General features: G+C 39.6%; 12 protein-coding genes and 1 long non-coding RNA gene across 16 annotated transcripts; 6 read left to right on the top strand and 7 right to left on the bottom strand.

Annotated features, from left to right (window-relative positions):
- Positions 1-15,895: 15,895 nt before the first annotated feature.
- Positions 15,896-22,999, bottom strand: LOC127142455 (uncharacterized). 2 transcript variants are annotated; one of them, XR_007813215.1, is made up of 5 exons: positions 22,871-22,999; positions 18,530-18,593; positions 17,913-17,991; positions 17,276-17,339; positions 15,896-16,364 (listed from the first exon to the last, which is right to left on the bottom strand). It is a non-coding gene; the product is annotated as an uncharacterized LOC127142455 (long non-coding RNA). The 2 variants fall into 2 exon arrangements; XR_007813216.1 differs by lacking the exon at positions 22,871-22,999 and adding an exon at positions 20,618-21,617.
- Positions 21,728-24,391, top strand: gpank1 (G patch domain and ankyrin repeats 1). Its single transcript, XM_018699775.2, has 4 exons — positions 21,728-22,806; positions 22,898-23,039; positions 23,125-23,200; positions 23,650-24,391. The coding sequence occupies exons 1-4, from the start codon at positions 22,333-22,335 to the stop codon at positions 24,089-24,091; spliced, it is 1,134 nt and encodes a 377-aa protein (XP_018555291.1). The 5' UTR covers positions 21,728-22,332; the 3' UTR covers positions 24,092-24,391.
- Positions 24,392-25,585: 1,194 nt separating this feature from the next.
- On the bottom strand, positions 25,586-34,526 carry LOC108899374 (cytochrome P450 3A56). 2 transcript variants are annotated; one of them, XM_018699777.2, is made up of 14 exons: positions 34,383-34,526; positions 31,509-31,602; positions 31,349-31,401; positions 31,052-31,151; positions 30,009-30,122; positions 29,797-29,885; positions 28,787-28,929; positions 28,566-28,693; positions 27,893-27,968; positions 27,620-27,780; positions 27,471-27,538; positions 26,895-27,053; positions 26,264-26,426; positions 25,586-26,139 (listed from the first exon to the last, which is right to left on the bottom strand). In XM_018699777.2, the coding sequence occupies exons 2-14, from the start codon at positions 31,539-31,541 to the stop codon at positions 26,032-26,034; spliced, it is 1,395 nt and encodes a 464-aa protein (XP_018555293.1). In that variant the 5' UTR covers positions 31,542-31,602; positions 34,383-34,526; the 3' UTR covers positions 25,586-26,031. The 2 variants fall into 2 exon arrangements, with proteins under 2 accessions (XP_018555293.1, XP_018555292.1); XM_018699776.2 differs by lacking the exon at positions 34,383-34,526 and adding an exon at positions 31,734-32,136.
- LOC108899376 (cytochrome P450 3A40-like) lies at positions 32,415-37,693 on the top strand. Its single transcript, XM_018699778.2, is given in 14 exon segments — positions 32,415-32,578; positions 32,669-32,762; positions 33,962-34,014; positions 34,226-34,325; positions 34,427-34,540; positions 34,831-34,919; positions 35,023-35,171; positions 35,293-35,420; positions 35,497-35,563; positions 35,656-35,816; positions 36,584-36,810; positions 36,915-36,933; positions 36,935-37,078; positions 37,406-37,693. Coding segments are annotated over 14 exon segments (1,506 nt in total). The 5' UTR covers positions 32,415-32,507; the 3' UTR covers positions 37,496-37,693.
- Positions 37,694-39,320: 1,627 nt separating this feature from the next.
- Positions 39,321-51,343, top strand: foxk1 (forkhead box K1). Its single transcript, XM_051070517.1, is given in 10 exon segments — positions 39,321-39,913; positions 43,354-43,569; positions 46,466-46,664; positions 46,796-46,849; positions 46,851-46,943; positions 47,090-47,283; positions 47,561-47,733; positions 47,838-48,092; positions 48,440-48,613; positions 49,156-51,343. Coding segments are annotated over 10 exon segments (2,037 nt in total). The 5' UTR covers positions 39,321-39,467; the 3' UTR covers positions 49,389-51,343.
- Positions 51,344-52,600: 1,257 nt separating this feature from the next.
- radil (Ras association and DIL domains) lies at positions 52,601-76,048 on the bottom strand. The gene is given in 22 exon segments (XM_051070516.1): positions 52,601-54,170; positions 54,433-54,572; positions 55,273-55,325; positions 57,007-57,340; positions 57,877-58,103; positions 59,475-59,625; positions 60,032-60,204; positions 62,976-63,099; positions 64,357-64,473; positions 64,784-64,896; positions 65,098-65,188; positions 65,190-65,250; positions 65,402-65,439; positions 66,309-66,439; positions 67,053-67,743; positions 67,833-68,015; positions 68,143-68,258; positions 68,782-68,889; positions 71,386-71,890; positions 72,485-72,599; positions 72,886-72,990; positions 75,352-76,048. Coding segments are annotated over 20 exon segments (3,540 nt in total). The 5' UTR covers positions 72,569-72,599; positions 72,886-72,990; positions 75,352-76,048; the 3' UTR covers positions 52,601-54,070.
- A 401-nt stretch (positions 76,049-76,449) lies between these two features.
- Positions 76,450-87,864, bottom strand: LOC108899368 (monocyte to macrophage differentiation factor 2). Its single transcript, XM_018699767.2, has 7 exons — positions 86,548-87,864; positions 82,516-82,597; positions 82,102-82,262; positions 81,742-81,816; positions 81,544-81,645; positions 81,291-81,360; positions 76,450-81,192 (listed from the first exon to the last, which is right to left on the bottom strand). Exons 1-7 carry the CDS (start codon positions 86,559-86,561, stop codon positions 80,989-80,991), a joined length of 708 nt encoding a protein of 235 aa, XP_018555283.1. The 5' UTR covers positions 86,562-87,864; the 3' UTR covers positions 76,450-80,988.
- Positions 87,865-88,011: 147 nt separating this feature from the next.
- Positions 88,012-94,369, bottom strand: arpc1b (actin related protein 2/3 complex, subunit 1B). Its single transcript, XM_018699765.2, has 10 exons — positions 94,193-94,369; positions 93,495-93,615; positions 92,561-92,665; positions 91,528-91,750; positions 91,313-91,420; positions 90,712-90,948; positions 90,554-90,629; positions 89,376-89,575; positions 88,558-88,648; positions 88,012-88,431 (listed from the first exon to the last, which is right to left on the bottom strand). Exons 2-10 carry the CDS (start codon positions 93,556-93,558, stop codon positions 88,393-88,395), a joined length of 1,143 nt encoding a protein of 380 aa, XP_018555281.1. The 5' UTR covers positions 93,559-93,615; positions 94,193-94,369; the 3' UTR covers positions 88,012-88,392.
- A 1,918-nt stretch (positions 94,370-96,287) lies between these two features.
- Positions 96,288-103,612, bottom strand: arpc1a (actin related protein 2/3 complex, subunit 1A). Its single transcript, XM_018699766.2, has 11 exons — positions 103,304-103,612; positions 102,532-102,625; positions 102,117-102,221; positions 101,295-101,517; positions 100,451-100,558; positions 100,189-100,292; positions 99,981-100,089; positions 99,049-99,124; positions 98,765-98,958; positions 97,274-97,364; positions 96,288-97,182 (listed from the first exon to the last, which is right to left on the bottom strand). The coding sequence occupies exons 2-11, from the start codon at positions 102,593-102,595 to the stop codon at positions 97,144-97,146; spliced, it is 1,113 nt and encodes a 370-aa protein (XP_018555282.1). The 5' UTR covers positions 102,596-102,625; positions 103,304-103,612; the 3' UTR covers positions 96,288-97,143.
- Positions 103,613-104,382: 770 nt separating this feature from the next.
- On the top strand, positions 104,383-105,717 carry LOC108899369 (lipopolysaccharide-induced tumor necrosis factor-alpha factor homolog). Of its 2 annotated transcripts, none has more exons than XM_051070247.1 (4): positions 104,383-104,550; positions 104,640-104,771; positions 105,073-105,243; positions 105,369-105,717. In XM_051070247.1, exons 1-4 carry the CDS (start codon positions 104,490-104,492, stop codon positions 105,389-105,391), a joined length of 387 nt encoding a protein of 128 aa, XP_050926204.1. In that variant the 5' UTR covers positions 104,383-104,489; the 3' UTR covers positions 105,392-105,717. The 2 variants fall into 2 exon arrangements, with proteins under 2 accessions (XP_050926204.1, XP_018555286.1); XM_018699770.2 differs by having other exon boundaries at positions 105,073-105,247.
- A 478-nt stretch (positions 105,718-106,195) lies between these two features.
- Positions 106,196-107,353, top strand: LOC108899358 (proline-rich protein 18-like). Its single transcript, XM_018699758.2, has one exon. It carries the CDS (start codon positions 106,302-106,304, stop codon positions 107,271-107,273), a length of 972 nt encoding a protein of 323 aa, XP_018555274.2. The 5' UTR covers positions 106,196-106,301; the 3' UTR covers positions 107,274-107,353.
- Positions 107,354-107,562: 209 nt separating this feature from the next.
- Positions 107,563-115,521, bottom strand: abcg2b (ATP-binding cassette, sub-family G (WHITE), member 2b). Its single transcript, XM_051070265.1, is given in 20 exon segments — positions 107,563-108,945; positions 108,947-109,076; positions 109,174-109,226; positions 109,345-109,413; positions 109,415-109,435; positions 109,545-109,565; positions 109,567-109,692; positions 109,882-109,889; positions 110,230-110,354; positions 110,613-110,702; positions 111,319-111,470; positions 111,728-111,879; positions 112,407-112,499; positions 112,896-113,047; positions 113,313-113,470; positions 113,936-114,091; positions 114,198-114,315; positions 114,412-114,471; positions 115,237-115,389; positions 115,484-115,521. Coding segments are annotated over 20 exon segments (1,893 nt in total). The 3' UTR covers positions 107,563-108,927.
- Positions 115,522-116,463: 942 nt separating this feature from the next.
- hapstr1b (HUWE1 associated protein modifying stress responses b) lies at positions 116,464-121,069 on the top strand. Its single transcript, XM_018699771.2, has 4 exons — positions 116,464-116,902; positions 118,652-118,732; positions 118,885-119,160; positions 119,266-121,069. The coding sequence occupies exons 1-4, from the start codon at positions 116,707-116,709 to the stop codon at positions 119,502-119,504; spliced, it is 792 nt and encodes a 263-aa protein (XP_018555287.1). The 5' UTR covers positions 116,464-116,706; the 3' UTR covers positions 119,505-121,069.
- Positions 121,070-122,449: the final 1,380 nt, after the last annotated feature.

Genomic DNA, 122,449 nt, shown 5'->3' with positions numbered 1-122,449 from the left:
CAGCTTCTTTGTGTCTTTATAGTCGTTCTTACTTCGTCTCTAGTTCTATGTCCAATCCTGATTTAACATTTATTTGAGGTCATTTTTTGTTTTATTGTAGCAGTTCAGAATCTCATAGTGTCTCAGTTTTTTGTCTGTAATATGTCCATAGCTATCTGTTGACCCACAGTTGTATATATTAGTGATTAGAAATTTGTTTGTGGTATCTTATAATTAAATTTCCATATTAAAGATTTATCCTATCTTAATATTTGATTGAGCTTAGTTATATGTTAAATTCAAGCTTGGAAACTTAAAGTTTAACTGTCAGACACCAACACACTGTTGGACAGAAGGTGTTTTAAAAAATATAATAAATAACAACCAGTTTTTCACTTATTTACTTAAACTTTTTAACATAAGCTGCTGTTTTGATGTTCTCATAAGAAGGAGGTTCAAATTTGAAATAATGATTCTGGACCATCTGTGGTGGAAGAAATACTCAGAATTTTTACTGAAGTATAATAAACAACACAAGTTAAATCCTGCATTCAAAAATGTACTCAACTGGTAGTGTTTATTATCGCAGTGCAGGTCACATGACTGATTCAGTGATTAGATTATAGACACACAATTAATAATCCTTTCCCAAATATTTGTTGTTGTTGGTTCTTCAGGAGATGATGGAAAACTGTTGATTTTCTGAAACAGCCTTCTATTGTTTGTTAAATGTTCTGTTTCAGCTGTAATGTTGAATATTTTTCTATGTTTTCATGGTCATGGCTGTTGATGAGGAATAGGTAGTAGAGTATTGATCATTTTCCTTTGTATGTTTCTCTTTGATTTCTTCCAGGTGTCACCACTTCGTCCACAACATCGTCCACGATCACAGAGACATGGTCCATGATTGGAGAGACATTGTTGAGGATGAGGGAGACATCGTCCACAATCAGAGACATTGTCCACGATCGCAGAGACCTTGTCAAAGATGAGAGAGACGTTGTCCATGATCAGAGACATTGTCCCATGCTTCGTAGAGACCTTGCGATAGAATCGGCGGAGACGGGGGTCACCGATTTGACGGCATTGCCCGCGATCAGGGACATTGTCGATGGTCACAGAGACAGCGTCTATGATCTCAGAGACATCGTCCACGATCACAAAGACTTAGTCCATGATTGCAGAGACATTGTCCATAATCTCAGAGACACTGTCCGCGATCACAGAGACGTAGTCAGCGATCACAGAGATGTAGTCCAAGATGAGAGTCTTCGTACAATGAAGAAGTTCTTTCAGACCAAAACAGAGGCCTCCAGGTAATTCACAAACAGCTTTACATCAACTGTCCAACACAGAGCACTGTTTAGTAAGACATCAACAATGTTCAAAAATATCATAGTATAATAAGGCATGAGAAAATGTCATAGTATAGTAAGACGTCAAAAATGATCAAAAAATGTCATAGTATAGTAAGGCATCAAAAAATGTCCTAGTATAGTAAGGTATCAGAAATGGTCAGAAAATGTCCTAGTATAGTAAGGTGTCAAAAATGGTCTGAAAATATTAAATGTTCTGGTTCAGCTGAAATGTTGAATATTTATCTGTGTTTTCATGGTTAAACTGTTGATGAGGAATAGGTAGTAGAGTACTGATCATTTTCCTTTGTATGTTTCTCTTTGATTCCCTCCAGGTGTCACCACTTCGTCCACAACATCGTCCACGATCGCAGAGACGTGGTCCATGATCGGAGAGACATTGTTGAGGATGAGGGAGACATCGTCCACAATCAGAGACATTGTCCACGATCGCAGAGACCTTGTCAAAGATGAGAGAGACGTTGTCCATGATCAGAGACATTGTCCCATGCTTCGTAGAGACCTTGCGATAGAATCGGCGGAGACGGGGGTCACCGATTTGACGGCATTGCCCGCGATCAGGGACATTGTCGATGGTCACAGAGACAGCGTCTATGATCTCAGAGACATTGTCCACGATCACAAAGACTTAGTCCATGATTGCAGAGACATTGTCCATAATCTCAGAGACACTGTCCGCGATCACAGAGACGTAGTCAGCGATCACAGAGATGTAGTCCAAGATGAGAGTCTTCGTACAATGAAGAAGTTCTTTCAGACCAAAACAGAGGCCTCCAGGTAATTCACAAACAGCTTTACATCAACTGTCCAACACAGAGCACTGTTTAGTAAGACATCAACAATGTTCAAAAATATCATAGTATAATAAGGCATGAGAAAATGTCATAGTATAGTAAGACGTCAAAAATGATCAAAAAATGTCATCGTATAGTAAGGCGTCAAAAAATGTCATAGTATAGTAAGGTATCAGAAATGGTCAGAAAATGTCCTAGTATAGTAAGGCGTCAAAAATGGTCTGAAAATATTAAATGTTCTGGTTCAGCTGAAATGTTGAATATTTATCTGTGTTTTCATGGTTAAACTGTTGATGAGGAATAGGTAGTAGAGTACTGATCATTTTCCTTTGTATGTTTCTCTTTGATTCCCTCCAGGTGTCACCACTTCGTCCACAACATCGTCCACGATTGCAGAGACATGGTCCATGATCGGAGAGACATTGTTGAGGATGAGGGAGACATCGTCCACAATCAGAGACATTGTCCACGATCGCAGAGACCTTGTCAAAGATGAGAGAGACGTTGTCCATGATCAGAGACATTGTCCCATGCTTCGTAGAGACCTTGCGATAGAATCGGCGGAGACGGGGGTCACCGATTTGACGGCATTGCCCGCGATCAGGGACATTGTCGATGGTCACAGAGACAGCGTCTATGATCTCAGAGACATCGTCCACGATCACAAAGACTTAGTCCATGATTGCAGAGACATTGTCCATAATCTCAGAGACACTGTCCGCGATCACAGAGACGTAGTCAGCGATCACAGAGATGTAGTCCAAGATGAGAGTCTTCGTACAATGAAGAAGTTCTTTCAGACCAAGACAGAGGCCTCCAGGTAATTCACAAACAGCTTTACATCAACTGTCCAACACAGAGCACTGTTTAGTAAGACATCAACAATGTTCAAAAATATCATAGTATAATAAGGCATGAGAAAATGTCATAGTATAGTAAGACGTCAAAAATGATCAAAAAATGTCATAGTATAGTAAGGCGTCAAAAAATGTCATAGTATAGTAAGGTATCAGAAATGGTCAGAAAATGTCCTAGTATAGTAAGGCGTCAAAAATGGTCTGAAAATATTAAATGTTCTGGTTCAGCTGAAATGTTGAATATTTATCTGTGTTTTCATGGTTAAACTGTTGATGAGGAATAGGTAGTAGAGTATTGATCATTTTCCTTTGTATGTTTCTCTTTGATTCCCTCCAGGTGTCACCACTTCGTCCACAACATCGTCCACGATCGCAGAGACATGGTCCATGATCGGAGAGACATTGTTGAGGATGAGGGAGACATCGTCCACAATCAGAGACATTGTCCACGATCGCAGAGACCTTGTCAAAGATGAGAGAGACGTTGTCCATGATCAGAGACATTGTCCCATGCTTCGTAGAGACCTTGCAATAGAATCGGCGGAGACGGGGGTCACCGATTTGACGGCATTGCCCGCGATCAGGGACATTGTCGATGGTCACAGAGACAGCGTCTATGATCTCAGAGACATCGTCCACGATCACAAAGACTTAGTCCATGATTGCAGAGACATTGTCCATAATCTCAGAGACACTGTCCGCGATCACAGAGACGTAGTCAGTGATCACAGAGATGTAGTCCAAGATGACACAGAGACTTCGTACAATGAAGAAGTTCTTTCAGACCAAGACAGAGGCCTCCAGGTAATTCACAAACAGCTTTACATCAACTGTCCAACACAGAGCACTGTTTAGTAAGACATCAACAATGTTCAAAAATATCATAGTATAATAAGGCATGAGAAAATGTTATAGTATAGTAAAACGTCAAAAATGATCAAAAAATGTCATAGTATAGTAAGGTATCAGAAATGGTCAGAAAACGTCCTAGTATAGTAAGGCGTCAAAAATGGTCTGAAAATATTAAATGTTCTGGTTCAGCTGAAATGTTGAATATTTATCTGTGTTTTCATGGTTAAACTGTTGATGAGGAATAGGTAGTAGAGTATTGATCATTTTCCTTTGTATGTTTCTCTTTGATTCCCTCCAGGTGTCACCACTTCGTCCACAACATCGTCCACGATCGCAGAGACATGGTCCATGATCGGAGAGACATTGTTGAGGATGAGGGAGACATCGTCCACAATCAGAGACATTGTCCACGATCGCAGAGACCTTGTCAAAGATGAGAGAGACGTTGTCCATGATCAGAGACATTGTCCCATGCTTCGTAGAGATCTTGCGATAGAATCGGCGGAGACGGGGGTCACCGATTTGACGGCATTGCCCGCGATCAGGGACATTGTCGATGGTCACAGAGACAGTGTCTATGATCTCAGAGACATCGTCCATAATCTCAGAGACACTGTCCGCGATCACAAGAGACGTAGTCAGCGATCACAGAGATGTAGTCCAAGATGAGAATCTTCGTACAATGAAGAAGTTCTTTCAGACCAAGACAAAGGCCTCCAGGTAATTCACAAACAGCTTTACATTAACTGTCCAACGCAGAGCACTGTTTAGAAAGACATCAACAATGTTCAAAAAATGTCATAGTATAATAAGGCATCAGAAAATGTCATAGTGTAGCAAGGCATCAAAAACGGTCACAAATTGTCATAGTATAGTAAGGTGTCAAAAATGGTCAACAAATGTCATAGTTTATTAAGGTCATAGTATAGTAAGATGTAAAAAAAAAATGTAGTAGTATAGAAAGGCATCAAAAATGGTCAAAAAATGTCATAGGTGCAAAACCAGTCCAAAAATGTCATACCATATTAAGGCATAAAAAACCACCAAAAAACGTAGTATTTTAAGTTGTCAAAAATAGTCAAAAACTGAAAAATTATCAAAAAATGTCATAGTATAATAAGGTGTCAAAAATGGTCAAAAAATATCATAGTATAATAAGGCATCAAAAAACACCAAAAAATGCCATAGTATATTAAGGAATCTAAAACTGTCAAAAAATGTTGTAGTAAGGCGTCAGAAATCGTAAAAAAAATTGTCATAGTATAGTAACGTGTCAAAAACCATCAAAAAATGTCATAGTATATTAAGGCGTCAAAAATAGTCAAAAAATGACATAATACGGCATCAAAAATGGTCAAAAACTGTCAAAAATGTCATAGTACAGTAAGGCATCAAAAATGGTTTAAAAATTCATAATATAGAAAGTCATCAAAAATGGTCAAAAAATGTTGTAGTATATAAGGCGTCAAAAATCGTAAAAAAAAATATAGTATAACAAGGCATCAAAAAACACTAAAAAATGTCATAGTATATTAAGGGATCTAAAACTGTCAAAAAATGTCATAGTATATAAGGCATCAAAAATCGTAAAAACAATTGTCATACTATAATAAGGCGTCAAAAATCATGAAAAAAATGTCATAGTATAATAAGGCGTCAAAAATTGTCATAGTATAGTAACATGTCAAAAACAATCAAAAAATGTAGTAAGGTGTCAAAAACCATCAAAAATTGTCACAGTATAGTAAGGCATCAAAAATGTTTTAAAAAATGCCACAGTATAGTATGGCATCAAAAATGGTCAAAAAATGTCATGATATAGTAAGGCATCAAAAATCGTAAAAAAAAAAATATCATAGTATAATAAGGCTTCAAAAAACACCAAAAAATGTCATAGTATATTAAGGGATCTGAAACTGTCAAAAAATGTCATAGTATAATAAGGTGTCAAAAATTGTCATAATATAGTAACATGTCAAAAACCATCAAAAAATGTCATGGTATAGTAAGGTGTCAAAAATGTCATAGTATAGTAAGGTGTTAAAAATGTCATAGTATAGTAAGGTGTCAAAAATGTCATTGTATAGTAAGGTGTCAAAAATGCTTAAAAATGTCATAGTATAGTATGGCATCAAAAATGGTCAAAAAATGTCATGATATAGTAAGGCATCAAAAATCGTGAAAAAAAATATCATAGTATAATAAGGCTTCAAAAAACACCAAAAAATGTCATAGTATATAAAGCGTCAAAAATCGTATAAAAAAAAAAAATGTCATAGTATAATAAGGTGTCAAAAATTGTCATAATATAGTAACATGTCAAAAACCATCAAAAAATGTCATGGTATAGTAAGGTGTCAAAAATGGTCCAGAAATGACATAGTATAGTAAGGTGTCAAAAACGCTTAAAAATGTCATAGTATAAGTCATCAAAAACCATCAAAAAATGTCATGGTATAGTAAGGTGTCAAAAATGTCATAGTATAGTAAGGTGTCAAAAATGTCATAGTATAGTAAGATGTCAAAAACGCTTAAAAATGTCATAGTATAGGAATTCGTCAAAAACCCAGAAAAAATGTCATAGTATAGTAAGGTGTCAAAAATCATGAAAAAAATGTCATAGTATAGTAAGGTGTCAAAAACGCTTAAAAATGTCATAGTATAGTATGGCATCAAAAATGGTCAAAAAATGTCATGGTATAGTAAGATGTAAAAAAATGTCATAGTACAGTATTGAGTAAAAATTGATCAAAAAATGTCATGGTATAGAAGGTGTCAAAAACCATCAAAAAATGTCATGGTATAGTAAGGTGTCAAAAATGGTCCAGAAATGACATAGTATAGTAAGGTGTCAAAAACGCTTAAAAATGTCATAGTATAAGTCATCAAAAACCATCAAAAAATGTCATAGTGTAATGAGGCGTCAAAAATGTTCTAAAATGTCATAGTATAGTAAGGTGTCTAAAATCATGAAAAAAATGTCATAGTATAATAAGGTGTCAAAAATGTCATAGTATAGTAAGGCGTCAAAAATCATGAAAAAAATGTCATAGTATAGTAAGGCGTCAAAAATGTCATAGTATAGTAAGGTGTCAAAAATGTCATAGTATATTAAGGTGTCAAGAATGTCATAGTATAGTAAGGTGTCAAAAACGCTTAAAATGTCATAGTATAGTATGGCATCAAAAATGGTCAAAAAATGTCATGGTACAGTAAGGTGTCAAAAACGCTTAAAATGTCATAGTATAAGTCATCAAAAACCATCAAAAAATGTCATGGTATAGTAAGGTGTCGAAAACGCTTAAAAATGTCATAGTATAAGTCATCAAAAATGGTCAAAAAATGTCATGATATAGTAAGGCATAAAAAATGGTAAAAAAAAATATAGTATAATAAGGCTTCAAAAAACACCAAAAAATGTCATAGTATATAAGGCGTCAAAAATCGTAAAAAAAAAAAAAAAAAGTCATAGTATAATAAGGTGTCAAAAATTGTCATAATATAGTAACATGTCAAAAACCATCAAAAATGTCATGGTATAGTAAGGTGTCAAAAATGGTCCAGAAATGACATAGTATAGTAAGGTGTCAAAAACGCTTAAAAATGTCATAGTATAAGTCATCAAAAACCATCAAAAAATGTCATGGTATAGTAAGGTGTCAAAAACCATCAAAAAAATGTCATAGTATAGGAATTCGTCAAAAACCCAGAAAAAATGTCATAGTATAGTAAGGCGTCAAAAATCATGAAAAAAATGTCATAGTATAGTAAGGTGTCAAAAACGTTTAAAAATGTCATAGTATAGTATGGCATCAAAAATGGTCAAAAAATGTCATGGTATAGTAAGATGTAAAAAATGTCATAGTACAGTATTGAGTAAAAATTGATCAAAAAATGTCATGGTATAGAAGGTGTCAAAAACCATCAAAAAATGTCATGGTATAGTAAGGTGTCAAAAATGGTCCAGAAATGACATAGTATAGTAAGGTGTCAAAAACGCTTAAAAATGTCATAGTATAAGTCATCAAAAACCATCAAAAAATGTCATAGTGTAATGAGGCGTCAAAATGGTAAAAAATGTCATAGTATAGTAAGGTGTCAAAAACCATCAAAAAAATGTCATAGTGTAGGAATTCGTCAAAAACCCAGAAAAAATGTCACAGTATAGTAAGGCATCAAAAACCATGAAAAAATGTCATAGTATAGTAAGGTGTCAAAAATCATGAAAAAAATGTCATAGTATAATAAGGTGTCAAAAATGTCATAGTATAGTAAGGTGTCAAAAACGCTTAAAAATGTCATAGTATAAGTCATCAAAAACCATCAAAAAATGTCATGGTAGTAAGGTGTCAAAAACGCTTAAAAATGTCATAGTATAAGGCATCAAAAACCATGGAAAAATGTCATAGTATAGTAAGACGTCAAAAAATGTCATAGTGTAATGAGTCGACAAAAACCATCAAAAAACATCATAGTATAGTAAGGCGTCAAAAATAGTCAAAAACTGAAAAATTATCAAAAATTGTCATAGTGTAGCAAGGCATCAAAAAATGTTTAAAAAAATGTCATGATATATTAAGGCGTCAAAAAAGATTTAAAAAAAAACAGTATAATAAGGGGTCATAGTGTAGTAAGATGTAAAAAAAAAAATCTTGTACGTTAAGGCGTCTATCAAAAAATGTCATAGTATAGTAAGATGTAAAAAAATGTCATAGTACAGTATTGAGTAAAAATTGATCAAAAAATGTCATGGTATAGAAGGTGTCAAAAATCATCAAAAAATGTCATAGTATAGTAAGGCGTCAAAAATGTCATGGTATAGTAAGGTGTCAAAAATGTCATAGTATAGTAAGGTGTCAAAAACCATCAAAAAATGTCATAGTATAATAAGGTGTCAAAAATTGTCATAATATAGTAACATGTCAAAAACCATCAAAAATGTCATGGTATAGTAAGGTGTCAAAAATGGTCCAGAAATGACATAGTATAGTAAGGTGTCAAAAATGCTTAAAAATGTCATAGTATAAGTCATCAAAAACCATCAAAAAATGTCATGGTATAGTAAGGTGTCAAAAATGTCATAGTATAGTAAGGTGTCAAAAATGTCATAGTATAGTAAGAGGTCAAAAACCATCAAAAAATGTCATAGTATAGTAAGGCGTCAAAAATGTCATAGTATAGTAAGGTGTCAAAAATGTCATAGTATAGTAAGGTGTCAAAAATGTCATAGTATAGTAAAGTGTCAAAAATGCTTAAAAATGTCATAGTATAGTAAGGCATCAAAAATCGTAAAAAAAAATATCATAGTATAATAAGGCTTCAAAAAACACCAAAAAATGTCATGGTATAGTAAGGTGTCAAAAATGTCATAGTATAGTAAGGTGTCAAAAATGTCATAGTATAGTAAGATGTCAAAAACCATCAAAAAATGTCATGGTATAGTAAGGTGTCAAAAATGTCATGGTATAGTAAGGTGTCAAAAATGTCATAGTATAGTAAGGCATCAAAAATCGTAAAAATAAATATCATAGTATAATAAGGCTTCAAAAAACACCAAAAAATGTCATAGTATATAAGGCGTCAAAAATCGTAAAAAAAAAAAAAAAAAAAATGTCATAGTATAATAAGGTGTCAAAAATTGTCATAATATAGTAACATGTCAAAAACCATCAAAAAATGTCATGGTATAGTAAGGTGTCAAAAATGGTCCAGAAATGACATAGTATAGTAAGGCGTCAAAAATGTCATAGTATAGTAAGGTGTCAAAAATGTCATAGTATAGTAAAGTGTCAAAAATGCTTAAAAATGTCATAGTATAGTAAGGCATCAAAAATCGTAAAAAAAAAATATCATAGTATAATAAGGCTTCAAAAAACACCAAAAAATGTCATGGTATAGTAAGGTGTCAAAAATGTCATGGTATAGTAAGGTGTCAAAAATGTCATAGTATAGTAAGGTGTCAAAAATGTCATAGTATAGTAAGATGTCAAAAACCATCAAAAAATGTCATAGTATAATAAGGTGTCAAAAATTGTCATAATATAGTAACATGTCAAAAACCATCAAAAAATGTCATGGTATAGTAAGGTGTCAAAAATGGTCCAGAAATGACATAGTATAGTAAGGTGTCAAAAATGCTTAAAAATGTCATAGTATAAGTCATCAAAAACCATCAAAAAATGTCATGGTATAGTAAGGTGTCAAAAATGTCATAGTATAGTAAGGTGTCAAAAATGTCATAGTATAGTAAGAGGTCAAAAACCATCAAAAAATGTCATAGTATAGTAAGGCGTCAAAAATGTCATAGTATAGTAAGGTGTCAAAAATGTCATAGTATAGTAAGGTGTCAAAAATGTCATAGTATAGTAAAGTGTCAAAAATGCTTAAAAATGTCATAGTATAGTAAGGCATCAAAAATCGTAAAAAAAAAATATCATAGTATAATAAGGCTTCAAAAAACACCAAAAAATGTCATGGTATAGTAAGGTGTCAAAAATGTCATAGTATAGTAAGGTGTCAAAAATGTCATAGTATAGTAAGATGTCAAAAACCATCAAAAAATGTCATGGTATAGTAAGGTGTCAAAAATGTCATGGTATAGTAAGGTGTCAAAAATGTCATAGTATAGTAAGGCATCAAAAATCGTAAAAAATAAATATCATAGTATAATAAGGCTTCAAAAAACACCAAAAAATGTCATAGTATATAAGGCGTCAAAAATCGTAAAAAAAAAAAAAAAAAAAATGTCATAGTATAATAAGGTGTCAAAAATTGTCATAATATAGTAACATGTCAAAAACCATCAAAAAATGTCATGGTATAGTAAGGTGTCAAAAATGGTCCAGAAATGACATAGTATAGTAAGGCGTCAAAAATGTCATAGTATAGTAAGGTGTCAAAAATGTCATAGTATAGTAAGGTGTCAAAAATGTCATAGTATAGTAAAGTGTCAAAAATGCTTAAAAATGTCATAGTATAGTAAGGCATCAAAAATCGTAAAAAAAAAATATCATAGTATAATAAGGCTTCAAAAAACACCAAAAAATGTCATGGTATAGTAAGGTGTCAAAAATGTCATGGTATAGTAAGGTGTCAAAAATGTCATGGTATAGTAAGGTGTCAAAAATGTCATAGTATAGTAAGGCGTCAAAAATGTCATGGTATAGTAAGGTGTCAAAAATGTCATAGTATAGTAAGGTGTCAAAAATGTCATAGTATAGTAAGATGTCAAAAACCATCAAAAAATGTCATAGTATAGTAAGGCGTCAAAAATGTCATAGTATAGTAAGGTGTCAAAAATGTCATAGTATAGTAAGGTGTCAAAAATGCTTAAAAATGTCATAGTATAGTATGGCATCAAAAATGGTCAAAAAATGTCATGATATAGTAAGGCATCAAAAATCGTAAAAAAAAATATCATAGTATACTAAGGCTTCAAAAACCATCAAAAAATGTCATGGTATAGTAAGGTGTCAAAAATGTCATGGTATAGTAAGGCATCAAAAATCGTAAAAATAAATATCATAGTATAATAAGGCTTCAAAAAACACCAAAAAATGTCATAGTATATAAGGCGTCAAAAATCGTTAAAAAAAAAAAATGTCATAGTATAATAAGGTGTTAAAATTGTCATAATATAGTAACATGTCAAAAACCATCAAAAAATGTCATGGTATAGTAAGGTGTCAAAAATGGTCCAGAAATGACATAGTATAGTAAGGTGTCAAAAACGCTTAAAAATGTCATAGTATAAGTCATCAAAAACCATCAAAAAATGTCATGGTATAGTAAGGTGTCAAAAATGTCATAGTATAGTAAGGCGTCAAAAATGTCATAGTATAGTAAGGTGTCAAAAATGTCATAGTATAGTAAGGTGTCAAAAATGCTTAAAAATGTCATAGTATAGTACGGCATCAAAAATGGTCAAAAAATGTCATGATATAGTAAGGCATCAAAAATTGTAAAAAAAAATATCATAGTATAATAAGGCTTCAAAAAACACCAAAAAATGTCATAGTATATAAGGCGTCAAAAATCGTAAAAAAAAAAAAAAAAATGTCATAGTATAATAAGGTGTCAAAAAATTGTCATAATATAGTACCTTGTCAAAAACCATCAAAAAATGTCATAGTATAGTAAGGCGTCAAAAATGTCATAGTATAGTAAGGTGTCAAAAATGTCATAGTATAGTAAGGTGTCAAAAATGTCATAGTATAGTAAAGTGTCAAAAATGCTTAAAAATGTCATAGTATAGTAAGGCATCAAAAATCGTAAAAAAAAAATATCATAGTATAATAAGGCTTCAAAAAACACCAAAAAATGTCATGGTATAGTAAGGTGTCAAAAATGTCATGGTATAGTAAGGTGTCAAAAATGTCATAGTATAGTAAGGCGTCAAAAATGTCATGGTATAGTAAGGTGTCAAAATGTCATAGTATAGTAAGGTGTCAAAAATGTCATAGTATAGTAAGATGTCAAAAACCATCAAAAAATGTCATAGTATAGTAAGGCGTCCAAAATGTCATAGTATAGTAAGGTGTCAAAAATGTCATAGTATAGTAAGGTGTCAAAAATGCTTAAAAATGTCATAGTATAGTATGGCATCAAAAATGGTCAAAAAAATGTCATGATATAGTAAGGCATCAAAAATCGTAAAAAAAATATCATAGTATAATAAGGCTTCAAAAACCATCAAAAAATGTCATGGTATAGTAAGGTGTCAAAAATGTCATGGTATAGTAAGGCATCAAAAATCGTAAAAATAAATATCATAGTATAATAAGGCTTCAAAAAACACCAAAAATGTCATAGTATATAAGGCGTCAAAAATCGTTAAAAAAAAAAAAAATGTCATAGTATAATAAGGTGTTAAAATTGTCATAATATAGTAACATGTCAAAAAACCATCAAAAAATGTCATGGTATAGTAAGGTGTCAAAAATGGTCCAGAAAATGACATAGTATAGTAAGGTGTCAAAAACGCTTAAAATGTCATAGTATAAGTCATCAAAAACCATCAAAAAATGTCATGGTATAGTAAGGTGTCAAAATGTCATAGTATAGTAAGGCGTCAAAAATGTCATAGTATAGTAAGGTGTCAAAAATGTCATAGTATAGTAAGGTGTCAAAAAATGCTTAAAAATGTCATAGTATAGTACGGCATCAAAAATGGTCAAAAAATGTCATGATATAGTAAGGCATCAAAAATTGTAAAAAAAAAAATATCATAGTATAATAAGGCTTCAAAAAACACCAAAAAATGTCATAGTATATAAGGCGTCAAAAATCGTAAAAAAAAAAAAAAAAAAATGTCATAGTATAATAAGGTGTCAAAAATTGTCATAATATAGTACCTTGTCAAAAACCATCAAAAAATGTCATAGTATAGTAAGGTGTCAAAAATGTCATAGTATAGTAAGGTGTCAAAAATATCAGTATAGTAAGTGTCAAAAATATCATAGTATAGTAAGGTGTCAAGAATGCTTTAAAATGTCATAGTATAGCCATGGCATCAAAAATGGTCAAAAAATGTCATGATATAGTAAGGCATAAAAAATGGTAAAAAAAAATATAATAGTATAATAAGGCTTCAAAAAACACCAAAAAATGTCATAATATATAAGGCGTCCAAAAATCGTAAAAAAAAAAAAAAAAAGTCATAGTATAATAAGGTGTCAAAAATTGTCATAATATAGTAACATGTCAAAAACCATCAAAAAATGTCATGGTATAGTAAGGTGTCAAAAATGGTCCAGAAATGACATAGTATAGTAAGGTGTCAAAAACGCTTAAAAATGTCATAGTATAAGTCATCAAAAACCATCAAAAAAATGTCATGGTATAGTAAGGTGTCAAAAACCATCAAAAAAATGTCATAGTATAGGAATTCGTCAAAAACCCAGAAAAAATGTCATAGTATAGTAAGGCGTCAAAAATCATGAAAAAAATGTCATAGTATAGTAAGGTGTCAAAAACGTTAAAAATGTCATAGTATAGTATGGCATCCAAAATGGTCAAAAAAATGTCATGGTATAGTAAGATGTAAAAAAATGTCATAGTACAGTATTGAGTAAAAATTGATCAAAAAATGTCATGGTATAGAAGGTGTCAAAAACCATCAAAAAATGTCATGGTATAGTAAGGTGTCAAAAATGGTCCAGAAATGACATAGTATAGTAAGGTGTCAAAAACGCTTAAAAATGTCATAGTATAAGTCATCAAAAACCATCAAGAAAATGTCATAGTGTAATGAGGCGTCAAAAATGGTCAAAAATGTCATAGTATAGTAAGGTGTCAAAAACCATCAAAAAAATGTCATAGTATAGGAATTCGTCAAAAACCCAGAAAAAATGTCACAGTATAGTAAGGCATCAAAAACCATGAAAAATGTCATAGTATAGTAAGGCGTCAAAAATCATGAAAAAAATGTCATAGTATAGTAAGGTGTCAAAAAATCATGAAAAAAATGTCATAGTATAATAAGGTGTCAAAAATGTCATAGTAAAGGTGTCAAAAACGCTTAAAAATGTCATCAGTATAAGTCATCAAAAACCATCAAAAAATGTCATGGTATGTAAGGTGTCAAAAACGCTTGTAAAAATGTCATAGTATAAGGCATCAAAAACCATGGAAAATGTCATAGTATAGTAAGACGTCAAAAAATGTCATAGTGTAATGAGTCGACAAAAACCATCAAAAAATCATAGTATATAGTAAGGCGTCAAAAATAGTCAAAAACTGAAAAATTATCAAAAATTGTCATAGTGTAGCAAGGCATCAAAAAATGTTTAAAAAAATGTCATGATATATTAAGGCGTCAAAAAAGATTTAAAAAAAAACAGTATAATAAGGGGTCATAGTGTAGTAAGATGTAAAAAAAAAAATCTTGTACGTTAAGGCGTCTATCAAAAAATGTCATAGTATAGTAAGATGTAAAAAATGTCATAGTACAGTATTGAGTAAAAATTGATCAAAAAATGTCATGGTATAGAAGGTGTCAAAAATCATCAAAAAATGTCATAGTATAGTAAGGCGTCAAAAATGTCATGGTATAGTAAGGTGTCAAAAATGTCATAGTATAGTAAGATGTCAAAAACCATCAAAAAATGTCATAGTATAGTAAGGTGTCAAAAATGTCATAGTATAGTAAGGTGTCAAAAATGCTTAAAAATGTCATAGTATAGTATGGCATCAAAAATGGTCAAAAAATGTCATGATATAGTAAGGCATCAAAAATCGTAAAAAAAAATATCATAGTATAATAAGGCTTCAAAAACCATCAAAAAATGTCATGGTATAGTAAGGTGTCAAAAATGTCATGGTATAGTAAGGCATCAAAAATCGTAAAAATAAATATCATAGTATAATAAGGCTTCAAAAAACACCAAAAAATGTCATAGTATATAAGGCGTCAAAAATCGTTAAAAAAAAAAAAAATGTCATAGTATAATAAGGTGTTAAAATTGTCATAATATAGTAACATGTCAAAAACCATCAAAAAATGTCATGGTATAGTAAGGTGTCAAAAATGTCATAGTATAGTAAGGTGTCAAAAATGCTTAAAAATGTCATAGTATAGTACGGCATCAAAAATGGTCAAAAAATGTCATGATATAGTAAGGCATCAAAAATTGTAAAAAAAAAATATCATAGTATAATAAGGCTTCAAAAAACACCAAAAAATGTCATAGTATATAAGGCGTCAAAAATCGTAAAAAAAAAAAAAAAAATGTCATAGTATAATAAGGTGTCAAAAATGGTCCAGAAATGTCATAGTATAGTAAAGTGTCAAAAATGCTTAAAAATGTCATAGTATAAGTCATCAAAAACCATCAAAAAAATGTCATAGTATAGTAAGGCGTCAAAAACGCTTAAAAATGATGTATGATGTATGTATACCATAGTGTACCATTTTTGAATTAATATAAAAATTCCAAATATTCTCTACTTACATCTTGCAATTAAAATGTATCCGTAACCCTAACCTCTGGCTAAAAATATTGACTTTCACACAATATTAATCAGACCGGCAAAATAGTCAGTGTTCAGCAGTATTTATTTGAGTAAGATAATCCTTGTCAGTCCCACAAAAGGGAAATTCAGTGTTGCAACAAAAAAAATAGAAAAGTGCATTATATCATACAAGATAATATACAAAAATTATACTCAGTGTGAACAGTAGAAACAGGACTATGTACACAGTAATAGATTGGATTTGAAAATCTAACCTATCCCACAAACACTGTGTACAGGTGTAACTGGAAAACAGAGGAAAGATGGCTACTTTAAGTTAGTTCCTTTCTCTTAAATAGCATGTCATAGTATAAGATGTCAAAAACTGACAAAAGTTGCCACAGTATAGTACGGCATTAAAAAAAACATTGTCTTAGTAAGAAATTAAAAACATCAAAAAAATGTCATAAAAATATTCTGAGTTACTGATCAGTTTCTATGATTAACAGGTATTCTTGTCTCTGCAGGAGGAGGTGACAGCAGCAGCTGAAGACCTGAAGTGGATGAAAGAAAACACAAGTGTTATGAAGACTGCAACCATCCAATTGCTGTAAACAGTGCTGGTTTCCTGTTCCTGTTTTTCTCTGTCTGTATCTGTATCTATTTAATAACTTTATCACAAGTGGTTAAATGATCACCAAGATGCTTTGTAAACATGTTCATGTTTGGAAAATGTGCTCATAACTACATTAACCCTAACTCTGAGGAAAAATAAGGAGCTCTCTCTGCTCTGAGATGCTGGGAACCATGCCCACTCTGTGCAGCACTGTGACAGTTAGCATCCTATTCCATACATGTTTGAGCCACTGGAGCTCAAAAAACATGTTGCATTGTTAATGCAGTCATATTACTGATGTTACACTGATAATAAACTCACTTTGTGATAACTAGTGTGTTATTATGGCAACAAGTGTGTTAATGCCTCACTCTAACCAGTATTTTCTAACATAATGTTTTTATAGACAAATCTCTGAATTAGCTTTATACAGACTTTAAAGTTTTTTACCTTATTTATCAAACCTATGAGGTTTGTTAAAAGTTTTATCCTTATTTTTAGATCTATTCCTTTAGGGTTTAACGTGTATTTTTAAAGGTTTGGTTAGGGTGGTTGATATATATATTATATATAAAATATTTAAAGGTTTTCAATTTATTAACAAGTTCTAACTTTATTTTAAAAACTAATTATTAAAGGGGTTTCTTTTCTATTCTTTTATAAACTAAGGTTTTATATTTTCCATATGTTTTAAACTTATTTTTTACAGCTACAAAATACTAATTAATATTAATTACAACTGATAAGTTACAGCAGCTTTAATTTGTTGCTATTTGTTCCAGACAGGTTTTAAAGAGTCAAACTGCAGCTGAGATAATGACAGACTCAGACTGAAAAGAATAAACTGACCTTCTGGAAATGTCTTGATGTCTGTGTCTCTTCTCTCTGTGCTTTAATGGTTGAAGTTTGAATCCTGTAGAGAAAAACAAACATTAACATAAAGAGGTGACTTTAAATAAATAATGAATAAAAATATATATAAATAAATAAAAGCACAGTATGTGTCAGGGTATAGAACTTAAAACTATTAAAAGATAGGTAAGTAAGACACAAATCTACAATGAAACCAGAATGTGGACTAATTGGTTCTGGACTAATCAGAACTAGTCCAAGAGTTAACATTTGCTCTCTACACAAAGACAGAAGCAGCTGCTCTGACTGGAGAACTGACAGAGACAGAGACAATGAGACAGAGGGAGAGACAGAATGAGACACACAGGGAGGGAGAGAGAGGAAGAATAAGACACAGAAGGAGGGGGAGAGGGAGAGACAGAATGAAGGAGAGAGAGCTGATGTTTAAACTCTTCTTTTTTTCTGTTTTCTTTGAACTGCACATTCATGACCTATGTAAATACATTATGAGTCTTATGAGTGAGTCTTTTGTGACAAATCAAACTATTCAGACAGAAGATCAATTTCTGAACATAAACAATTTAATGTCAGTGCTCTGTGTTGGACAGTTGACGTAAAGCTGTTTGTGAATTACCTGGAGGCCTCTGTCCTGGTCTCAAAGAACTACTTCATTGTACAAAAACTCTCTGTGATCGTGGACGAAGTGGTGACACCTAGAGGAAATATACAAAGGAAAAAGTTTAATATACTCTGACCTATTCCTCATCAACAGTTTAACCATGAAAACACAGATAATATTCAACATTACAGCTGAACCAGAACATTCTCCAAACATAAGAGGAGTGTCTCAGAAAATGGGCTGTTTACTATCACATATGACAAGAAAAAGCATCACTTCTTTAGGAAGCAATAACAACAGATATTTGGGAAAAATTAACTAGAATGATTATCTGAAATCTTGAATTTCTATATTAACTGTCAATCATGGAATCATGTATATTACTGTGAACTGCATAATAAAAATTTTCACCTAAGTAAATTTTTGAAAGCAGGGTTTTAACTTTTAATTATACTTGAGTCCACAGGCAGAAAATTAACTCACAACTACTTAAAGTTTTTAGAAATTATTATAATCAGTTCTTGTTAAACTCATTAAATACCAAGGATTTAAACAATAGCACTGTTACTAACATTAATAATTCAGCTCATCAACACATTTTTTCAGACTAGGTCAATCTTTAGTACACAGACCTGTTTGGTTTGTCAGCTGAGAGCTGGTGTTTCTGTCCAGGCTGCAGCAGCTGAACCAGTAAACCTGGAAAACACAAGTACAACATTTGAAAAACAAATAACCTCATTAATAAAGAATAGTTCACATCCAAAAACTGAACAGTGTAGAAGAACACATATTTTAGTGTTGACACGTTGCATAAAACCATAACACCAGAGACTTTGTAAGAGGAACCATGTTCACTTGTTGCAGCAATGCACTACAGGACGTGCTGGGGACAGTATCACTTCCATTGAATGTAACAACTGTATTACTAAGGCAACGTGAAAACCAGTGGTCAGCAACTCATGTTACCGGTGTTATTTGCTAGCAAGGTGTCACAGCAAAATGCTCACATGGTGTAGGAATGGCATGTTATCTTTACTGATGTGTACATTATTCAGGAGATCTGCTATTGTAGCTATGGTAGCACAATCACAATGCTGGGCTGGCTAAACATCCTGTCTGCTGACAAAGGTAGGCAAGCAGAAAATGCATAATTATTATTCTCATAAGCATTTGTTCATTGCTGGGATTCTCCACTCGTCAAGGATCAGGTAGAGTGTTGCACAGGCTTTGACCCCCATGAGAGCAGTGCCTCACACAAGTTATGTGTGAAGAGGCAGAGAGCAGCAAAAGAACCATTTTCTTCATTCATAGTGTCATTTTTTACAGTTATTTGCCAAATTAAAAGTAATTTTCCCGGGCCAGTGGTTACAATGGTGGCCCAGTGATTTTTAAAGGATATAACTTAAAGTCATCTCTTGTAATGCATTTCATTTATTCACTGTCAGCAAAGCCTACTCACTGTTCAATTCAAAGCAGAAAGGCATTAATGCTGCATACTTCAGTATTTGTTAATTCATCGCAAGTCATATCCTTATCGCAATATTCAACAGTGACATCGCATATCGCATGTTTTCCTAATATCATGCAGCGCTGGTTCACGTTTCTCTCCCCGCTTCCTGTTTCTCGTGTGTCCGCATACAGTACTAGAGGAGTTGCAGAGAAGACGAATTAACAACTCGACACGTTAAGAGAAAGAAAAGCTCCTACAATGTTGTAGGTCTCTGAAAAATCATAGATGGACAGACGTCGGAAACATCACCTCAGAATATCAGCGTTTTTTTTTTTTTTTCATTTTTCTTTTTTATACGCACTATCTGCTACTAGCTGCTAGCTCTAGTCCTCTATCCCGACTTCCATATGTAGCAGTATAGACATTTAACACACCCACCACCACCTAAAGAGGCAATTTTAAAAATAGTTTTTATAATAATTTCTGACAATAATCTCAGCTCATACATTGTGTATTACTATTGAGGCTTAAAACTTGTGGTGAAGCACAGAGTTAATATCTAGTTTTCACGCTTATATTTACAAAACTGAGCTCATTAAAATCTTAAGTCACCACAAACAAATTTCTGATCAATAATATACACAAGGTATCAGTAGACGGCTATGGACAGATTACTGCCAGAAAGCTACAAGGACACACAAAATGACAAAGAGGGAAAAAACTGAGTCGCAAAATGATCACAATGAGCTGGTCAACAGCCACACTGAAACACAAGATGGCCACAAAGAAATGTTAAATAACCTGGAATAGGAGCAAGGACACAATACGATGCAACGCAACCACATAGAAGCTGACCATAAATAGAGGTAAAACAGCCAGCTAGAGACGCAAAACGATCCATTACCGCCACAAAGAGACCCAAAAGGATCACATCGATATAATAATACGTCATAAATTGACTTAAATTGACCAAACTGGAGGAGAGAATTATAATTAAAAAAAACAATAGAATGTCTGCAGAGTAATTGTAGATATGCAAGATTTGTAAACAGACAAACAGACAATTTAACAGTCATCACCCTCCACAACTTATGTCAGGGAGGCTTTAGTCACAGAAAGACCAACACACTCTTAATTATGTGATATAAATGACTGATATTGGGATTTTTAAAATTCATTACACGGTAATATTAATACTAACGCTGAGCGCTAATGCTAACGCTCTCCGATAATGTTAATGCTAACGCTGCCCGCTAACTGTTTGCCTTACCTTCGCGCTGCAGGTGTGTTCGGCGTCGAGTCTCACTCGTGTTCGATAAAAAAAAAAAAAAAAACGCTTGCTTTAGCATCTAGACCGCTTCATTAACTACAGAAAGCAGCTCCAGAGTTTGTTTTAGCATCTAGACCGCTTCATTAACTACAAAAAGCAGCTCCAGAGTTTGTTTTAGCATCTAGACCGCTTCATTAACTACAAAAAGCAGCTCCAGAGTTTGCTTTAGCATCGAAGCCTCTCCTGTAGCGACGTATTCCTCACAGTACTAGCAAACAGAACAAATGCTTCAAACGTGGTTTAAATGTGTTTTCCTACTTCCTTTCTCCGCCTCTCTGCGCCCCTCCCAGATGGCCATGGCCAATGACGAGGGACGTCGCGACTAATGACGACATACGTCAGCTAATATTTACATAAAGACGCTGATTGGCCATTGTGGTCCGCCAAGCAACCGCCTCTGATTGGTCTTAAAATTCGTCCGCCGTTAAGACAGAGATGTATTATAAGATCTGGCGGACAGCCATGGCTCAGACATGGGGCATGAGACTCCTTGATTTATGACAAGACTGTGCCTACATCCTCAGAATTTTAAAACAGGCTTCTGGATAGACATTTGAATTTTATTTCTTTATGCCTCTGAGTGTTTACTTTGGGTGTTGGTGCTCCAAAATTCTCCACAACTCCTGGAGATCAAACCTAAGACCTCAAAACTTAAAAACTTTGTGGTCTTACTTCCTGAGCTAGACGCTTTACTTCTATTGTGAAATCCCAGACCTTTTTAGTCACAACTTTTTCTTTATTTTGAATACAGAACTTTTCATTGTAATGTAGAATTTGTTCATTGTAGTACTAATACTTTTACTTGAGTGAGGAATACTTATTTACCACTGCAAATATAGTTAGACCATGAAAGGAGACATTCTGTGTAAAGAGTTATTTTACTTTTAATACTGAAAGCAAACATACAACACATAAATCGTACATAGAGTTAGAGTTTGTTTGTTTGTTTTAACTCTATGATACTGCGAAGACGCAGAATGCAACACGACACCCAGTCCGACAGGTGGCAGTACTCATCTTTAGCTACGTAACCTTACGCACGGTGCTTGTTTACAATCAGAAGAAGACAGAGTAACATCAGCTCGAGGAAGCGATCATGTTATTAAAGAAACTGGTAATTTTTGCTCCTAGTTTACACCTTCATCTGCATAATGGTTTGAAGCGACTTTTGGAATGTTAACGAACTGAGTCCTTTAGGTCATCTTAAATAAACAAGCGTCCGTGTCTCTAAAAGCTAACGCTAATGCTAACTCGGGGTAACTGCTACTACTGTCATGGCTACAAAAGGTTGACTGTCCGCTGTTGTCTTATTCAGATAGATTAATATAAACACAACGTTAAACACAACGGTTAAACACAACGTAGGAAATTGTGTCACAGAATCCGGTAGATAGAAAATCATTCGCCCTGCTACATAACAAAATAATACAGCTGGCTACTTTGCTCGCTAGCTGCTTTGCTAACAAATAGCTAGCTAGGATATAACTTAAAAAATGTCATAAAATACATTTCCCTTCTGTAAGTTAGTACTATAGCGTCATCTAATATTTAACTCCATAGTATGCTGTCATAGCAAGATTATCTCCTTATCTGAGAGACGATACTGTTACTTTCAATGAAATAACAGTGAACCGGTGTAACTACAGTAACTGCTAATGGCTACATTTGGCTTCACTCCTGCCAGTGAGCAGGATATTTTCAGCACTGAAACAACAACACAGTCCAGCTATATAACAAACAGTAGACTTAGTGGGGAAGAGGCTAGGCAGTTCTACGAAAATTTAATGAAAGATGACGATGAAAGACAAGAGAGATCAAGGGGTGCATTTAGCAAAAAATACTACGGTGGAAACCATCAAAATAAGCAGAGGGGCAGAGAGTCCAATAGAAGAGTTAGGAGGAGAGTCAGGGCTGCAGAGGTGCAGCTGGATCAAACCAGATCAGCGGTGGAGAGAGGGACTGGTGGTGAAAGAGAAGATATCCAAAGGAGAGAGATGACAGCGAGAGAGACGAGCAACTCAGAAAGGTCCATGGAGCTCCAGGGGCTCAGGTTTCTTCGCTGTGCCCATGAGGGGGACATCTCTGGCCTCAAAGATCTGCTCTCAAAGGGGGTCGACATAAACTTCCAGGTATAATACTCACAGCTCAGCATCTTTTAAAGTGCCATCCAAGATGTATTTAATTTGTACTCACTTAATGAGCTTGTGTTCTCTCCTCCAGGATACTTTCTTCTGGACGGCTGTTATGTGTGCAAGCTGGTCTGGACAAAGAGCTGCAGTGAGGCTGCTGCTGCAACATGGAGCAGCCTGGGTTGGAGTGGTTGATACTCAGGGCAGGGATGCCAAAGACCTGGCGCTGGAAGGTATAACCACACAATTTCTATTATAACTTTATATTTCTGTCTGTACAGTGAAATTAAACAAATCCATTTTTAACTTTTTCCCCAGCGGGTCACAATGAGGTGTTGGAGGAGTTGGAGAGCTATGGCAGAAGTGCACAGAGAGATGCTCAATCTCATAGCAGGTTAGCACAATCACAGTTGTTCAACCTAATATTAATTGATTTCAGCCTGTACAACAGATGAATAACTGTTCTTTTTCTGAAACCAGCATTGCTTTCACCCCATTTTTAGTAATGAGGACAGATTAAATAACAGAGACGTCTCTCTTTATCAGGCAGTTCTGTTAAACAGCACACAAACTCAAAAATAGATAGTTGAATGAACAGTATAACCTTCATGAAGATAGGATTTATCGTAGGACTGTTGCATAAGACTGCATGAATTCTAGTTTGATACACATGCTAGATGCAGCTGATTTTTGAGTTTTGAAAAGGGTCACTCAAGTTTGGGGATTTAAGAATTGTGAGTGGCACATTTTATAGTTTGAAAATAACCTAGTGTTGCAAAAACTGTGTGTAAGTACATTGAACCTGACTGTTGTTTGAAGACAGATTTGTTTGTTTGTCCACAGTGTCTCCCAGCCTCAGTGGTGTGATGTGTGCTGTAGCGAGTACAGCAGCAGCCTGTCATCACATCTCTCCTCCACCCTGCATCAGTTTAGTCTCCGGCATCCTCCACCGACCCCCTACTACTGTCTCCCCCCCTCCAGCAACAGCTATAAAATGATGGTTCGAAGTGGCTGGAAACCAGGAACAGGACTGGGGCCAGAGGGACAGGGGCCACAACAGCCAGTGCCAACTGTGCTCAAGAGAGACCAAAAAGGTCTGGGCTATGGACAGATGAAAAGAGCCAAAGTTACACACTTTCAAGCTAGAGATCTTGATGCAGTGAAACCACCATCCAAGGATAAAGAGGAGAGGGGTGGGAAAGGGAAGAGGAAAGAAGAAAATAAGAAAAAGGAGCAAAAGGATAAAAACTGGGAAAGAGATTTTCGTGCCTCTTTTTATCTTTGACACCATGTTAAAACAGATACCAAGAGACACTGCACCTGTTTAAAACTGTGAAGGTGTTTGTAAAGCTGCTGGAAGATGTTTTCTCATGGAGCATAATATAAATATCTTAACTCTACCTCAAAGCTGATATTGTGTCCATTTATGGAATTACTTGTGCCTCTGTCTACAGGTGTTGCAATCACCAAATATGACTTGGTGTTTACTCTGTACTACTAAATATGGAGTGTTTACTGTTGACCCACTGAGATTGTTTGAAAAGGTTGAAAGGTTGAAAAGTTATTAAAAAACAATTGTTCCTGATCTGGGAAAGGAAGTGTTTTTTAGTGTTAAAAAGTCAGGCTGGTGTGTTTTATATGTAATAAAATCTAAAACATTAAAATGCAACACCCTTTGATTTGTGAGTAACAGGAGTAAAATGGTTTGACTCAGATATCTAGTCATCAGTAACCATTTGTCCTGCTTTCTGTGAATGTAGAATATGTTACGTAACTACACAGAAAAGCAGTGACCTCTCCCTTTGTAGTAGCTCCAGGTACCTTCTCACATAATTGAACACACCTGCCTACATGTGAGTGGTGAGTCACATGTTTTTGCACCTCTGCAATCTCAGCATGTCACCTATGCTCTTACTTCCTGACATTTAACACAGTACATATTGCATCAGTCTGGAGTGTTCATGTCTGAGAGGCTGGGCTGGCTCAAGCAAAATTAGGAATCTTTAAACCCCTGCAACACAATGTCTGGCTTCAGGTCCTCATGCAGAACGCCATTTCAAGTCATTTTATTTATATAGCGCCAATTCACAACAGAAGTTATCTCGAGGCACTGTACATATAGAGCAGGTCTAGACCGTATTCTTTATCTATTTCAAAGTCCAGGCTGGAGATAACAGGTGATCTAATGAACAACTCCCTTTAAGAGTTTTGACTACCAGAGGCAGTACCCTGTCTTAAATCAATATATGGAAAATTAAAAAGCCTTCACGTTTTAATCCATTCAGTCCGTTTACAAATACTGTTCATGTCTTAGCTGTAGGATCAGATACTCATTAGCTCCTCCATAGATAAGATGGAAGCTAAAAACATACTAGAGAAACCTCATGTAATGCAGTGCAATTCAACACCAAGAGGAAGTACAGCCTCAAAGCATACAATACAACTGAGTCATCACACAGATGATGTACTCAGTGGTAACTAAACTACACTGCATTACATCATCCAAATGCTCTAACATGTTTTGGACAATGAATATACAGGCTTTTTGTATATGGCTCAGTAATTAGCACTTTACAGAGTTAATAACTGACCCTTTCTGTGTTCGGTTTGCTCCCAATTTTTATATACACACAAATCAGGAAAATGACATGATAATTTTACTAAAAGTGAGTCTGAGTGTGTTGGACTGCTGATTACCCTTCAATGTATATGTGAAATGAATCTCACTCTGCAGTGTCATTCTCCAGAGATCTTATGATGAACATGTGACTCTCAAGACTTTGTGTGTTAATCATAATCATTATTATTGTGTGTTTATTATTATAGACACCATCATTGGACAATATTTTCATCACAGTTTTCCAATTTTGTCAACATGCAACAAAATCAGTGTATTATTGTAAGATATAGCAGAAAAAATATTTTGCAGTTTTCTATAGTTTTTAACTTTTTTCTTTTTTTTCACATATAGAACATTTTTGATCATTACCCAAAAAATACATAAATTCATATTTTGATATTAGAAGCTGTATCTTATGTTTGCGAAATTCTTTTAGGCGTGATTTGGCTTATTTGGCATAAATCTACAATTCATTGACATGATGCATGTATAAACTGTCTCTTTTGATTCAGATCAGAGCAGAAACTTCTGATACAAATTAAAAACATACAGTTCTGCAGCACTGTCAGATAATAAAATAAGAAACAGATGATAGTTCAGCCTTCCTAGATGCACTCATTCACATTTTCTGAGGCGATGGAACGTGTCACCAGCTTTAGTTTGATGGGTCGTAAGGGTCCAACTAAGCCCTCAGGACTCATCTGCAAAGGAATCTGTGCAACGGACAAATTCAACACTAAATCAGGAACTTCTTGCTTGTTATTAATATTGCTTGAATTATGTACAAGAAATCATGTAGACCATGTTGACCTAAGTAGGTAATTTGAATATAATCACCTCTGTCTCCTTGCAGACTGAAAAGCTGTAGTTCTGCAAAACTTCCACCAAGGCCAGTTTGACCATCACCAGAGCAAATCGCTTCCCCAAACAGTTCCTTGGTCCAAAGCCAAATGGCAGGTAAGTGTATGAGTTTATACTCTGCTTGTTCTCTTTACTAAATCTAGAAAACATATAGACAGCAGCAAATGATAAGTTGAACATTTATACATAAATTAAAAAATGATCATAATAAGGTATCCTCAAATGCCCATCTTCAACTAGCTCTTGAATATGTACGTCATTACTTTCTTCTTCCTGCTCCACACAGTCATGCTTTTATTATAAATTAAGGAAATACAAATAAATGTTATTTTAAAACCAATTTGTCATCACTGACTGGATCCAATGACCATAGTCTCCTTAATGTCAGTTGATTTAAGAATAAATTATTCTTTACAAGATTGTAGAATTACTTAATTTTAATAACACAATGACCATTCTCTATAACCAGTCACTTGAACTAATGATTGGAGCTGTCTGGTGACCAAAAAACATCATTTGTACTCAGAAATGCTTGAAATTGTTTTGGAGAATTATTACAATTTAGTCCTTGTGTACACTTTAAGAGTACAAACATGAACACAGTTACCTGTCAGGTTTGAACTCCTCTGGCTCTGGCCACAGCTCAGGGTCATGATGCAGAGCGTAGACTGGAATCATAACTATCATGCCCTTCGGGATTGTGATTCTGTTGATCGTGACAGTTTCTTTGGCTATTCGCTCGAAGCGTGGATTTGGAGGATAAAGCCTATTGACAAAACCAGAATATTTTTAAATAATGTACGTCTTTATCAGACTACATATTAAATACAACTATACCAAACTAACAAATGTGTATTCTTGAAACACTGTGTTTTGGCTGCCTTAGAATGTATGATTTTTGCTAGTGTTTCAGTAGCTGGGTTACAATATATGTTTGTAATATATTCAATTTTGGTGGAACTATTAGAGGTGTAACAATTCTGAAAGCGAGACCGAAACCATGTTACAAACATCCACAATATCGTATCACGATTCTTAAAGAAGGAACTGCGATACCTGCAATAGCCCCCCCCCCCCCCAAGGAAAGAAAATAAAATTACCTCCTCTTGTTACTATATCTTCACCTAGCATCAGATTTATCAATCTCTTAAGATATCAGCTAGCACATAAAAATGCTCATTACCTCAGACTCTCATTGACCACACTGTCTAGATACTCCATCTGCATCAGAGCTTCGTATTGGACTGGACCCTGTAGAGTTGTTGAAAAAAAAAGATTTTGAAAAGTTTCAAATGGACATAGTAACTCCAGAACCAGGAACGTCTGCTCTACCTTATTTGGGAAAGTAGAATCTATCTCCTTTTGCAGGCGTGCCATGACTTCAGGGTTTCTTGCCAAATTGTAGGCCAAGAAGGCAAGAGTAGAGGCACTTGTCTCAAAACCACCAAACATAAATACTGTCACTTGAGAAACAATCTCGTGATCAGTAAGACCTGTCAGGATTGGCAGGATGCATAAACAGGAACAGAGATGAAAGGAGGGTGTCGTACATTTGAGTCCACATATATGTTTCTGTACATTTGAGTGATGTAACTGTCTAATTACCATTTTTCTGCTTTTCATTTTTGGCTTCATTGACTGTCTGAGAGTTGATCATGTGTTGAAGGAGATCTCCTGGTTTCTGAAAACAGAATGATAATAGATAACTGGTAAATATATTCTCTTATTTGATGTTGTTATGAGTTTGTGTTGTATGACAAAATATAATATTTGAAAACTGGAGAGAGGAGGAAAATAATGGAAACAATTGAGTTCCTAGTGAGTTTTGAGTTCAGTCTGAATTCAGTACAAACATACACACACTAGTAAACACCCCACACATGCTTAGTATGTATGTTACACAGCTAATGTAATACAATTTGTACACTAACTGGGATGAATGATCACACACTACACAAATGGTCCAACAGTCAATTTTGCATGATCGATGCAAGGTGAACATTAGCTTTACATTCTGACTACACACACTTACACTCATGTACTTTATTATACATATTATATATAATATGTATAATATTTAGATTTTAACATCTACATTTCTATAAGAATGAGGCATCTGTGGGTGATGACAACAGCAGCTACTAAATGGACCTTTAAGTGAGATTGTTTTACCTATGAATTTATGGACATTTTACCACCATGATATACATATAATAGATATAATAGATTAGGTGCTGTATACAGTAATACAGTAAGCCCTCTTGTGTTTTGTCCAAACCTGGCCTGAGCTTCCATTGCGTTCTGCTCTGATCTTCTCCACAACCATTTTAAAGAAAGCAGTGGAGGATTTGGGGAAGAGGGAGAAACCCAGCAGCTCCAAGAGAGGCAGAAAGATGGGGAAAGACCCTGAGGAAAAAGGGGAAAAAAATTACAATTGTAGTTACAAAATGTACCGGTCAGTGTAGAGAAAAAAGGTGGTATGGAGTATCAGTGAAGTACCTTGGAAAAGGAAAAAAGGGATGGAGATTTTAAACACCTTCAAGGCATAGGTGATGAGGGGACTTGAAGGGTTGTTGATCAAGTCCATATCCACACCGAACATACAACTCGTCATCACATCTATACCGTACAATCCAAAGAATCTGAGACACACAGATTATACTAATCATTAATTGGCAGTTGAAACAACCGATCATTGTCATTGGGTTTTGACCATACTATACTACCTGGCCAGAGCTTAACATATAATACTGCTTGATGCTTTCTGTATTTAAATATATAATTTACAGAGTATATTTGGCTCTGTATTGGCGAGTAGATGACTAGGACCTGGCTCAAAATAATCAGCCTCTAAGGACACTTTTTTAAATTTAACAGCCAAACATCTATCTCCATTTCCAGAGATGACATGGGTTATATTTTAGGGGAAAGGTCTGCAACTGATCCAGTCAAGGTTTGCCACTAAGTTAATGGTAAGTCTGCAACTAATAAAAACTTGGAATGGAGGTGGTAAAAGCATACTAGAATATACTGAAATATAAGCAGGTAATGAAATAATGGACTTTTTGGTTTCAGTTTTGTCAACTTTGACTTGAGTTTTTTTGTTTAGAAATCACAGTTTGAAAGACTGATTTTCAGTCTAATATTTAAAATCAAAAGGAAAAGTACTTATCTGTGTTTAAATTGTTAAAGGAATATTTCATTATTTATGGTAAATACTCTTATCCATTTTCTTGCATAGCGGTTAGATGAGAAAATCGATACCTTCCCCACAGTATGAAGCTCCAGCCTGCAGCTGGTTAGCTTAACTTCGCACAAAGATTGGAAACAGGTGGAGTCAGCTTGCCTGGCTCTGCCTTAAGGTGATAAAATCCACTTTCTGTACCACCGCCTCTAAAGCTAATTAACACATTTGGTTTCTCATGCAGCCGTCTCTGTAAGGATGCAAAATAGGAACAGAGGGTTTGAGCCATGTAACATTTCACCGTTTATTGGATGGCACCACTTACTCTTTTACATTCATAACTTCATCATTGTCCACCTGTGACTTTAGCCGGTCTGTCATTTTGCGGGAATGATGTTTCATGATGCTAAACATCTAAAACAGAAGAAGCGAGAGCAAAATAAACAGATGGGAGAACAAAGGTGAAGATGAATATATAAATAGTTTCAATCTACCCAAACATGAATTGAAGAAATTAGGAAAACTGACAACTCCTACCTCTTTTATACGACCAGAGGTGAAGGAGGGGGAGAGGATGTTACGAATCCGTCTCCACTGATCATCCTCAGCAAGAAACATCGTATCATACAGGTCCCCATTCAGATGCAAATTCTAAAGAGGCGTAATGGTCACATGTGTGTATATACAGTATGTATTTAATATTTGTGACAGATACAGCCTGAGACAGCTGGGGGCTGTCACTTGTGAGGGTGGTGTGACACATAATACATCCTGGGTGTGACACTAGCAACGGTGTGTGTTGTGGGAGGGAGAATCTCTGTGTGTGTGAGGAGAGGCAGCATCCTGTATGCCAGAGGAGATGTTAGCCAGTATTAAGTGTCACACTGTATAAAGGTAAGCTCAAGGCTCCAGCGTTACACAAGGCTGCAAGTTTGTGTTCACTGTGGTAAAGTACAATAAAGTCCAAGTTTGATTAAAATATAAAGGCGCCCAAACGTCTCCTCGTCCCCCCCATGAGCAGAGGTATCCAGACGGAGGAGTCTGTTACCAGCTCAGTAAACAAGCCAAAGTATGTTTGTTGATTTTTTAATGAATGTATTGAGCGATGGCGTTCAGTATTCTAGTTTTATTCCTCTATCATGCTAAAATTAACATGTTAGGAAAAAATGGCTATAGACTGCAATAGCATTTTGAAATTAGGTCATTTTTACCATGTTAATAATAAGACTCTATTTGAAACTATTGTAGTATTCACAACTTTATGTATGAAAATCTTCTGAACTTACAATTAACAAATTGTGACATGTATGTTAATGTTTTTAAAATGGGAAAGCCTTCGAATATTTACCAGTTTTGAAAAGGGGAAAGTGTGACTTTTATTTTTGCAACTTAAAACCAATGGCCTGCCAAGCGATATAAACACATTTTCACGAGTTCCATTTGAAGGCAGTAGCACTCTGCTTTATGGTAAATAAATGAACAAAGGATCTGGCATCACTTTACTGTGTCATCTGTACGACACTCTTCTGTCTTTTGTTTCATTCACTATTGAATTTTTTTGTGATCTTGTGTGTTCTCACCCTCCTGTTGGTGAAGTAGGTTAAACACTCCTTCACCAGGATGGTTTTCAACATGTCGGGATCCATCACAGCCAGCATGGGCGTCCTGAGTTCATACATGCTGGACATTTACAGAAACACACATTTACATTTTGGGTCATTAAGTGTAAAATAGTCAAATACTTACATGCTGCTGACATAAGCCACCGAGTTAGAGGGTTATGGGTCAATTATCTCACAAAACATAAAATAATAATAGGTAGCTTGATGTTAGGGTTAATTCATATATTTACAACTTTAAAAACTTTGTGGACTCACCCCCATACTCTCCCATACTTTTGAGCACACTCGTGATCAGCTAAGTAGTAAACCTAGGAACAGAAATTATATATTGATCATTATTACCATATATCATTGTGTGGATCCTCACTGTTTTGTTTCTGAAATTTATTTTGAAATTCAAATTTATTAAAAATACCTGGTTGTGTCTGGTGATTGTGCCCCAGTACATCAGTGGCTTAGGACCAGGGATGCCCAACTTCTCAAATACTCCAAATGTCCAATAGCCATACCTTTGCAGAGCAGAAGAGCATTAGAAATCTTAAAAGTCAACATGGTGTTTATCAGACACAACTTCGGTGCAACAGTTTCACATTGAGTGCGAATAATCAACACTGATTAAAAAACAATTCCTTATCCTTACATAACAAATATACAGACAAATGTGATCAGTAGAATCCATGTTTCTAAAGAGAAGAGAGGAAGAAAACCCATGGCTCTTTCCTGCTCCTTTTTGTGATCGTAGTTTTTCTCTGAACTCTGACGCCAGCAGTGAGAGGAAGCGTGGTCACGTGCTGCTGTGTTGTATAACAACCCCTTTGCTCCACCTGTGCAGTGACACAACGTCCTGAAGGAAAGTGTAAGAGTTTCTGCTACCCACATATCTGGGTTTATGCCCGGGCATGTCTTTGTGGTAGCGCAGATTGGGAATAAACATGTCTACGTAAAACAATTTTACAACCACACACCTAAATTTTGTGTTTCGTTATTTGACTATATTTCTATTTTGTCCACTTAAACCAGAGAATATAGTCTGAGCCTAAAGGAAATTAAAATTATTTTTCTAGGTGACTTCCTGTGAGCATGAAACATTCAAACTACAAATAGGGCATGATGCTAAAAGCTAGAGCTAAAGCTGTTTTCCTGAACTTTGTTTATCGCTCTTAACACACGCAATATAACAATTTAAGTCACAAGATTGCAGCGTCACAGATGAGATGAGCTAATAAAAATGATTATTAGAAATGCTCTGTCTGTTAATTATTCACCTGACACCGTTGGCTGCCATTGGTTCAACTCTCACACACTTGCCTTACTCACGCAATAGGTCTGTGCAGTAAGATATAAAAGCCTCTGACGGTGGTTTGGTGCTTCAGAGAAACTTGTATCATTGATAGAGGAGAGGAAACGTGGAGAGATGGGCCACCTCCTCTATTTCTCCGCTGAGACATGGACCCTCCTGGTTGCTCTAGTAACATTAATCCTTCTGTAAGTGTTTTGGAATATTTGTCCAAGTATTTGTGCTGTGTTTACATATTTTTGCCTGTGTATATGTTAAAAATGTCTTCTCTTTCACAGATATGCCTATTGGCCATATGGGATATTTAAAAGAATGGGCATCCCTGGTCCCAAACCAATCCCTTTTTTAGGCACTATGCTGGGATATAAAAAGGTTGGTAAATATTACTTTCTCAGAAGCAAGAGTAACCTACAGAGTAATTTCTGTTTATCAGATACACCCAGCTAAACTAATGCAGTCTCATACATCAGTCCTGCAATAAATCCTACCTTCATGAAGTTTGTGGTGCTGGTGAACTGTATTACTGTATTACACAGAGAGGTGTTTCTGTTATTCATCTCACCTTCACTGACATTAATGTGGTGGACAAAATAAAAGAAAAACCTGTCTGTATAACAGTGCTACAAACAGCAGCCTCCACAGTGACTATGAAGATCAAACACCTCTCTAAAACAGTTTCATCAGAAGCTCAACATTGTACCCTTCACTAAGGAGGATTTATCACAAGACTATTATCCCTGTAAACAGCCTTATTGAGGCAAGTGCTGAAACACCAAATAGGAGCATTAAAAATAGCAGAAAATGGCTTTAAGTTACATTAATGTTTCTGGCCTCTGTGCAGTGTTTTTGTGTAAAAATTAAAAAAAAATCTCAGTGGAAGTTCGAGGCATAATGTTTAGCTAAAATGCTTTATAGGTATCTCAATTATTCTTGCTGGCAAATTGGAGTGACTAACTAATCTCCAATCATTACACCTCCCATGGTGTTTTGACAGTGTACATATACCATAGGAGGTGTATTTGTTTAGCTCTCTGAGCAAACAGCACACAATCTGTCACACCAATTTACAGCTTTTAAGAATTATTACAGCAGTCTTTTCCTTTCTTAGGTACATTAACAGGTGAACAGAAGTGATGATGGTGAAAAATGACATTTGAAAAACTAAAAAGGGGCATCAAAAACAAAGTCCTGTTTACTTAGTATATTCCACATACTTTGCTAAGGAGAGTTTTCAGTAGGAAAATCCCACTGAAATATTTTGTAAAAATTGTTCCTGATGAGAGGTGAAATTGTCCTTTAAATTCTTCATGTAGATTTAATCATCACAGTTATATTATTTCATTTGACAATACTGAATGGTGAAGTTGTGTTAAAAATTCTTTACTTCATTGAATTATATTTTTATGTTTACGTACGTGTTTATGTACCCTTTAAGTAGTGCTATTTCATACATGTTTCAGAGTTTAACACTATTATTTTTAGTGATTTTTACATATTTAAATATATGGCATAAATATCTTTCACCATGCTAGAGCGGACTGTGGGTTTAAACATTATTATTCTCTTCATAGGGATTCTTTAGCTTTGATGAAGAATGCTTCAAGAAATATGGGAAAACATGGGGGTAAGTCTGCATGTGGTACAGTGCTATATGTTCTCTGTGTGCCTGAATGAATAGAAATTACATCTGATTGCTACAGGTGCTTGTCTATATAAAGTATGTGGATATCTCTGATTATAGTCTTACAAATCTGTTTTACAAGTATGTGACTGCATGAAAGTCTCCCCTGATATTTTAGTATTTTTCTATTCTGTTCTATTTTTATCACATATAGCATTTTTGATGGCCGTCAGCCTGTGCTGTGTATCACAGATCCTGCCATGATAAAAACAGTTCTGATAAAGGAGTGTTACTCTCTCTTCACCAACCGCAGAGTATGCACACACACCATTCAACACGCTCAGTCACTCATTATGATCACTGCTTCTTACTTGAACTCCCGTCCTCATCAACAGATGTCCTAACTCTGTTACAGAACTTCCGTCTGAACGGGCCGTTGTACGATGCCGTGTCCATCGCTGAAGATGATCAGTGGAGGAGGATCCGCAGTGTCCTCTCTCCCTCCTTCACCTCAGGAAGACTGAAAGAGGTAAAACCCTCTTCTGTTCTTTGCCTCCACTGGCTTTTGTTGCAAGGTCAACAGAGTATTTTTCCTCTGAGGTCTGTGCTTTCTGTAGCTTTACGAGATTCTTTCTAGAGCAGTGGTCCCCAACCTGTTAGGCTTGTGACACCTTAAAGTGAAGCCATGTCTACTTTTGAGCTGTTATCACATAGCACAAACAGCAGGAACTGTGTGCCTATGTAACTGTATTTTCCAGTATTTCAGGAAGTCTGTGTATGACTATTTATCCTTTCCATCTATGTCGGCCTGTGCCTCAGATGTTTGACATAATGAAGCGGCACTCTGCTAACCTGATCAGCAGCATGAAAAAGAAGGCAGACAAGGATGAACCTTTAGAGCTGAAGGAGTAAGAACACTTGATACTCCAACTACATTGATTCAAAACGAGCGTCAACTATTTTCAAGCCTGTAAGGACAAGGACATCTGATGTGTTTTCTGTGCTCTTTAGGTTCTTTGGACCCTACAGTATGGATGTGGTAACCAGCACAGCTTTCAGTGTAGACATAGACTCGCTCAACAACCCCTCAGACCCCTTTGTCACTAACATCAAGAAGATGCTGAAGTTTGACCTGTTCAGCCCTCTCTTCCTTGCTGTTGGTACAGTATTCATTTTACTTTTGTAAAATACAGCTATTTGTAATTTTGTCCTTCACCTCGCTGGTAAATTAAAAATATCTGTGTTGGTTGTTATAAAGATATTGCTTTTTTTAATCTTCAGCCTTCTTCCCATTCATGGGTCCTGTATTTGAAAAGTTGGAGTTTTCCTTTTTCCCTGCCTCTGTCACGGACTTCTTCTATGCTGCACTAAAGAAGATCAAGTCTAATCGAGAGACCAGCAAGCAGACAGTATGTCTATGTATGCATATACGTATTCAGCAGATTCAGAATTATAATCAAAGTCCTCATAGATGTCTGCTTTCAGAGTCGAGTGGATTTCCTTCAGCTGATGATTGACTCCCAGAGAAAAAGGGGAGAGGAACAGGATAAAGGTGAAAATCACATACAAAGCCACACATGTACTCACACACACGAAAAGCAGAAAGTGAAACTATTCTAAATCACAACCCTGCTATCTCCTCAGGTTTAAGTGATCATGAGATCCTTTCTCAAGCCATGATTTTCATCTTTGCTGGATACGAAACAAGCAGCAGCTCTCTGTGTTTCCTGGCTTACAACCTGGCAAGAAATCCTCATGTCATGAAACGGCTGCAGGAGGAGATTGATTCCACCTTCCCTAACAAGGTACATAGGGAGTGAGGAGAGGGAAAATTTCAGTGTAGGGGAGGTCTCAGTAATTAATTTAAAACTGCCTTGGGGGGCAGAGGAACTCCAGAACAAGCTGACAAATACATTGACCAGACATATCTAATAAAGCTGTTATGGCTATTCCTTTATATAGGTATAGTTGTTCCTTGGTTTCCACCAGCTCATTAGGTGCTAGCTGTTTAACTTTACCAGCTACTGGCCAACATTGCTTGTCTGTTAAATGCTGAAAACACAGCTGACGGGAATGGACTTGAAGGCCGTTCAGTGAAGTAGTGATCAAAAAGAGGCTAAAAAGCCCAGTAGAGCTGCAGAATGAGTTACTACAACTACCCCCTTTTTACATTAAATGAGAAGTTTCCCATATCTTAGCTTAGCATACAGACTGCAACACAGGAAACAGATAGTACCCATAAAACAGCAACTTGATTTTACAGTTCTGTTTTAGTCTGGTTTAAACAAACAACGTGACATGGTGATATAACTCTCAGCAAGAAAGTATTCTTGTCTATTCCTTTATGATAAAAAATACTGATCAAAATACTATAGGTACAACAAAAATTACAAGATGATCTACTTGTATGTAGTTGCTGGATATTATAATTTTATGGGCTATATGAGTAGCAGGATTTTTTTCTTTCAGTATCTCGTAAGCTGTCAGTGTAGGACTCCTACTTACATTTCGAGTCATTGTTGAGCAAGAATTCATTACAGTCATGTATCTGTGTGTCCATGTGTTTGTGTAGGCTCCTATTGAATACCAGGCACTGATGCAGATGGAGTATCTAGACAGCGTCGTCAATGAGTCCCTCCGGCTATACCCCATTGCTGCACGTCTGGAGCGAGTGGCCAAGTCGACTGTAGAGATAAATGGCCTTGTGATTCCAAAAGATATGGTGGTCATGGTCCCCACATGGCCCCTGCACCGGGACCCTGATCTGTGGCCCGAACCAGAGGCATTCAAACCTGAGAGGTAGAAAGGAAGGATTTATATGTTTAGGTTTGACCCAAACAGTCGGTAAATGCTGAGCTCTGCATCATTCCTGTTTATTAATAAATGTGTGTATATATCCTCAGGTTCAGCAAGGAAAACAAGGTACAATATTGATCCCTACACATACATGCCTTTCGGAGCAGGGCCGAGGAACTGTATTGGAATGCGATTTGCCCTGGTGATGATGAAACTTGCAGTGGTGGAGACCCTCCAGAGGTACAGCTTCTCTGTGTGTAAGGAGACCGAGGTGAGATCACATGTTCATCTTTACATAGTTTGCTATTGTTTTTTTATGGTGTATGAGTTTGAATAAGATTCATGGCATGTTTAATAAGAATAGTAGATTTAAAATGTTATTAGAATTCATGTCTGTCAGTCCAAAGATCAAAAGCCACTACCTGAATCAGCAATAAATTACTGATACTGAGATAAAATGTCAAACAACACATCCAAAAGGCTGTGTTTCTACACTCTTTGATACTACCAGTTCTCTGATGTGAAATAACAAAGCACATTTTGTGCCTTATTGACTTTGTTCACACTTCTTTATTCCTTACATGTAATTTCCTGCCAGATCCCCTTGGAGATGGACATCCAGGGTCTGCTAATGCCAAAACGACCGATCCAACTGAAGCTGGTGCCACGCTCTGAAACCTCCAGCTAAAAAAACAAGATGAAAGATTCTCATTTTAACATTTTAATCATGTTGTAAACAGACCTATCTGTATAAAAATCATTTGAATTAACAAAATCCAATGTCTTTTTCTAGTACAGCTGTATGTACCTTTGTATCAATATTGTTCCTAAACTGAGCAAATGGATCATTTCTAAAGCCTGTGTTAACAATAAAGCATAGTGTGTATTTTCCTCCTGTTATTCTAAACAGAGACACAAAATGGGTAAAAGGATAAACATAAAACAGCAATAAAGAAATGTAAAATAACTAAACATAGATGCAAAAATACCATAGAGAGTCTTATCTGGGTCTCGCTTCTAGGTTAGTGGGGTGGGAGGCTCATTGTCTTATAATCTATCCAGAAATGCCAAACATCAGTAACATCCACTATAGTCTTCAGGGTTTAACTATACCCTTAAGTCAACACTTCCTTGATAACAAAAGCTTAATCAAAGTAAGTGATATTTATTGCAGGTTGATTGCACTGGGTTTTACTATATTTTGCAGGTGCACCTTTGTACATAGCAAGGGACTGAAATGCATTTATCTCCAGGTATGATGTAAGATTTCTGTGAAAAGTGAAGAGGGTTCATTCAGATATCAGCCAGACAGCAAGTTAATTTTTGACCAGATATTGTGACAAAGTGTATCAGGAAAAGTACTGTGATTATGTTTAGAATCAGTGTGTGTTTACGGCCACGTTAACTTCTCTCCCTCTGAATGTTTCATATGCCAACAGCGCTCTCCTGCGGATGATCCATTTACAGTGTATTTTCATTTATTGCCCACGTGCTCCCGCTCCTTCCACAGATCCATTGTCCGGGCTTTTCAACCATCTTGTTCTTTCCATGTTTATAAACAGAGGGTAGAGATAAAAAAGAAAAAGAAAGAGAGAAAAAAAAAAATCTGAGGTGGGCAAACCAGCTACACTGCAGACACCACATGTTCTTAGGGCTGGGATCGTGAAAATGTTACCATTTACAGGTTGCTGGAAATAGCTTGAATCTGTGATATTACACAAAACCTGTCAAGTGAATGCACAGTTCTTATTTTATCTTTATGACACCCGCTATTATAGCATAAGACATAAAATGTAATCTCTCCGGATACGGTGTTGCATAGGTTTTCAGTGGCTGTAAGTGTTAGTTGTATAATTTATAGATTCATTTTGAGACTGAGATCCACATGTTTCTGTGTTATTTTTCTCCATTCACGGAACGTGCACTTATTTTAACTTTTTTAAATCTGCAACGCTGGAAAGGCGTGAATGTGAAAGACTGACATAAATGATAAGTTCTGAACAACAACACAGCACAACACAAATCTCGAGATACTACTGAACCCTAATTTCCTGGTGTGACGACATGAACTGCAGCCTATCGACCGGGGTGTCTGCATGCTGCGTTCAGGGAACAGAACCTGCAGCCATGTCTTGCAAACATAAAAACGAGTTTTCGAGTTATCGCTTTCCATCCCGTGTCAGCGGATGTTATGTATGTTTCTGTCTCTACTATTAACATGTTTAATTAACGCAGATTTTGATTAGTTGGTCGACAGACAATTGGCAACTATTATGATAATATAATCACATCTATCTATCTGGAAACTGTATGAACTCTGTCAACTAACGATGAAGTGATGTCGACTGAATAACTATTTCAGCCCTGAGCCGGACGGTAGTGTGTCCAAAAATACTTTAGGTGTACTCTTTGGTTTATAAGTGTACAAACTTGAAAAATTATTTTTGTGCCGGCAGCTACACGAGTGGACCTGAATGCAGCACTAGTCCGGCTCCTGCAGGGACTCCGCTCCCGTTCTTGCACCGCCCCGGACTCCATGTTGTTCCGACAGCCACGGAGCGAACAAGTGCCCTGGCCGAAAACTCTCACGTTGCAACTCTGTGTGTGCGAGAACTAAGTGTGTGTGCGCGTGTGAGAGTGTGTTGACCCTGCGAAAGAAGATGGCAGACTACCGGGACGACACCGGAGCTCGAGCCCTACTTGCTCTGCAGTCGGCGCCGTGCAGCCCCGTGCGCGTCGCGGTGACCTCGCACGTCTATCACCAGCCCTCGCTCGCCCTCTTGGGTCCTCCGGTGATGGAAGCCCGCACCGACGCCGGGATCCTTCCCGTGCGCCTCGCTTCTCATCCTTCGCAGGCCCTCGCCAGGCTCGAGGGCCGGGACTTTGAGTTTGTCATGCGCCAGAGGACGGTCACCATAGGCCGAAACTCGTCTCACGGCTCCGTGGATATCAACATGGGTCACTCGAGCTTTATTTCACGACGACACCTGCAGATCACCTACGATGAGGCGAACGGTTTCTCCCTCCGGTGCCTGGGCAAGAACGGCGTGTTCGTAGACGGGGTGTTCCAGCGGAGAGGGGCGCCGCCGCTGCCGCTGCCCAGAGAGTGAGTGCAGTTAAAAAGCGTAGCCGTTACCGAGAGGCTAGTTACGGCAACGCCGTGGCTGACTGCTGCAGGGTTTCAAACTTAAATATTAATTTTTACGCACTGACAGCATTGCATCATATGTTATGATATACTTTGTTTCCTCTTTTAAATCCGTTCCGCCTCCTTGGACACCTAACGGTTGAATCAAACTGTAAAACATCCGCAGGGTTGAATGATAGTCATGTGGATACGTAACTAACATATTTAAAAATTGTTTTGGTGGATATACTAGCTTTTTAAACACTCTGACGCTGAAATTATTTGCAACGTACTGTCAAACGACCTCCATATTCAAACGGGAGAGAGATTGTGACAGGGATACAAAGTTTGCCATGACACCCCCCATCTGAGCGGTTTGATTTGATCCCGTGCAGATCCGGATAAACGCACATATACATTACATCGGTTTTACAGTGAAGCTGCTACATGATAATCCAAAGTGTCCCCACTAAATTCACTATGCATTTCAGTTGATACTGATTTGTGTGAAGGCCCTTACTTTGTGAATTAACCTAGCTAGTTTTAGCTGTTAGCAAACTTAGCTTCATTTGGCCTAGCAACAAGCTAGCTAACAAATTATTTTTTTTAAGTTGCCGTTGGCTGATATGTCTCACAGACGCGTGTTGTTATGTTGTGGTAAACCTTGTTTTACAAAAATATATCACCTTTACAAACTTTTTTCACCACATGAATGTCTTTTGGCTGCTGGTCAAAGTTGCGTCTGAACAGTTTTCAGAGTGGTAACGTTAGCTAGTTAAGTTGTGAGGCTGTTAGCCAACGTGTCGCCGTCACGTAAACATTAATGTAAACAAACGCACCCCTGACAGTTGAGCTCACTAGTCTTGTCGGAAGAGGTGTGTTTGTTTTGTATTGAAACTTCAAATTGTTTTTTTCTTTGTAACAAAATGAATCATCTGGTGTTTAAATTTGGTTTTAGCTTAACTGTTGTACCATTGTCAAGGTTAAATAATCTGCCCTTACTGGCTCATTTTATACAGTAGCAGCGTTAGAAACAGAAAGCTTTGACTTTGTGTGTGTGTGTGTGTGTGTGTGTGTGAGTGAGTCAATCACAGGGTGGGGCGGAGGGGAGGAGGTTGGGGGGGGTTGTGCCCGCATCTTCTCTGATAGGCTGTTAAGACTGTTTGGGGGTGTGTCGGGCATTAAATAGGAAGTGCAGGCTGAAATGACATCCTCGTTGCAGACGCACATGGAGTAAACACAAGACTCACAAACCAAGGCCGTATCCACCACAGCCATGTTTGCATGTGTTGCTTTGGCCCTGAAGCTTGTCTCAGGATTACAGGTTACCTGGAAAACTGTGCTGAGTTAAATCTGGAACCCCATTTGAATGTGGAGCAGAACAATTAATTAGTTTAGTATCCTTAATTGTTACAACAATTTACAGCTTTGAATCACATCAGATGAATTAGGTGTTTTGACACTGCTTGGCACGAAGACACTTATCAACAAATCCCTACAATTTGATCCAAGTTGGGTACAAATATAAAAAGAAAATGGTAGCTTGCATAAGTATTCATCCTGTTAAAGTAAAACTAGAAGGGACACCTATAGCTAAAATTACAGGTTTAATTATTTGTGGTTTAATCTCTTTCATCATGATACATCTGGAGATCCCAGTTTTCTTTGCAAAACTACTGTCAAGTTTCTCTGGGACCCTGAGTAAGCAGCAATTTTCAGGTCCTGCCTCAGATTCTGGATTGGACTGAGGCCCAGACTCTGACTTGACTGTTCCAAGATGTTAACATTGTTGTTCTTAAGCTATTCTAGTGTAGATTTGTCTTTGTGTTAGGGGTCATTGCTTTGTTGTAAAATAAATCTTCTCCCAAGTCACAATACTTATGCAGGCTGTGTCAGACTTTTTGTATTTCTCTGCATTTTATTTACCCTCCACTTCTCTGAGCCTTAAATTAAATTGGCCTGCAGCAGTGACACATCCACATAGTATGATGCTACCAGCACCATGTTGGGTATGGTGAGTTTTGTGTGATGTGCTGTATTCTATGTTCTTGCAAAGATGCTTAATTTTAGTCCCATCAGCCATTCTCCCTTGTGCCCTCTAGCAAATAGGAATCAAAATGTCATGTGATTCCTTTCAACAGTGGATTTCTCTTTGCTGTTCTAGCATACAGCTGGAGCTGATGCAGTTATTGTATGCACAGTCTCTTCCATTTCAGCCAAGGAACCCTGTAGTTCCTTCAGAGTTGTCCCTCACTGCAGACACTCGGTTGTTGTGGCTGGCCTGCTTTAGGCAGAGACAGCTGTGAGCGGTCTGTTCATGGATCCAGTGTTGCATTGGCAGCTGCAGTTTTTCAGGAGACAAAGAGAATAGATGGAACATTTCTTCCATATTTTTGTCATTGACTGGTGCAACTGTCTGCAACTGCTTACAGCACATTTGCGGTCTTGTATGGATCCTTTCATTTGTTCGTCTCCATGTTGAGGCCTGAGCCTGGCAGTCTCAGCACCCCATAAATTAGGATGGAGATTCTGTTTCTTCCTCAGTCACAATATTTACAGTTGGGCAGATTAGGATAGTTAGTCACAAAGATTTGACTTAACCACACTGAATACACAACCCTGCTGACTGTACCTGCTGGGAAAAAACAAAAACTATTTACATTAGTCATTAAGGTTCCATTGTTAAAAATGTAGCCAGTCCCTCACACATATAATTATTTTTAAGAGTTTTGTTTAGGCTTGAACTAACCTGGGTCTTTGACTTATCCTTGCTTTTGTTGAAACAGTTGTCCAGACCTGCAAAATGAAGAGTGGAGGAAATCCAGGCTAGCGGGTTTTGTGTTTAGATCAGTCTAGTTTTTTGTCCATGAAAGGTGTTGACTATACATATTGTTTGTACTATTAACAAACCCCTGTAGTTAAAGGGAAAGTGACACTGAAAAGATCCACCTTAGAGTCACATGTGTAACTTTAAATATCTAATATTATTTGAGTTTGAATGTTTATTCTTGTCCTTGGAGACAGCAGTTGACAAAACAGTCTCACCACAAGGTCCATTTAGCAGCTGTTCTTTAGGTTTCTATCGTATCATGTGATCTTCCTCAGCAGATGGGGTTTGCTCAGCTGTCACGGTATTGGACATGTTAAAATTTACATTTTCCTGAGCACTTTAAAGATGAATAGTTCTGGAGTTTAAACACAAGAAGTTTGTAAGATGCTGGAAATCTGCAGTTTGAGGACATCATATCATGTGATACGATAAAAAGCTCCAGAACAGCAACTACACAATAATATTTAAATGCTTAGTTGTCAGTCATTGTATAAGATAGAATGTACTAATCAAACTTTGTCTCCATGTTCTCTCATCTTCTGTCCTGTGGCTTCCACCATCTCTACCTCCCCGCTGTCCTGCTCTCTAGGTGTGTGTTTCGTTTTCCCAGTACGGTCATCAAGATCCAGTTTATGTCACTCCTGGAGCCTGAGGAGCACAGAGAGAAAGAGCAGCCCTCTCCTCCCCCTCGCCCGCTTCTGCCCCACATTTCTCCTCTCAAAATCAGCATTCCCACAGTGCAGCAGCATGAAGAGCACATCAGGGCGTTCGGCTCTCCGCTGCCCTCGCCCACAGGCACCATCAGGTGAGAAGACAGACACACACACATATATATATGAACACTAACAGCTGCACCTTGATAAATGCAAAGCGCAGCATGTTACATACACAATTCAGAACTGCAAAAGCAGATTGTCCAGATTTGGCAGGAAGAGTCAGTGTTTTTTTACCTGCAGGGTAAAAAAGTTTTATAGTCCATTGCTGTGACTGTTAAAGCTCAGTGCTGACCTTTGGTTTGTTTTGACTGAGATGCGGGTTTTGAGTTTGACTAAATGATAGTAATTGTTCTGATAACAAATTTGATTAGTCTATCATCAGGAAATAAACTGGCAACAATTTTATAACAATAATAATTGATTAATTGTAATTTTATAAGAAAAAACACCTCAGCCTTATTTCTCTAATTTGAAGATTTGCTGCTATTCTTTTATGTGATTAGTAAATTGAAGGTTTTGTGCTTCTGGTTGGAGAAAACAAACTGGATGGCATCACCTTGCAAATTAGAAAATCACAATGAGCTTTTTACCTATAATCAAACAATTAATTGCCAACATTATTTTCAGTTGCAGCTGTAATATTAATCACAATTGCAATTAACCAGATAACATAGTGATGAAAGGACTTAGAAATAGTGAGATGGCCAAGATACAACTGATAAGTCATTAAACATAAGAAAATATTAACATTCCCTAGCCTTAAAACTTTTTTTACAGAAGAGCACTTTATGACTGAGTTGTGCTTTAGGTCTATCAGATTAAATGAGCTTTTCACTTTCTTTCCTTATCTTGAATCTCTGCATGTGTATTCATGTTTATGTAGTCATCTGTGTGGACTTGTTTTAAAGAGCATTGTTTGTTTTTTGTTTTTTTCCAGCCACATACTGTATCAGCTCATTTTACTGAAAATATCTGTTCAGGTTGAAAGTGTTCTCCTCAGCTCCTGCAGTGTTGCTGTTGAGATGGAGACTTGCACTCCAATGAGCTGTGATAGCACATGTTTGAAAATCACTGCTCTATAAATGTACACAGCATGTGGAACTGGAGAGCGTGGTGGTGCTGAGTGCACCCTCTGGTGGTGTGTGTTTGTCCCTACACCGTGCATCCCCACCAATGTTAGCCTGTGTGTGCATGCCTTATATGGAATGGCTGCAGCTTTGAGGCGTGTGATTGGCTATCGGGCAGATTGTTTTGCCTGCCGGCCGTTTTTCCGTCCATTCGTGGTTTCCTTTTCAGAGCCCCTACCCCTCCCAGTCAGCCCTCAGCTCCTGTTCTCTCACACGTGGACACACACACAACACACACAGAGCAAAGACGCTTGCTCATACATCTCTCAACCACTTTCTCCATGGCCTTTTTCGGGCAGATTGTTGTGTCACCTTCCTCAACGGTGCCCGCATACAATACATACAACGGAAGACTATTGTGCAAAAGCACGAGCTCACACTTAAAACACCAACAGTGTCTTTTCACAGGGTGGTAAGAGTCACTTTTCCTGTTAGGCAACTTTAAAGAACTATATATAATAACATTCCTCTCCCCCTGTCCGTCACTTGTGCTGCTGGCCTGGCCCCTGTGCTCAGGCACAGGGGCTGAAATGGTTGTTTAAGGGGAAATAAATAGAGGCACACATAACTTTTAATGATGCCTGCATATTACAAATACAATTATGTTTTTATTCTTAAGAACTCCCTGAGCACTGTTAGTCTTCTGTTCGTCTTCATTCATTTTTCAAAGCTGAGCTTACTGAGCCACTTTCAAAACAGAGCCTGTAGCCTAGTTTCCTCAGCCAAAAAATACAAACATATCCTCTCTCTCCCTCTGTGTGTGTTACTCTCTCTGTATCTGTGGCTCTGTGCTGCCAAAGGCAAATCAAAGCACACTGACTCTCCCAGAAACCAGTGTTTACTTTGCTAACAGAGGCAGGTGTATGTCGTATAATAGGTTACTGGGTTTTCCCTGTGTGTCTCAACAGCAACAGATAAAACCTAGTTAATAATTAACATACTTTTGAGTATTTTTGCAAATTGTTTTGTATTTTATGATCACTTCATGTGTTTAAAACACAGTGAATCTGAGCTGCACTTAGCTCTTGTGTGTGTATAAGAAAAAGTCTTTTTTGGACTGCAGTGCTAAATTTATCACTTAAAAAAACAAAACAATGTATTCAATATATACATTTTGTTAATATGTAATACTTTTATATTGTACTGAATTGTAAAATTGGAATTATAATTAAATTACAAGGCCTATAGCAGTCCTATTAAGATTTCCTATTTTAGATTTTTTTTTTCTGTATTTCAAATTGCATACAGTATTTACTAAAATGTTTAATCTGAAATGTAGAGTTGAATAGCAAAGCTTAATTTGCTCCTTCTTTTCCTGTGCTATTTTAAGACCTTCATAATGCATATTAGTAATGTTTCGTGTGTTGTTTTTTCCCCTTCCTTTTTCATACAGTTAACAAATAACTTAATCGTTTTCTTCATATTTGTGTAATTATTTACTGATGATCCTAGAGAGAATTAAACACTAATTTGGGTTTTGTTTCTGAGTGACAAAGGGCCCGTTTGACCTATCAGAATGGGATTATTATGCATTTAGAGGCTATAGAATGGAGGATGGAATCAAACAGGAGTTTAATCTTGACTCGTGTTAACAAAGTTAACCTCTATCACAACTTGTTTATGTTCCCAGAGTGAGATGGTCTCATAAATTCTAGGTTATATTTCTCCGTAGACCTTTTGTCCCAGGAGCTAAAAACTGACATTGTTGATGATTTTCATTTATGAGCTGCTAAGTGATGTTATGAAGTTGTGTAGTGACTGTAGGAGCTTTAGGTCATTTCTTACTACTTAGCTTTCACAAGTGGCCTTAAACCATCACTTTAATCTGTTAACACAGTCTCCTTCCTCTCTCCTCCAGTGTTCCTAACTCCTGTCCGGCCAGTCCACGCGGGGCAGGGTCATCAGGGTATCGCTATGGACGCAATGTGACCTCTGACCTCCAGTTAGCAGCTGAATATGCTGCCAAGGCTGTTTCTGAGCAGAGACGAAGCATTGCTGAGCAGAGAGGTGTGGGAAGTGAGCAGCGGGGGGAGTCAGCTGGTGGAGACAGCCCCAAGGTGAACTCTCATTAGCAACACTGTCTGCAAGTTGATTGCCTCAAAGAATTTCAGCTTTTTAAACTACTTTATCATACAATGTGCGCTTGAGGATGTGTCTTCATTAATACAGTTGTGTCTTGTTTGTTCAGGATGAGTCCAAGCCACCGTATTCCTATGCACAGCTGATTGTCCAGGCCATCTCTTCTGCCCCAGGACAAACAGCTGACTCTTAGTGGCATCTACGCCCACATCACCAAACACTACCCCTACTATCGCACTGCAGACAAGGGCTGGCAGGTAGGGCCCTCCTTCCCTAAGCTGGATATAAATGCCAATCTGCACGTTTATAGGCCTTTTACAGTCGAGTTCTGTGACACTCTCTCTCATATTTGTAGCTCTGTGTGTCCCGTAACAAAATACTGATTTATTTTGCCTCTGTCCAGAATTCAATCAGACACAACCTATCACTCAACCGCTACTTTCTGAAAGTGGCCCGCTCTCAGGATGAGCCTGGGAAAGGGAGTTTTTGGCGTGTGGATTCTGCCTCCGAGAGCAAGCTGGTGGAGCAAGCCTTCAGGAAAAGACGGCAAAGGGGGGTGGCTTGCTTTAGGACGCCATTCGGACCTCTCTCGTCTAGGTAAGTGGGGCGCTGCATGGGTGTGTATGCACAAACACACACAACACTGTCAGACACATGCCCTGTCTCTCCATTTTGACTCTGTTAACTCTTTTTCCCCTCTCTCTGCTTCTGCTCCTGGCTATCATTTGATTGGATAGAACAAAGTAAGTCTAATTTCTAGGTTATATTCAGCAGACGGTACTGGCAGTGAAGGAGCTCTGTATGTTACTGAAGGTCTCTTAGAGTGTTAATTGTTTTTTGGTCTGTCCCTGTTTCCCTTCATTTTGTTTTTCAGAAGCGCCCCTGCATCCCCAACCCACCAGGGGCTTCTGTCTCCTCCATCCAGTGGGCTACAGACTCCTGAATGTCTGAGCAGGGAGGGCTCTCCAATCCCCCACGACCACCATGAACAGCTGGCTAACAAACTGGCATCTGTACCTGAATATAGATACTCTCAGAGCGCCCCAGGTGAGCATGCAAACATAAATGCATTCAGAGACACACAGACGGAGGCTTTCACACGCGCTACAAAACAAATAATTAAACTGTTGTTTGGGTCTGTCTCTGTGTAGGATCTCCAGTTAGTGCTCAGCCCGTCATCATGGCTGCACCCCCCCACCCAACAGTTCTGCCCTCAGGCCCGGGGAAAGCCCTTGCTTTGGTTCCAGGTGGTGGCGGCCAAGTCCAGCCCATCCACATGCTCCAGAACCCCTCTCAGCCCTCTGTCACCATGATGCGGGTGGTTACCAGTGCCCCACTTTCCAACCCTCCGAATGGATACAGCACCCCCTCTGCTGGAGGAGCAGAGGGCAACAGTGAGCTGAGAGGTACGTGAATATCTCTTAGATTTTCAGTTATCTCCACTTTTCACTGTTAACATCATTACTGAAGCTTTATGAGCCACGTTCAATCTAAACTCTTACATTCACATGCTATGACTGAACTCTGGAGGGAGAGGTCATAGCAAACTGACTGACCAGATGTCTGTCAGTGGCTGTGCACCTAAAGGTTCGAGTACTGATTTAGGCTATCCCTACTCAAAGGTCTAATTATATACAATATTAGAAACACAAGTCACACATCTGCATGTGCACGACACAACAAGTAACTAACTTGTATTATACAACTAGATCTTCATTAATATTCTATAGAACATATAATATTTTCCCTATAGAAGCCCAGCTGAGCAGAGAGCGTGTTATCCAGACTGTGGACAGTGCGGTGCAGGGTGGGGACGGACGGAACCTGGCTCCAGGCTTACATCAACTTCCTGTTCGTCCTGTTACCCAGAATGGCAAACACACCACTGCTGCTGTTGCCACAGCAACCAGCCTTGCTAATGCATCTGGTAAGATTTTTTTTTTTTGCAGCAATCACTGCCAAACACACTGATGCATTCACAGTGATGAAAATAGACTTAATGCTTGAGAAGATGGTGATAGAAATGTACTACAATGGAATGCAGTCTGCATAGAAGAGATTGTTTACATACAGAGGATTGAAACATATATGGTATTAATACAACAATCCTCATAATATACAGCTTTGGTTGAAACTCAGAGAGGTGCTGACTCAATGTCATTTTTGAGGTTGCAGTTTATGGTGCAGTGTAACTGCTGCATTATACATGCAGGTGTTTCTGTTTTTCTACTCTCATTAATATAATGGGGAGGACAATATAATAGACACCTCTCTGTGTAATGCAATACAGTTAGACAGCACCACAAACTGCAGCCTGAATCAGCACTGTACAGGTAATATGTAACCCAAACATGAACCTTGGTCCAGACTTTCAGGTGTGAAAACACTCTCACTGATAGTTTGGTGGGTCAAATAAACTGTTTACTCACCATTACTCCAGCTAACCTTTTATCTTCATTCCCCTCCCAGGCATGAGTAGTCCTCTCCAGATCTTGGCTGCCCAGGCTTCCAGCTCCCCTCCAGTGCTCGTGAGCAGACAGCCCAGTGCAGAAACTTTAGCTGAGCAGCAAGGCGCACCCCAGGCCAAGAGGCCAAAGATGGAGGATGACGGTGGGACTGAATCCACTCAGCACCAGGTCACGCCTGCCCAGCAGCCTGTCATCGTTGCCATGACATCACAAACCCATGACCCCAGGAAGTAAAACCCAGGCCTTCTTACCAGGTACCCGATGGACAGCCTCCTTATCGTCCCGCAACTGCTTCACCTTTTATACTCATTTGATATGACTGCAGCCGACACGGCCAAAAAATGTACAGGCAGCCTCTCTCAACAGAAGGGAATTAAATTGTAAGGAACATATATTTTGGTCAAAAATAGATGAAAGCTTTCAAATACATTCTGAATTTAAAAGCAAGTAAAATCTTTCAGGACTTTTTCAGCTTTACAGTCTTTTTGTAATCAGCCATTCACTGACAACTCAAACACGTAAGGACATTAAGCTTATGAGAGCATTATGCATATTAAAAACGTTTCAGCACTACTTTTACCCACGTGAATGTAGAATATCTCAGATACAACCTTTTCCTCTTGTTGATGGCTCAGATACATCGGTTATTATCACTCTCAGGCCAAAGAACTCACCTCTCCTGCACTTCTGATTAGAGTCACTGCCTGATTTAAAACCAGGGAATGTGTGTTCAGAGATTTGAATGGCCTGCATTTACAGAAGAAACTGTGATGATCAGAGTTGATCTACTGTGTAGTTAAATACAGCTGTGGATAAAAAGGTAGAGAGGACTTAACTGCAGACCAGGTTGATAGGGCTTGGGAGACTGTTAAGAATATGATTATTCTCTAAGGATTGCCATATGAAGAGTACAAAGTGAGACAGAAATAGTCAAACAGGTTGTCTCTCTCAGAAAAGAAATGTTAATATTAAGGCCAAGAACAGAATGTGAGGCGTCTCTTCTTGTCTTCTCTGTAAAGCACAAAATGAAAGGAGTATTGTTTGTGAAAAAGAGATGGGAGGGAATCCAGGAATAACAAACCAGGACTTTTGCAGTTCTCACTTCACTTCAGCTCAGTTTGATTTATCAGTGTGAAGCTCCTCAGATTCAAGATGATCTGGGTAATTGGGCGGTGAAGTTGGAGCAGGGAAGGGCAAGAAAAAAAAAAAAGAGGCAACTATTTGGAGTTGATTGAAGTGGAGCTAACCTAATGTAGACAAACTGATTGTTATTTTAATTTTTTTCTTGTTTCAGTAGTGGTAAAAGGAGAAATGGAACAGCCTGTGCGTACAGTTTTGTCTTAGCACAGCAAAGCATTATTGTAATAATCCTTAAAGCCTTAAATATTTCTACATTTTTTTTTGTCATTTTATTTTAACTTTTAGACAGCTTTACCTTTTTAGATTGTTAACACAGCGCTTCTTTAACAGTACATAATCGGCAACACTACAATGGTGACAATTATGTTGCATTAGTAGACTTGTATCAGTTCTATCAGGGGAAGGGCGGGACCAACACATGACCACACAAATTTCAAATGCTCTCTTGTCTGTTTTCTTTCTTTCTGTATGGTTAATCTGACATCTTTTCTACTCTTAGCTCCCCGCTCTTTCGCTTTCAAGTTCTGCTATATTCTTTAACTTTTTCCTCCCCTTTCTCCCAATCTACCTCTCTCCCTCTCCTCAGCGAGCAGTCTCTATCTTTGCAGTCTCTTCAGAGGCACCAAGCTGTTGGCAATTCCTGTCACAGACACTGCCTTAATTAGATATTCTTCAGCACTCTCCACCCCCAATTCTTTCACTCTCACTCTGCCTTTAGCTTTTCCGAATGTCCTCACACAGGCCTCATTTTTAGCTGGCAATCAGGCACAATTTGCGCAAGATTTCAGTGATTGTTGTTGCACATTAGAAGAAAAAAAAAAAAGATGCGTAATGATTGTATGCTGCTCTATCTGCTAAATGACAAAGCTATCTAGAAGGTATTTTTTCTCATCTTGGAAAAAAAGAAAAAATATTTTGCTATATGTAAAAACAGCTGTCATCAATACGTAAACATTCTGGAAATAGAGAAGTATATGTATTTTTAAATGTTCCTGTTTTTGTGATTTGTTAAAATGTGTAGCACAAATTAAATTCCTCATTGACGTAAATATTCTGTTGTCTTCTCTCATGTGACGTGTTGTCGGCCATTTTGGGTCACACTGGGTTTCGAAGCAGAAAAATGCAATTATCCAAGAGTCTTTATTCTTAAAGTACCATCATTTTTAACAGTATAAATAATTACCAAGAGAAGAATAGACATGCACGAGATCAATGTCATACAAACCTTGAAACACACAAAAATAAAATGTAACTGCAAAGTTATGAACAGAATCAGAAATTGAGGGTAAAACAAAACTGATGGAAAAAAAGAAACACTGACGGATTCTTTTAAAAAAAATCTGCGTGAGCAATAATTTAGAAATAAAAACACTAAGGTAAGAAAAGACTTTGCAACAGCAACAAAACCCCTACAAGTGTCAACACTAGTGCTGAAATAATTGTAATAATTTGTCTAAGTCATTTATCAAGTACAAATGACAGTTTTTTCTGTTTTTTAACTTCTAACTTTAACTGTGAACTGAATCTTTGGGTTTTGGTCGCATAAAACAAGCTCTGGGCATTTTAAACTAATTTTCTGACGTATAATGGACTAAATGATTTAATTGTTTAACTTGAAGAATAATCAGCAGATTGACCTAATGAAAATAACTGTCAGTTGCAGACTCTGTCGACATGAAAGACAGCTGTCCCACAGTTTTAACTTCCTATAGAAGAGCCACAGACTTTTTACAAGGTGATGTGTGAAGTCACTGTTCTTGCTGAGACTCTTTAAAGGGTCAGTACTGTAATGTCTGGTATCTAGTCATGCAAACAGTTGAGTTTTTCTTGCCTAGGCTTTTAGATATGCCTCAGAGATTTCTGCTTCCACCCTAATACAATGGAGGTGAAGGGAATTTTGTTGTACTTGGAAATTCATCAGCAACCTCTTCTTCCAGAAATAATGTCCTTGTTACTCTGGATAATCCACAGATCTCACAATGAACAGTCCTCATTGGAACAAAAAGAGCGAGTCCTCATGAAACCCGTAGTTAAGTCTGTTGATTATTCAGTGTAACAGGGTCTTTTTTCAATGAAATTCATTCACCTCCACTCTGTGTGTTGAAGGCAGAAATCTCATTGACCGATATCCTAGTCAAATAATACCAAAATCTGCATGGTTTCATATCACCATTTTCCAATTGAGCTTTCCAATTGAGCTGAATGAATAGTCCAAATCTAGGAAGTCAGATGTCCTCTCTCTTTTCTACGTCACACTAATTTTGGTGAACGCAACTTTTGTATCAGTATTATTAGCTCCAACAAGCCACTCAGCTTCAGTCGCCATTGTTGAAGTGTGAAGAAACTCAACACAGTGGCATAAAAAAACTGCAGAATGATGCAAACACACCAGTGCGCAAATATAAATGCTCACAATGGTGTGGGCCACTTGTGTCCTATGCAGAAGTATAAACCTGCCTTAAGACGTCGCCTTCTTTTTGTAATTTAGCTGTAGTGACTCTTTAACGACCTGTGCGAACAGTTCTACAGCGTGCAACCTGTATCTGTATTCAAATGAATGAATAACTTTTAGAAAATTTACACAACCCATAACTATATTTCTCTCCTACAAGAAAATATTGTTTCTTTTTTACCATCAGTAAGTTTCAATATTTACTGACCCATCATTATTTCAGAAAAAAGATTGAATAGTTTCCCAAATGCACTTTCTCTTTTGTCCAAACAGTATGTGACCAAGTGTTAAATATGTACAAACAATTATTTACACCTCTTAACCGGATACATACAGCATATATTAACAAGAAAAGTGTTGGTTTATACACACCAGGATTGTGCATCAGAAACTCTGGACTGAAGCATGATGTGGTAACGATCTGAAGATTAATAAACAATGTTCCACCACGGCTGCACATCTGCTGTGCGTGTCGAGCTATCGAGAGTTCATCTTTTTTTTTTTTTGCTTTTTTTTTCAGCGGAGGAAAGTTCAACAATGAGGTTAAATGTGAAAACGGAGAGCTGGGTTGTACGTCTTGACATTCTTGAGTTTGCCTTCTCTGCCTGCCTCACCTGTTCTCCAGTTTGAAAGTCAACATTCATACACAACGGTTTAATGTCTGTCTAGCAGACTGTGATAATGCTTTGGGAGTTGCTAACAAAGGGGTTTATAAAACATTCCACTCTCAAAGCACTGTGTACAACATCCAGCTTTCACTGAGGTTGTCTCCACTCGTCAAGTACATCGAGTCCATTTTGTCTGAGAGCTGGGTAGCTATTTTACCATGCTACTTAATGCCTGAATTACTAACACAAATTACTCTAAAATACAGGTGGAAAAAGTCCAATGCTCACATGCTCCAAGGGCTGACTGATGAGAAATTAAAACCCTACAATCTACTGTGCTTTTAAACCACATCAGATTGCATACTGGCTGGTTAGACCTCGCCCACCTCAAACGCTGATTAATTAGGCAACTTTCCTTGCAGCATATTCCTTTGATGTCACGACAGGTTACAGATTCTGTCTGTCACACAGACTCTGTAGGAGTCAGCGTGAGGGAGGCAGGTCTGGCAGCTGTGGAGTGGAGTCGTGGAGCGTTATCTCCAGTTTGATTGCTTGGCTTTGTGCTGTGTTGACGTTTGGTTTCACATTCATATTTCATGCGGCGTATGTACGCATAGGTCTGTGTGTTTTTGTGTGTACCCTGTTCATCAGTGCACACATCTGTATCCCTCACTTTGGTGTGGTGTGTGCGTGTCTTAGCTGGGTAGTGGAGGCAGTCAGCAGGAGGAGGCACTGATCTTCTCTGAAACCTCAGGGTCTGACTTGGCTACCAGGAAACGCAGTCGACCTCCTCCCAGACGAATCAGATCCACCGCGCTGCATGGGGCACACAGGAGGAAGCAGAGAGAGAAAAACAGAGTCTGGTTACGTGAAGCTCAGCAGAGACAGCATACAGATGAAGGAGCTTCACTGTCTGGCCTCGCACCAATCAATCAAAATAATCAATTGGCTTAAGAGGCTGACAGCAGTGGGTCTCGTCAACATTGTGGGAAGACTGCTCACTCTGTCATTCGTGTCAGTATCAACCAGTAGCATCATAAATCTCCAACAGCCCATTGTTAGCACCACTGGAACGTACCTCTGGTAGTCTGCTCCTATCAGACTGGTCCCGTTCACTGCCAGGATGCGGTCTCCGATCCTCAGTCTGCCGTCAGAGGCAGCAGGTCCGTCAGGGATCAGAGTCCGGATGTAAATGCCTGGAGCGTTGAGTGGAGTGTGCTGCAGGAAGGAGAAGTGTTACAGGTGAGTGCAGTATGAACATGGAACACCTCAAACATATGTTTAGAGAAACCGCGACAAGAAAGTGACCGGCACTATTATCAAAAACTATTGTGAACAGAACAAACTGTGCTTGGTATGAGACTAATAATACACAGAGAGATTTTCCCCACTATCATTCTTCACGTCTGCTGTGTGTATTATTTTTGTACATCAGGATTCCCTTATTGCGCATTTCAACATGCATAATCATAATTTAGATTGTGATATGATGCTTGATATCATCTGTGATTTTAGTGTGAAGCTTTAACATGTGTTTCAAGCTTCATTTTAATTCCCTCAAAGTTTAAGGCCCTTCCATTAAACACATATTGTCCAAGTCACTGCCTCAAGAGGGTAAAATAGAAAATAAAGTGTCTGGGATGAGTAAGTGGAATATATGGTAACATTGCACTGTATGTATTTACACAATTCCTTGGCATCCATGTGAACAAATACATGAAGAATGACAAAATACTGTCGGTATTTATCAATATTAAGGTATCTGGTAACATGATTTTCCTTCATATGCATCTCTCAGTGTCAGCGCGGTTTAAACATGTTCTTATTATACGAGCACAAGTTGTAAGCCAAGTGTTTCACGAAGACAAAAACATAATGTTGACACTGACAAGTGAGATAAAAATGTCTGTCGACTCACCAGGCCGTCTATGAGTCCCATGCCCAGTCCGTAGGGTCCTTTATCCAGTTCCACTACAAACACCACACACAAGTCATCAGGAAGGGGAGGGGCGCCAGGGGAGGATACAGGGAAAGGAAACTCACACCCACTAATACACCCTGCAGAGGACACGGACACACAAATCCACAAAAACACACACACAAACAAACAAAAACAAAAAACACACACACACACACACACACACACACACACAGGGTCTCGCTATGGGGTTGGACAAACATAAAAAGGTTTTGCTGTGCAGAAGAGACACACACACAGATACTGAGACGCATGCAAAGGTGCAGCTACAGAGCTAATCTGACACACACAACATGTGTTTCTGACAAGAGCCTGCAGATGTCACACTTACTGCGCTGTAAAAACAGCACAGGCTGGATACTGCTGTCATGTGAGCAAATAACTCAAGCATCTCAGCTATAGAAGTGCACTGAAATTTAAAGCTGCATTTATTGATTGTTGGCCACTAGGCGACAGAAGAACACAAAACTCTGATGCTGAATGATCGCCTTATAAAGTCAGTGATTAACATGTTAGCAAACAGCTGGTTTCTTACACATCCTGCAGATGGACAGCAACTTTATTTCGGATTTTAATCATGTCTCTAGACGTGATGAATTTTAGTTTAATATTAGCTCCATTTTTGATCCGTTTGAGACTTCCAACTCCTTGTCTGTATCTTTAAATGCATGTGTAATGCAATGCAGCATTCTTCTCTAGTTGCTAAATTTGTTTTCCTGACATTTGGTGCCCAGCAGACAGCATAAAATGGGTTTATCAGAACATTTTTTGAAAGAATAGCACCCGCTACTTGCAGCTGGAAACAACTACTCATCAGAGGATGACCTATTTAATATGTTAATATGTACTTGTAGTCATTTAATGCATTAATCCAATAAATTCAACAATACTCAGCAATACAGCTTTAAGTGAAGTTGGAAAGCCTCTCATTTTCTACAGTTGTTGTCCTGTTGTCTTTGAAAATGACTAAATTTAAAGCTTTATATGGAAACAAAAAGACAGAGCCACAGAACAGCAGCAGTGTCTACTAATACATTTATAGTATGGGTCCATCCACTGGGAATTTGACTAACACTTTCAACTTTTTCTATATGATAAAATGTGCTGTTAAATGTACAACACTTAAATGTATGCACTCTGTATACCATCTACTAATGATATATTGTGAAGGGATACATCAATCCAGAACAGTGTCATTATTAGTGGACTGAGTTTTGGTCATGATGTGACTCATTAACATTAAACACAGTTTAATTAGTGTTACTGTTATATTACTGTTATAAAATTGTTTCTTCTATGAGATACATTCTACAGTTTTTAGTGCCACAGCAACTCCTGGCCTCATGTTACTTTAGATAAAAATACATAAAATCATTCATCAGTATCAGAATACAGAGGTGATGTACTGGGAGAAAAACTTGGATTGATGAATCCCTAATACAGTATATAATGAACTAAAAGGTTTAGAGTTTCAGCTGCACATTTGGGGTGGACAAAATAACAAAAACACCTTGTAATATATGATTTAGAACCAAAGCCCTACAAAAAAAATACAACTTTACATTCTCTACAATGTTTTGTTATCATAGATTTTGGTGTTTCTGTATCTGATTGCATTACACTGCTCGGGTGTTCCTGTTATTTTGTCCACTTCCGGTATATATTTCAGCCTACCCTCCAGTCCGTTGGTGAGGAGTCCGTTGGTCTTCTTACATTCTGCAACAGTTCTGCTGGTGCAGCCATTAGTCTGGGTGTTGGGGCCTATGATCGTCCCTCCTCCTCCTCCTCCTCCTTCCGGGTACAGCGGGGTGTTGGGAGGGGTCAGGAGGCAGGACGGGTCTGGATTTGCCGTTCGTGTGTGGTGAATGGTGCCGTTCCTTCGGAGGCTGTGTGTATGTGTTTGGCCTGAGGGCCTGTCTCGTCCTCTCTCTTCCCCTGTCTCTGGCATCACCTCGTCCCCGGGACCCCCAGAGCGGGGACTGCTGTGGGCCGGAGGCAGCAGCTCCCTCTGTGTCAGGAAGGGACAGAAAGACTTTAGAAGACAGAATGAGGTTTAAAAGTTTTGAGGACACAAAGGGAGCAAACAGAAAGAAAATAAAGAGTATTAGAGAGTATTTTTAATTTTTTTGAAAGTACAAAAAACTTTGTTCCTGGATGTAACATTTCAATTAGAGATGACTAATGTCTTTTATACACAAATTTACCTTTTGGCATATTTGTGAATGTATATGTGTTTCTGTGTGTGCGTGTATGTGTATATATGAGGGTGCAGTAACACTAGGGATTATGGTCTAGTCAGCCGTTCCCACTAATTAGACAGCCTAAAGACTAATCAGATTAAACATGATTTAACCATGTCTAGGTTTCTGTGAGTGTGTATGTGTGTGTGCGTGGGTTGGCTGGAGTAGAGGGTTTTTGTCTTTCATTTATGGGATTATAGGGAACTCCTCAACAACCACAGCTGCTGAGGCACATGGCCTGGATTACTGCTAGGTGTGTGTATTTGACAGTATGCCATATATATGTGTGTGTGAGTCTTGTGACCTGGACGTCGGGCCAGTCCGCTGTGTTGGTTCCGTTGGAGTGTGTGTGCACACTGGGAGCGTTGGCGTGTGTTTGCGTCTTGGTGCGTAGCCCCCACAGGTAGTGGCGGATGTAGAGCAGCTGTCTGTAGATGCTGTCTTCCACGCATTCGCTGTCCAAGTCCACTCTGAAGCCGGCACTGGGCAACACTATGGGAGGGTGGTTCTCGAAGCTCTCCAGGAGGTCCACTGAACACACACAGACTGAAGTTAACACACATATGCACACACTCATGTATACACATATACATCTTTAAAGGCCTGATCCAGGATCAGCCTTTCACTCCTTCTGTTGTGCAGCTTTCACACACAGAACCCCTCAACGACTTCATAAACATCGTCTACGTGACTAAAGAGCTGAACTGCACATACGTGTAATGAGAGCTGTTTAACTCATCTCCTTCTACCCTCTACCCTACATCAAATACCCCTTGTATTAAAAGTCACTAGTATCCTGGTTATGATCGGGGTTTTGAAGTACCATAAGTACACTGGATGTCCAGTTCTAGTTGTATAGTTGTATTTCCTGTGTGTGTGTGTGAGAGAGGTGTCTCTTCAACTTGTGTTACATAGCAGTTAGTTAACATAAAGTGGTGTAATGATGAACAACCACATACGCTAAAATGAGAGTGAATGTATGACCCCACTGCTGAAGAGGATTCACAAAACGTTTTGTGAAGGCAGAGAGGATGTCTGGGCGCCCATGCACATCGAAAACATTCAACAGATTGGACAAATCGTTCGAAATGATCGACGACTCTGTATAAGAATGATAGCAGAAGTGGTCTCCATTGATAAAGAGACAATTTGGCAAACTTTTGCATGAAAATTTGAACATGTCAGAAGTCTGCCAAAGTTGTCCCAAAACTCCTGACTCATGATCAAAAGGAAAAGCTGTTTCTGGTCCAAAAGCAAATCACAGTGCTTGATCACCCTCCCTGTTCACCTGATCTAGCACCGTGTGACTTTTCCCTTCTTCCTAAGATCAAATCTGTGAGTCTGTGTCAGAAGTTAACAGAGGTTCTGAGACAACTGTCCCAGGAAGACCTACTGCACTGCTTCAGTGGAATTCCCAAATGCAGCGGTGTGTTGATGCAGAAGGGGAGGATGTTGAAGGAGAAAGACAATGAAAAATGTTTGTTTAATAAATTGTATTACAGCATTAGTCTTAATAGCCATAACTCGTATATGTCCTCTATCCTGAATGATCAAAACAAGGGCATGAATTAAGACCAGGACACTGTGCATGTAAACTGTTTAACACAAACTGCAGCCTCAAAATGTAAACTAACTCAAACTGACACTGATTGTAGCAAATGTCTTTGTTCTCATTCACTTGTAATTGTTTGTGCTCAATCTTCACCAGCACCCTCCAGAAAGAAGCTGCCTTATAGCTCCCTAACCATAAGACTGATGACCTTTAGTTTTGTCCAGCAATGACTTTAAGAAACACAGGCCAATATATATTGTACCTACAGGCCAAACCTACAAGACAATGACTTTATGTTGCTATAGGTTTAGCCACGAAACTCATTCACATCTACAAATTCATACATGTACCTGTTCTGTATATGTAAGCCTCGTCCTCGCTACTCGGCTGCCATGTTGGGACAGGGCCTATCTCTGCTGTGAGCTGGTACTGAGTGAGGATCCTGTGCAGCTGGACTGGTTTCAGAGTTGGGTGCTCGCTGGACAACGCTCGCCAACTCAGCTGCCGACAGAGCGAGGGGAGAAAAGAAGTAGAAGAGAAATTAATCAGAAGTCCCGGGAGACGATTTGTGAGCGTTCACAAGTTGTTATTGGCAGCGTGGTACGGGACATTATCCATCAATAGCTGATGAGAGTGACTTTGCTTATGACCAACAGTTCTGTCGGTCTAGAAATTGATTACAGCCAATCAGTCATAGTTCTCCTGTTCTCTGATACTTTTACTTTAAAGATTACAGGTTTGTAACTGACTGCTTTCATTGTTTGGGTTGATTAAACTAAATCCTAATACAATAAGATTTTCTGTTTATTTTCCACCTAGTTCAGCTTGCAATTATCAAAAAAACAACCCAACAAACAAAACAGACAAGTCCTGTGTAAGACTGTAGAGGTGTGTGTTTGCGTGTTACCTGTTTAAGCTGTTGTGTGGGCGTGGCCAGGATGGACACAGTGCTGTTGAGTTTGGTGAAGAATTTGTCAGCCAGGTGTCCCAGACCGGACCTGCTCGCCCACTCCATGACCATTCGCAAACACGCCTGAATCTGCAGGACCTTGGACCGCTGGAACCAACCCCGGGATGGACCTACACACACACATGCACATACAGACACACACAAGTGGTTGGATATTTCATCAGAAACACTGCAGTAGATTTCTACTCTAGGGTGTGTGCATGTCTTAGAGAAAGGCAGAACAACAGAGACTGTGTGTGTTTCTATGCATGCTTATGTGCGTATGGTACGGCAATAGAGACATTAATTTTTAATTAGGCTGATATTGAAGTCAATGAAACAATAGCAACAGCCACCAGCTGCCTGCTCCTCGCAGAATACAAATCGACTGCTGCAGAGGGGCTCAGCTGACTGGGTTTGTGTTTTACTGCACAACAAACCAGCACTGGGCTTACATTCCTCACTCTGCCTAATCCTTTCTTTCTCTGTATCACATCAAAGAACAGAAAGAAGTTTTCTGGTAAGTTAAGCAGGCGATAGCTCTAAATCTAGCATTTGTCAAGCTGGCATCCCATAGTTTGTCAATCTGTCGGTGCATTACCTCACTGCAGCCATAATGCCTTTTTAAGCTTTCTGAAATACCCCCCAAAGTGAGCTCAGGCCTCTGCTGGGCTTTAGCACAAACAATGACAAACAACTGGACTAGAGCTGGATGACTTTTTTTATGGACCATGTATAAAAAAAACACATCATCTCATACAAAGAGAAGAGATGTACCACATTTACCTACAAGCTACTTTATATCTCCACGTTAAGTAGATACAAACAACATGAAATAAGTATTACAATCCGTACAAACTGCAACACACCCAGCCCCATTAAATATAAACACTCCACCCATTGAATTGTTTGGTCCTTAAAACATTAGAAAGTGATGAAAAATGCACGTACACTTTGAATTGCTTTGTTGTTGAAAAATGCTGTAGATATTCAGGCTTACTATCACATAAAGAAAAGCCTCCTCTCTTTTTAGATATTAGAACAGGGAAATATTTGGAATTTTGCTTAAAAACATTCCTTAAATGATGCATCGACTTTCTGTTTTCAAATGATTGAGATCAAATGACGTTATTTAAGCAAAACAGCAACACAAGAATGTCACCCGACTATTATTGTCTAGAACTGCCAAGATTTTTATAAATCCACAGTCAAAGAATTATGAAAGTCTTCAAGTCAGGACTTTCAAAAGATAGAATCAGGTGCGTCTAACTAAAATCAGCAGTCCATTACATAGAAAAATTGCTTGCATACTAACAGTGCAAATGAATAGATTCCCTGTGCCAAAGATGACACTGTGAGAGGGCCATCATCAACACAACAAAAAGCTATCTGAACAGAATAAGTGATAACTGATGGCAGCTTTTGATACTTGACATTTTACAATAAGTTGTGCTGAGTTTTGGTCGGTAGCAAAAACATACTGAGATTTAATATCAAGTTCAATATAACTTAAACATGACAGGAAGCTTCAGGCAGACAGTAACCTGGCAGCTTTATGTTGAGACAGCTCACACATAACCCTTCAAATATTCTACCATATGTTTTGGATGCGCACACACACACACACACACACTCCACTTTGTAATAGGCTTATGTCTAGGCATACAGTAATCTATGTGTGAGGCACTGCAAACAGACGAGACATCACTTAGCACTTAGCACAAGTGTCATAATGCTTCATAGCAGCTGGTTCACAGAAACACACTCACCTTTAGACACAGAAAGGTCGCTGTGCACTCTCAAATCAACAGCTCAAACAACAACGACCTATCCATTATAATCTGTTTGTGGGGTGCAAGACGTCACAACACACTCATACACACAATCAAACAAATCCATGACAGAGCAGAGCGTCGGTAGCATATTACATCTCTTAATCTTGAATTCCTCAATTTGCCCTTTTTTCCTGAGTTGCCATAATGTCAGGCTAAAAGTGTATTTATGTGTATGTGTTGTTGATAGCTGAATGTGAGTGAGTCAGAGTGTGTGTGTGTGTTGCAGAGTGTCCGATGCAAACGTCAGCGTTACCTGCTACAAACACACTCACTTTGCTGTTACCATGGACACCATCAGTGGAGAAATATCAGTGAGCGAGGGGGGGGGGGTCGAGGCAAAAAGCCAGACAGACAGACAGAGGGTTGGAGAGAGGAGAGAGGGAGGTGGAGATGAGGTGGTGGTGGGAGGACTGGGGTAGCCTCTTACATGAATATAAAGGTATTTCTCCTTCTCCCTTTGCCAGACATGTGATCTCTACTGTCTCCACCGGCTAATGAAGACATATGGCATGTGCGTGAGTGTGTATAAGTGTGTGTGTGTGGCTGAAGATATAAAGATATAAAAGGAAGAGGGTGGAGAGGTTAGAAGTGATGGGTAGTCGGACATCAACATATAGCTGGCGGTAAATGACTGTTTTCTGTATTTAGACAAGGTAACAGGCTATTAGCAAGGTCATCAAAACAACTGAACGGCTTTCCAGCCCTTTACCCTTCACTCTGCCCTTTTTCGTCCCGCCCCTCCTCTTTCTCCCCCTCTCTCCATCCAATCCTACCTCCGTTCTTCTTTGTCTCACCCCCTGATGGCCAGATGGAAGGAAGGAAGGCAAGTAGGAGGAGGAGGAGGAGGAGGAGGAAGAGAGGGGAGAAAACAGAATGCAGATAGGAGAAGGGCATTGAGGACAAATCTGGGTTAGTGTCTGTCAAAATGCTGACAAGGACACAAGGACACATCATCTCTCTCCCTCTCTCTCTCTTTCTATCTCTCTGTCACACACTAACAACTGTACAAATCCTGAGGGAGGTCTAATGGAAGAGAGTGAGTGAGTGTGCATGCTTTTTCCCCCTACCTTTGTCCATTAGCTGGTTAAACAGTGACACGTTTGAGAAGAAGAAGAGGTAAGCAAACATCTGAGCCTGGATCTCCGGGTGGACCTGGTAGCCCTGCAAAAGCTCCTGAGCATTTTGAAACACCTGCACACACACACAAGTCATATTGTTGCAGTCATATATCATGCATGCATCAGCTCCATTTCTTTATTTAAGCTATACCAAAGTTAAATATTCTACCTATACAACTTTTTTTGGGAATACTCTTGGTGTCTTGTGCGTCATCTCATTCAGTGACGCATTACAAGTTCAGAAAATTTCAGAAACACTCACAGAATGAATTTTAGCTTTATTTTCATCTGTTACTATGATTCTACTGTAGGAAAAAATGTGGGAAAGAAACAAAGAGCTTGGCTGTCCTGACCTTTGCAGGTATTTGTCACCTCATGAGACAAAATTTCTTGCTGTATGAAGCAAAATAAAGTGAGGTGTCAACAGCCCACTCTGCCCTGTGGGTCAGTGTGTCTCTATTTATGGCAGGGAATATCCCCTTCAGGTGCAGCAGTGAGTTTGACAGTTAAGATCATTTAGAGACAGTCAGCCAATAATTTGCTGATTAATTTCAGGACGTTATAACCCAGTATAGAAACAAAGGATCCATCATGTTATCTTTACTATATTACTGATTATTCAGAAATTACTTTCCATTTTCTGTTTTGTTACATTAACTACTGTAATTCTGTTGTTTCTGTCCATCTTTTCTGCTGAGTAAAGATCTGCAAACTCACAATATTAAGAGTATGCCAGTTCAAACTTGTGCCTGTATACTCAACAAGCCTTTTTTCTCTTTTACAAAGTCATGATTTTAAAAAGTCCTGAGATCTTTAGTTTCTTCTCAAACCTAGAAAAAAGTTTGAATTCACTCTAATGTAAAGTTTATTCTTAAAATTAAAGATATTAGAAAAGATCTAATTTCTGTGATACATCTCTGATTCTATCATTAAACCAAATCTCTTCCTGTTTCTCAAACACATGGTTTTATCTATGTAACAGAATGAGATGTGAACCATTAGGAAAACAAAGACATCAACATCTCTGCCACCTCCACCTCACGGTTAATCTTAAATTCAAATTTCAAGATTAATCTTTAGGACTGATCATTGCATTTTTACTGTGAATTAATTTTCTAATGAATGAAAACAAAATAAAAATCCCATCACTGTATCCCAAGGTGAAGTCTTCAGATCACATGTTTACTTCACAATGATATAAACCAGAGAACAGCAGCAAATACTCATATTTGACATTAACATTTCTGTTAATCAATTTTATGTCAGTTTACTAATTGATTATTTGACTTATTATATCTACGATATAATAGGAAACAATACAGGTGCTTACCTGCAGGACCCTGCGCACAGGCTCAGGAAACCCTACACCTCCTTTCCAGCAGGGCTCAGAGCTGTCGACTGGGAATGGATTACAGTCTAACAAACCTGGTAACACTACATAAAGAGCCTGGACATAAACACACACACATAAGCCACAAAGACACACACACACCCACAAAGACAGGCATGATGAATGAAGTGATCTGAAATTGCAGAATAACTAATTTAATCACATTCTTACCTTATCCAGTCATAAATTGTGTGTGTGTGTGTGTGTGTGTGTGTGTGTGTGTGTGTGTGTGTGTGTGTGTGTGTGAGACAACTCAATCAGGTCTTCTGAGTGAATGAGGGTCTGTTATTATTCAAGATAAAAAAAGATTTTAAAAAAATGTCTCAATCATTAAGAAGATGGGACTGTTGCCACGGTGACAGATTACCTTGGTGATATAGTAGACACATTGCTGGAAAGTGTACATGATCACTTCTTCCAGGATAGTCATTGCCTCCTCATTGGCTGATATGGTCGCCGATAGCAACGACTCCTTTGACCCTAGACACAGATGACAGAGATAGAGGCATATTTAAGAGATATATAGTGAGAGAGAGGGAGTGTTGTAGCTGTATCTGTATCTAGTGTATGTCAGTGTGAGTAATGACTATTCAGCCAAGTTGCTTCCACGCTCATCATTCAGACTGTGTGTGTGTGTGTGTGTGTGTGTGTGTGTGTGTGTGTGTGTGTGTGTGTGTGTACCTTGCAGTGTCTCTATGCTGTGTGTGTACGCTGGTGCTCTTTGCTGTATGAAGTACAGGATCTCGATGGAGTTGGACATCCAGAAGAAGATAGGTCTGCAGGTCCGGGATCAAGTCTGAGATACTGAGCAGAGACAGAGAGGCCGGGTCCTGGCTACATGGACACACACACATACACGCGCACACACACACACACACACACACAAAACAGTGGAGGGTTAAAAACAGTGGTACATGGTATAAAAATGGTGCATGAGCACACATGCTCTCTTTCTCTCTAACACAAGATGGAAAGCAATACTCACTGCTGAGCTTGCTTCTGAGCCAGCTCCTTTGTCTTCTCCTGCAAGGCGCGCACACACACATACACACACACAGCAATTAAGTGCTCATTAAATTTTTAGGATGTGCGTAGGAGAGCCACACTTCATGACGCTATCACTAACCTGCAGAAAGAAATACCACTATCATATTTACAAAACCTTGCATGCTCACAGTGACACACACTGATAATTAGCTTATACCCTATTGGCCTCAATATAATATGACCCTAATTATAAAGCAAGCCCATACCCCCACCCCTGTTTTTTTGAAGATATAAAACCTTTGACCTAGACAAGGTAGGCCAAGCCTTAGTCAGGGTTTTACAGCAGAAGTGGGCCACCTCATCTGAAACAGAGACCAAACCCACTAACACACATTTTATATATTGTTTAAGTCACAAACAAACCAGGATTGCTTTTCAAAACAGTAGCTACAAAGACTAAGAATGGTTGAATCGAGGACGAGTGGATTTGTTATAGATACTTAAAATCGTTTCACCTCTTATCCAAGAAGTTTCTTCAGGATCCACTTAAAATTTGTGGATCCAGAACTGAAGAAACCTCTAAGGCGAGAGGTGAAATGTCTGTAAGTCCTCGTTCTCTAAAAGTAAAACATGACATCTCATCATATCCCTCAGCTTTCTCTACTATGTTGCTACAAAGACAGATAATTAAAGTATAGTTAGAGGAGAATATTGTGTGTGCGTGCCTGTAATACAGTACAATACACGTGAAATGCAACCCTGTTTAACTATTCACCTGACCTGACACGGCTGACTGGTTTCTCTCCACATGAGGTCATCTCAATCAGAGACCACAGCACCACACACACACACACACACACAGAGAAAGACAAACAGAGACACAGTTAAGGCAGGCAGACACTCACCCATGCGATGGTCTGGATTCGCCGAACGATCTTGAGCAGCAATTTTCCAAAACTCCCCGGTGGGAAGGTTGAGGCAGAATGTTGTATGCACAGACACAGCAGGTAGGCTGGTGTCAGCTTGTGGTCGTCTCCTAAGGGGAAAGACACAGATTTTAAGGGTCAGTTCACCCCAATTATGAAAAACACATTTTCTTATTTACCTTATATACGTCCTGCAGCTCACAGCATTTTCAAATACACAGGTTTCACTGGAACTACTTTCTAGCAAAGAAACAGCTGACAGTTGACAGTGAGCGCTGTTGAGTTATTATCGAGTTGAAAGAAACGTTGCTGTTGAGTTTTTCAAATGTAATTTTTCTATGAATTGATTCTATATTCACTGTTTTATCTAATAAAACCTTTGACAACAGACAGAAAATTGATCGATGAAACGGGAGTCTTACTCCCAGGAAACAGACATTGATTAATGCTCTTTTCACCATTTTTCCTTAACTCTCTTTCTTGTTTCAGCACTGAGAGGTGGCTGCACACAAATCTCTGTGTGATGAACTGTACCTGTGTATTTTATTGACAGCCTCATTCCAGCTCCCATTGTGTTGTTCTGTAGCTTGTGTTGCAGAAATTTAAAACATTATAAAAATAAAAGTGTAAAAAAAATGGATAGATACTACTGGAGCTGCACTGTGTGAGTGTACTGAACTTTTACTTTCTCTGTGATATTGTAAATCAGAGACACACACACACCTCCAGGTTCTATGAGGGACACGATTCTGTTCAACAGCTGGTCTTCATGAGCCTGGTCAAACTCCAGCTGTAGCCTCCTTTTCTGACCTCCTCCTCCTCCTCTTCCTCCACCTCCGCCTCCTTCCCCTCCTGACAAACTAAGGGGTCCTCCTGCTGTTGTCCCCCCGCTGCGGGGTTTCACCAGGTGAGGTTTGAAGCTGCGTCTCACCGCTGGAGCACTCGACACCTGTGCTGCTCTGTCCTTCAGCACGGAACCACACATCTTACAAGTCGGAGCCCCGCCCTCTCCTTCCTCCACCCCTGCATCATAAAGCTGCCCCAGGGTGCGAAGGCGTGCCAAGGTCTGAGCAGGGAGAGGCTTAGCACCTGTGGGATCCTTGTACAGGAAGATGTAATGCGCTCCGAAAGAGAGGAGGTCACCGTGTCGGAGCGTGGTGGAGCGCTCGCAGCGGGAGAAGTTCACCAGGACTGTGGCGTGGAGCACGGGCTCGACAGCAACACAGAACCGCTGACTCTCCGCCAACTCTTCTCCCTTGTTGTTGTTGGCATGGCGACGGGGCGCGGGCACTCTGCGCAAGCGGCAGTGGAGCGGCAGGATGTCAGGAGAAAACAGGCAGATGTTTGGACGAGCTGATGGAGTCTCTTGGCCGACTGTATGCTGCTCTCTGTTCAGCAGGTACACCAGGCAGTCCTGCCACACACAACGCAGTTAAAGTCACATTATGATCAGACGTATCACAAGTCTGGAACAAAACACACGGGCCTCTTTACTGTCCTCACCTGCCGATTGTAACCCTGCAGCAGCAGGAGGTGTGGCGACTGGTACAGAGAGTGCCTCACCCCTCCTCCTCCCTGACTCCCCTCCTCTTTCCTCCGGCCACTGGAGGCCACTTCACGTTCTCGGGCCCTTAAGGGTCCTGGCAAGGTGGAGTAATAACGTTTGGGCTCGTCTCCCACTCCCAGCTGAAAACACATGCACACACACACACAGAAAAACACAAGCATTCAGGATTTAAGCCAGGCTGATAACAGTCCTATGAATAATAACAATCAATCACCCTGACTAGGCGTCACCACGGGAGGCCCCCACCTGGTTGAGGCTGGTTTCACTGAGGCTGCGGCAGAAGGATGAGTTGCTGGACCGGGGCAGGGTCAGTGTCCCCTTCGCCCTGTTCCTCTGGAGCTTACGAGCTTGAGCATTAATATCTACAGGGAGGCAGAGAGGAATAGCAAGCAAGAGAACAAGGAGGAAGAGAGAAGGGCAAGAGAGAGAACAGGTGGAGAATAATAAGGAGCAAGAGGAGGAGGTGGAGCAGGGAAAGAGAAGTTGAGGACACAGAAGAGAAGAAAGGTAAAGAGTGGAAAATAAGAGGACAGTGTACTTGAACGTGACATGCATTGTTAGCATGTATGTTTGACTCATGAGTGAAGTCTGGGTAAAGTAACTTCTCAGGCAGCTGAGTGGAAGCTGAGTAAAACCAGTCAGATGAAGTAAATGGAGCTGGATGGAGCAGCACATGTGGCCAACAACAGTGATGAGAGATGAACTCAGCAGCTCCTCGTCATTTAAGTTTGAGGATTTTGAGGCCATGCAATGGCTCACACAGATTTAGACACACACTCACACTGGTTGAATCACTGGCAATGGGAGTGGCGCTGGTGACAACGCAGGTAGAGGTGGTCTCCATGGCAATGACTGACAGCCACCCTACCTGAGGCCAGTCCCCACCTTTAGAGCTGGACTGTACCACTCGACCACACCGTAGGGGGGAGCTCCTGTGTTTGCCAAACCCGGACCGACCCATTAGAGCCGCCAGGAATTGGGGAGTTTTGGGCCCTACAGCAGGGTGGGAGGGGTTAGGAAGGGAGGGGGGAGGCTGAGAAAACACCCCCTCACAAAACACCAAGCACAAAATTACTGCCATAAACACACGCAAACACACACACTCCCACACACCATCCACACACCACAAGACATGCATGCACTGTGAAGCAGAAAGGGTCAGTGGTGTTTCTAGTGAGTCACATCACCAGTTGGTAAGAAGAGATACACAGTTAAAGGTGGATTTTCCTCCTAACATATCACGGTCAAATTAATAGCACAGCAACATTTGGTCTCCTTTGTGCTTTCATGTGAGTCAATTTAGGTGTTTTTGTCTTTGACACCAGAGGATGCAGACTATACATCACTTGATGATAACGCAATTAATTTGGCTGTGATGTGTTCACATGTTTAATGAAAATCCTACAGTACCTTTAAAGTGCTATCTCATTATAAAAAGTGTATGTGAGAATACACACAATTCACACATGCACATGCTCGCTCACACATACACCAGGGGGAGAAAAAAGAACAAGTTAGAGACAGAGAGGAGAGGAAGAAAGGAGACTCCAGGGTATGTGAGTTTTGCAAACACTGTAACACAATAGAGGGGTTAGTGTGAAAATGAAAATATGTGTATTAATATGTATTAGTTAATTTAATAAGGGGGTTTTTATCCTAGAGGACATTCTTTGCTGTGATTCTGTTTTGTTTATATTTTCAGATGTAAGCTGTGTAACTAATGTTTTTAACCACAGTAAAGAATGTTTTCAGTGGAATGGATCCTGCTGGTGATAATCTAGGTTTTACTTATTGTAAACAAATCCAATAAAAATACCAAAACCCGACAATGATTTGATCAAGGTCATTGTGACCTTACAAAACACATTTTTTGACCTCCTGAATGTAAAAATCTCAAGCCTGCCTTGTGCAAATTTCTTCAGATTTTGCACGAATGTTCACTTAGACTCAAAGGATGAACTCACTCGAATTTGGTGGTCAAAGGTAAAAGGTCAAGGTCCCTGTGACCTAATAAAACAGGTCAATCCCACATACATCATCCTGCTGTGAATACTTACAAAATACTTTTAATACTTTACAAATACAAATGTGTCTTAATCCACAAAATTGTCCAACAAATGCACAATTTACTACTTATAGAGTTGTTTGCTTAAAAAATGCAGTGACCAGCTGTTTTAGGAAACAGCGCAACAGTGGAAAACGGCCTTCTGATAATACACAACATACATAAAAGAACATTTAATAAGGTAAATATGCGCACAAATGCGTTCACTCAATGTTGCAACTTTTTGTCACTTCTGTGGAGGTTTTGTAAACTGAAAATACATATAAAAGCAGGTAGATAGAAACATGCTTGAGAAAAATAACCACCAGACTTTTTCTTTCAGAATTTCATGTTTTTCCAGATTGGCTGAACATTATACAACTGTACCATATGACAATAAAAAAAACAGTAAAAAAGACTGCTGACTGACTCTCTGGCTACCACAGAAGTTGACATAGCAACGAGTAAACCCTGGCATGCCTCGTGAGAAATGTTAGTGTTGCTGCGAAGTGCGATCTCTGACTGTGAGGCTGAAAATACTTGTTCTATCTCTCTGAACACATTGTTCACCAGCTGGGTGTTTGTGAATTTCCTCAGCAGGATGCACAGGGATGAGTTTGTGTACGTGTGTGTAAATGGCAAACTTTTCATCAATCAGTAAAGCAATTTCACATAAAGGTCACTGCATGGTTCCTAAAGAGACGCACATTCACACAGACATAGATTCATATTACTGCAATGCAGATGTAAAGACACAGGAGTCGTTTTCCTGAATCTGTTTACACATTATCTGTTGAAATCTATCTACAAAATAGAGTCAATCTCTCACAGCAACTGTAAAAGAGTACAAAGCTTAGGTGAGAGCCAGTACAGTAACGTGCAGGTACTTTAGTAGTAAAGTGATATCGCCTTGCTGTAGTAGAAAAGTGTCATTCATAAAAACACCAGAGCGCCCACACCCATCCACACCTCCGGTTGCACAGGATTCAGCTTTCACTCAATCAATCGACCAGCTGTCCATGCATTTCTACTGTGCTGTTTGTGTGTGTGCATTTGTGTGAGTGTGTGTTTCTTTAAGTGCTCAACGCCAAATGCAAGAGTGTGTGTGTGTCTCAGAGAGAAACCCAGACGAAACGCTGTCTTCACAGAACAGCAGCTCCATATAAAACAAACACTGGTAATCACACAGAAACAGTTTCTTCTCTACAGGATAATAACTGACAAAAACTCTTACTCTGCATCTCCACACATCACACAACACACACACAGACACACACACTGCAGAGGAGCTAACGAGCTGTGCTTTTCTGCTGAGTTTGACATGTTAAGAAAGGAAGGGAATTAGACCAGCTGCTGTGTGTGTGTGTGTGTGTGTACCTGTCTGTCTATATATGGGTGTGTGTGTCTGGATGTGTTTATGTGTCTTTCTTTGTGTGTTTCCTCACCAGCAGTGATGGTATCTTTCTCCTTGGCGTTGAGTTCCTCCACCTCTGCTCTCCTGCGCAGCTCAAATCTGCGAGCGTGGCCTTCTCGGGGCTTCCACAGCTCCTGGAGCAACAGCGGCTTTTCATTGTCCCCCAGCGCACGCAGGCACTCAGTCCGCCACCCCCCTCCTCCTATGCCCCCTCCCCCCTCCAGGCGTCCGATCACGTCACACAGGACATAAGAGTGAGCAGCATCTTTGTTGAGTGAGTAACGCTCCAGTGCTTCTTTGACCAGTTCCTGCGCGCTGGAGCGCGGCGTGGCCAAGACGCTCTTGTAGTTGGCACCAGCACAGATTTCATCTCCAAAAATCTTCAGCACCCCGGGGGCAGAGCTCTGTGTGGAAAGTTCAGCTGGGTCGTCCGCCGGGCGCTCTGGGGGTTCAGTTGTCGAGCGCCGGTCCCCACGAGTGTTTGTTCCAGTTTCTGTTGGAACACGGTCTCTGTAACTCAGAGTGCGGTACAGGACCTGGTGAACAGGCAGACACAGTGAATGTAAAGCAGGGCCAGAGTATAAACAGAGATTAATACATTTTTGATTGAAGTCTTCACAGCACTGAAAAAATAAACTTTTTGACATCATGATGGCACTAGATGGAAAGTTATCACTATTCATCCTAACAGGAACATGAATATTTGTGCCAAATGTCATGTCAACGCATTCAATTGTTGTTTGAATGCACTGACATTTCACTCAAAACCACAAAGGTCAACTTCACAGTGGCGCAAGAGGAAAAGTCGGACGATCGGCAAAGTCAGTGGGATTCATCCTCCAGTCATCATCAAATCTCAACCAACCAGCAGTTTTACATATGTTTCAGTCTGGACCAAAGCAGTGGACTGACCAAACAACCATGTAATCCCAGAGCCACAGCTGAGTGTAGCTTAAAAAAAAAAATCATGTCTTTCCAGAAGCAGCGTCACATAATGACCCACATGGATAAATGACAAGTAGAAAACTGACCCTTTAGATACAGTGCACCAGTGCACTATAATATATTTGCGGGTGTGTCTTTGTTTTCACTATTTATTTTGACCTCTATGTGTGCGTGTGTGTGTTTACCTGTGTGAAGGTCCTGCTCTGGCGTTTCAGGCGGCTCTTGGATGGCAGGGACATACTGGCCCCCGAGGAAGAACCGTAGAACATGATGCTGCTGTTGGCTTCACAAACTCCACAACTGGTGAGTGAGGACACACGATTTAATGCTTTATTTGAATCCACCGTACAGGATTCAGGGGTGTACACACACACACACACACACACACACACACACACACACACACACACAGGTTAAAAAGAACATGCATAAGAGATGATGATGGACACACAGCTACGTCTTACACTTACTTCTGGAACATTTGTAGATCTGGAAGGTAAAGAAAATCTAGTCTAAATCTGTTACGTAAAATGTATCCACCATAAACACACCATGACTAATGACAAAAACCGTGTCTGTCAGGTACCTTGATGCCGTTACGTACAGTCACTTCTATGTGCAGCAGCAACAGGTAAAGGTTTAGAGTTGAGGGTCAGATGCTTTGCATTTCATGTCACCGTCACCTTTCACACTGGAGAAGCACAAGAGACAAAACTAATGTCAGTTTACAGCAAAACTGAAAAATCCCTGAGTTCATTCACTGAGGTAACTCTTTTCCCCCAGCTCCTCTGGGATTCGGATAATACTGCTGTGACTGTTAGTTTTTTTAATGATTTCTTGACCGAGATAAGCTGTTTTCACACCAGAATCTAAACTGCAAATCAACATCATATCGCCTGCCAAACACATTTCCTGACTTGGGTTTGTTGGAACCAGCGACAGATTTCTGGGCCTGGACAGTGGAGAGCTTAGATCAGGAAAAAAAAAGAATCTGCAGATAAAAAGTGCATTAAAACAAACGGTTCTGCTCTTCTTAAAAATCCAGATGTTTCTGTTTTCAACTACACATTAGGGCTGCAACTAATGATATTTTCATTTTCACATTCAAGCATTTGATGCATAATATCCCAGTGAGTCCAGTGTGATGCTTTAAATGTCTTGTTTTGTCCATCAATATTTCAAAACTCCACAATAATACAACACAGTGAAACCTGCAGAGCAGAGAACATATGTGTATATATATATATATATATATAATTTATTTTCAAAGCAGATAAATTTTCTGGCAATCAACTAATGGCGGCAGGCTTTATAATATATCCCCATGCTGACTTTCTACTTCTAAACTTAATTAACCACTGTGTCGTCTTTTAAGAGTGCTTACTTTCAAATCCAGTAATTATGATACCAAATTTTTAATTGGTTAATTTATATATTCCACACATGGCAAACAACACACACTTTGCAAATGCAGCAGTATGGATTTTTCTGTCCTTCACTTTGGCTTTCAAAATGTTCACAGACCTGTTTTGATTATGTTCCAGGGCCAGAACTAACTACTATTCATTATCAGTGAAGGAATCATGTATTTTTTAAATTGATCAACTCAACATTTTGCTTATAAAATGTCAGAAAACAGTGGAAAAGACGAAATTAGAAACTAATTAAAAACAAACGTCATTTTGCTGAACCTACAGTCCAACCCCCCCACATTTTTCATGATATAGAACAGACTAATCAGCAAATATCAAATCAAATTCTTATCAAAATTGTTGCCTGTATTTTCTGTTATCTGCTTTACTGATTAAACCGTGCTCAGCTCTAATATTTTATAGTTTTGCACTGCTACATTGTCAATTCTCACAGTGCATGAAACTGATTAAACAACTCATTCTGAAAAAGGATAAAACCCCTGTGTCTGCCTGCATCCAGGTCATGCATTTTTACCTCCAATAAACAGGTCTGTTTCCAGGCCGTGTCCCTACACAAGGTGAATCACACCTCACTCTTGGCTTTGGATGAACTCTTTTGACCGGTGAAGACCTTCAACGCTGGTTCCATCAGGAACATGTACAGCCAGTGCAGCAGCAGCAGTAGACTTCACCAGCAGGTGAAAACCAACAACTCATGCAGTGTATTTGCGACTGTAACTTGTGCAGTTATACAACATATCATTTCTTTTCCGCAAATATTTGGCAATCAGCCTAAAAGATGTTGTTGTAGCTGACTCTGCAAGCACTGCTGGGGATAACGTGACTATTTTAAATGCCTGCTAATCCACAGTAATCTGGCTACTTGGCCGCAGTTAACTCAATCCTGGGGCCAACAAACCCCTAATGCACCTTACACACACATACACACACAAGGAAACACAGAGAGAGAGAGAGGCCTAAATTTTGCATTGGTAGGTTGTGTTTTGTGACCCAATAGGAGGTTGTGTTACATTTGGTAACCGTGTCACAGAGGCTACAACTTCTCCAACACCTTTTTGACTTGCTGTCTGTCCTTGTCTCGGCTACGAGAAGGTCAGAATTAAACACTGCGTTAGGGGGAGGAAGAAGACACCCATAACAGGCTGGGTAATATCAGACAGAACTTGTGATTACTACGGGTCTGCCCTTTATTTAGTGTCCGTGTCCGTCTGTTTACGACTCTGGGCTCAGTGGTCGTCAGTAGCAACCGCCGTAGCAACAAAAGGCAGCAGAAAATCCTCAGAAATTAATCCGCTGATGAGTCGCCAGGCGCGGCACTGAAAAGCCACCAGCCCGGCCTCTATCTGTCAGCAGGTGTGTCTAATGATTGTAGACGAGCTCATCACACGCGACACACTCGGCGCGTTAATTACCAATTAGCCTGAACCACCTGAACAACACTCAACAACAATGGAAATATTAAAAATGTTGTTTTTTTAAATCATTTGAGAGGTTTTCAAAAGATGTGGCGCGTCTGCTCGTAAATAAAATAGGTCCTGGAAAAGTTGAGGTGTGATTCCAGCACTGACTAGCCCAGTCCCCTGAGGACTCTCCGGGGTGTCTGTTGCGTTAATACTCACGCTGCCTGCAATGCGTGGCTCCATAGTGCTGGGGAATCCTTCTTGGCTTGTCGCTCATTCCGTCTCCCCTACAAGGCAGAAAATTTCCCCGGTACAACGGAAGGTGGAGGGGATTAAAAAAAAACACCCTGCTGCCCTGTTCCGAGCGACACCCAGCCGTCCGGGGGCTCCCACCCACATCCCCAAAACAGCCCGTTAACTTGGACAACGGCCAGCCGCTGAGTGCCCCTGCTTCTGTACGCACATCTCCGCCGAGTGTCCAGCAATGCCCACTGCCTCCGGCAACCGCATTCCCACATTCACAGCGGTTCGCTGCCGAGTCGCGACGGAAACGCCCGAGCACTCCCGCGCTGCTTCACCTCGGCGCACCTGCTCTAGCACCCGAGTGAACGGAGACGACTCCCCCCTAGCGGACACCGGCAGTACGAGCACCACATGGAGAAACACGGGGTCCAAATTGTTCAATATTGAAGATCCCCTCCAAGCATTTTACAAGACGTACACCACGAGTTAAAGTTTTTCATTTTAATTAAGATTCGCGTGGTTTAATGTCTCTATTTTCTCTGGCTACTATTTTGACTCCTGTCTTAATTTTTTTTCTTGATAATAAAAGAAAAAACAGACTCCCGAATGTGACTAGACCGCTGTACATTTGTTTCAGCTGTAAGTGGATGAAATTTGCAAACTAATAGAATTAAAAACAAAGAAAATAAGTCACTAAAACACATAATAAACAGTTCATTTTGTTAGTAAAAAGATTCACAGGTATCTAGGAGCTAATCACTCGTAGTTCACACTTTTATTTTTTTGTTATTTATCTGTTTACTACTGTACAATATATACTGTCAGATTTCTCCTTTATTGTTTTAAAATGTTTTTAGTTTAGCGTCTCTAAATACTACTTAAGCAACTCTAAATCATGAGCCCCTCTGCCTGATTCACTTTAATGTCCTTGACATGAAAGTTGTTAAATCAAAATTGTCAACAGTGCATATTGTGCATTGTCCAACACAAGCTATACTTCAAATATTTTATATATTTCAATATAAAGACATTGAATATTTGAAGAGGTGAAACATAAAATGCCAAGTGCTGGGGTATACTGCATGAAAAAGCTTTTTTATTACAAGAGAAATAGAAAAGATAAAAGCATTGTTGGCATCATAGAGGCTTATCACAGCACAAAAGCACCACAGACACAATAACCAATATGAAAACTGAAGAAAGAGACAGAAAGAATATGGGATAATATAATAAGTCATGTAGGACCAGAAATAAAACACTAGCAGCACTGAGAACAGAGCCACAATCACAGAGCGTCTATAAACAATGTACAGAGGGTCCATGAAGGCATCATGGAGAGTTTATAAAACCACAGAGCTCTATACAAAGTCAGGTGGGCATTGTTATGTCCGAATGAGACGCATATTATAACCAAGACGAGACAGACACACGTCAAATCCTCAAATACTTCATCTTAGAGTGGCCAAACTGTCCATGGAACTAGTCTAAATACTGGTGATGTAACCTCCCGAGTCCTCCAATACAGTAAACTCCATCATTTGGTTTGTTCCAGAGGCTCAAGTAAACACGGAGAGTACAAATACTGAAACATACTCTTAAATTTGAGAATATATGTGAGTTTCATCCCCAAACTGAGATATCCACAGTGTGATAAACATAACTCTTGACCAGCTGTGACACTAAATTTGTTCTGATAATAAATGACCACTCCCCACTGAGTAAAAAAACTAAACTGCAACCAGTGATGATAACAAAGATCTGTGTTACCTTCAGGTTATTGTTTCAACTCTGGTGTGTTTATTGGTCAAATGTGTCAAAAATAATAAATGAATTTGGTTGAATTTGTTTTTGGATGCTGGTTGGTAAGTTGTAAATGTATTTTTATTTTTTACTTTGAGTATATTTCAAAACCAAAGACCTGTTCGGGGGCAGTTAGATGGCAGCACAGGCAGCTCTTACAGTGCTGCTCCTTTGTTAAAGCAACAACATGTAACTTTGCGCAGTGGTTTTCCTGAACAGAAAAAAGCCTTTTAATCGTTTGACCAGGGCTCTAAGTAGTCCTACTCACTGCAACTTAAACAGTGCACATTCCTCATAATACCCAACTTCTGGAACAGGAAGTGCTGTCGCAGTAACAAACACACCAAACTCTGTTTATAATTTTTGATGTTTCATCAAAGCGGGAGATCGTACCCAGTCACCAAAGTGCAAGAGCAGGTGTTAAAGGCAGTGTACCATCAAAGTTGTTCTGAAACTGCTATGTTGATGTAAATAGTTACATAATGTTGCTTTAAAAATGTGTAGATTAATTCTATATGAGTTACACAATATTATTAATTACCTTTGCCCAGAAAATTATGTTTTCAGTTTGTTATTTTTTTGTCTACAAGTTTGTATGGAGTATGATGTCTTTAGAGGGTGTGAAGTTTGGCAATGGCACAATGAGGAAGAAATGATTAGTTTTTGTTTGGATCTGAATCTAGGAGGGGATCTAGGAATTTTTAAAATGGCCTCTTAACTTCCTCACTTTCTACTGCACTTATTTGAAAGAAAAAAACCTGGCACATGCATCTAGTAAGTGTTTATCACAGTGTATTTTGATGCAAATCTAGCTGCAAATTTTGTGGATTTTGCAGCAAATTTAGAAGGTTTTTGCAGCTTTGGTGAAACTATGCTTTCTAGTTCTTATTCAAATCTATACACACACAAACACATTTGCCGCCATAACATGTGTAGTGTTTTTATGTCAGTGTCTAAGTACTATACGAGGAGGCCTTTCAGATTTGAGGTGAAATGTCTTCAAGAACCTCAAGTAAGTCCAGCGGCCTTCATATAGCACTTAGAAATACCAAGACCTGGATGACTGAGAATCTTCACAGACAATTTCTGACTGCCCTTAAAGCTTTCTCCTGTTTGGTTATTCTATAAATATTACCCACATGTAAAGCTTGCAGAAATTTTTTTGGGGCTGCTGCCCTACTTGGGGACATGAGTAAGCAAATGAAGCTGTATGGAGTGACGCCAGCGTTAAAGAAAGCAGCTTCACACCTATTTGATCATTTTTGTCACTGCAGACGGCGCCTGAACAACCACAGCAGCTTTAGTGGTCGATGAATGTGGCTTCACAGGCTTTTAAGCCCAAACGATCCAAATCCTGAGAGACAGGCAGCAGTGAAAAGATGTTGAACAGGAGCGGAGGTTTTAAAAAAGTTTTTTTTTTCATACCTATGAATACTAGACGCTTTGACCTTTTGGTCCTCTAGCCACTTTGATCATACTACATAAGCTTGTCCAGTAAATGTCCATGTGCCACCACATACAGTTTAACACAAAGAGAATACATACATATTCAAATGTTTTTTGTTTTTTTTTAAAACTGTGTTCAAGGTACATGCGTTCACGTGTAAACATAGACTCAGCCGATAAGAGGCTTTGGATTCATGGGAGTCAGATAGTATAGGATACATACGAACTCTCTCTCACACACACTCACACTCGCACACTCACACACACACACACCTGAGATGCCTTAATACTGGGCCAGATTGTTCAACAATACTATAGCTTCAGTTTCCTTTCAAGTGTGAGACGTATATGGTAGTAGTGTGCTATCAGTTGCGGCAGTAGGTCAGTCTTCTGGCAGTGCTGAATCAAACAGTGGTTTTCCCCTCTGAGGTTCAACCATGTAGCTTTGACAAACTCTATCAAATGGGTCCCATTCATTTTGGATGGCGATGATGGAGATAATCAGCTAACACTATAAGTACATCAGAAGAAAATATAGATGAAATCAACATATACCGTACATCATTGATAAATATATACTGTAAATCGTACTGATGACATCTTCACTTACTAAACCTAATCAACAACAGTAACCTATTGGAATTCAGTAAATATTCTTGATAATCTACTGAGTAGAGCCTAGGAGAGGTGGAAGCACACAGGTAAAGTCTCCAAGACTAAAACCATGAATATCTGTATGTTCAACATAAAGAATATCATTCTACAGTCATGCTTGATTTGGAAATCACAGTAAATCACCGACTGAAGCAACCGCTGTTAAAACCATATATAGTGTACTACAGTGTAGATAGCACAACTAATAACAATAACAGTAATAATACTATCTAGAGCTCTGAATTGGAATAGTAAATTACTGATGTTGCGACCTCTTAAATATAATCATACTAGATACTAGATACCTTCTGTTAATGATGATGATGATGATACTTGAAATAATGTCCTAAAACTAATGATGATAGTCAAGTCAAGCTAATTGTAAACATTGTCTTCCTCTGGACAATAAGACAATGCCCCTCAATTCAGCTTCTGAACACTGAATCTGGACGTGCACCACAAAGAGAGAGATCTCCAAGAATAGTAATTTATCCCCTGATCGTTGTAATGAAATCAAATTCCTGCAAAAAAAATACTGTAACTGAAACTTGAAATGAACTGAGGTGGTATAAACTCGAGAGCTGTGTCCCAAATTCACAGGCTGCCTGCCTTGAAGTCCAGATTCATCACAATGGGCTAACAGGGCAGTTTCAGTGTCTCCTCCAAATGCAGCCTTTTTTTTTTTTTTTTGCCACAGCTTGGTGAACATGACTTTGCTTTGTGACTCTCAGTGTCCTACAATCTATTGCATGCCGGTCAATTGCTTAATGGTGCATTCAAATGTCCTCGTCAACTCGTAAAGACAGGAAATATCACATAACCACATTGTATGTATGAGGTATTTCACTTCAGGTGGTCATCAGTCATTAAGAAGCCAGTCCTTTAAACTGTCCTCTCACTGTCCAGCTGCCGTAATCCAGGAGCCCTGGACTGATAAAAGCTGATATGTTTGCCCGGTTTGCCTTCAGTTTCTACTGTCCACTCAGAGCAATAACCTTATCGAGAAGCAGGGGGTTGTTGCTGAATGTTTTTGCCCTGGGTTTCACCTTACAGGCTAAACTGAGGTTGTTGGAGCTGTATTTAGACTTAGAGGAGTAGCTGCAGATGCTATTGAGGGCTGAAAAAATCATTCAAAGATAAGGCAGTAGAGGACTTTTTAGTAGAGATGTAAACCCATTAATGAAAGTTTTGTGATTTTAAGTAGGAAAAGTGCATTAAGAAAACACAGAATGTCACACACAGTAAGTTTTTGGCAGTCTACAGTTATCATGAAATGCATAATAACTTTCTGAAACCTATGCCTGTGCAAAAATGGACGTCAGACTTGTTAACAGTCTGGAAATGATGATAAACAGAGGGTGTTAGAGAGGAACTAAACTGATGTGGATGTATTTCATTTATCATTAACCTGACACAGTGTTTCCCAGCCATGTGTTGAAGGAGAATTCAGGTATCACTAAACCAGCCCAAGTATGTCATCTCAGGGGGATTTCTTGGAGGTAAACATTAAAATGTTTGACTTTCTGAGTTGATGAGGGCGACCTGAACGCAGCATTAGAGTGCATCATTTGAGTGCAATCATTCGAGGAGGAGGTACATGGTCACCCCACTCGGCCTCCAAACGAGGCAGCCCCTGAATTTGAACACAGCTCACAGTATCTCATCTAAGTTGCTCAAACACAGGAGCTACTCCCTGTGAGGTCAGTGCTGATGTCATCTGGAGGTCTGGACCTGATTGGGCGGCTGGGCGTAGAGGTACTTCCAGATGGCGTAGTAGTGTATGGCTGCTCCCATAGCTACGAACAGGTGCCAGATGGCGTGAGCGAAGGGGACGATGCCGTCGCTTTTGAAAAAGACCATCCCCAGGCAGTAGCAGGCTCCGCCCACCAGAAGCTCACACAGTCCTGACTGCTCCGGCTGCGAAAACACAGACAGTTTAACATCTTTAAGTTTTAAAGATATTACAATAGAGAGAACCACACAGACTACAGGTGAGACTAAAAGAGTGGGCTCACCATTGAGAGGATGACCAGGGCAGGAAAAACTCCCATCACTGTGTAGCAGATCAACTCCATGATCTTATACCTGATACAGAGAGGAATATCTGAGCACAGGTGGTCACTCTTGACCTTGGTAACACCATGTGTGACAAATAATCTCTGCTCAAAGGTCCACTTACTAGCTTTTTCTGAGCTTTAACCTGTCAGAATAATAAAAAGAGAGACAGACTGATAATGATAGAAGTAAATGCTGACTGTAAGAGCTGACCTCTCATGGAAGAAGAAGACGTAGGTGGTACCAAAAGAGGCCATGACCCACACCAACCAGCGCATGTGGCACGCCCAAGGACCCAGCTCCCGCAGGTTCAGCCTGGTTAAGCATTAACAGGTGGACATAACTACAAATATATACACACTCCGCACACATAAACACACACACGTGTACTTAGCAGGCTGGATTGTTTACCAAGGGGCGTAGGAGGCAGCAATGAAGAAATAGATCACCATCCTGTCACACATGTGGAAACAGTGCTCCACAGACCTGAAGAGAGAGACCAAACAGCCTCATGACAACTGAGTGACACTGTTTATACATGTAGCATCAGTGTGTTTTACATCTCAAAAACTAACATGGAATTCAGGGACACATATTTGTCCCAGAGGAGGACAAACTGTGTCCAAAAACACCAAATAACTCGAAAACGTCTGCAGTAAAACAAGAGGCCATGCAGGCTGGTTATTTTGTGTCCTGTTGTTCCTTTTAATCATTTTAATCTTCTGCAATATTTCAGTGCAGTCCAAACATTATGTTAAAGTGTGTGTGTACCTTAAGTGGCTCTTCTTCCAGGCCACAGTGTGGAACAGGGTGGAGATGATGAAGAGCGAGCTGAGCCCCGCCCCGTACACCCAGGCCGACAGCCGCTCCCATTGGTCCTCCGACTGGAAGTGCAACACTGAGCTGCCCAGCAGGCTGGGGATTATCCATAACTAAATGAATTCATAACATAAATGTAACATGAGACACACGCGGACAAACAGACAAACATGAAAGATGAACTGTAAACGTGTGAAAGGTGTGAGAAAACCTGGAGGTGTCTGTCATTTATCTGTTATGTAATGATGCTGGATTTTTTTTTCTTCCTGTTTTCTCTGAGTGTGTCATTTCATCTGTGTCAGGTTAATGATTGCTCTCTGTGGTCTGTGTAAGTGTGTGTGTGTGTGTGTGTGTGTGTGCATTTACCGCATGCGTAGCACAGTTGGCAGCATGCTCATATTCTGTGGGCTGGTATCTCTTGTTAGGAGGAACACGGTTGTTCATAAACCTGGAAACATCACAAATCAACACATGTAACTTCATATCTTCAACAGCATCTTTATGATCTGTGGAGCTGCAGTGATCAATCAATCAGTCAACTGACAGAAAATTAATCTGCAGCTATTCTAACAATCAATTAATTGTTTAGTAATTTTCTGTAAAAAAAAAAACAACAAAAAACAAAAACAGCATTTTGTTTCAGAGTACTTGCTGGTTTCTTTTATCTTCAGTGATGGTAAAGTGAGTATTTTTGGGTTCTGAACTGAACAGACAAAACATGACATTTAAGGACGTCACCTTGGGATTTAGGAAATTGTGGTGGCCAGTTTTTACCATTTACAGATATATTTTTTAGACCAAATGACAGAATCTGTCAAATAACTTATAATTGATAACAGATTAATCAATAATGCAACCACATAAAATCTTTACTAAAATCTCAGACATTAGCTTTTGCTAAATGCAACAATAAAACGTGTGTGCTGTTTTTAATGTATTTGAATCAATGTTTTTCTCCTTCTTAAAAAACCTAAAAACATGTTGAACATCTTCCGTTCGTATCTCATTGCTCCTCATAAAATTTCACCCCACCCTGTCCTTTCACTTAGCAACGCCGGATCATGCTTCAACTTGTTGCCATGGCTGCTGTTGCCTGGCAACAGCGGGTAACCACGGACCGACTGAACAGGAGGTTTGTCCTGATGATCTCTTTCATAAACAATTCACATGTACAGATATGGCTGCATGTTATCACACGCATATACGCGCACAAAAAACACACACATACATGTAAACTTGTATCTGTTCTTTCAAGCATGAAGAGAGAAACCCAAACACAGAGCAGCTCAGGAGGTAGCGCTCCGTCAGTGATGTCACTGTTGTCATGGAAACCACCGAGCAGGGATACCACGCCAGAAAACTCCTCGTTTCTTTCTTCCATCTTTCTCCCCCCCCCATGTCTTCCATCTCTCTCTCCTGTTCCCCGGCCACGTCTCCTCTCTGCTTCCCGATGATTAAATTAACATGCAGGACGGCAAATGGACAAAGACGGCCACGCGGACACACAAAACACGGACGCACATGCACGTGCACACACACACACACACACACACACACATAGACATTGTAGTCACATACATACACACACAAACCACAACCCCTCCCTATTTTTATGCTGCATCTTGCAGAGCCAGATTTCATAAGAGACCTAGATTTTGCGATGTCTCTTTCTCTCTCTCTCTCTTTCACACACAGACGTGCACGCTCGCACGCCCACGTGCACGCACGCCCACACATTGTAACGCGATTGGAGAGACTCAAAATGAGAAAGAGGCTCCTATTAAAGGGAAATACCACTCAAATTAGAAATTCATATATGTGACTTTAGATGCAAAAGACTTTTCTTTTCATCTTTCTAAACTCGAAGACATCCCTGCCAATGTTTGAAACACCTAATCTATCCGTGTTATACGTCTATGGAGCTGTGTGTGTGTGTGTGTCATTAGGGGAAAAAAACATTACTCATCTGTTAAATTCACAAGTGAATGTTGACAAATGCACACACTGCTAACTGCATCTCATAAAAATTGGCAATTTCAGTATCATCAGAGCTATGTTTCCTTTAAATCAAACCATGTTTTACTGTATCTCTGTGTTGTGCACTGGTGTGAAACACTGGAACATGATGTTTTCCTCCTGCACTTGAGCTGTTTCAATTCCTCTTCTTGAGACGACACCATTGATCCCAGATTGACAGATACAGGAGATGAAACTAAAGACAGAAGATACAGAATCCACCTCACATAATGACAATTAACAAAGTGGCTCATCCGCTCCTTTCTTTTTTCCCCCTCAATCATCCTCCCTCTCTTTAAGCAGCTGTTTCAAAGTGACACTCATTCAGAGCTATTAATACAAACTGACCCAGCCCAGAAACGCACCGTCCTGTCCCAAATAAAAAGGCTTCCTCGTCGCCCTGTTATCCAAACGCCAGCCTCGTGCTGTCTGACTGACTCTCTCTTTGGTGTGTGTGTCAGTGCCAGGCCCAGCAGGCTTGGCCGGGTCATTAATGACTTTATCAAGCTGGCTGATAATTACCAGGCCAGAGGCCAGGCAGAGAGACACAGAGAGGACTGGATGGAGAGGAGCAGAGCTGCGGAGATGTCACAATAACTCTACAACAGCAGGATGGACAGAAGGAACTCTCTCCGCTTAAGTCGTCTTATTGAACCATGAAGAACAAAACCTCAGTCTAGTTAATGGTCAACATGAATTAATATTAAAACCTGTTCTATGGTCAAGCAAGTCCTGCTCTTTGTGCACTTACAGCAAGTATATATAATAACAGAGACTGACTTAAGAAAATGTGACAGGAAATAAAGAGTAGACCTAAAATGTTTCATCAAATAACTGATTAGCAGACTGACAGAGAGTTAATCTGCAACAGTTTAGGAAAAAAATTAATCGTTTGTGTCATTTATCGAACAAAAACAGAACATCTGATTTTCTCTTTATCATATAAGAACAAACTAAATATATTTAAGTCTTGGACAGTTGTCAAACAAAATAAAAATGTGAAAATGAAATGATGGAGATGTATAAAAACACTTATTTTCTGATTAATCTCTCAGAAATTTCTTCAATTAATCATTTGCTCCACAAAATGTCGATAAAACAAAATTTAAAAAAATTATAATAAAAAAAAAAAACAAGTTTGCACAAGCCTGGTTTGGTCTGACCAACACCCTCAAAATATTATTTGAGAGGAGGGAAGCAGAGAATATTTGACATTTTCTCTTGATCAAAAAGCAATGACTTTTCTTTTAACTGTGCAATTAATGCATCACTGTGTCAGTTCTAATGTAAGGGGGTGAATAAAAATCACAGTATTAGAACAGCCAATCAAACAAAGTAAATGTTTTCATATTTTGCAGCAAAATAATAAAAAATACATTTTAAAAATCCCCTCCTACCTTCTTGAATTGTTCTGTTTTGTTACTAAAGCTGTCATGTAGGACAGCTCACATCATGTTAGGCTAAACTACAACGTGATCATTTGTCCACAGCCTCAGTCTGAGCTGTAGCATGACAACACAGTACAGAGTTTCTGTATCAGCTGAAGGGATTTTGCTCGTGGCCAGCAGGAGATATGTGGGTTTAAAAGCTAAAAGGTGTTGAAATAACAACAATTTTCATGCTCACTAAATCGTTTTCAGTCGTTTCACAAGCAAAAATCAAGAAATGCGATGGTTCCAGCCTCTCAAATGGAAGGATTTGTTACTTTTTTCCATTTTAAATTGTTGTAAATGTAATATCTTTAGGTTTCTAGACTGTTTTCTGACATTTTACAGAACAAACAACAGATCAATCAGGAGAACTCTCCTCCTCCTAAACTGCTGATGTAAATAATAGTCTCAGTCTGCTCTGTTTGACCTCTTCCTACCATGAAACCCACCAAAACCACCATAGACCCAACCAGCTTTCGTGTTAAAGTCCAAACATGTACAGTAATAAAAAGAGACTGGGGACAACAAGGGTGTGTATTTGTGCGGCCTACTGTGTTTGAGAAAGGACAGTGCACACAAAAAGAGGAGGCAGGAGAGACAGCAAGATGATGATGAGGAGGAGGGGGGAGGAGGAGGAGGAGGAGGAGGGAAGTGGCAGGTGTGTGTGTGTGTGTGTGTGTGTGTTATTCTTCAAATTGCTTGTCAAGCGAATAAACCCTGGACTACATGATTAGTATTTCATCACTAGTCTGAGATACACTGAAATAAAAATGTTGACTTTTTTTATTTAAGAAAACAGATCATTCCCAAACCCTCCCAGCATCCTCATCATCAGCATCATCATCCTCCTCATCATCATTAACATCATCAGGCAGCAACGTAAGAAATATTTCTATTTGTTACTGTACTCATGTTGTAAGCAGGGTAGAATGATAGGAAATCATTGACCTACCTTACAAGATTCATTTACAGTGGAAATAAGCAACAGTTGACAGCAGACAGACAGTATGGCTAAAGCCTGAATCCCCCCGCTCTTTGAGTGCTGAGCGAAAAAAAAAAAACCCGCCGCGATTTCGATCAGCTCAGCTCAGGTTGTAACGGGCAGGTCTAATGTAAAGTAACGAGCATCGTCGCGGTTTCACCGGGGAAGACGTCGTCGTCTCATCTCAAGCAGCACCGGGGAGACGGACGCATCCCGAGCCCAGCTGCCTCCAGAGAGATCCAGTCCGGAAGTGTGGGCGTCGGGGATGGTCTCTGAGGAAACAGCCGGTTTTCCTGCACGGTCGATTGTGGCTCTGGTGGTGGTCTCTCTCTCTCTCTCTCTCTCTCTCTCTCTCTCGCTCACCCACTCTCTCTCTCTCCTGTCTCTCTCTCTGCTGGAGCTCCAGCCGCCGGTTCACCTCATCACGACTCGGCGAGGAGGGTTGTTTTTCATCACTGAAGGCTGCCACATCTCTTTCCGAGGGGCTGCTTCATGACGGGGGAGATTCGTGCCGATTTGTGCCTGAACCTGCAGCTTCCGGTTCTGCCTCTAGGTGGAGATGGAGGCGAAGAGTTGGAGTCCGGATGATGATATAATACGATGACGATGGTTGTGTGTTTTATCATCGTGCCAAGCTGAACAGATATCTAAAGGAGCAGAGGCTCCTGCTCAGACTGGCTCCAGCGACTGACTCTATTTCAAACCTCTCTAAAAATAGATGAGTTTCAGTATTCAGTATCAGGAGTTCAGGTGGATGCAAACCAGCTTTTTAGAGGTCCAAATTCCCCTCGTTGCAATCTGAGCTTTTTATAGTTGTCTTGCATACATTTTTTGACTGTAACATTTTTTTTTTCTGCAAAATTTTAGCCTCCTACAGGATGATCTACCTGCAGTTTCAAAGCGAGCTCCACACTGTCAGTGTTTTTGGTGAAGACAAACCGAATTCTCTGATTATTGATTTCAACTAATTATTATTAACAGTCCAATAATTTAAGTTACCATGATATAAAAGTGGATCCACCAAACTGTTTCTCTCAGTTGTATTTCATGAATCCAGAAATTATCAGGCTTTTTTGTTTAGACTGTTAATTGATTAAAATAGCTGTGATGTACTGTTGTTCCACTAATCAATTCATCTACTAACTTCAGCTGTAGAATCATTTTTTTCTCATGTTATTTGTTTAACTGAATGTGAATGTTTCCTCAGGCTGGACTTTCGTTTCTTTTTTTATCTGTATATGTTCAGTCTTGATTTTCAAAATGGGACTTCTCATCAACACAAAGCTCAACGTTTGAGGTGCTCACAGTCTGAACACCCAACTGCTAGCAAATAGCAACTGGGAATAATCAATTTGCTGATGAGGACCATGTGATATGGCTGAAAGCTCCAGGTGATTGTTTTGTCAACACACACACACCTGTAATGCACAAAGCTTTGTTTGAGTACTGTAACAGCAATCATTTATTAAATGCATATTATGACCAGCATAAGCTTTAAATGAGCACTGCAGCCTTTCATCATGATTAATATAAAATTCCTGCTTTAAGCATTCGGCTCAGACTGAACTGTCTGTGATTATACTGATCTAACTCATTAAGTACCGTTTGCAGACCTGCGGTCAGTCCCTCTGTTTACAGTGTTGAGTTTAACAAGAGGGAATACAAACACTGTTTGACCTGAGTCTGATCGTTTAACCTGTATATAAAAAAATACCTGATTAAAATATGGCCAAGAAGCTTTGTGTGATAAGGCAGCAGTTTTCTTCATATCTCCAGAAGCTACTATACTTTGGTGGGTTTACTGTAAACTTCAGTTCAGACTATCTTCAAGTTCTTCATTGCAGACTCCAGAGTCTGAAAAAAGAAAGTGGAACTCTCAAAAACAGGTCTGTGTAATGACACATCAACAGAGTATCACGCTGAGATCTGACCACACCAGTCTGTCATATGTAGTATTTGTAATGTGTTTGTGTGTGTTACCTTGACATCCCAGATGCCCATTCCTCCATCCATGCCGGTGGTGCAGAACTTGGAACACTGGTTTCTTCCTCCCTCCAGCACTGAGATTTGGCTGAAATATAGTTTGAGACAAGTCAAACTCTGTGTACAAACAAAATTAAAAGTCATGCATACCTAGTATGCATACTTTCAAATAAGAAATGATGTTGGGTAAACATCTGTGGTCACACAGAGTTTTTAAATATCTTATTTATCAATTTATTTATTTAATTTTTATAGTGAAGCCTTTGACGAAGGTAAAATGTTATGTGCAAACCAATATCTTATCACTTACCAAAACTAAATGTCTCTCTTATTTTCTTTTTAACTTGATGTCACTCTGTTATATATAACTTAGTTCAAAAATAAGATGCTGTCCTTTAAAGCAACATTATGTAACTATTTTACCTTAAAATAACAGCTACAAAATCATTTTGATGTTACTTGTAACAGGGAGAGCTGGGGTAAGTTGTTTCCTCTGCCCTTGACCGCTCAGACTCGGAGGCCAAGTGCATTTAAAGAGGCAATGTCGAGTAATTACCACTTGTGCCTGCAGAGGTCGCTGTTGCTGCCGCTCAGCAAAAGTTACATTATGTTACTTTAAATATTTAGCTCAATAAAAACTGTTGTTGGTGTTAGGACTGAAATAGAAATACTTCTTAGAAACATACTCATCAGACCTCACTAAATGTATTTCCTGTATATTATTTTTAAAAAGTTGTGTCTGTCCTGTCTCCCTGTGCATCATACAGCAATAATTCCTTCAGTCCACGCTCCATATATTTGTTTCTTCTCCCCACCTGATGCTGTTCTTGTGCAGGGTGGCCAGGTCCTTGTCGGTGCTCTGGGTCTCTGAGGCCCGACGGTCCAGGTTCTGGAAACGTTCCCTGGCACTGATGCCCTTCTGGGCCGCCTGCTTAGGAACGTCCAGCTTGCCACCAAATGTCAAGCTGCCTTTGGCACCATCATACACAAACAGCATCGGGTAACAGTCATGGCCCTGGAAGAACACAGAAACACACAGGGATGTATTCAGGTGGCGCTGGAAAACATGTCTTTCAAATGATTTTGATGGCATGAGTTTGATCCAGGCTGTGTTCCCATCTGACACCATAGCTATTTTTAAAATACAAATCCTGGGAGGCGCCAAAGTCAAAAATATTAAAAGTACACACAAAGTGGCTTTAAAGTGAGACTATGTATTTTGAGAGACAAAATAACACAATCATCTTTTGACAAATGAAAAGTTTGTTCATCTCAGAACACTTATTACTTGCATATAAAAACATTTTAGCATGAAACAAATTCACATTTCACTAGTTTTATCATTTTTTCCTGCTTGTAAAACAATTATTTACATTTTTGCTTTTATTAGATAGCATACAATTAACAGCTGAGATCTGGATTTAACACTGATGTCTTTAAAGCAACAGTCTCAATTTGCCATCATCCTGTAACTGCCCACTTGTGGGCATGGTTCAGAAAATGTTACATACTTTCACTTTAACAGATGATTTTATTGTCAGTTAATATGAACGCTGAACTCCCACAGGTTATGCTCACTCAACTTTTGACACTTTTTTTAATATGAGTGACACTACTAGTTTTTTTCCCTCAGAGAATATATAACCCTCTATTGGTCTAAGTAAGAGAAATTAGGATATCTGATTTTAGTCTTTGCAAAAAAAACAAACAAACAAAAAAAAACCTGCAACACAAACTGATCTATTGGAAGAGTAAAAGTTCTGATGAAGAGCTAGTGCTGAAATGTGTGTGTGTAATGAAGAGCAGACTCTTCCCTTTAAGTCAGTTAGCTTTGCCATGTTATTTCTTTACTTTTGTTTCTTCTGTCAACACTGCTTAGCTCCACAATCGAGGAGTGAGACACACAAAATACATAAATGTGAGCAGAATAAATTCAACTGATTTATGAACAGCTGAATGTAGAATAAATATTGGATGTGTATTTAATACTCACAGCTGCCACTAAGCTGTTCTCAGTGATGAAGATGACACACAGCAGAGGAAGTGTCTCAGAGCTCAGACTGCTCACCCTGTGGAAGTCATCACAAAGGTCAGAGTGCACACACATAAACACACAGAGACACTCAGGTATGGCACCCCGCCCTCTCTTACGTGCCGGTCTTGCCTCCCTCTGCGACAGACACAGTGGAATCATGGGAGGCCCAGGCCAGGCGGTTGCCGGAGTGTGAGAAGCACACGCTGTGCACCCAACCTCCGCCCCCTCCTGAGGACTGGTCTGCAGCTCCAGTCCCTCCAGACTCAAACAACACCTCCCCAAATGGCATCTTGCTGCCCCATGGAGTGGGACCAGGCTTTTCCTCCACCTCCTTAATGTAGGCTGAGAACACCCTGTAGGAGAGAAGAGCCGGGATGTGAATAATTTATTGTTACTGTTATTTTTAATGGCTCAGATGTTTATTAGATGTACATATAATCATTTATCCTGTGTTATCTACATGTTGAGTGTTGTTACTGTTTTATTGTTCTTCACTTATGATGCTATTTTGAGGTTATGGTTGGACTTGCATGAGGCTTGGTATGACTAATTCATATTTATGATTATATTTCATTCATATTTGGTTTCTTTTTGGTTTTCAAGTGCAGGACACAATTTATCCTTCCAGCGTCTATTATTTCCACAAAGAAAAAAAGCTCAAGAGGAATGAAAGAGGAGGGTGTAACACATCTATTTGCATGTTTTATTTATTGATACCTGCATTTGAAGTCACAGGATCCAGCAGCCAGCAGGACGTTGTTGGGATGCCAGTCCAGACTGAGGATGGTGGAGCGGATTGGCTTCTTGATGTGCTTACACACCCACCTGTGGGGAACCACACAAAATGCTGGAATTGCAAACATTGGTTCATAATGGTCAAATGCAGGCTTTTATGTAAATTGGGAGCGGGAAGCCATCATCTAAAACCGCACCAGTCATTTTCCTGCTCAAAGTAGCAGATGGAGATGAGGCGAGAGCCGCTGCCTACAGCAAACTTGTTCTCTTTTGGTGACCACTTCACACAGCGAGCGGCACGATTGATCCTGAGGATGACCAGAGTGGGCTTCCAGGCGCCTTCTTTAAGGGTCCACACGTAGGCATTACGGTCCGCTCCGCAAGTAACTATACGGTTACTGTCTGGAGCCCAGTCAATACCTGCAGGAGAAAGAAACTCTTATTGATATTTTATCATTGTACACACATCATGATACAAATGTATGTTTAAAGAACAGTTTTGGTGAATATGCTCATCTGATTTCTTGCAAAGGGTTTAAATCAGTACTAAATTATATTACATTAATTGAGCACTTTTGTCCAAAGAGACTTATAATAAGTGCACTGAAACTCTTGGAACAAGAGTTATATGTCATGTAAACTTGAAGCGCAACCCGATCAATTAAACACATGTGTGTTAGAGAGACACATCACGAGTGCTTTTTTCCCTCTTTAAGTGATGAGATGTGAGATAAAGTGCTAGAATGGGATCTCGAGGGCCACGCTAATTAATTTAGCTTAGCATTAAGAGTGAAAACAGGGGGAAACAGCTAGAATGGAGTCTTGGTGTCACCATGAGGTTACCAAGAAACAAGTCATAACTCCACCATGAAGACACTGCATCCAGCCAAGAAACATTTCAGCAAATAACATAAAATCACAACTTGCTGTTTTTATGCTTTGGTTTTTGAACAGATTAAAAAAACAGATGGAAAAAGGACAGTTGGAACTTAAAAAGACACATACATGTAGCCATATTTACAGCTGGGAAATGCATCACCATCCACTGGAAATTTATTATGCAAACTCTTTCACAGCAGTGGATTTAATTCTCAAACTATCTACCACTTGACAAGACATTCTGGGAACTGGCCTCTTCATTTGAATTGTTATTTTTTTGTATTTGTTGGCAGGAGATTAATATAATCAGTATACAGATATGACAGCAAACCACTGTTGAGTGGGACTCACCTGTCACCTGCCCGTTATGCTCCTTCAGCTCATGAATCTTGGTCCACTTGGTCCCATCTTTCTTGTAGATGTGGACGTCATGGTTGTTGGGGCAGAGGGCGATCTCTGCAGAACAAAAGCACAATTAAGTACACTGTGCATCAAAAGAGGAAGCGCTGCGAATTAGGGAAACACATGAACAGGAAATTCACCAGCGAGAGGACAAAGTACAGTGGCACTGACAGGAGACCTTTACGACTGGATGATCAGTGGAGTGTAACAGGGAACAGCTGACTGAGTGCATGAGAACAGAGAAAACTAGAGAAATACAGTATGTATCTGCCTCCAGGCACCTCACAGACACATGGTATCTTTAAATAGACAATGTGCAAGAACTGCAACCTTCCCTCCCATGATGTTGTTGCAAACCCTGCACTGGTTTTAGTCAGCAGATGAGTCAGGAGCAGTGTTTGTCTGAGAGCAGCAGTGTGGGTGCTTTAGTGTGCATTTTTGTTCTTTTTTCTTTCTTGAGTGCTCAACCTGCAATATGATCAAACTAAAGTGTTCAGCTGCAAGTTGAGTCAAACTACAACTGTATGAGTCTATGACTCGACCACAGCTGCCTGTTACATCCGCTTTGCCCAGAAACCAAAGCGCTGATCAAAACAGCCAAATATGGCGTTGGTTTCCTGCAGCTAACAGAGTACAAGAGCCTCTCAGAAAGGCCCCCAGACGCCACCCTCACTGTTACAGGAAACAGGAAATACCTTCTCCCACCTGGGAGCCAATCACAACCCTCTGCCTATTACACCACTTGTTCTTTGGTGCAGGCAGTAGTTGAAGCAAGATGTTCCATGATGTCTGCCATTACAGCGTGCAGTTTAGAGATGAGACGACTCAATGCCACTGAGGTACAAGCTCAGAGTGACCAATCAGGGAGGGCGAGCAGACTTACGGGTCCGATCTTTGTTCCAGGCATGGCAGCTAATTGGTTCCAGCAGGAAACTATGGTACGCCATGGCCAATCAGATGTTAGAAACAGACCAGGAAGTGGGGTGAACAGATAACAGTCAAGTCTAGAAAAACAGAAGTCACAAAATTCTTTGTGAAAAGAAAAAGACACTTACAAAACACTTTAAAAAAACAGTTAAACACTATCATAAACATCACACCAGTATTTTTCAGTAAGAGTTGGCTCAGATTATTTGAGGAACTTTTTGAGAGGTGAAACCCACCATCAGTTCACTTTAACTGTGTGTGCACAGAGAAGTACACTGAGCTTATCTCGCTCAGGTTGAGTTAATGAAATCCAGACTTTCCGAAACATGAGAGGAATGATGCAGGTCAAGGGTAACACACACATTCCCCTAAAAACAAACTTTATCCTTCACAGTGAGAGCACACACCCAGGAAATCAATTCAAACATCTCCATCACAGTCTGTTAAATAACTTAAAAAACTAATTTCACATAGTAACATCCACGTTTCTGTGCTCTGAGTGAGTGGGTGGGCAGCAGGACTGCCTGTTGCACACTTCCTACTTTTTCCTGAAAATGTATTACACTTACAAAATGTGTATGTGTGGGTGTGTGAGTGAGTATGACATGTCTAAACATACTCAGTCAACTGTTAAATATTTTCTAGTGTACTTACCCTGAGGGCAGGACAGAGATGAATGGGTGAATAGCTGCAGAGATGGATAGAGAGAGAGAGAGAAAGAAGAGAGGCAGAGGAAGCTGGCGGATCAAATAAAGACGAGGGTGTTCAGCTCGCGGACTCTGGCCAGTCAACGCGAACGCCAACGACAGAGTGAGCTCAGGAAGAGAGAAGCTGAGCTGAAGAGAGGGAGGAGAGGTCAGAGGGGGAAGTGGAGGAGGGTACAGTGAAGCTCTGAAGGGGAGACATACAGGAAGTTAATGCAGGCTTGTGCTCAGGGTGGAGAAGATCATGGGTGTAACACAGTTGAAATGTGAGAGACTGGGATCAAACTTTTCATTTTAAAAAAAAGAACAGAAGGGGAAAAGAAAAGTTTAACTTCAGTAAAACTAGCAGAGTGAGGGAGGAGCAAGAGCACAATACAATGTTCTGCTTAGAGGAGGAGGTAGAAACTGAGGGGGAAGGAAAAAAAAAACTTATGAAGCATGAAAGACAGAAAAGAAAGGGGAGGGACTCGTATGGTCACTTCTGCATAAAGAAAGAGGAACAAGGAAAAAGGGGAGGGAAGAAAAGTAAACTGCAAAAGGGGGGGGAGGGTGGCGTCAGGAGAAAAAAAGTGGTCAACTATACAGTGTGCGTTCCTGTTTTTCTCATATTTCCTTATTTTACAGAGTTCAGATATTCCAACTCCAAGTTTTCATGCTCCTACAGAAACATCCCCTCACATTTTCTTGTGAAATTTAAAATCAGCAGTGGACGCCGTCTTAGGTTTGAGACATCTGCAGTGTAGAGTTTTTTATATTACTCATTATTTCCAGTCGGGGTTATGAGGAAGATTATACAAGTGGCAGTCAGTGGTGAAAAACTAAAAACTCGCGCTTAAAGCAGAATTACATTTAATGTCACAGTGGATATGTGAAGAATGGCTGTTTTTACAAGGCTCTCTCTCTTCAATTTTAATAGCAGATTATAGGGTTCTACAATAGACTTGAGAGGCCTTACTTCAACAGATTGCCTCATTTTGTTATTTTAATCTTTTGATACACACCTAACATTAAAATTCTCCTTATAGATTCTTAAGGGTTTTTTTTCAGCTATGTCCCTGTATGTGCATCTTTAGCTACTCTGTGATTGTACACAGTGCAATAATAAGTAAGTAACTTGTTTTTAGATTTTAAGCACTTGTAGCACAGTGGAGCAAAGTCTTTTAAGCAGGTCCCTGTTTTGTTTATACTGTGCATGTGCACAAGCATGCAAGCAACACAACCGATTTCTGGTTTTGTGGTATTCTGCTGATCAACAGTAAAGAAATGAAGACTGGCAGATGGTAGAACACTGGAATCCTAGTAAACATGGATGTAAACAATGCATAAGTTAGAACATTTGTGAGAAAATTCGTCCAACACATTTGTCAAACCTCAAAAACACAGAGTGTATTTTGCTGGGAAACATTGAATGTAAACATAACTTTCCTTGTTTACAAGAAAATGCCACAGGGTACCCTTAAAGCAACAAAATTAGTCTTTGTGAAACAACAGCAGCCTCTGGAGGTAGGAGTAGCAATTAATTCTGTTGGAGTCCGAGCAGTTAAGTGGTTTTCATGTACAGAAAACAAAGGCTTTCAATCATTTGACAGTATACTCCTCATGATCCACAACTTCTGGAGCCAGAAGTCCTGTCACTAAAACAAGCACACCAAACTTCATATACAATTCTCAATATTGTCAGCATTTCCTCGCTGAATATTAGAGAATGATGCTGGTTTTTGTTGAAAGCCACTGATTGTAACTCTATGCACTTAGCACAGGAGATTGTACCAGGCTCACTTAAGTTACACAGTGCAAGATCAGGTGGGTGTGGCGTGGGACAGAGTCACCGTCCTCCACATTGCAAGAGTGTAACATCAAAATGATACTGAAGCTGTTTTTTTAAAGGAGAAATTGTTGCATAATGTTCCCAACACTCAAGCAGAAATAAGGCCAGCAGTCTTAAAAGACCCAGATACGAGTACTGCACATCCACTACGGGTATCCAGTTTCTATCTGCCCAGTGTCAAGGAGGCAAACACAAAGGAAGAGAGCAGTCGAGTGAGTTGTGTACTGTAAATGTATTTCATCTTTATTTCTACCTCATGATCAGTTACATAGAAATCCTCCATCTCGTGTGGTTTTAGTGTAGTAACTACAGAGCCTAGTGCTGTCCGGCCGTGACTCCGCACAGGGTTTAGACAGCTGCTTTCTCTCTCCACCATCAGATCCTGTACAGCTCTCTACAGCCAACCAGCAACATGACCTCAGAGTATCAATAACCGGGTCCTAATCCAAACAATGACTTTACCCTCTGGAGAAGATTTACTATCCTCCATGAAGTAAACGATCACATCCTACGATCTACTAAACATTGATATTAAGAGGTCATGTTGAGGTTAATCTGAGGTGAAATACAGTCTGATTTTTGGATAAAACGCACCTTTTAGTGTTCAACTTTTGGTACAGGAGGTTAGAGAACATAAAAACACACATTTCACGTCACGTTTTAATACGTGTCAGAGGACCTTCCCACTTTGACACCTGGTTAACCTTCATTTAAAAACAAACAAACAAACAAAAAATTAACAGTGATGTCACACGTCAGCTCAGTGTGTGTGTGTGTGTGTGTAGTGCATGTGTGTGCACATGTAGTGTATGCGTGTTCATGTATTTTAGTGTGTGAGTGTGTGTGAGAGTGTAGGCACACACCCACAAGAGTGTGTTATGGTCTGATCAGTGCTTCAGCAGACACTCGATAAGGTGGTCAGTTATGTATGTTACTGGCTGCGTCGCAGGAGTGGGGGGGGTGAGGCGGAAAAAGGGGAGAGAAGGGGTGAGGGCCGTGTGGGGGTAAGGAGGGGGGGCAGGGCTGGGGAGAAGTGAGGCCGCAGCGTCTCTTCATTCATTCACAAGATTTCTTCACATGATGCGGAGACCCTGGATAGAAGCTTCTAGACTCTGAGGAGGAAAACACACACACAAGAGTTAAAGCTGAGAGATCAGGGGAATTAAAGCTTTGAGGAAGATGAAAGTTCATGTGTGAATTTACCTTGAAGTCCCAAATGGTCATTGCTCCATCGATGCCTGTGGTGCAGAACTTGCGACAATCCCTTTTGTCTCCCTCATAGATAGACACTTGGCTAAGGAACAAAAACGTAAATACATAAAGAGTCGATAAAACTGAAAATCATCAAGACGTGTTCCACTATGAGGAGAGAGTGATGCTTTGGACAAAGTTCTGATCCTTGATGGAAAGTCTAGTATAGATGCGGGAAGATGCTGGTTGCCGGGCAACCTCACAATGAGGCTGAGCAAATCACTGGGTATGGCCAGGATCAACAGACCATAAGCCACCATAAACCCACAACAAGATGTAACATGTTAATTAGTGAGCTGTACACCGTGTCTACACAGGAGGCGTAGCGTGAGCAGCATGTTAGCAGAGCAGCAGCAGCTTCAGTGCTTCAGGCACAGTATTTAGTCGGAGGTCATTTGTACTTTGGCAGAGCACAAGAAGAAAACAAACAGAGGAAAATAGATGTGAAGTGTGAAAATATGCTTCAGGCCGCATTTACGAACGTGAAGCATGATTGAAAAACATGTAAAACAAACAAATAAAATAATAATAATAAAATTACGTTAAAAAAAACTACCACAGAAAAAACTTTTGACCTGTGATGTGCAGCAAAGAAATGGTTCCTTGCTTACAAACACAGGAAACTGAACTGATCTGATAGGATTATCAGTGACTGAATTCAAATGGGCTCCAGCAGTGCATTATGGTTGATATGTACAGCAACTTTAATGCTGTGCTACTTGGATACGTTAATTACCTATTCATGGCACACCTTTCCACCCATTGTGACTGACAGACAGAAAGGTAGGTTGAAAACTACTAAAGCAAACTGGGAATGAGACTGTGTGATTTGTACATGCTGGTGATAACTGTTTATCTTGATTTGAAGCTACAAGCTACATACTTCAAAAAGTATTCTGGTAGACCAAATTTTTAGTTAAGAAGACAGGGAATAATAGCATTATTAATACACTGGATGCAGAGCTTCTCCTGAGCATTCAGAAAATACCTTCAGTCGCCAATTTATTAGATCCACTAAGCTTAAACTGAAGCAGTCTAATAAAACAGCCCTGCAATAAATCTTACCTTCATGGAGGTGATAATCAGTTTTAGTAGAAACTATTTAAGAGAGGATATTTTTGGAGGCTGTGGTGTTGTTGAACTGTACTGTGTCAAGTGTTTCTAAAACTAGAGTACAAAATATGACCTCTCAGAGTGATGTGATACAATTCAACAGGACTCCAAACCACAGCCTCTAAAACACAATAAAGCTGACTTGTTATAATATGACTTTAATTTATTTTGTTACTGTGTTGGATGAGTCCAGTAGTAGCCTACACCAAATATGTCAATATGTACACTGTAAAAAAAAAAATCCCCTCTATTTTCACTCTATGTGCACAAAGTTCTAAGCACAAGGACAAATTCTTGCTGTGCACAGATTCTTGTTGGTGTGTGACCTACGTGATGCTGTTCTGGTGCAGTGTGTCCAGGGCAGTGTTGCGGTCCTCGGTGGTGGCTCTCTTGTCCATGTTCCTGAAGCGCTCCATGGCAGAGATGTTCCTCTGGATACTCTGCTTGGGGAGGTCGAGCTTTGACACAAATGTCAGCGTCCCACCGTCATCACAACGGAACAGCATGGGGCAACAGTCGTGGCCCTGAAGACACAGACAAAATATTTAAAACGGCAGATCTTTGTCACATTTCAGCTTGAAAATATATTGACAGTTGGTATAGGTTATTCTTACCGCAGCTACTAGACTGTTCTCTGAAACAAAAATGACACTGAGGAGAGGAAGGAACTCCGTCTTCAGCTGCGAAGGACTAAACACAAACACATACAAATTAACTAAAGCTTTATCGGATTTAACATACTGACAAAAATAAAGGCGCTTTGCTTTGAATGCTGCAGTGTGAGCAGGTTTCCAGTCAGAGCTTGTTGAAATCTTTGCTCAGCCTCAATCACCGCCCCCTCAATTCAAGTCACCTGCAATTTGTTGACAACAGCCTGTTATTATGTGAGTCTAGCCTTGGATGAGGTCACCTGGTGTCTACCTTTCTTGCCTTATTTTCACCCTCAGTGGATGATCACAATACAAATCATGGTTTATGAATATACAAAATACACCAAAACATAATGACTGACATAGATTTCTCATGTAGTTTAAGAAATAACAACACAACAGAAATAATCTAGTGAATATTTGCCTTTTTTTAATGTGATGGATTGCTTTGTGAACATAATGGAAGTGTGGGAGAAGAGTTCAATTTAATAAAATGTTTTTTGAGACAGCCACCCGTACTCATCTGTTACTGGAAAAAAGTAATCTTTCCATTCGATCTCCTTGTTTGATTTAGTGGATCGACATTTTATCTCCCTTCTGGCTTTTAGCTGCTTTGAAAACAAAAGGCATTCAGACCCGTTTTTCCTCCTGTATTATTTGCTGAAACTGGATAACCATCGTTTAAGTTGTCTTCCTCCAGAATCATACCCTTCACTGCAACTGGTAAATACAGCTTGTTGTGGACAAACACAGACAGCGAGTCTACTGGCATTTTATCTAAGCACCCTACTAGACAAAAAAAAACACTAAAATCTACTTTATTTGAGGTAATTATTCTGAAAATGACATTAAACAAGCTGTAAATGAGATCCCTTTATGCATAGAAACAAATATACCTGGTAGTCTTAGAGCTGTCCACCACAGTGACAGTGCTGTCATGGCTGACCCAGGCCAGACGGTTACCAGAGGATGAGAAAGAGACAGAGTGGACCCAACCCCCTCCACCTAACAAAACACACAAAAAGTCTGCTTTAGTTCAAAGGGTTACTACAAGTTATATGGAAGAGGATTCATACTATTACACATAAAGCCAGAGATACAGACCCGCTCCTCCAAATTCTGCTAGCACAGCCCCAAATGGCATCTTGCTGCCCCAGGGTGTGGGGCCTGGTTTCTCTTCCACCTCCTTAATGTAGGCTGAGAACACCCTAGAGGCCAGAGAGGGAGGGGTAGGGATAGTAAAAAGAAAAAAAACAGAACAGAAAATAGAAGAGGGAGAGAGGATGTCGGTTTTCAGTCATTTAATCTTCATCTCTTGTCCTGTTAGGATTTTTTTACAGGCTTCTCACTGACTCATGACTTCTACCTGCATTTGAAGTCACAGGATCCAGCAGCCAGCAGGACGTTGTTGGGATGCCAGTCCAGACTGAGGATGGTGGAGCGGATTGGCTTCTTGATGTGCTTGCTCACCCACCTGAAGCACACAGAGAATCATGCATGTTTTTTTAATGTGGAAAATAAAAATGTCAGCACTTTTAGGTAAACTAAAACACAAGTTGCCCATAGTGAGTGCACAATTTGTGAGTGTAGCACAAGAAAATAGAAGCTATTTATTTTATTTATCATTCTGAAATTCTAAATGCATACTGCAGACTTTTACCATGGCAAATCACAGCCTTCAGTTAGACTAAATGCATCCATGTGACCAAAAAATAATAAAGAAGAAGAAGCAGCAGACAGGCCTGGCACAGACAGACAGACTGCACTCTTACACATGGAAAACAACATCTGGAAAATATGTAGCAATGAACACAGTGAAACAGAACAGACTGGCGCAATGCTGGGAAAAAAATCCTTTTGAGTCTGGAAGTGGATCGTTATCAGTCAGCTGGATGTAAATTACAGTTTTAAACAGTTGTCAACAAACAGATTAAGTGACAAGTCTGCATTATGGTTGTTGCTGTGTCCTAAAGTAATGTACTAGTAATTAATGTGAATACAATTTTGGTTATTAGGACAAAAATAAATGAAAAAAAAATAAATGACAAAATAACACAAAATAACTGACTTTGGATCATAATATTAAGCAAAATAATCAGAAATACCAATTTGACCACAGTCACTCAGCCTCATTTGTCTCTGCTGTTGTCTTCAATTTTCACAGATATGTTTACAAAATGTCAGAATTTTACTAATTATCCAGGACTTACCAGTCATTCTCAGACTCAAAGTAGCAGACAGAGATGAGTCGAGCCCCACTGCCGACTGCGAACTTATTCTCCAGTGGAGACCACTTGACAAAGGTGGCAGCTCGGTTGATCCTGAGGATGACCAGTGTGGGCTTCCATACCCCTTCCTTCTGGGACCACACATAGGCATTACGATCTGCTCCACATGTCACTATACGGTCACTTTTGGGAGCCCAGTCAATACCTACAATACAGCCAAGAGACAAAGGCACATTATTACAAAGAGACATGATGTTACTAAATACTACAATCATTAGCTGATCAAGAGAAAATTAAGCAGCAACTACTTTGATAATCAATAAATCATTTTTCAAGCAAAAATGCCAAACATTCACTGATTCTAGCCTCTCAAATGTGAAGATTTATTACTGTTACTCATCATATTTAACAGCAAATTGAACTGGGTTTTAGTTTGTTGTTGGACTCTTCTATTTCTCACTATATTGTGACATTTTACAGAAAAAACAATTCATCAATTCATCAAGAAAATATCAGCCAATTAACTGATAATTAAAATAATCAAAGTAGCAGCCCTAATATTGTTACTGGCTGACTAGTGCCACAGTCATGATGATGAGGATTATAATGGCACAGCCTTAAATTGAATAACCTCTGACATAGTCAGACCACTTAGGATTATGTGTATTTCAAATGTGAGTCAACTCATATTAATGAAAGATGTCCATTTGTGCATTAGTCATAGCAACACAGACAATGCAATATTACATCAGTTCACTAAAAATGACATTTTCTGAAAATATCTGCAGCGGTCTGATTAAATACCTGTTATGTGTCCATTGTGCTCCTTCAATTCATGGGTCTTGACCCACTGGTTGCCACTCTTCTTGTAGATATGAACTTCATGGTTATTAGGACTGATGGCAATTTCTGCAAAACAATGTGACAGCAGCAGGTTAACACAATGGACGTACAGATACCAAACACGATAGACCAGTTCCTGGTATTTGAGCAATACCAAGCTGAACGACTCAGTGTTAAAGCTGACAAATGCTGCAAACACAAACTGTCACAGTCTTGTTTCCCTTAACTGAAATTACTCTCCTACTCCCCGCAACATATACAATATTTACATGCAATTGATGGCACAGTCTGTAGCCGGTTACACATTCCTTCGCTGGTACGTGGTGTTTGCACAAGTTGACACATTCAAAGCGAGGAGGAAATATTTGAGCCTTACGTGTCCTGTCGCGGTTCCATGCGTGGCAGGTGATGGGCTCCAGCAGAAACTGATGAAGGGACATCTTGTCTGGGTGTGGTCCTTAAGTGGAACTCTGCGAAGTCACAGCAAAACTTAGTTTAGCAAACTAGCAACAAACAAACCCTGAGCGAACAGCTGATCTGATCTTTGCCTCTAACGGTGTTATAACACCACGGACGACAGCGTCCATAAAAAAAGTCTGTTTCATTACCTCTCAAATTGGACAACTAGTTAACGGTTAACTTTATTGCAACGTTGCTCGCAGATGTGCTAGCCTGGTAACAGCTAAACCCGGTCAAAACACCGAAACCCTGCCTCTACTAGCCAATGTTAACGTTAGCTAAAATAATATTACCAAGCTAACATTAGCCAGATAACTTTCACCACAGTGTCAATTTTTTCTTGACCTCCATAGACTGGGGTTTACTTAAGTAGCTAGCTACGATAATATTCCCATTATTAGGTTAATGGACTTTACTCGGTAAATCGTTAACACCAGCAAATCACTACTAATGTTACTGGCAGGTTTATCAAATTGCTAGCTAACATTTCACCGGCGTTAGATAGACAGGCCTGGCAGCCAGATTGGTCATTTTGAGAAATGCATTATCGTACTGCTATCCACACTTTTACCAAGAGGCCTCCCTTCTCTATATCAGACCACGGATTTTCCTTAGAAAAGATGCTATTACTCCCGATGATAGCTACATCGTTAGCCTTACATTCCGCTAGCCCCCCCATGCTAACTCACCCCGTCAGTCCGGTTCTTCGAGTGTGAAGTCTCGTTAGCCGGCGAGCTAAGTTACGCTAGCGGGGGAAGGTTAGATCAGGAGTGGACCTGAATTCGCGGACTCTGGTCAGTCGACACGAATTCGTCCAGGAATGTTGAGGGAATGTCAAGACGGCCAGCAGGATACGACCGGGAACATCCGGTAGCTAAGTCGGCAGCAAAATCCGTGGATGCCTGGCTGACAGCTAGCTTAGCATCATCACGCTAGCTGTTACATTCAAGTGAATAACCTCGTTCACGTCGAAGTCTCTCACACAAACTACGACGAGTACGAAAGAGCTCCTCTAGTGGTTCAAGTAGGAACACCCAAACTGGTTTAACCGGTTACAAAACAACACCATCTAGTGCGTGAACCAGACAAAACTCCCAGTAAGGGCAGTGACTGTAGCCAACACACTGTCTTGTATGAACTAAGGGGAAGAGATCATTCCTAATCAAGGCAAGACCAGCCGGGCAAAGGGGCCCTCAATGATCCAGATTTACTGCATACCATAATAACTCCATATCATTTGATTGAAGAATATTAGCCAGAATTTCTGAGCCACTTAATTACAAAAACAGGTATGTGGAGTCCTCAGACAGAGGATGAAAAATGGAAAATTAATTTGTCTGCAGTTTGACTTCCTAGACTTGAGTCTCTGATGTTGCCAAGTCTTTGTCCGTGGGTGAAATCCACCCAGTACTACATCAGATATGCTGTTTTCCTCTTTATTGTCCCTAGAAATATCCAATATATAAGTGTCATTTCACTGCATAGTTAAAAATTCATGGGAAATTTATACCTGTGTACATTTTTGTCTAGACCTAGCGAGAATAAATATTTGTGTCTTTTGAACTGACCACAGCACTTAAATTTTGCATGCGGGTTCAAAGCCTGAAAATGTAATGGTTGTTACATACAATATTGTAATTTACAGCAGTAAATCTAAGCATGAAGGTTGTTTGGTAAAACTTAGATGGATTTTTTAAAGAAAAAGTTCCTCCTCTGTCCCATTGACTTCTGGGTAATATGTTCTTTAACCAATCAGAGGAGGTTTCAATTAACTGCACCTGGCAGGCCAACAGATCAACTACTGCTGGCTGCAAACTTCAAAATACATTTAGGCTTTTACTCTCTTTTCCTGTGGTACGCCACCTAACCTGGTAAATGGATTCTTTATCAAAAGTGGATGAGCCATTTCCTACACCTCCCCCTTACTTCTTTCCAGGTAAAATATCCTCTCTTCCTGTTAAGTTTGCAGAGTCAAAAATAATCAGTTGTCACAGTTAAAAAGAAAGTGCTTATCTGTTTTCTCAGATGAAAGTCGAACAGGGCAAGATGTGAGGATCTACCACATCCGCTCACCCTTCAGCCCTCCACCACCTCCTCCTTCCTTCTCCTTTTCTCCAGGACATGGCTGCTCCACTCAAACTCACTCACCGCTACCAGGTACACACTCACTTCAACTCTGCCTCCATTTTGAATATATAGAGAGAAGGCCTTAATGTCACATGTTCTTTGCAGTTAAGTGTACACTGTCCTTTAGACTAAAGTGCGGACAATGATTGGGAGGTGATTGTAGAGTTGTTTGTCCACTCTCATAATTTTCACAGACTTTTTCGTTCGTTATAATTTCTAATGCAGTCTCATTTTCAGTTAATTGTTGCGATGATGATTACACTTGTTAGTCAGTAAATTGTTGTACTGTAAACTGAGCATTTCTTTTTATCCCCCAATATCTTTTCTCTAGTGTCTGCTCCCCCGCCGTCTACCCCCAGGCCAAAGTTTGTCAGCTATGAGACCGAACTCTACCGCTCTCCAGCTCTGACAAGTTGCCCCGCCTGTCAGACTCAGGTCACCACACAGGTCACCCACAAAGTCGGGGCACACGCATGGCTCATGTGTCTTGTGTTTGTATTATGTGGGTGAGCAGAGACGCATTCAAATCTGGTTATCTAATTACCCAGCATCAATCACACACTCAGGCACACACACACACACACACACTGAAAAGATGAAGAGTGCTGTGTAATTTCTCTCTCACAGGTTGGTGTTTGGATGCTGCCTGATTCCATTTTTTGTAAACCACTTCAAGGATGCCTATCACATTTGTCCTCGCTGTCGACGGGTTCTTCACGTACACAGGAAGACATGCTGTGAATGAACACACACAGGCTCAACAGTTTGTTTGTTTCTCTTTAACAGAAGTTCAAACTGGCTGTAATAAAACTTATCCATCCAGTTAGGATAATTTAAAATGGATTGATTTATGTTTAACTGTATAATAGATAATTTCCTGTTATGTAGAACATTTTAAACTATATTTTAATCATGTTTTGTACCAAAATCATATCAAATAAATGTTTTCAATGCCAAACTTTATTTCATGTTTTCTGAGCAACACCTGCAAACTAAATTAGTATTTGACTAGCAGAAAACTTAAAGATTCACTTATTGGATTTTTCCCTCTGCTGATGAAGACCATGAGATGCAGCTGAATGTTGTAAAAAAGCTAGTGAGTGGACCCTAAGGTCATGTTCTTGTCACTAACTATGGTTATTATAAATTCAAAAGTGAACTTTCGTGCCTTTGTTACACTTGGTTTCCACTGATTTTACAGCACTCGCTGCACAGACACCGATTCTTCCCACTGTACTTTCTTCCTAGTCATCAGTAGAGGCTGAGTGGATTAAGCCTGCATGTGTACTCGCACTGTGTGTAGTAAACGTGCCCTCACTGATGACACCAGAGGATTAGAGGTGAAGTTTTTTTTAGCTCTTTGAGCCTGAGAGTAATGAGCATGTGAGATGCAGCAAAACCCTTCATTCCCTTCTTCTGAGGTCATAGACGCCTTTTGAAGTGCGCCATGCCACACCCTCCTGCTGATCAGGTATAAGACATGAGGACGTCGGCTGTTCCAGGGTAGATGAGCACTACTGGATCCCAGCAGCAACACACCAACCGTCTGCTGACCACTGCATGGCCAAGGATGCATCAGAGTATCTCCCCACTCTCAGTGAATCGGTTTCCTCATTCGTGCCCTCTTCTTTTTTCTTCCAGCACTTCAGCCGCAAAACTGAACTCCTTTCCTACCTGATCCTGTGTGTTGCCAAAATGCCGTTCATACCACCTGTGTCCATTGCACGCTCTGTGTCAGGGCTGACAGGGAGGGAGAGACCTATCAGCAGCACTTCTACAACTGCAGTGGCCAAGACGAGGGTCCCAAGAGAAGACAAGGGCAGCTCAGTGAAGGAGCGACTGACTTTGAACCTCAAACAGCTGGGGAAGAAGAGCCAACCCAGGAGTCATCTGCCAACAGCCAAAGGAGTGTCAGGGGCAGAGCTGTGTGCAAAGAGAAGGGACAGATTGTTGCCCACATCTCAAACAAACAGCCTCCCTGCTTCCAGCTCAGGCGAGTCCCTGTCTAAGACGCAGCAGCAGAGACATGCAAGCCAGAGCTCAGTAAAGAGTGAACCAGAGGTAAAGACCAGGACCAGGCATCAGGAGGGGGCCCATTTCACACTGACTCTCACACCTGAGGCTGTTCTGCTGCTACAGCGGAGGAACAGTGAGAGACATCAACGCTCAGCAGCCAGAAATGCTGAAAGCGGAGGTGGTGTTTCTGGAGGCGCCGCAGATTCCAGACGCCGAAGGGAAAATGTCTCTAAAAGGCATCAACCAGCAACGCAGAGACACAGCACTCCAAAAAGCAGAGTTCCTGTAAAAAACAACGGTGATGCTGAACTGGGAGACATAAGCTCATTCGTGAAAATCTCACTTCTAAATGAGCGACACAAGTACGACGATGTGGAGTATGAGGAAGAGGAGGATTATGGTGTGGATGAGCGAGTGGTGCTGAAATGTACTGAGTGGCTGCGTGGGTTGGAAAACACACCAGTGACAGTGGGGAACAGCCTGAATAAGACTGCGAGCAGTGTGAAAAGTTTCTAAAGGTGCATGAGAGGCACTGCTTAACTGAGATCCAACCTGCAAACAAAATGCAGTGTCTATTTCTGTGAATGTTCATTTGTCCACTGATGATTGTTTTCCAGTTTATCAGCTGAAAAGTATTTAACATATTTTGCCTTTAGATCACAATTTTTAAAAAATTGGTTTTAAATTGGTAAAAACTGGCTATTTGCAGTGCATTTGAGTTTTTCCACTGCAGGTGCAAAGAACCACTAAATATCCTACATGTGATTTTGAGAAAACATTTATTCTACATTGGTCTATACTTAATTTTACAACAAGGTGAAATGACGTACTGTGTGACTATAATTTAATGGCATACAAAACAGTGTTGATAGAATTACAGTTTTGTGATCTGTAATTTAGCTTATTAATGTGAATCCACAACAAGGTAGATTCTCTCTAGAAAGACTACCTGTTATGCACTTGGAAAAAAGACTGACTGTGATGCAGGCTCAGACACAGATTACAACACTGGAGCCAGCACATCTCTACTGTTTTTTTCAGTGTCTCTTCAGGTGGTGATCTCTCTACATCACAGCACTCGATACACGCCTCACTGCCCTGCTGTTGAATTTACATACACCTCAGTAAAACTCATCAATCATTTTACACATTGTTAACCAGCTGGATAGTCATTACAAACTGATACTGTGCAGTCAGCTCACAAACTCGTTAGTTTCAAATTCTAGTGGAGAAATATGTCAGGCTGGATTTTGGGGAAATGTGTGCAAAATGATGCACGGATGTAATGATGCAGCCATAAGAAACCACAAAGTCTTGGGTTTTAATATATCATCCAGTGTAAACATCATGCAGCCTCAATAACGCACTGGGAGTGAGATTGTACAGATTATATATATGATAATAAACAGGCAGTGTGGAATAAGAAGTTTTCAAACCTTAAAGTCATTTTAAATGGAAATTAAGGGAGAGACAGGGTTTTATGGAGTTAATGTAAATACTTTTTTGCTTTGTGTGTATCTTTTTCATCATTCTGAAGTCAGGATTTAAAACTTTACAATTATACAATAATTTTCTCTGTATAATATTTTTGTAAAACCTGCCTAAAGCCTGTAACAAATATAATGACAATTCCTTTTCTGTTTCTACATGGCATGAATAAAACTGATTATTTTTCTTTCCCTTGAAAACTGAGAAGTGTGTTTGTTAAATAACATAAAACTAACAGATCTGTGTAAAATGTCTATTCTTTATATATTTATTTATTAATTTATTTTTACCATAGCTAACGTCTCACACACTATAAGCGGCTTTGTATGGACTTAGACGTTGGCTTGGTTGTTGCTGAACATTCTCTCGTGCACAGACCAGGTGTGCTTAGTGGCAGCTTATCCACCTGGGAGTCAAATGTTACAACACGTGTGTTTGTTTATGTTTGAGAACGTGAGAGATAGACAGAGAGAGAGAGAGAGTGAGAGAGAGAGAGAGAGAAAGAGACTCCATATACAAATACTGTATATTATAAAATATAATAATCACATTAGAAAGCTTACTTCACCTGGTGCACACATATAAAACAATAACCTTCCATTTTTCTGTTTTCTGTTCTGCTAAATAAATAGGATAAAGACACAGTGAATGGGTGATGGATACATAAACAGATGGATGGTCATCATTTCCAGCGGTTGATTTCGTCGCAGCTGCACGTATGCCAGGAACATACAGACAACTATGATTCCCAGCAGAGCCACCTGGTTCTGCCAGTAGCCCCACATAGAGTAGTCGATGTCCTGCATTTTCAGGAACACCTCCCCTGGGATTCTGCAGCACAGACAAGAGAAGCTCGGTGTGTCTGTGTGTGTGTGTGTGTGCATGTGGGTTTTTGTGTTTTAAGGAGTGGTTGTGTTATCACACTTACATGGTGATGTTGCTGTAGAACCACTGTCCTTGGAATTCGTTGATGAATGCAGCCTGAGAGATACAAAGAGAAGGGGCTGAACAACTTCCTCACTTCAGATAAAGATATTTTGAACTCAGCCCCATAACCACACGTATCCTCCTCTTGCTCTGTCTATTTTCTATAACTTACATTCAGTCCATATCTGAAGATACTGATCCATTTCAGCCAGGAAAGCCAGTTCAGCATGGCGTTGAGATTGAACGAGATAACCACCAAAAACCTGAAACCAGAGGACAAAGAGAAGGAGTAAGGGAGAGAAATAATCTAGCCTAAACATTACCACATTTACAGTGATGTATATGGTATGTATATGTGTCTTTGCATCTCACCATCATGAAGACAAAGGGTAGAGGCAATAAGGATGTTAGCCATGGCAAATGAAGAAACACTTGCTGAGACGAGGAAAGCCAGACCAACTCCTGCCAGACTGACCAAAGACATGTTCAGAGCAAAACACAGGAAGGCCTCAAAGGCAGGCTTTCAACCCTGGAGGGATGGTTGGTACATATAAATGGAAGGAGAGAAGAGTCTTGATTAAAACAAGAATGAGCACTTCAATCCGCTCCAGAGTGTTGCTTTCAGCAGCTTTCCCCCTGGCAGTGAGGTCAAATGAGGTCAAATGAAAGGCTCCAGACAATCAACAGCAGCATCACAGATCAGGAAGACATACAAAGCTGGAATCAGGCAGATCCCTGTCATCTAGATTTTTCATTTCTGAAAACTGGAACAAAGCCAAGCCTGTGCAGAAAGAACTGGGCTGTTTCTTTATTCACTACATAATTTGCTGCTTTCACACTCTGAGTGTCAGCTGAATAAAATATCAACCTCCTCTCATGGATTTAGAGATCACTATGTGAGTCCTAAATAACAGCAGTACAATAGTCATTTCCATGGCTGTGAATAAAACAGCACCTCTTCTCTATATTTAGTGACTGGCAGCATAATGGCATTTTCCTCATCTGCAGGATACACAGTAATATGATGTATAAATGTGCTTGTATGCAAGAAAATTACCCATCATATAGTAGGCAATGGCTGAAAACACAAAGATGGGGATGATGCGGTTGGGGATGAGATCAGCAAAGATCTTGGAGAGGAAGTACACAGAAGTGCGATAATAGCCGCTCGAGTTTTCGTGACTGCAAGAAAGAAATATTAACATAGACTCTCATGAAACACATAAATGGAAATGGTACAACAGAGTTAAAAACATAGGATTGCAAAGAATTATTCACAATAAGTATTCACCAACAAACAAGTAAAAATCATGTAATGTTATGTTAAAGGACCAATATATTGTTAGCTTTGTTGTTGTCATAGATACAAAGCATCTGCATACATCTGTACTTAAACCCACACACATGCACACACACATACAGGCTTTATTTTTCACTCACATGAAGATCGCCCTCTCATTGATAAAGAGTTCAACAGCAGAGAGATTCCCAAACACCATGTTGATGATAAGGAAGAAGAACGCTCCACTCCTGTTGTTGAGAGAGGGAGGGACAGAGACTTATCTGAAAGTTATCGATTCATCTGATTCTTAAGCAGCACAAGCAGAAAATGTCAGCAAAGGGACACTCTGACCTGCGATTTCTCCTCATAAACTTCAGCCTATTAACAGCATTTCATATTCACATATTAACAGCGTTTCCTCATCTTGACATCACGGCTTCTTATCTCACTAATTTACTGTGTTTAAAATTGAATTCAGGCATCGTATCCCAGCTCTTGTATCCTTGTCCTTCATGCAAAAAGTTCATGAATTTCTTTGACATTTTTGTCATTCTCGTCTTGACAGCTCGTTCCATTTTTGGAGCCTTTTCTGACATGGAGGTATTTGCATTTGCTGTCTCACTTTAAACCCATTTTCCTGTCTATAACGTGCAAAAATGTCCAGGAAACCCTTCGAAACAACAAAGACAAATCTTTGATATTATCTTCTATTTCCATGAAGTAGTTCCTTTGCAATTTGGCCTTGAGATGGGCTGAGGAGAGGTGGCATATTTATAGAGTGAAGTGTGTGCAGAGGTGAAAATGGAGCAGATACACTTAGTGAAACTAGGTTGGCTTTATTAGTGCATTTTAGCCGTACAGTACCTGTTCTGTAAAGCCTCGGGCAGTGTCAAGGGCATTTGGTAATAAATGAGTCCCACCAGAATTGCAAAAAAGATGTTGAGAGCCAACTGGGCATAAGAGGTCTGAGGGTTCCTCAGAGTGTTCAGCACCGTCCTGCCACACACCACCCGCATCTGTCTCACACACACACAAAGCAAACATTTTTTATGGGCATGATGACAGTTATAAACTGGGTTCATTCAGCAGGCAGCCAAGTACACTGTCATAACAGCTGGCACAGTCACTGCGTCATAACATTATAAACTCATTTAAGTCTCTGTTAATCATTGAATTAATAACATCTGAGATTTTAATTCCCTCATCTGGATAATTATTTTATACAGCTTTTTATATAAGAAACAAGTTTTGTCCAATAGCAGAATTAGCTGACCTGATAGAGGAAAGAGGTGGCATAGTTGGCTGCCTCTTCTTGATCTTTGACCCCTTCACCAATGCTGCGGTACACATGGTCCAACTCCTCAAGAACTTTCTGGCACAGTTGGGACTGGCGATACTTTATCGCTAGTTGGTTTTTACACTCATCTGTGGGAAGACATAGCAGCTAGAAGACAGTGCAACATTGTAGATAAGAACAGACAATATGATAAACTTCTCTTTTTATAACTGTCATAAACACATCCCAGTGAACATGGTTTGGTTATTGGCAGTATGCCATCTACCATCTCCATCCCCTGATAGCAAAGGGCAGAGGGGTTGTTCAGTTGAATTTGTAAGTCCACTCTGCCTGACTCATTGATCCTTTATCTAAATGAAGTTTGAATCTATGGCTTCGACCATGGCTCTGAAATGTCAGTAGCCTAATTGTGCTGTGTATTGATAAATCCATAGTGCTGTCTGTGGTGCTGAAGCAGCAGATGGATTTGTAATTGTATTCAGTAGTGTCTATGCTGCTGAAAATACACCCAGGACCACCCCAGTAAAGATATTTTGGAGGAGACATGACAACAGATACAGTTTCTACTATAGATGTTTAGTGTAACCAGTCTTCTCATCTAAATCACAAGAAACATGCTTACCGGGCTCTTAGTTTTACATAAGAGTAATTATACCTGCAGTGACTGACTCTAATGCTGATTTTGCCTCTCCATTTGTGACATCCATAAAGAAATCAGCAGGGTTGTTGAAGGCTTCAATTTGGTAGCCTGTCCAAAAACACACAGACACACACGCACATGCAAACACATTATATTTACAACACCAGGCAACATTGCAATAAGACCCTGTGTGTGACCTGTGTGTGTGTGTGTGCTGTCTTTTCACCTTTCAACGCTGGAATCACATGACATGGTTTAGCACCACAAACAAATATGCGAATGTGGGAAGGTATATCCTTTCCAAAGACCTAACTAACCTAACTAACTAACATGGTATTTGAGAATTTGAATAGAATATAAGTTGACCATCTAAACACATTATTTTTCATTTCATATTAAGATAGTATAATATCACTGTCTTTCATCACATCATCATATATTGTAACACTTATCATTCCTAATAAAGGTCCTGCCCATTTCATTATAAACACACACATCATGTACCGAGGTCTGTGAAGTATTCCAGTGCATGGTCCGCTGCTCCTGCATACACCACCTCCCCTTTGTGCATCAGAGTCAGGTGGTCAAATTGTCTGAAGATGGAGTAGCGTGGCTGGTGAATGGAGAAGATCACAGTCTTACCTCTCCTGGACAGCCTAGGACACACATTTTTAAAAATGTGTTTATGCTAACGTAGTTAACAACACACAAATGGCAGTACGATGAACAGTCATTATGATGATTCTGAACAGCAGTCAATGACTGCTAACCAAAGTGAATGTTAGTTAAAGCTGAACAGTAAACATTGCCCGCTGTTTGACCCGACCATCTTCAGCAGCATTTTATGCTTCAGTTGTAATTTGTATCTTATGTGTGAGCATGTGTTGCCTAATGTGTGATTAATTAATAATTGTGTTGTACTTGTGCAGCAGACTGATGATACAGTTTGCAGTGTTTGAATCCAGTCCTGTGGTTGGTTCGTCCAGAAATAGCAGAGAAGGAGAAGTGATGAGCTCCATCCCGATGCTGCACCTCTTCCTCTCACCTCCTGATACACCACGTAGAAACTCTGTCCCTATCTGCACACACACAAAGGGTGGAAATAACTGAATACTCCTATTATTGTAACTGAGAAACGTGTTTTTGAACATGCACTTTTGGGGCAATTTTTAATGTCAGTGATTTTACTTTAACATCAGTCACTTTTCACTGAGGTAGCACACTTCACTAAAGATGAAATAACATCAGTGCAGAATAAAAACAAATGTTTACCACCCCAAAACACTGGGACAGTGGACAGAGCCACAGAGCCAGTCACAGTTTGTCATTAGAGAAGATAGGATTAATATGTTGGTAATCCATTCATGCACTTTTCATTTGTGGTTTGAACACTGGTCTCTCTTTTTAAATATATACCTCTTCCAGTACCCAGGTAAGATATAAGTAAAGTAATAGTCCTAAAGACTGAATAGGACATTATAATATAATTTCAACAACTTGATAATGAATGATATATGACTATCAAAATCAGCTTGTGTCAGTACCTTCGTGTTTGCACAGTCTGTAAGGCCCAGGTCTTGTATGATGGCATCTACTTTGCTGTGTTTGTCTGTAGGGGAATGATGCTTCGGGTTGAGACGGAGGTTGGCACTGAACAACAGATTCTCTCTCACAGTCAGAGTGCCCATCAGGATATCATCCTGGAGACACTGAGGATGATGTACACACAAACCAGTCAGAAGAATCCACAGTATTTGATGTAAAAAAAATGTGTGTGTGTGTGTGTTTCTATTTGTATTTGTGTACCTGAACCACATAGGCAGAGCTGAGCCTGAGGTCAGATGTGACAGTTTTTCCATCTACCAAGACGGTGCCTTGGCGTAGTCCAGCAGGATCTTTTCTTCCTGCGATCAGATCCAGAAGTCTGAAAAAAGAGAAAGAAACTGATATACTGATCTCATTTGGCTCAGGTTATATGTGTGTCTGACAGTGCCTGTGTGTTGTTGCATATAATTCTTACGATGTTTTACCGCTTCCTGTTGCACCCATAATAGCATTCATCCCAGGTCTCATGATACCACTGCAAAAAAACATCAAGCAAGCAGAGTTTATTTTTTTAACAGAATAATAAAATACTGTTGACTGAATTCTACCCAATAACCATAACCAGTTTATTATAGGTAGTAAATTCCCTCCAAATGTTTTTCTTAGAATTTTTTTTAAGGCCAAACACATTCATTGGTGTGCATCAAATTATATGTAATTCATAGAAATATCTTCTCTGTCCTTTTTGACAATGATTGTACAACAGGAAGTAAATGAGCATTATAAAAGTAGCGCTGAAAACGAAATCTCTGATGTTGTAAAATTTGGTGCTTTCTGAGAGCCATCCATGCTTTGATTACTTAACTTAATGTATGTTGCTTTAATGGCCTTGACCCAAAGCAATGATTACAATACTGTGGTGATAAACTTACAGATAATGTAAATATATTGCCTCTGGCTCAGGGTTTGACATCTGCTCAGCCTCTTCGACTCTGTTTTCCTAATTTTACTTTACTTTTTTCTCAACAAAATAATACAAAAGGACCTTTAAAATCCTTTAAAATGTACAGGTTTAATGAGACAGGGCACAAACTGCACAATGTGTGATCTCATAGCTTATTGTCAGATGTTAAAGAATAGCAACCATGACGCACACAATATTTACAGGACCTTGAGCATCATGTTCCACATGTAGCTCTAACATATTATCGTGTAGTCACTACCCAGTGATAACACTGTTAACAAGATAATGGTATGCCTATGCACGTGTACACAATCATAGGTAAGTATCATGTCCTACCTCACATCTTTGAGGATATATTTTTCAACACCTATCTTGCGGCAGAATCTTGTCTCTTGAACACAGTAGTGCAAGTTGCTGAAGGTGACAGTGGGCCCTCGTTCCTTGGAAATACTCCTCAACACCACAAATGATCTGTTCCTCCTTAGGCATCTTCAAAAACAGCAGTGTTACCAACAGAGAGAAAGAAAAGGAGAGTCAGAGAGTGGGGTTTAAAGAGAGAAAGAGGTAGTCTTTTAGCAGAGACCTGTGCAGTCTGGCAGAGAGAGGCAGGTGAGGGAACATGCAATCAGTAAGTTTCTGTTATAACTTCTTCTGATCTTTGGACTCCCTCGATCCTTAGCCCATAGACTTGGTTGCTGTTAAAAAGATAGCATGACATTGAACTTTACCCCAAAAATCTCTATCACATAACTGCATTCAAGGAACACATTACAAACTATGACAAAATAGTTGACAACAAATGACAATGTTTATATTGTGTATACTGCTGGTTACATAGCGCAAGAGTTGTCCCTTCATCCACTGTTGAGATATGCTTATTCATATTCAATAATACTAAAGTCTGACAAACACACTCTCGCACTCGTGGGCAATTTTCCATTAATTTCCATGAATTATTTCATCAAATCAATTTTATTTGTTTTATTTTATTTCATCACCGTCTCACAGATTTATCCAATTATAAGCCAGAGTTTAAAAGTTAAAAAAAAGTAAAAAGTTTGGAAAATGTATCAGCAGTCATAATGTAATTCATATTATGTAATGGTCACAGAGTCGGACCTTCTGAAAAACAAGTACATTTACTTTTGATACTTTAAGATGATGACACTAATATGCTTTAGTTATGTTAGAGTTTAAAGGCAGGATTTTTACTTGTACTATTGTATTCATACATTGTTGCATTGGTACTTTTACTTCAGAAAAGGATCTGAATTCCAACCCCGACTGTAGACTAGAGTGCTCTTAAATTGTTGGCCACATAGAGTCCTGTGCTGTATTTCCATGGCCAGGCTGCCCCCTGCCGAACAGAATGCTGCATGTCAGGCTACGCACACTCTCCTGGGCGGGATCAACATTGTTTTTCCTCTGACCTTTTCTCTTTTTTGCCGTTGCCCAATCAGGCTTCGTGTTTGGCACCGAGACCCGCCTTGAAAAATCGCTGCAGCCAATCACTTTTCAGTACATCGACAAAGTAGGCGTGGTTAGTTGAAGAAATTCTAAGGTGTTGTCATCGCGTTCTTTACTTTAGTGTATTTCACACAGGGCGTACGGGCGTAGTTTTAAATCTCCACAATGCGGCTCTAACAACAACCATTGTTTTTGTTTCTATACATTCTTAGGACCGTGTAACGTATTTTTCTTACAGTATACCGAAGAAAGACAGTTAAGCGCCTCCGGAATCTAAGCAGTCTTACATTTCACACGAAGGCTAGCTCATAAGCTACTAGCTAACGCCTAACGTTAGCTATGGAGGAGAGGAAAGAGGAGGGAGAAGCGGAGATCCAAGAGCACGGCCCCGAGCACTGGTTTTCTAAATGGGAACGGCAGTGCTTAGCAGAGGCCGAACAGAACGATCCAAATGAAGAGGAGACGGAACAAAGTCAACAGAAGCTGTGGCACCTTTTTCAGAACTCCGCCACCGCGGTAGCACAGCTCTATAAAGGTCTGTACTAAAGATACCGAAGTTCGGGTTAGGCTAACTGTCAGAGCTAATGCTAATGAAAGCTAATCCCGCTAGCTAACAACACCGCCGGGCGGAGAGAGACACAAAGGGCACCGGCTAGGCTAACTGGTGTTAGCTATTCGCAGCTGTTTCTTCACAGCTTAACCAATGGTGTTTTTCCATAGTTGTGAAGGTTGACACCATAATGTGTATTCTTTTAAAATTGTGTACGATATTCACGAGTCTGCGGTTCTCTTCTCGACATCGTGACCCGGTTCCATTGCTGGGTGACGGAGGCTAACATTAACCAGCAGCCGGTGACCGTGTCAGAGTGTGGGACAACGGGACTGAATCTGGCTCAGAGTGGCCTGAGCTGTCAGGGGACCTTCAGGGCTGAACAGATTGATAAGTTGCCTGCCTAAATGGCTCTCAAACACGGCTTACTCAGCGCTGTACATGTTCACGGTTTACAGCACATATATACTCCCTATGTCTCACACTAAAATGTTTTTGTCCAGCCCAGTAACAGTTACCTAGCTCGTCAAAATGGCGATACACAGGGAGGAGTTTTCCGACTGAAAACAACTCGTTTGTTGACGGTCAAATGCAGCGATAATTGTCGCAGTGGTGTGGTGGATGTTGCTGAGTTAACGGCACAAAGACGTTTTATTCCAACTCACAATTCAGTAGACTTTTACTGATGACTGCTTTGTTGTCAATACTCGGGACAAAATGGCGAAATGATAACCGTAAATGTTTCTTGTTGCAAGTCTCGTTCTGCAATGCTGAGTCTTTTAAATACTACATTGAAATTGTGTTGCTTGGAAATGGTTTTGGTTTCTGTCAGCTTCTGCTATCAACTGAAATAGGAAATAAACTTGAGGACCGTTTAAAATATCGGTCTAAAATGGTGACACACATTTTGGTCAAATTTGACTTCTAAGTTAATTACTGTGAGAAAAATGTCCAAGGTTGCGTTGTTCACTAGTTTTCAGACAGGCCTCATATTAGGCCTCATGTGACCCCACAGCTGCATTATTTTGCAATATTATTTCGCAACTACTTTTCAAGTGCACTCCTTATCCCTCAATCCTGCTTAGTAAGATGCTTCTCCTTCACCCCCCCCCCCAATGTTCAGACTGTAACACAGCTGTATCTGTATCACATCTATCTATTTAATGCCACCAAGTAATTTCTTGCGGAAGCTCTTTGGACGGTTCCTGCAGATTAGATGTAAAGATTTGTGGTCAAAACTGAACTTGTAAAATTCATGGTTGGTAGTGCAGTACAGGGCAGGACCTGAACTTTTATACTTGACTAGAGTTACCAGTTCTTTGTATACTCTGTTCTGCATCAGTACTCTTCAACATGCCGTAGCAGGTATTTTACTTCACATAGGCAGTAAAAAAACCGTATCAACTGCTTGTCACTTTTCACATACTGACACTTGGATATTGTTAATGGTCATTAACAAACTGGTATAATGAGACGTTAGGTGCCTGAGGTTGCCACTGGATTTATTCTGAGCATGAAAGTGCTCGCTTTTAAAAACACAATCCATCCCCTGTTAGTTTTCTGTGTGTGTGTGTGTGTGTGTGTTGGATTGTATCAGATCAGTTCTGACTGTTTATGCTGTAATTTCTCTAGAGAAGAAATTAGAGCTTTGCCAGGGGAGATTCAGATTTATGGAGCAGCAATGTCATTTAAAAGTTATCATATCCTGATTAACTTTTTACATCTAATTTACAGATAGAGTATGTCAGCAGCAAGGCCTCTCTCTCTGGGTGCCCTTCCAGAATGCAGCCACAGCTGTCACTAATCTGTATAAAGGCAAGTAAATTTGACTTCCTATCTTGTGATTCACTGTTAGTGGCATTTTGTGTTGCATCCAGGATGTACTGTATGTAAAATAATGTATCGTAGATGAACTTGGTCTGTGGTGTCCAGATGTGCTAAAAACATTTGTCCTTGTGTGTGATCAGAGAGTATGGAGGCCCGTCAGCGGAGCTATGACCTGGGCATCCACTTAGGCTACCAGCGCAGAAACAAGGAGGTGATTGCATGGGTGAAGAAACGCAGAAGAACCATCAGACGAGAGGACCTCATTAGCTTCCTGTGTGGCAAAGTTCCACCTCCACGGACAGCTCGCGCTCCACCTAGAGTTGCCATGGTGTCTGCAAGCCGACCTTCACCTCCAGAGACGGGCAGCTCCGTGGAGACTGATCTGCAGCCCTTCAGGGAGGCAATTGCACTGCACGGTTAGTCAAAATGCTGTCTTCAACTGGAAGCTGTTGCATTATAAAAAGGTGACACCAGAGTTCATACAGTTAGCTATAGTTTCATATATCCGGTTTTCTTTCCAGGTCTTAGCGGTGCCATGGCAAGCATTTCTGTGCGCTCTGGTCCCCCTGGTTCCCCAACTCATCCTGCCCAGTCCCTCAGTCGTCGTAGGAACGGTCTTCATGATGTGGACCTCAACACGTTCATTGCTGAGGAGATGGCACTCCATCTGGATTCCACAGCCAATCGTAAACGAGGCCCTGCCCCCTGTAGTGATGTCATCACAGACTCGCCCACTCATAAACGTAACAGGATGCTCTGAACTTTTCCTACACCACTAATCCCTCCTCTGTCCTCTCCTCGGTGGCTGACTGGACAGCTGATGAGAACTGATGCCTTGGCCAGCCATTGAAATCTTCCTCCTATTCATCTTAGTTGCAATGCTACAAATAAAGAAAAACTTAACTATTACCAACCCACATAGTTCTCCCCTTCTTTATTTTTCTTCCACCCACCCCTCTCACCCATTGTCTCACACATCCATGTTAGAGATCTGTCCTTTTTCAGAATTTTTTCTTTCTTCCTGTTTATGTTCGGCTGCCCTCAGTAGACCAGAAACCGAAGCAAGCACATGTCACACTTGAAATCCTTACATCGCAGAATGTTGCATTTAGACATTGTTAATTGGCCGGGCTCCTTTGTGCTTCACATCCAATCAGATGACCTGGGCTGTTGCCTACTGTTTGCTGTTCTCTTCCCCTCATTCCTCAAACGTACTACTTCCTCCTCCTCCTCCTCTGTGGAGTGCTGGCCAAACCAGACTGGACTGAAACTCGGGCTCCTCGGGAGGCTGAACTGTCTCCCTGCTGTGTGGCTCCACTCAAAACGCTTGTCAGCGTGTGTGTATCTCATTCTGCTGCTGCTCTGTGTGTTTGCGTATCTGACAGCAGAACTGCCACTTACTGTGTTGTACTTGTCTTTGCCTTTGAGAAAGCTGCTACAGTATCTCTGGTTGTGCAACAGTGAGTGTGTGAGTGTGTGTGTATGTATGTATGTGTATGAATGTCTGCGTGTGTGCTTGTGGATGCAGGGTTCTGGCATATCCAGCACCCACTTGACCTATTTTTTTTCCTGTTTTACTTAAATTCATCCTATTTTTCATTAGTTGCTCTTTGAAGCCCAAACCAGGGTTTTATCACAAAGCAGGTCAGTCCACTTTACACAGATAATGGTGACTATCCTCACTGTCAGTTAGCTGACATTCTGAGTGGTGAGATGATAGGAGGTGAAAAAGCAAGACATGTTTTCAACAACAGTTTTTTCCCCCATTGTCCTGCATTGTATTAAGTTTTTTGTGTTATGTTTATGAAACAAATATGCACAGTTTCCCTGTTGGCATCAAAATACATTTGACTGAGTACTGGTTCTTGCATTCTTTGCATTAAGAGCAGTAACAGTGTTTCAATGCTTGCATTTTACCTACTTTTATGTTTACGTTTGTCCCATTGATAAGAACTTCAACTGGTGCGTTGTCATCATTTTGTCTCTTGAACTTCAGAAAGAGTTACAACACTTTCACACTTGTGATTTCAGCTTTAAACTTTGAAAATTTCAGGGGGCAGTTGCCTGTTAACTAGCAGGGGCCAATGGCTGTGATATTTTATTTTGTCTAGCCAATTCACTACTTGGGTGTGATGGTTCAACAAGGCTTGGGACACTTGTTTTTGCTAGTTTCACACACTGCTTTGTGATACAATCTTGTGTAATGTGTGTAAATAACATGTAGGTGCTGTTATATGTGGTACATATTGTAAAAAGAAGTGCAAATCCATCGGGATGTCCATGTACAATAACAATTCTGACATTAAAGAAAATACAAGCGTTTAACTAAGTTGTCTTTGATTTTCCTGCAAGTTGGATTTGACGTCTTACTATTTGCATCACCTGCTCAGTAAGGTCTTATTTCAGTGCAGAATAATTACTCTCAAAAGTGATATTTCAATGAATTACCCGAGCCTGTCTCAGAAAAGGAAGGATAAAGAGTTCAATGAAGTGGAAAAGCCTGAGAGCTGTAGCTATTATCTATTGCAGTGCCTGCTCAGTTAACTGCGTTGTTCCTTCTCAGTTCCTTAATCATCCCTTTCGCTCCCTAGCATTCACTTGTTCTGTCAGACACCAAAGGCAGAAGAACGAAGGGTCTATGGAAAGCAGAATGTAGTGATTGTGAATCTCAATTTGTTAAGCTGCACAGTGGAGTTTTGTTGAAGCAGGCTGTCAACCAACTTCAAACTATTTTGAGAATACTGTGTACTTAAACATTTCCAACACAAGGGGGCGACACAGACTATGGTGTTCAGGTTTATCTTTTCCTCCTTAAAGAGGCTTGTGCAACTGTACATATTGACAGGGACATGAATAATAAAACATCGATCATTCAAAAAAGATTTGGATCAGTACTGTCCATTAGAACTGTAACTTTTAAACTTCTGGTAGTATGAAGAATGTATCCAACCAGGGGTATGATGTTTATTCATTTTGTTCCCAATAGACTCAGTCTTTCAATTCTTAATTTGTCAGAGTAGGAGGAACGAAGAACCTGTTTCAATCTGTCTGTCTCCATGTGTTTATGTTTCCAAATAGCAAAAGATGAATTTACTTAAGTGCTATTTACACATCAAGGCCAAATCAAAATTATGAAACAATGAAGGAGGGTGAAACAATATCAGAGGGTGAAATAGAACCAGCTACAACAAATAAGAGATACTGAGAAATGGAGAGCATAATAACCAATTATTCAAATTGTAGCATTTCAGGAGTCATCTGATGTGACTCAGAGCATTAGCGTGCAGACGTAGTCACACAACTGATAAGAGAATTAGAGGCAGTTAAGTGCTTGGCTCACCTACGCAGTAGCATCTCTCAACAATGTAAAAATTAATGACAACTTACGACCTCAGTCAAGGAGGTCTTGTTTTCAGTCCTCAAAAAGTACTTAACAGATTTCTGTTACATTAGCTGGAAATCAAGATCATAAGCTGAGTAAGAACTTATTATATTTTTGCAAGCTGGTGCCAAAATCACATAATCACAAAGCTTGATAGCAAAAATTATTTTTCTTTTTCTGCACCTATCTGTCCAAATAGGCCACAACCATTTCCACCTACACAGATATTTTACAACACGTTTTTTGTTGTTTTACCACTCCTACAAATTTCATCCACTCTTCACCAAATTTAGTACATTTAGCCCACTGGATCACACTATAAA

Source organism: Lates calcarifer, linkage group LG5, assembly GCF_001640805.2.
Source record: "Lates calcarifer isolate ASB-BC8 linkage group LG5, TLL_Latcal_v3, whole genome shotgun sequence".
Taxonomy (NCBI): domain Eukaryota; kingdom Metazoa; phylum Chordata; class Actinopteri; family Centropomidae; genus Lates; species Lates calcarifer.
This window is presented reverse-complemented; position numbering and strand designations above follow the sequence as displayed.

What these genes read in the sequence shown, in the direction of transcription:
- hapstr1b (XM_018699771.2), top strand. Translation starts at nt 116,707, where the DNA reads ATGGAGGAGAGGAAAGAGGAGGGAGAAGCGGAGATCCAAGAGCACGGC. An exon ending in GGTAGCACAGCTCTATAAAG is followed by an intron (nt 116,903 to 118,651) that starts GTCTGTACTAAA and finishes TCTAATTTACAG; the next exon opens with ATAGAGTATGTCAGCAGCAA. An exon ending in TGTCACTAATCTGTATAAAG is followed by an intron (nt 118,733 to 118,884) that starts GCAAGTAAATTT and finishes GTGTGTGATCAG; the next exon opens with AGAGTATGGAGGCCCGTCAG.
- LOC108899369 (XM_018699770.2), top strand. Translation starts at nt 104,490, where the DNA reads ATGGATTCTTTATCAAAAGTGGATGAGCCATTTCCTACACCTCCCCCT. An exon ending in TCCCCCTTACTTCTTTCCAG is followed by an intron (nt 104,551 to 104,639) that starts GTAAAATATCCT and finishes CTGTTTTCTCAG; the next exon opens with ATGAAAGTCGAACAGGGCAA. An exon ending in AACTCACTCACCGCTACCAG is followed by an intron (nt 104,772 to 105,072) that starts GTACACACTCAC and finishes TCTTTTCTCTAG; the next exon opens with TGTCTGCTCCCCCGCCGTCT.
- gpank1 (XM_018699775.2), top strand. Translation starts at nt 22,333, where the DNA reads ATGGCTACATTTGGCTTCACTCCTGCCAGTGAGCAGGATATTTTCAGC. An exon ending in GGGTCGACATAAACTTCCAG is followed by an intron (nt 22,807 to 22,897) that starts GTATAATACTCA and finishes TCTCTCCTCCAG; the next exon opens with GATACTTTCTTCTGGACGGC. An exon ending in GATGCTCAATCTCATAGCAG is followed by an intron (nt 23,201 to 23,649) that starts GTTAGCACAATC and finishes GTTTGTCCACAG; the next exon opens with TGTCTCCCAGCCTCAGTGGT.
- arpc1a (XM_018699766.2), bottom strand. Translation starts at nt 102,595, where the DNA reads ATGTCCCTTCATCAGTTTCTGCTGGAGCCCATCACCTGCCACGCATGG. An exon ending in ATGGAACCGCGACAGGACAC is followed by an intron (nt 102,222 to 102,531) that starts GTAAGGCTCAAA and finishes ATTGTTTTGCAG; the next exon opens with AAATTGCCATCAGTCCTAAT. An exon ending in CTGCACCAGAACAGCATCAC is followed by an intron (nt 97,365 to 98,764) that starts GTAGGTCACACA and finishes TTTGTTCCTTAG; the next exon opens with CCAAGTGTCTATCTATGAGG.
- LOC108899358 (XM_018699758.2), top strand. Translation starts at nt 106,302, where the DNA reads ATGGCCAAGGATGCATCAGAGTATCTCCCCACTCTCAGTGAATCGGTT.
- LOC108899374 (XM_018699776.2), bottom strand. Translation starts at nt 31,972, where the DNA reads ATGTGGGTAGCAGAAACTCTTACACTTTCCTTCAGGACGTTGTGTCAC. An exon ending in GAAGTTATGAATGTAAAAGA is followed by an intron (nt 28,930 to 29,796) that starts GTAAGTGGTGCC and finishes TGTGTGTCTCAG; the next exon opens with ATTCTTTGGATTGTACGGTA. An exon ending in GCAATGGAAGCTCAGGCCAG is followed by an intron (nt 27,969 to 28,565) that starts GTTTGGACAAAA and finishes TTCTGTTTTCAG; the next exon opens with AAACCAGGAGATCTCCTTCA.
- arpc1b (XM_018699765.2), bottom strand. Translation starts at nt 93,558, where the DNA reads ATGGCGTACCATAGTTTCCTGCTGGAACCAATTAGCTGCCATGCCTGG. An exon ending in GCATAACGGGCAGGTGACAG is followed by an intron (nt 91,751 to 92,560) that starts GTGAGTCCCACT and finishes TTTCTCCTGCAG; the next exon opens with GTATTGACTGGGCTCCAGAC. An exon ending in CTGCACAAGAACAGCATCAG is followed by an intron (nt 88,649 to 89,375) that starts GTGGGGAGAAGA and finishes ACTATATTTCAG; the next exon opens with CCAAATCTCAGTGCTGGAGG.
- LOC108899368 (XM_018699767.2), bottom strand. An exon ending in CCAACTGTGCTACGCATGCG is followed by an intron (nt 82,263 to 82,515) that starts GTAAATGCACAC and finishes GAATTCATTTAG; the next exon opens with TTATGGATAATCCCCAGCCT. An exon ending in GTCTTCTTCTTCCATGAGAG is followed by an intron (nt 81,361 to 81,543) that starts GTCAGCTCTTAC and finishes TCTCTGTATCAG; the next exon opens with GTATAAGATCATGGAGTTGA.